Source organism: Catharus ustulatus, chromosome 1 (genome assembly GCF_009819885.2).
Source record: "Catharus ustulatus isolate bCatUst1 chromosome 1, bCatUst1.pri.v2, whole genome shotgun sequence".
In the NCBI taxonomy this organism is placed as follows: Eukaryota; Metazoa; Chordata; class Aves; order Passeriformes; family Turdidae; genus Catharus; species Catharus ustulatus.
Genome location: NC_046221.1, coordinates 25,591,374 through 25,713,269, shown reverse-complemented (window position 1 = coordinate 25,713,269; position 121,896 = coordinate 25,591,374). Strand labels below are relative to the sequence as shown.

Here is a 121,896-nt window from a genome sequence, read left to right as displayed (position 1 = left end):
GTGATCTTTTCAGCACATAAAGGTCACCTACAGCAGATGTCAATAATCACACTCTTTACAGTTTCCTTAAAGTTCATAATTTTACAGAACTGTTTCACAGGTTACTAAACCAAACCAAATTACTTCTCAGTGAGAGTGAATTGGTGCCTTTCCTGTATAATTTTATGAGTTCCCTCTGGGTCTTCTCTACTCCAAGGATTTGCGCATTTGCACGAGATTTGAAACATGAACTGACTGTAAAGGACTGAAATTATCTGGATGTTTCAAAAGTACAGTGCTTTTCTCCAGGAATGGTTAAATAGACACCCTTTTTATTTGAAAGAGAAAATTCTTGGAGTCAAAATGCTCTAACTGTTCTCTTTGAGTGACTTCAGATGCAAATTTATCCCATGTTTTCAACAATTCAGCATGTTGGTCAGACCTAGCACCTAATTTCTCATTTCTAAAATCCCTCAGACCTGCAAGATCTTGCAGCCAGAAGTGCTCATACAAAACTACAGACTGCTTCTCAAAACGCTGTCCAACACTTTTTTGAGTCTTTCTCATGGAAAAGGTAAATAATACCATATCCACTTACTGTATTCCACAAAAAGAGGAGAAATGTAATGAAGGTTTGGCCAAGAGAAATGTGATAGAAATGTCTTTATTTGTTCAATTTTACTAAATCACTGTTTTTTTTCTCCAAGGCCTTGAAGAAAGTAATTTTCAGCAAAAATAACAAGGATTCTTGGAATTGATTTGATTTAACTTCTTTAAATCAAAATGCTTAGAATTTAAAAACTGTTTCTGTACATGAGAGGTGATAAGCAGGTACATCATTCGATGTGCATGCTGTTAGCCCAAAATTCCAATAAAAATAAACACAGATACACTTGTTTACTTCAGAATGGCAACACTCCCATGCAATATCCATTTCAGTCAGTATCTTACTTCAGTTAAATCCCACATTGCTTCTTTGATAACATTCTTACCTCTCCTTCCTAAGCTTCAGCATATAGGGATTTGCAAATAGGGAGCTGGTTTTCAGGATCCCATGTAGCATATCTGGAGCAAAAAAGCAGAAGGAAAACTGGTTCCCCAACACCCAACCCAGGGGAAAGTACTTTCCTCCCTCTCAGAACCTACTGAAAGATAGAAAAGGCTCTTGTGGTGATTATCAAGCTTTCTCTTGTCTAGATTATCTTCAAGGTTGTTTACCTCGAATTTATTTCTTGATCCAAACATTGCAATTTCAAAAAATTTCTCCAGTACTGCTGAAACAGAGAATAAGAAGCTTATATTTCTTTCTGGGGATGAGGAAATGCCCAAATATTTAACTTCCATTAAATATGTATTCATAATGAGTATCCACAAAATTGAAGGCTTAACAACTCTTACTTCAATGGTAGTTGTGTGAGTAAGAAGAAATCACACAGTTTCTTATATGGTGTAAATGGAGATCTTTAACATTTTAGTGAATCTGGTTTTGTGCAGTGAAATATGTCTTGTTAATACATATTTTTTCCAAACTAAATTTGTAATTAAATTGATCTCACAAAAAGGATATTTTTCATCTCTGTATCAGATTCACAGACTGTATCCTCCTGTATGTTAAAACATTTTCTTTCAAAGGTGGCTTTTTGAGACCAATGCCTGAAAACTTACTGCTTATTGATTATTTGTACCCAGATATTATGCCCCAAATAATAGGGAATCAAGACTTGTATTTGAACATATTTTTAACTTTTAAATAGGAAAATATTTCAGTACTTTCTTCCTTCAGTAATTTTTGATATCTAGGGGTATTTTCCCACATAGAAACAAAATTAAATGTATGTTCAATGCCTGCATATAAATGTAACCACCACAGTAAGTTTAGAATATTGGTGTAATTTCAGTAAATGAAATTAAGAAATATTGAACTAGTGTGGGTTTTTATGTCACTTTAGGTAGAGAGACATCTTGGAAATCAAGTACCACCATAGCTCTGATGATTTTGTTTTTCATTTCAGTGACTATTAGATAAGCACTATATTGAAAATTGAATTTGAAAATACCAAAGTGGATAGAGTAATAAATAATATTAAAAGAATTACAGTAACAAGAAAGCATAATGTTGCATAACAAAACTGTGGATTTTGTATAATATACCACAAGATTTCACCACAATAGATGGAGAGAGGGAGAGTTCCCTTGTTTAACCTGTTGTTGATGTTCCAGCAATGTTGCATTGGCTATTTACCCATTATGTGTTAATACAAAAAATATTTTGCACTTACTCGGACCCAAAGGCAAAGCATTTTAACTGTGCAGTGCAACATTTTTATTGTACTGGCTCTTTATCAGGAATATTTTAATACACAAGCTACATTTTCATATTTAATTGTAGTTATCACACCTTAGCCTCTGGCTATACATTTCACCAAATAAGAAAATTCCCATAGACCTACTGTGTAGACAACTCCTGTACAGTATGTTATGAAAACAATGTTTATGAGAACTGATTAGTATCTGTGAATTCACACTTCAGCAATAAGAGTCAGGATGTTGCGAACAAAAAACAAACTCCCCTTGGATAATCCATAGCACTAAGGAGAAACGACATTCCAGAGATACCATGAGCCTTTCTTAAAGAGTGGCCAGGTAGCACCACAGAGAGCTCTTTTCTAGATGATGTCAGCTTACTATTTCCTAGACTAAACCTCTCATTCAAGTTCATGTGATGTGGACACTAAAAGAAAATAAACTCTTTCAAATCTGATGAAGGAAATGCTGAGAGGGAACAACTGGGAATGCTTTCTAAGATCAGCCTTAGACAACATAACCTGGAGTAACAGTTTCAGGCTCCAGTCCAGAGCAGAAACTCAAGTCACCACCTCCACTTTACAATTGTCCTGCTGCAGTCAATGGTATCTGATAAAAAACTTAGCAAAAACATCTCCTCTTCACCCGGAGTGATCTACTCTGAAAAACAAAAGCAGTATGTGTACCAGTCAAAGCCCCTGACCCATTACAGGTGAGGCTAGAACTCCTCCTTTTCAGGGTGAGTTTTTTCCTAAGATGTCTAATCCAAAACTTTTAACTTGAAATATCCTGTTCCACTAACCCCATTTCCATATTCCTACAGAAAAATGTAACTTCAGATGAAACGTATTTAGACCTTAAAAGATATATTGACTCTAGTAACACTAACTTTTTCCCTGACTTTTCACAAGGTGTCCACTTTTTCCCAGGTGATCTTCTCCAGAGCAGGGGTGTTCACAGTAAAGGCAGCCATGGCCCAAAGTGGCAGCTGTCCTGACGATACCCTTCCTCTTTATTTTCCTCTGCATCTGCAGCTCTCATGGACGATACCACATGCTCTTCCACAAGAACAGCTATGGTAGTCAGCTGAGCCTGGAAAAGGATATTATTCTGTATCTAGCTATGTACTTTAGGTCAGTACCAGCCCACCCTGAAAGTTTACCTTTATTTCCTCTACAATGGTGTACTTGGTTGAAGATTACTATTCCCCTACTTAGTAAGCAGCCTCCTGAATTGTGACAAGCATTTCAAGATAAACATTTTTGAGTCCTACTTTTATCACAGTTTGAGTCCTAGCTTTATTTCCTGAATGGTACAGCTGTATTCCACAACAGTTTTTTCCCTTGGATATCTCTACACTCCCAGTTTAAACACCCACAGTTAATCTTGTGCAAGCCTCTAGCTATTTTTTGGAAAAGCAATTTTGAAACCCGCAATCCAGTCTCATTTTCCACGATTTTAAAGGAGTTAACAGATAATTTCAGACATGGGTAACAAAGGCAGGGAATGAGGAAAAAGGGTGTCTTCTCTTTAGGGCTGCTGAGTTGCCATGTTTACAGCTCCAAGCTGTAAAATGATCCAGCTACTGTACTCTTGACTTTTGCAAGTTATGAGCAGTCGTGGGAGATTGTGTAAGTGCTGGAGCAGCTGCAGAACCTTTCCCTCACTGAACTACTGAAGAGGCATGCCAGCTTGTTTGTGTGCTTCTCCACAACCTTTCACCTACTTTGCCTGTTTTGGCTGTACTGGGAGCCCTCAGCAGCTTGACAGCTTGTGTGGCAGCAGCGTCAGATGACAGAAAGATGAGAATGAGAAGATATGACCCTTGTTTGTAATGCTATTTCTGTCTCTTTTTTTTTTCCATGAAAAGGGCCACATAAATATTTAGAAAACAAATGTATTAGTAGGTCAAAGTATCAATCCAATTCCATAAATGCAGACCCATCTGCAGGCGGAGGGTGAGCCTGCTGGAAATTTCACGAGATGTTATGAATATGACTCACACAACACTTGTCACCAGACTACTCCTTCCACTTACATTCAAAACTTCCTAGAGCTACCATTAATTTCCACCCAGACTCACCGCTCCTCCTGGTTTATCAGTTACCCTTCCTTACAAAAGCTGAATTAGAAGTTGCCTTTGTCCCTAGCAGAAAATGTTAGTCCGGTTCTGTAAGAGGAAAAACTTTGATGATGTTGCCTGTCCACCTGTTCACCAAACTGTCTCTCCTAAGCATTTTAACCAAATTTGAATAGATAATCAACTCCCTAAAAACTCTGTAAAATCTACCAGGTGGTTTAGGGAAGAGAGGTTAGAATTTTGCTCCACACTGGATAAAAGGGAGGGGAAACTCAACCAGACTCATTCTACTAGAAAGCAGCAACCTCACCAGTAGTTATCCCACATATTCTGGCTGGTCAGGAGAGGGCACTCATCCCAGCACATCCGATTGGGTCTCCAGCACTTGCTGAGTTAAGAAAAAGAGCCTTCTATTTTTGTCTCCACAGAGAATAAGGTAGGGCAAAAGCAACCATGATACCTTCTATAAGGTATCAGCAACATGGTCAGTTATTACACATGCTGGCTGACCAGGAACACGGTTCTGACCTAAGTACAGCACGTTGTGTCTCCAGCAGGAGCGAGAACATAAGAAACATAAGGTGAGAGACAACTGATGGCAATGAAGAGCTATTAGGAGACAAATGGACAGGAATCCAGGCTTCATTCATTTCACTCTTCTGGACCCATCTGTTGCGGAAAAAAGCAGAATGTTAACGCAGCTCCATTTTCTTAAGCATAGTCAGCAAAACATGACTGTGACCAAGCAACTACAAGTGTTGCTACTGCCTTTTCAAAACTTGCCCCAGGGCAGTTCAGAAGAGGAAAGTTAAAATATCTAATCAGAAGAAATGAGACCCCCCTCTGATGAATACTGCATTTCAGAATTTGGCACTGTCCTTCACAGTCATTGTTCTCTGACACCTGCACTTAAAACTGTCACGTGTTTCAGGAGAGTGGAGTGGTGGTTTGGAGAGGAAATAAAGTGAGAACACTGCTAAAGATAGGATAGATGGAAGCATTATATGAAGTGGTTACAATTTTCACAGCCTAGTTCACCTGCAGGTTGGCTGATGATGAATCCTCATAGATTGTTACATTTGTGCCTAAAACTTGCTGTTTTGCTCAACATTCAGGACATCCATAACAATTATTTCACAGATATATAATTTATATATGCAAGAATGGAAATGTATGTTGTTCAGATACTCATGTAACATAACCATCATTAAAAGAGCAAGAAGGAAATCTGAATTATGAAGGAGACACGTGTCTTTTAGAAGCTCTTCTGAGTAAAAAAAAACTCAGTTGTGCTGCTGATGTGTAAAATTCTTGTAGAAGTTTGTTTTGACTTGAAAAACACCCAGGTTTTGAGTTGCCAGAGTCTTGTCCTTTAAACAAATGAGGAAGGCAACACGCTTCCTGTATTTCCTGCAACTACGATTTTACCTTTGTTCACAGCTAAACTGAATATGCAAGATATTTGTTCATACCTTAGTGCACATAATTACCAGGAAAACAATAAGAAAACAAGCTCCTGTAAAGAAGATTAATGCAAACAACAGAAATAGTTCTTAGTAGACAATTTCCTTATTCAGATTGCTCACAAAGGATATGCAAGTTACTTATATTAAGCAGGTTCAGCACACCAACAGATTAAATGAAGTATCTCATAGGAATAAAAATAGTGACTTTATATTTCAGTAACTGCCTACTGCAGAGAACTTCCTGACCCAGATTTTATTGCAAAGAGTTAATTTTGAGGTTTCTGCTTGTCACTGATTAGAGGTTCCAGGCAGAAAGTGGAACAAAACAAAAGTTATCCTATATGTTTCACAGTTTAAAGAAATTTGCATGATATTTTCACTTCTGTGACTTATCTTCAACCTGCAGGCAAACAAAGTTCAAATAGTCAAAAGCAAATCCCAAATTCTTAAATTTTTAACTTCTGGTAAGGACAGGAAAAATCAAAGTCATTACAATTGCTGCTATTTGATGTCTAAATTTTGCTTCATTTCACATTTCATATGCCAACATTCGATCACTGCAGTAAACCAGAATATATCTAATGGAAAAATAACAGAATAGTTCTCCCAATAAAATAATAAAACAAGAAGCAATAAAATAATAAAACATAAAGTACAGTCGGAGTAGAACCATAAGTAGTGTTAACATATACTAGGAAGACAAAAATGAGATAAAGTTAAAAAAGCAGTCTAATGACAAGCTAAAGTGTTTTCCTCTGTCTATTAAACTAAGTGAACAGATTTCCTGTGAGGAATTTGATCTTCCTTCCCTTGAAAAAGAGTTTACATGTTTGTGTGTGCAAATATATACATATAAAATTGGACTGGGGAATTGTATGCAAGTATTAGGGCACAATTATTTTGTATTATTTTACTGCCACATGCTCCTGCTGTTACAGACCAAGTTTTCAGATGTCCGAAAGTCGTCCTCTTACATTAATTCCACTCTTCAGTGCATTATGCAAACCCTGCCCTTAGTGAACTGGACTTGGCATGTTGGGAAAAGGCCAAGCAGCACTGGAGATCCAAGCTCCTTCTCCAGCAGAGAGGAAAGGTGAGGGGGCTTTTCCCAGATCGGCTGTGACCCTGGGAGATCAGCTGTCCCTGAGAGCACTGTGTCATCCCCTTCTTACGGCAGCTCTAGTGACAGTAAATAAAGGCCACACACTGATCTGGGGTCAGTGCGTCACCAGCACAGCTGCCCTCAGGTATTTGGTCACTATTAACCCGGTCACAGCCATGACCTACATGTCGAAAGCCTGAACCCTGAAGCTGGGATCTGATTTGGTTTCTATGCCTTCCATGCAGCCTCTGCGCCGACCCTGGACCTACCCTAGCAGCAGCAGCACTGCCAGCACCCTGTGTGAGTGCACACACACACAAACTGCACTGGGCAGCACTGCCAGCATCCCCTGTGTGAGTGCACACACACACAACTCCCCTGGACAGCACTGCCAGCATCCCCTGTGTGAGTGCACACACACACAGCTCCCCTGGGCAGCACTGCCAGCATCCCCTGTGTGAGTGCACACACACACAGCTCCCCTGGGCAGCACTGCCAGCATCCCCTGTATGAGTGCACACACACACAGTTTCCCCGGGTACCACCACGCCCCTCACGCCGGGCCATGGCGCCCATCGGGGCCCGTACACAGCCCGTACCGGGCCGGACCCCGTGAGGCGGTAGCAGCGCGGTGCCCTCGCAGCCGGGCACGGCCCCCCTGCCAGGCTGGCCCGGCCCCGGCCCGGTGCACAAGGTCACCGCGGGCGGCGCAGCAGCAGCTCTGTGTGCCCTGGCCCCGCGGCTGCACGCCTGGCGCTTCCCGCGCCGCTGGCAGAGCGCCCGCCGGGCCGGGCCTGCGGGCACGGGGAGCGCCGCCAGCGCTGTCACGAGGCGCCCGGCGGGGGCACGGCCTGCCCGAACCCCGCCCCCCCGCGATTGTAAATAGAGGCGACATGTGAAGCCCCCGCCACAGGCGACGGGACAGCGACAGTCCCGGAGCCAGGGGATCGCCCGCTCACTCTCCGATCTCTTACGTGCCACGCACCCGCCACCCGGCAGCGATGAAGGCCGCCCGGATTGCCCTCCGCAGCGCCGCTCCACTGGCAGGGGCCAGTGCCGGCAGCGGCCGGTTGCTGCAGGAGGTGGAGCAGTTTTCCCGCTTCTCTCCCTCCCCGCTCTCCATCAAGCAGTTGCTGGATTTCGGTGAGAGTCGGGAGGAGCGGGGGGAGGTCGGGGCTGGGGTGCAGCGGGGCTCGGAGGCTCGTTTCCCCGCGGGAGGGGTGCGGGAGCGGCGCTCTGCGGGACGGAGGAGGCGGCGATCCGCGCCCGGAGCGGTCCGCGCTCAGCCGGCGCTGAAGTCGCTGCCACCACCCCGCTCGGCTGCTCGGAGGAGGGCAGCGGCCCCGCCGGGTATTCCCATTCCCGCTAGGAATCTGCCGGCCCCTCGCGTGGCACCCCGGCCGCAGTTAGCCGCCGGCCAGGTGCCAGGCGCTGGAGACCTGTGAGTGCCACTATCGTAGCTGAAGATGCGCTACGACACCGCTGGGGCGGTGTTCGCGGGTGCGGGCACTGAGGGACACGGGCTGCGGGGCGTGTTGCGCACTCGGTCGGGAGGAGCCGTCGGGCGGAGCGAACGCGCTGTTCCAGATCCCATTATCGCTTTGGCAGCTCTGTGCGCGCATGATACTGCCGGCGTCACCCCGAACAACCTCCTGTTTACAGAGGCCCGAGTGCTTCTTAGGGGATTGCAATTAATTCTGATGTCTAAATGGGAACTGTACAAGTATTCTGTCCTGGAACACGCTGTGTCTTACTGTCATGAAAACAGCGTTCAGCACAAACATATAACACCTAACACTTAGGTGAGCTGGCCGGTAAAAGCCTCATCATTGCAGAGAAATAGAGTCCTGAAGTTTATGGAAAGTCCCCAGTCTGTATTTGCATCTTGAAACTTCCTTAAACAAAAGCTTTAATTTTTTTATTTATTCATAGGCTCGACTAATGGATGTGAGAGAACTTCTTTCTCATTTTTGCGACAAGAACTTCCTGTGAGGTTCGCAAATATCCTGAAAGAAATTGATCTTCTTCCCGATAAATTGCTGGGCACTCCATCAGTCAAATTAGTAAAAAGCTGGTAAGTATGAACTGTTTCAATTCAGCATGCAAAGTAACACAGCTTTGAGAACTTTGTTGCTACAGACTTTTTTAGAATGGTAGAAAGCACAACAAAACGCAGTAGAAAAGCAATTCCTTCATCAAATCTGAGTTGCAAGCTGTTACACACTGTCCTTTTCTAGCATACTGAAATTAAATTGAAAAGCAATATGGTTATATTATTATCTTTAAATAGGTGTGGGGGGAGGGAAGCTAACAGTTTGAAATAGCTAATAGAGACAATTTTACTTATTCTTTAAGAAGGGAGAAAAGGAAATGTGTTCTTTTTCCACACAGCATTACAGACTCTGAGACCCAAACAAAATGGGAAAGCAAGCTCTGTACTTGTTTTGATCTCTCACTGATGGAGTTACTAACAAAGCTTCTATTCCTATCTATATTACCTCGACCCATGCAGCAAGTTGTTTGAAATTCCATTTATATAATCTCTGCAGTTGACACAGTGGTTGAATCTGATTTAACCTTGCTTACTGGCACAGTTGCAGCATTTGCCAGGATGGATGACATAAAGAGCAGAAGTATTAGAGTGAGGTCTAGAAATTGTTCTTAATATAGCAAACTGTTGTGCCTTTGCCGTATGCGTCAAGGCTGACAGATGTTAGTGCAAGAGGCTCAGCTACTTAGCTTCTGCCAAAGCTGATCAGATATGGAAAAATTTTACTTAAGTGGCTTCCTGATTGGCATTGTCATTTGGATCTTCTTTTGAAATACATCTCTTACCAAAAATTGTAAGGGGATCCTACGTGCCTTAAGTGAGGGTTTTGATTCCTCTCTGGTAGCAGGCACAAGAAAAGACTGAAAACTTCTGGAGTTCAGGCAGTCAAGCAGTGTCCACCTGTCACTCCATTGTTGGTTGTAACTTGGATATTTCAAAGATACTTAAAACTCCTAGATGACTTGTTAGGACTAATGATGTGCACAAGACAAAGTGTTTTTCATATTGATAGATTAATAAAAATCAAATTAATAGCCTATATTTCTTGTGTTCTTTTTCAATAGGTACCTCCAAAGCCTAAAGGAGTTGATTGAGTTCCATCAGAAAAGCCCAGATGACCAAAAAGTCTTATCTGAGTAAGCTTTTCATTTTTTCTTTGAACTTCTTAATTCACATTCCACTTCTCACATATTTACTTTAGACTGATAGCTGTGATGAGCTGAATTTGATAATCTAGCAGAAAGAGCTGAACATAGCTGGTTGAAATCTCTGACCATGTTTAGCAAATAGATATGACCCGTTGTAGCCTAATTTCAAGGTCATATTGCCCCTTGAACTGTCATGACAGAGAAATATAAAAAAAAATTATCTGTGAAGTCATATCTTCGCTTAGTTCCAAGATGTGAGCTTGGGGTCTTTTTCCTTTCCTTACATTTTCCTCTGCTCAAATAAATGAGCAAACAGATGGTGAATTTGATATGGCTCATTATACTTTTTGTTTTAAAAATGCCAAATACTTCTGTGTTAGGTCAATGAAGAATAACTTTTAAAAGAGTAAAAAAAAAACACATTGTATTTTAGTATTAAGGCTGTTAAGTACTTACCTGTGCTGGTGCTAGATTAGATAATTATCTTATATGAAGCTTGCTTCTATGTAGTCTGAGAATAATGTTCTAAAAAGATCTCTTTTTAACCTAGCTTTATAGATACTCTAATTAGAGTCCGAAACAGACATCATGATGTGGTTCCTACAATGGCACAAGGAATAATTGAATACAAAGACACTTTTAAAGTAGATCCTGTCACCAATCAAAACATCCAGTATTTTTTGGATCGTTTTTACATGAGCCGTATTTCCACCCGGATGTTAATGAACCAACATAGTAAGTAGAAATTTTTACCTAAGAAAAAACTTAAACCTAATGAATAACATGTTAATGTAAACACTACTTAAAACTGCTGGAGAACTGCTTCACATGATTTTGTGACACTGAAAAGTTAGAAACTAAATCTATCACTTAAGAAACCAATGGGAAAACTTGTTTTCTAGACTACAGAGTATTTGAAGTAACTCTTCTGTACAATATATAGGGATATCATTCTTTATGTCTGGAAAATCTTTAGGTGTGAGCTACAGATAAGCCAACATAGTTTGCTGACAAGTAGATAGCATTTTAACTCATAAAAGGCATAAACAACATCCAGTATTTTATGTGATTATATGGTGCAATCCCACTGTATTGGTCTTTTTTGGGGGCTTTTTTAATAACACCGTATGTGGGATTAAGTGTTGTATTGTTCTCATGTCGAACAGCTCTTCTTTTTGATGATAAATCTCGCTCGGGACACCCAAGGCACATTGGAAGTATTGATCCTTGCTGTGATGTTGTTGAAGTAGTGAATGGTGCGTATTCTCAGAGCTTTAATGTTTCTCTTCCTGATCAGTATCTATATCTCATTGCAAGCATTTTGGGTAACCAACTCCTGTTCTAGAGCATGCTGACTGGCTTTAATTGAAATAGCTGAAAGCAGTCTTAACAGAGCATGAACTTTTAGAGGACAGAATTTAAAATACAAAGCAGCAATAAAAAAAACTTGTTGGAGTAAGTCCTACCAAGTGACAGATTAGGTAGGAGTTGAAGTTGTCTGAGATGTTGGTTAGTCTTACCTACTGGTAGATAACAGATGCATCAGTTCCATACAATTTTCAAACTGTCCAAAGATTTGCTCATGCTTCTGAAATTGCCTGTTGTTCTCAATTTTTCGTGCACACAGTGGATGGAATGTTATCATTAGCTTGGTATACATTCCCTTGGCTATGTCTTAGAGTGTCTAACACCTTACAGCTAACGTGGTTAAAAGGTGTATTTGCCATGCATTAGAATGAAGTTTTACATTGCATGATATTATATATTCATATCATTTATTTAAATAATTTAAATTATTTCAGATGCTTATGAAAGTTCCAAGATGTTGTGTGACCAGTATTACTTAACATCTCCAGAACTGAAACTTACTCAAGTGAACGGTAAGATGAGAGCTTCCTATTGGTAGACAAACTGCTTCTTTTACTGAGTCAAAAGCTCCCAATTCTGTAACCTTAGTGCACATACTAGTTGGTCTGACTCAGGCTAGTTCATCTTTTACAGGCACCTCATTTAACTTCCCATGTTAGAACTCAAATGTTAGTGTATCTTAAACACAACATTTTTGAGGTACCTTTTATAAATTTGAGAAAAGTCAGACAAACCTACACTTAAAGTAATGTGATAAGTTGCTAGAGAGGACCTCCATATCTGGAGTGAGGAGCTGGGCTTGCTGACTAAAATGCTGGGTCTGGTCTCAGCTGCTTGCATTTGTCTGATGGCAGCAGTCTGCTTAATGTTTGAAATCCTTTATTTATAAAAGGGAATAAATACTCGGATTTTTTTGTTTATTTGAAGAGAAACTTACTAAGCAAGTGACAATTGCAATCTAAATGTTGTTATGAATGCATAAAGCTGTTTGCCAGTTTTGGAGGGGTGGAAAACCAAAAATGGAACTTGATTTATTCTTTTGTTTGTCTGGGCAACTTGATCATTGTAAAATTTGGATACATATAGAAAAATGTCATCACCTTTTTAAGTGTTTTTACTTTTCCTTTCCTCTAGGGAAAGCTCCAGGAGAACCAATTAGCATTGTATATGTTCCATCTCATCTTTTTCACATGCTTTTTGAGCTCTTTAAGGTATGTTAGTATAAACTGAGAGAGTGAAGTGGGATGTGGGGTTGTGACCACCAATAGCCTTCTGGTTTTAGAGATTACATCTGCAGGTTTGCCCTACTGCCTTTTCTGTGGACTGGACAGAATGTCTTTAGGAGTAGCGAGTGCAACTGAACTTCAGTACTGCCAACATGACGTACAGAAATCTGGCAGCCTTTAGCAGCTGCTGAACTTTGCTCTTCTCCAGAAACCTGTTGACTTTAAGGGAGTTATGTTATTTAATTTACAGTGCCCGAGTTAATGTTGGGCAAGAACATTGTAACCTTTCAATCAGAAGAGTCTTGGCTGCACTTAGACACTTTTAGGTGTGAGCTGTCCTTTGCTCCCATTGTGCCAAAATGCTAAGTGTGTGCCTTGGAAACCAGGCACTAATAGGAATAGAGGATAATTTTGCCTCTATGTAAAAGGGATATGGTTTGAAGTGCATGGATTCACCAACCTCTGATAATGGTAACATTCTTTTCCATAGAATTCAATGAGAGCCACTGTTGAATTCCAAGAAAACAGTCCTACCCTTTCTCCAATTGAAGTGACAGTTGTTCTAGGGAAAGAAGACCTGGCAATCAAGGTATTTTGTTGGCCTACTACAATGGACTTAGTGTAATCTTTGTTATTATACATACTTAGCTTGTTCTATTAAAAGATCTGGCCTCTGAGAACAGGTCAAAAACCCTATGCATGAGCACAAGAGCTCTTATCATCTTTTGATGATATGAGCTTCCATGTGGCACAGTTATCTAGTTGAAAAATAATATTCTGCAAAACAAATGTTTGCATTTATGACTGTTGGAAAGGTGTGTTCAAATAAGAGCATTTTAAATACCATTCTTAGTGCATGTTTGTTGTTAACTTCATCCTCTCTTAAATCAGATCTCAGACCGAGGAGGTGGTGTTCCAGTGAGGAAAATTGAGCGGCTGTTTAGCTACATGTATTCCACTGCACCAAGGCCAAATGTGGATGATGCTCGAAATACCCCTCTTGTAAGATACTTTCAATACTCTTGTTGCAATTAGGTTGTTGTAAGTGTTGGCACGTTAATAATGAAGCACTCTGTCCATCCAACTACTTTGTGGGAGATTTACTGAGCCCCATAAGTAGGAATTTGCACTTTCTGAAACAGAATTTTAGTATCTACCTTAGTGGAAAAAATATGCTTTTAAAGGCATAAATGAAGAATAATGTTCCAACCTGAATTTAACCTCCTTCTTTTTTTTTTCTTCCTGCATTCCAATGACACTAATTTACTTTGTCTTCACTCAGTCCTCAAACTTACTGTAGATTATGCAGTCTTTCTGGAGGCAAGCACAACTGGAACAGTCTTTTAGATTATTGTTTTTATCTCCCAGTAGCAAGCTCCTTTTACTAATCAAGCTGTACTAGCAATAACCAGGGAGGGAAAAATACTGAAATACAATATGTAAAAGTGGGACGTATATAGACCCTCCCTCTTTCATGGAGATCTTTTTTTTCTTGTGATTTTGGGTTTTTAATGGTCAGCTTCAGCATTCTCTATGAAATTGGTTAGAGATTTATGTTTTCTAAGAGAAGAGAAAATGCAAAGGATTTTTTAACAGCTTAAAAATCTCTGAAGACTTTCCAGCTATTAAACTTTAAGCCATTAGAGCTAGTAAAAAAATAATTAATTTTATATTGTACTTTATTTCTAGGCTGGCTTTGGGTATGGCTTGCCAATTTCTCGTCTCTATGCTAAGTACTTTCAAGGAGATCTAAATCTTTACTCCATATGTGGTTATGGAACAGATGCTATCATCTACTTGAAGGTATGTATTTAAATTTAGTTAAATAAAAGATTACTACCATTAATGCAATGGGATAACTACTTGTTACCGTTTTAAGGTAACAGATTCTCTGCTCATGAGCAGCTCTTGTTTTTTCTTGAGAAATTACAGATTTAGTAACTGTTTTTTAACTGGTATCAAAAAAGTCACTTAGCTTTAACTAGTCTACTTGAACAGCTACTAGTGAAAGCCCTGTTGGTTTTTTGTGCTAAGAAGTTGTCTACTTGTTCACGGAATACAAAGTACTTGAAGAGAGCCAAGTAAAGGTGTGAGCAACAGATCTGGTTTGTTTACTTTGAAAACCAGAAAGTCCATATAAAGTAAATTCTTAAGGAGTCATGGTGCTATTTTACACCAAATATAGCTCTTCAGTGGGATTCAGATATCAGTAATTTTGAACACTGAGCGTATAACTTGCACTGCTGTTTCTATAAGAAACCTGCAAGCAGCACTACATGTTCTTTTCTACTTTTTGTGCCTAATCATGGGAGAAACTTGCTTTGAATTTCTCTTGCTAAACTGAAAACACTGAAGCGCATTCAGAGAAGTATGAAAGGAAGAGACAGTTCAGCTATACATATGTAGCACTTCTATTGAAAAAATTTCATTGGAATTTTCACTGAAATTTTGCAAATCAAAGTCCTTTTCCATGCACTCCTGGACTAGCTTGGAAACATGTTGGAGGGTACTGCTTAGGGCCTATTAAAAATGCATAAATAGGTTGTGATGTTACTGCATTTGTCCTACCAAAGTACCCATAGCAATCATAGATACTGAAGCATATAAACTACCACATCTGTTGTAGAAACATTTGTGTAAATCACTTTGTTTTGTAGTGTCACTGTCTTAACACTTCAGGTATGCTGAATGAATTTTTTCTAAGTGGCATTATTGAGAGATAGTAACCTGTTCCTTCTTGACTTTTAGGCCTTATCAACAGAATCAGTAGAAAAACTCCCAGTTTTTAACAAATCAGCTTCCAAGCATTACCAGACTACCTCAGAGGCAGATGACTGGTGTGTCCCAAGCAAAGGCCCAAAGAATATGGCAAAGCAGAGTGCAGCTTTGTGAAGAGAAGTTGGTATTGAGACTCCCCAGGGGATCAAGCTGGCTTCAAGAGCAGCATTTGGAAGTATTCATCTACCTTCAAACAAGCAAGTTTCAGGACTAGCAGAGGAAAAAGAAGATAAGAGTATTATAAATCTATTCTGTATGCACTGAATCTGAAACCTTGCTGTGGACTTCAGGATGAGGAAAATAGGAGCACATATGTCTTTAAAGAAGAGTTATGTATAGAGAAAAATGAAGCTATTTTTTTACTATGATCAAAGACTTGGCGTGGTAGAGGTGTGCAATTTTAAAATCCTGTTTAATGCTTGAATTCTGAATACTGACTGATAAACGAGTTATGCTGATGCATATTTTTCTGTTAGAATAGTTATCAGCAGTTTATCTTATTACAGAACTTCTCAGGTAGATAGATAACATCCATACTTTAAAGTTGTATTTATAACATTTGGAAAAGATCCACTTAATGGCAGTCTTGTAGCAAACAAGCAACCAAAAAAATAAGTTTCAAAACAGCATTCAAGTACAGCCTGACTGCACAAAAGGGAGAAAGTGTGCCATATATAAGGAAGTCCCATTTAAAAAAAAAAGCTATTCCAGGAATAATTCTTATGTGATGCCTTGCTCTGTGAGTCACATTGCAAATATTTTGTGTTAAACTATTCATGGGAAATCAGCCAAGTAGCGTTTCTATCCATAAGGTAATAAAGAAGAAAATCAGGATATTTTAAAAAGCTACTGGACAGAAAAAGAAAGCTACTTGGCTGTAACATTAGGGTACATCTAGCCTACATCCCTGTATTCTGGAGAATGTGTGCCAGGTCAGTTAGGATCTTCCAAAAGCTGAAGTCAGACATGCAAGTTGAACAGAAAGGATTTGGTGATATGTATTGAATAAGCATGTTGTGAAAAACAGCATGTTTAAAACACAGTCCTATGGTTTGTGTCTGTTGTTCTGTTAGATTAGGGGCTCAATACACTAAACCAAAATCTGCCAATTGTATTTTTCAAATTTGTATTGAACCGTATCAGTTTAAAGTTGTACATAGGGAATCTATACCTTGAAAGCTGTGGGTGGGCACTGAAGGTTGGAAAGGTTTTCAGGAGTGGTGTTGGAACTGTAAAAATTTATTCTAAGAACTGTTCCTTGCAATGGAAAAGGCTTAGGAAATGTCTCAAAATATAAACAGCACTGAAAACTACAGGGGAGGTTTTATGTGCGGCAAAATAGGGGGAATTCCCACAGGAACAGTGCCAGTAGGAGAGAGTTGTTCAGAAAATACTCCATTCTCAGTAGGCTTCTTCCTTACCCATATTCTTTGTGTGTTTTCACTTTTGTAAGCAAGGTGAACTTAACAGATACTAAACTATTGGATGTTGCCAAGCTGGCCAGTCAAAAGTTCATCTGGGCTGTAGAATATTACTTGAAGTTTTTTTACTAATTATCGTATTATGTTTTGTTAATGTGATCCTTTGCAAGAAGTTGCAAATAAAGTAAAGCATCCTGCTCAGTATGACAGTTTTCTATTAGAGATTTCTATTTGTTGGACAGAAAATGACTCCATATTCCACTATGAATCTAAAATGGTTTTTGATAGGAAACCACCGTTCCATTCTTGAGGCCCTGTTGAGATATATTTCTCATTGAAAATAAACTAGTATTTTTATATGCCTCATTTATTTTAAAAACTAATTTTAGATGTATTAATGGTAACTGCTGAGCATAATGACTTTAGTACTGCATCTAGGCTGTTTTTATCCTGGTGAATAAACTGCAGTCACCAAAACTCACCAGATCATGCATCTGAGCTCAGCTCAGTGAATGAAATGTCTAATAAAAGGAAATACCTTTGTCTAGAACATACAGGTGTAAAAAAGCTGCTTTCACTGTTGTTAAGTAATTGAGTATTTGTTGATTTCTGAATTGAATACAAGGTCACATAACACATACGTAGGTAGTCATTGTTGTCAAGTAATCACAGTTTATACCTTTCTGTCTGCATCCAGTAATGCTTGAACCTGAGTTATGATCTGATGGTACATCTGTAACACAGCTGCAGCTGCTCCAGTTAGCAATTTCTGTTTCAAAGCAGCAGAGGCACATGGGTGCTGCAATAATGTTTGTGATGCTGCTTTTAGAGCAAAGCTGTGGGACATAAATGATGCAGGCAGAGGTTGTGTAGCACTTAAGGAACACACATGAAATCTGTGTAGTATTACAAATGACGGCTATCTACCTAGATAATACAGCACCTTCTCCAGCATTCACTGACTTTTTATTCTGAAAGCAGAGCTGTAGTTTTAAGTCTTTTACTTGGATGTAGATGTTGAAATAGTTTTATAATAAAATCTTTTAAATGATTGTCTGTATCTTTGTTTTTTAAGAAGTCTGGTGCAAGAAAGGGCTTTTTGTTTTAAATCCTCCCAACTCAAATGGAGTTGAGAAAAACAACACTCATACCATGTCAGGTACAGCAGGGGGAGGAAACACTGGAAGAATGATATGCTTATGCTTAATGTTGCATTGGCTGAGAGGTTGCATCATTCCTAAAATCAGTACATCACCCTTATCCAGCTCCTTACTCTTTTTAATTAGGATGGTATTCATCCTGAGATGAGAATTGAGAATATTCCATCAGTGTGTGTTCTACGCTCTAAAATAAATAGTCTCTTGTTCAGTTTTAAAGAATATGAGAACTGATTGAGAAAAAAAGGCATCTATCACTGAGTTTACATCTAACAAGAAGTTTTCACACTAAAGGGCTAAGGGGATGGCTGTCTTTCAGCTCTGAAGCAATGGGACAGGTGGCTTTTCATAGCTGGTGTGTAAGAAAATGGTAGTAATCAGATGGTGTCATGATCAATAGTCCTGTACAACTGGTGCTTTAGCAGGCTTGTGTTGGCCTGGGCCATCCTGAATCTCCCTTAATTTTAAGAAGATAGAGTAGCTGTAAAATGTATGTAGAGAGGAGAGGTGAAAACCATGCAGACTCCAGGTGTCTGGCAGCAAGCCTGGAAGTGACAGCCTTGTGTACTGAGTTTACCCTCCTTAACAATGAGGGTTTCACCTTCTTAAGGGTTTTTACTTACAATGCCAGGGAAGCAGATTACATGGGATCCCATTTTTGCATTTTGAAGTTACAGAAATGTACCACTCTGACATATACCTGTATGCCAGGTGTGTTGGGAGAAACAAGCCAGAACTAAAGAACACCAGGGGATTCAATAAACTACTACAGCAAACAAAAGGAAAACAACAAAAATACCCATTGTGTTTTCCTATTATTTTTACTGTGCTGCAGTCTCTATAGATGGGACTTGCATATTTCCTGTTAGGTTTTTTGAAGCAGAAATACATATACATGCATTCTATACCTTGCCCATGGCAGGTTTGGGGGCTGGAATGCCCAAGTGTAGCAGGATGGACCCAAGCTGCTGTCTGTGCAGCCTGCTGTTGAGCACATGGCCCCAGCAGACCCAGGTCTCTCTGCAGCACACTGTGCAGACCCAGCCAAGCTCCTGCAGCCTAGAAGACAAAATGTGGGGCTTTCTCCTTCCCCTGCACAAGCCCAGTGGGTAAGAGAGGCCATGCACCATCTCGTCACAGCGTGGGTCTGGCTTGCTGCTGGCATGTCAGGGGGGCACTGACATCAGCCCGTTTACCCACAGCTGAAGAGTGCTCTGGTTTCACAGGAGATAAGCAGGTGTTGCACTTTCGCCCTTTGGCCCCTGATTGGGACCTTACACAGCCAGGTTCCTGATGTCAACAGAAACCACGCCAAAGCAGCCTGTGTTTTCTCTTCCAGATCATTAGCTAAAAAGTGTACACTGATTACTGGTTAGTGTTACTGGTGCCTTGGGCACATATCCAGATTAATCTCACTGACGCCTTGATACACAGTTGTTCGTTATCATCGTTTCCCTATCACTTAACCAAGTTTTTAAATCCACCAGACTTTGCCCTTTATATGCAATTATGTCCTTCCCAAAGAATTATTGCAAAACAAGCTTTGTTACCTTTGATAAGAAACACTCCTGGACTGGAAAAATAGTTGGGTTTTTTCCCTCCTTATGGCAGCAATGATGACTTTAGGGGATCAGGTATAACACCAAAGAATTTTCTGCTCTTAAGTTCTTTAGCAATTTTGGCAAATGGGTGGTAGAATATGGCGGTTTATGATCCTTCAGCTGAGCTAATTTTTGGGGGTGGGGATGCTGAAGAATAAGGGGCTCACTTCTGCATTAACACCTTTGAGTTTGCATTTCCCAAGAACTGACAACACAGTTTTAAATGCCTGTGTCCTGACCCTGTATTACAGGCCCTAAGGTGGCTTTGCACATCTGTGCTGTCATACACAATCAAGAGAGAATGCCTGACTCAGTGTCTGGCTGCTGCTCCTCACAGTCAACAAAGAGAAAGGACATGTGGGTAGGCAGCTTCAGTCAGTCCTGCTTCTCTCCACTCACTTCACAGGGAAGAAAGGGCACAAATACCCATGAGCAGTCTTAATTCTTCCCTGCAATATCAAACGTTGGGTGTCAAAGCAAGAAGCTGGAACAGTCTTGGGTCTTCAGAATACCCTGAGGGCTCTTAATAATGTAAGATTTTTATATGAACAAAATGTATGGGGTATCAGGAGCTGCTCCTCATCATCTCTCCTCAATACTTCTTCTGCAACTGTGAAAGAAAATCAAAGCAGAGTGCAACAAATTTGCCCACGTAGAATTAGCACAATTTCTCTGTGTCACTCTAGTTTCGCAGTTCCTAACAGGAAGAGAAAAGAAAGGAAAGCGTCTGTCTAATTTCCTGCTGTATGAGGGGCACAGCCTTGAGGAATGAGTCTCTCTGCCTTCCTGGGAGCCACGTCCAGTTGAAAATCCAGACGGAACTGTGGTGCAGGAAACACAGCAAGAGGAGTGACTGCCAACCCCACTATTTTGAGCTGCTGAACATTCTCCTGGAATGTGACAGAGAGTTTCTAGTTTAGAACAAGCGTGCTTTAAGTTACATTAATGTGATACAGTCCTGTCTGCAAGGCTCAAATAAGAAAATCAAGTGGGGAAAAAAATAAGACACCTGTTTTCATTGCTGTTATAGGTTATAGGTTGGGCTTTCTGTACACTGTCACATCACTGGCCTGGGCCTGAAAGCTGAGAACTTTGGCATGGGATTCGGCACACCAAGTACAACACCTTATCATGACACTGTGTACTTGTCTCTCTGTGTGCTGAGGTGTGAGTTGGACACCTCAGCTGCCCCTCATAACCCATGTCAGTGTATTCAGAAAGCTCCAGAAAGCTTCTTCTGAAACAGACTCCTACTTCTGGTGCCTGAATAGCAATCCTGTCTCCAGTGGCAGAGTTCAACTGACTGTGGTGGGAACCCAGACATGGGGGCACCTCTAGGCACCTGTATTTAGATGGCTTCGGCTGTGAGCCAGCCCCCAACTCCTTCAGTTACCTAAAAACAGATGCCTGGTCCTATATGAGGAAGGCTGGAATACTCTTCCTGTCTCTCATCTGTCACTTTGGAAGACAGAGGTCTTCCATAAGTCCTTTGTCATCCCAGCCAGTCCCATGCAAATACCTTGCAAATACGTTTCCGGCTTTCTGAAGTGTCAGTGAATATTTAGGTAAATGACTCAAGTCCTCTTACTAGATCTCTGTGGTTGTGGGAAATACAGAACTCAAAATTGCTGTTGTGTCATTGCTGGGCAATATTTATTCTGCAGCAAATGCCAATGGGATCATTGCAGATGAGCTGGCTGCTGGCACAAGCTGTGTCAGCCTGGAGCTGCCTCTGATCACTGACACTGCTGATGTCTGAGTCTGGGACTAGTCCTAGGGCCACATAATTGCAGGAGACAGCATGAGGCTTATCACTCTGCACCCCACAGGGCAGCAGTGCTGCCAGACAGCTCTGAGCCATGCTTGCTACTCCTGGGACAAACAAACACCAGTTGCTGACCAGAACTTTTACTTAGAAGCTAACTGTAGCTGATGCTGAATGTTAAATGCCATGGGGCATACTGAAAAATCAGATGCACTGAAAGCTCTTTTTTGTAGTGTTTATTCCTTAGAGTGGTTTTCTCTTCCTAGCAGCTTTACTGCCCATGACACTCTGGGTTGATTTTTAACAAATTAACTGGGAAACAGGTTTGAATACCTGCCAGGGCTACTTGTCTCCTCCAATCACTGTGGCATGCAGCAGAGTTAGTAACACGCATTGCGAAGACTATTGGAGACCCAGAGTCACTCCCCTGCCTACAAAGGGCATTACAGGTGGAATTCAACCTTCACACGGGGGTGGATCAGATGGTTTGGACCAGTGTTACCAGGTTTGTGTCATTGCCTCACAGACCACAGGAAGCTGTTTGTTCAGGCATAAAACTATGTTTGTGTTGACACAGGAGCACTTGTTTCTGCTTAGTTAGGGCCTGTTATAAAACCTTCTGATCTCATAACTTTCCCTTGCTTCTAATCAGCTTTGCCTAAGGTTTTACATAAACACACAATGAAGAAAGCTTCATTTTCAAGCACTGGCTAGGGACACCTGAAGTTTTCACTATCCATGTTATTAATGGAGATGCCCAGAAGTCTTCTGCTGGTACAAATTAATTCATGTGCTTTTCCTCCATGGCCTTGCCCTATTGTTCCTGTGTTCTTCTATTCCTGCTACTGATGCCTGGCTCTGCATGCTCTAAGCCTATCTTCTGTAGCCAAAGGTTGGGAACAGTCCTTTGGAGACATGTCACACTTCCAAAAGCTTTCGATGATTTTTCAAGCCCACTGGATGGTCAGTTCACTCGAGAAAAAAAAAGAAAATTGTAACACTTCCTGCATATTCCCAGGCTTCTGTCTTTTGAATGGGAACCTCCCATGTAAGAACAGCTGAAACAATGGCAAAATTATTCACTGGAGTGCCATAAGTTGATGCAGACAGACCTTGGAAATTGTATTACAGTACTCAGGGCTTCCTGAAGGAGATGTTACCATCCTTCTCCAGTGGATTGTTCTTGCCTTTTCTTTTGCAGCAGAATGATATTCCTCACCTCTTAGTATTGATTTTAAGGGAGAGGATGTGTCTTGACTTGAAATCTGAACTCTAGCAGTCAAACAAAGCAGGGAAGAACTGGGGATCCTCCCAATTTTTCCAGGAATAAACATATCCACTGCCTTAGGAAATGAGAGTTTTGGAGGGAAAAGGTCTACCCTTATCAGAGGGCTGTTTCAGAAGAGGGAGGTTTTTTTTCATAAGAGCAGACGATTTCAGCAAAGCTGTTGACATTGAAAGAGTAAAATAAATGTTTTTCAGCATTTCTTTAAAGTATATTTACACTGGAAAGTTTGGGGTTTTAAATAATGTAAACATTCCTAGGACAATAACAGTTAATTGGTGTAAATTATGCTAAACTTTCACTTAAGGGAGTATTTTTTTAAATAATAGATTCAGAAGCAGTTATTCAGTTGATCTTATTTTAATAGTGTATGAGTATGGAATACAGAACATAGATGATGGATCAATGGGTTGTCTATAAGCATGTCTGAGAACTGCTGATTAAATTTCCTGTTCTTTTCTGTGATGTTTGTAACATTTGGTAACTCTCTTTCAATTGACAAAAGAGTGTACTACAGTGTGGGATAAACATATTAAATAATATGATAGATACTAGGGTAGTAAAAATTCACCTTTAAACTTCACACTATGTCCACTGAAAGCTTCCTGTCGACACCAGTGAATGGCTGACAAAGCCAAAATGGTTTGAGCTGCTGATCTGTAGAAGAGACACATACATCCTTAAAGATCTCTAGAAAACAGCAAGCAAACTAATTTTTAAGTCCTTCAGATTGCAAGACAAGAAGTTGGCCTCACTGTTACCTGCCATGAGATCAGTAAGATGACACTTGTTGTGCAGGAGGAATTTAAAATGAAAAACCATACCTAGGAAAGGAAGAGAAGCATATGACTGACATTTAGACCTTCAAAATATGTTGACCAGAAATGTGTGTATGCACATATGGCCAATTTAAATGCACTGAACTGGCTGACAGCTCTTGCTTCAGCCTATCCTCCTTACTTAATGCAGCACAGCCCTTATACTGGAGAAGCCTGAGATCCAAACACTCCTGAGCAGAGGGAGGTCAGCTCAGATTTTCTGGTCAAGCCAGGTGAGACCAAAAGCCCCAGTACACACTGCAGAAGTCTGGGGGCAGAGACATCACTGTGCTGAGGTATAAGTGTGTCCCTGTTCCACAAAGTGGGCAGTTTGTCCTTACATCCCTGGCCACCAAGAGCCCCACTGAGATAAAGGTGTTTTGCCCGTGCCTGAAGAGAGGGGAACAAAACTCTTTAACAGCACACGACAATGACTAGCTACAGTTCATTTCACACAGCTGAGCTTTTTTTAAAAAGGATTAAGAGTGTCCAAACCCCAAACAATGTGAGAGCCTGCTTCAATATGCCTGGAAGATTATTCCAGCTGTTTGGGGCCGGGCATCTAAAAAAGCAAAGCTTGCCTCCCATAGTTAGTGGAGCTCCAGACACTTGGACATGAATAGCTTAGTTTAAGCAGAGGGCAGACTGGTAGCTAGTGCTAGATAAAAGGATACAAACCAGCACTGTAAATAAGAAGTGAACAATTATAAACCTTAAAAATACCCTTCAGGAAACACATGGCTGCTGTCTGCTTCTAGTTGTTGAATCTTTTGTTCTGCTTACAGCTTTCCATGATTTTTTTCTTTTTTTTTTTTCTTTTCTCCTTTTTTCCCTGGTTGCATATACAGCAGCCCAGCTCCAGCCGGGACTGGAGGCCAGGGAAGCAGTGGTGCCTCTGGCCACTGTTCTGGCAGCCTCCTGAGCCAGGGGAGGGAACCCATGGGCACAGAGTGTTCCCTGCTGGCTGCACTGGAAGCTTCAAAACATGTTTATGTCAAGTCAGCAAGAACCGCCCAGACTGGTCATGCCACTGCTCCCTCTCCCTTTCCAGGCTTCTGGAAGGAGCTATGCCAAAGTCCAAGCCCCCGTTTAAGTCTGTTTCAGGTGCTACCTGCAGTTGGCTCCTGCCTGCCCGGAGTCACTTGCCCCCCGTCTCACCACTGCACCCAAGGTCACCTGAAGGTGAAGGGCAGACAGGGCTGCCCCTGTGCCCCTCTCCCTGCTCTGTGTCAAAAAGAGCTGGTCTCCCTGTGCTCAAGCAAGTTCCAGCAACCAGGCAGAACTCGGTGCCATTTGATATCAAACCCTTCCACACTCCCAGCACAGCCAGGCAGCAGCAGATGGTGTGTCCTGGTCAGCTGGAAAAGGAGTCCTCCTGCCTGATCTTCCACAGGATGCACCCCCTGTCAAAGGCTTAAAGGGACACCAAGTGCATAACTCAAGTGCATCTCCAAAGCACAGAGGTGCTGTGTGGGGTGCCCTGCAAGAGAGGACCATGCTGCAGCACAGCATACCAAGTACTTGGTGAAGCTTCAATCAGCTGGAAATTAAAGCAGGAGAGAGTTGGGTTACAGAACCTCCAGCATTTAGCTCTCCAGCAGCTGTATCAGGGTGTTTTGGATGCTTCCATCCAGACTTGCTAATGCCACCTGTCTGCCTGCGATGGGGCTGTGTATGGGTCTGTTTGCCCATTGTTTAAGGTTCCCTGAAGTGCAGGAGAAAATGTTTGGGTTTGCCTTGAACTTGCAGGCACTGCAGTGGAAAGCTGCTCTGCACAGAGGGGCTGCAGCCCACACTGGTGCCTTGTGAGTCCTTGGTGCCAGGAACAGGCCTTTGGATATGCCTGAGGGGGAAGAGCACTCAGGAACACTGTGGCCAAATGGAGTCTTGTGTGCAAAATAACATTGTCAGCTTCAAGTACCACAAGTCATAGTTCACAGTCCTTAAAGGGCAGATTCAAGTTGTTAAGTAAACAATGTTTAATCCTCTTGTTTAACATTAGATTTCTTTTTTTGTTTTTCTAATCTGCTATTGAATTTCACCTCCAAATGTGCATGGCAGCTCTCCCAGATTTATTGAGACAGTATATACCATGTGAAAATCTACAATATCAGTTCTAATTCTAATGCCAGTTCTCCCGTTTCTCTCTCAGTTCTCCCCCCTCCACACCATGTGGATAGACTGAACTCCTGCCTCTCCCCTGCACAGCTCCCTGCCACATCTGCCCATTTCCATCCGCCAGGCTGAACTGTCTTGGCCAGGGAAGGGTGCAACCACTGTTCCAGCAGTGCAAAAATAAGCTGCCAGAGATAAATGGCTTTGTGAACAGAGGCTTTGCTGATAAACTTCAGATCTTTAGAGCATCGTGGTGTCATTAGAAGTCAAGGTCACTGGTTTGTATTTCCTCCCACATCACTGGAGGATGCAGAATTTGATTTCATGGAAAGCTGGCAGAACAAGGAGTCTCTGCCATGTCTCTGATTACAGGGTAGAAACGTCCTGCCATGCTGGCAGGTGAAATGTGTGAGCACAGCTCAACTCAGCTGGTGCTTAGCAAGGCAAAGCCCACTGCCTGCCCCCACAAAATCCATCCAACATTTGAGTTTCATCCACCCACCATAGGAATGAGGGGTATTTGAGAGAAGATTTTGTTCCAGCAGACTGAGTAAATGAGTAAGTTGCTGTGGGTTAGGAAATCCAAATGGAGGATGGCTCAAACCTACAGAACCACAAGGGTATATAGGGTTAGTGGCTCTGCTACCCTTGCTAGAAAAGGGTGTTGTGAAAGAGTTGCAGTGGAGTTCAGGCCCTATGTCATGTGCCAGAGGCAATATAACCAGGAAGGGGAATGGGAAGGAAAGAAACCAGTGAAATTCTGTGGATTTATGGTGAAGGGAAGGACAGGGCTGTGGAAGATATGGACCCATATGACAAACTGAAGTCTAAATTTCCAGCAAGGTATAGTTCAGAGCTGCTTCCGCCATGAGGTGTGCTCACCATGGATACAGGCTGACAGCATGCCCTTGAGTTCAGGACAGCCATGCACCTTTTCCCAGCAGGGAACTTGGAAACAGCAGGATAGACTCACCTGAGGGTTGGCTCAGCCTTTGGGAGGTAGAGGTAATTCAGTGGAGCCTGTTGACATTGGGTCTTTTGGGCCAGTTTTACTCTGCATGAATGTTAAAATACCTACACTACGTTTTGCCATGAAATGGCTTTGCCCTGACTGCAATGATGCCACTTAGCCTGCACCTTCCAGCATGCTGTGTGCCTGTACCCAGCAGGGCACTGCCCTGCCCTTCAGCAATGCCTGTATTTCCATACTGTATGCACCAATGGCCATATATTTATAAGGCATACAATTCTGGCCCCTCTTTTGTAGCATGCTATAAAGTAGACTTTCTGTGAGAATTCCTGCTCTTTTGGTCCTGCACTTTCTTCGTCAGACTTTAGCAGTTATTTATCCTTACTTCATAACCAACTAGCAATTTTTGTAAGGTTACCAGAAATAGGTAAAAATCCCTATCCTTGACCAGAGCTGTCTGGATTCAACTCCCTTCCTTCCTACAAACAGCCAGCAAGCTTATGGCTACACTGAGGCAGTGCAACTGCCCACTGACAGACACTATTGACATACAATAATTCGGTGCTGATTGCAGTGCCAGCAGCCTGAGCAGCCACATCAATTGCACTGTTCCAAAGCTTAAGCATGGTGCCACTCAGGCACTAGGCAGAAGTCTGATACCAGCATCCCCAGCCAGCCCCAGCTTGAAGGAGCAGAACTGAATGGTTCATCAATGGTATAAAAACTATCATGTGCCCACTGTCCTCATTTCAAATGGCTGAATTGTAATTCAGAAGCACTCCATAGGGTGCCTCTGCAAGGGGAAGGGCAATAAACAGCTGCTACATGTTAAAAAATAAACAAAAATGTTAACTGTGTATTAAAATCAAACAGGTCATTGGAATGCATGATGTTCATTATCACTTCTACACTTTATGTCCCATGAAGTTTAAGATGTATTTGGAGAAATAAACAAATTTCTGAGCAGCCAACAGATTTCATCTGACAGTTCCTGCACACAGCAATCTTTTCTGACTTACTTGTCTTCTGTGCAGAGGTCCCTGCCTTTCTACAAAGACAGACTGTGATAGATCTTTTCTCTGCTTTAATATAACTCTTGGGGAGGTTAAAATGCCAGACACTAGCTAGGCTTTGGCATTCTGCTAACAGTATGTTCTGCACTGTCATTTAGTAGAAGAGCAAACCATAGGGATTATAGGGAAATACTACTGACATATCCTGAAAATAAATTGAAATATTGCTATGTCTGACCCATATGTACCTTGAAGTGTTTAAAAAAAATAACAGCAGCACTTCAAGAGCCCTGCAAACCTTCCAACACTGAAAACCTGGCATGCCTCTTTGTCCTCAGGGAGTTTAATAAAGATGTATAATAGCACAGACCACCCCAGACTGTTTTTATCTTCCCTTCAATCTCAAAGACTGAACTCTTGTATGTTTAATTTAAAGGTATTTGTCCCATGAGCAAAATCTGCTGCCAGAAGCATTAGTGCTTTTCCAAAGGATGTTCCTTAAATATGAATGAGCTGAGCCCCTGTGATAATTTTAATTGATCCAGCAGTGCTTGCAGCTAAAAGTAAAGCTGTCACCTTTCATGGCAGACCAGACCTTTTCCCCTGTTGCCTAATATTTGTATTCCTGACATTTTATAAAAACAGTCAGTCTTGCTCAGCCTGGGAGATTTCTATAAATTTGTGATCACAGAAGTTAACTTGATTCTGTCAAAACTGGTATATATAGGCTGTGAGATATTGCCCCATAGAAAGATGAGGTTTTTTTTTTTTTTTTAAAGATGGTGAGTGGTTTTGAATCAATAAAATGCCATTGTTTCCAAAACACTTATGGGCATTATGCCATCAGGACAAGCAGCAATGCCGGAGTGATAAACCATCCAGGCTCTTTTAGACTCCTAGTATCTAAAAGCTGACCAAGTATGAACAGATTTTTTAAGCTTTTGCAGAGAAATGCAATCCTGAACACTGTTAGACTTCAGTTTCATCTACAGACTCTCTACAATAAGTTATTGGAGTTTTGAGTCAAACTGGACCCAGCAGACATCAGGGGCAAGATTTAAAATTATTGCAAGAGCACTTTACAAAGAGGATGCCCATATTTCTATGAACAGCTGCATTGGTCCCCAAATACATGCAGAGTGTCCTTATGGCCATAGAATGGGTAACTTCTTTTGTCCACAATGCATGTGGCTTAAAAACATCTCTTTATATACAACTTCTAAAAAGCAGGAGGACCAAAACCTAGAATCTCACTGTTATCCATTGAGGAGTCATTAAGGGAGCTCTGAGAAGGGCTGCCAATGGGAATGGGAAATGGCCATTCATTCTTTGTGTCCATCTGTGCTTTAAATATTCTAATAGGGCATGGAATGCAGTGGAAATGTTTCAAACATGTCTACATCTCTACTAAGAAGCCAAAAGGCAAAAAGCAATTTATCTTACAGAGGACACCAAACAACCCTGAAAACAATTTTCTGTCATTTTAGGTCACGACTGTTCTCAAACTTGTGGTGTAGGCATCTCTCTTCAGGTAGAGTCATCCAACCTGATGTGGCTTTGAAAATACAAAAGCATGGTCAGGAATTATATAATAATGGAATGGAATGGAATGGAATGGAATGGAATGGAATGGAATGGAATGGAATGGAATGGAATGGAATGGAATGGAATTTCAAGACGTCTCAGAGAGACACAGAATCACAGAACCACAGAATATGCTGAGTTGGAAGGGACTCACAAGGATCATTGAGTCCAGCTCCTGTCCCTTCATTGCAACATTTGCAAGAATCACAACAATAGCCTGAGGGCATTGTCCAAACACTTCTTGAACTCTGTCAGGCTTGATGCTGTAACCACTTCCCTGGGAAGCCTGATCCAGTGCCCAACCACCCTCTGGGTGAAGAACCTTTTTCTAATATCAAACCTAAACTTCCCCTGACACATCTTCAGACCACTCCCCTGTGTCCTGTGTCCTGTGTCCTGTGTCCTATGACCTGTCACTGGCCACCACAGAGAAGAGATCCTTCCTCTGCCCCTCCTTTGTGCATCCTGTGAGTTTAATAAATTATGATCTTATTATCACATACTCCCACACCTCACATGAACAGGTCCATCCAATGTGTGGGAATAGAGTACAGAAATAGAGGGAAAAAGTCTAAAAAGGAACGCATACTAAGATTTGCTTACTTTTAGTCTTTCTAATTTCAACAACAGAAATCAGCAATTAAAGTGCATCAATCAGGTTGGGGGGTTTTTTTGTTTTTGGGTTTTTTTCTGTGATAGTGATGTTCTCTAGTGTTTTTAACAGCTTGCAAATTCCTATAACTATAATCAGCCTGATCCCACTGTGCTCCTTGTCAGATACCACAATGGCTATAATCTGGCACCTGCTTGGTACATAGCTTGAAAGTGAGCCTGGGTGCCCACAGAATAAAAATTAGTGTGTTCACTGCAGAGGGAGAGGATCAGAGGGAATTTAGGAACACTGGTGACAGCCTTTATTCTTCTCTCTCAGCAAGAGAGTCCTGGCTACGACAGGTCAGAAAACACTGCTATTGTTCTGCCTTAAACCTTCCTTTTCCAAATGCAGAATTTCACTTTTAGAAGGAGCCAGTGTGGGGATGTGTTTCCAATAATATCAGCTACCTCCATCTGTCTCTTCTGGACTGCCCAGCTTGCCCCATTGTCAGACTGTTCAGAAAGCAACAAACATTTCTCACCTTGACCAGCTGGCAAATCCTCGAGCCTGACTTACAGAGATGTATCGCCTAGAAAAGCAGTGGGTTTAGGTAGCTTATGCTTTTTCATCCTTCCAAATTCATCTTTCTCTGCAGTGCAGAATCCAGTGGATTCCATTGACCAGGAGGTGTCTCAAGCAGATTTTTCTATAGAAAACCTGTCTCAGATGCTGACTGTCCTCCCCAGTAAATTACTGTAGTATCTCTGATAGAGTCATCTCTGCAGCTCTATGGAAATCTCTCATTGGCCTAGTGAAGCACAGGGACCTATATTACAACTTTATTAAGAAAGCATTTACTCATGGTCTGTGTTCACTTTGAAATTCCTTGTTGGAATGGGAAATTGTTAAATAGCAATCTTCATTGGTGTCTGGTTAAACATGAACAGACCCACGAATTGGATTCTTGTACACAGCATATGAGCTTTAATTAATGAAAAGGGAGAGGAAAGGAAAGGGAAGTGATCTGTAGCACTAAACAATCTGCACATTTCTTCAAATGCTGTTGTTGCCTCTTTGTGAGATGCAGAGACACTTGAACAGCTTGTCTGCTCTGGTCTGGGAAGAGCCTAGTGTGCTGTGGGCTGTCTTGCAAAGAGATAACAATAGCGACAGGGACTGACAGCTTCACAGCCAGAGATGCAAAGAGAAGTCAAGAGCTACTGGCTCCCAGTGGTGGGCCTGGCTTACCTCTGCTTTCACAGAGCCCAGAATTTTCAGGATCTTAAAAAATGTGGAACAGTCCAGATGGGTTGCATCAAACTAAAAAAGGGAAGAAAATTAGGGTTACCTGTAGGTCAGATCACATGCTTGCTTGCTGTGGGATACTTGCTGTGTGAACTGCCACTGCCCTGCAATTCATACTCCTGGACTGGAGAAAGTAGCTTGGAAGTAAAGGAAACCAGTGCTAGTAGGTCCAAAAGCACAGGAATTGCAAATCAAGGGGTCTGGTAGTTCTGTAACAGCACCGCCAACACATTTTTATCTTGGAAACACCTTTTGGTTAATGTGGGATTCCTCTCACCTGTGCCTAGCTACCAGAAATGAGATGTATAGTCCACGCTAGCAGGATTGGTTCATTTTATAGTCAATGAAGAGAAAGGTCATATGCTTCCCAGATCACATCCAGCATAATTCTGAGAGGTATTAGGGATGGGTACAAGTACAGCTGTGCAGGTTTCAGGGGCAAGTGTTTTTTACCTACCTTTCTTGGCACCGGGATATTAATTTATCATTGGTCACAGTGATAGTGGAAACAGAGCTAAAAGCTACCCAGGCTTGAGTATCAATGTACAAAAATTTCAGGGCTGCATGTTTCTGTCTTGATTACATACTGTGGTTGATAAAGGAAAAATTATTATAATAAAAAGGATAATTATGACAAAGCTTTATAAGATACAGACAGGTAGTGAACAGTGAACTAACTCTGAATTGAGAGTCAGTGCACAGGAAAACACAGAAGCTACTGCAGGCCTGTCTGTGGTCACAATCCAAACTGGTTTGCCTATTTCATTCTAGGAAGGTATTTCTGTGACTTAGTGTTTGACAGTATCCTTTCTTTTATTCCCAAAATGACAGCTGAAAAAAATCATAGTGAAACGATATCAAAGGTTACTCAGATTTAATCTAATGCTATCTAGCAGGCTCTGAAGGAAGCAGCAGCATTGTTGAAGCTAGGCTGAACACAGCAGCGTGTGTGTCCTGGGTGTGTTTGGAGCAGGGGCTTTTCCAGCTCTGCCTCCCCAGTGCAAACTGCAGCCTGCAGCTGTGATTTCTCAGTGTAGGGAAAGAGAGCAGCTCCAAGGAGAGCCTTCAATGCCAGCCCAGCTTGCAGGCTGGCCAGCAAATGGACACAAGCGCGGGGCTGTGTCAGGATAGTGCCTGGATTCTCTCAGAGGCACATGGATCTGGGAAGGGAGACACCAGTGCATGCTCTGTGGCAGCTCAGTAGATGATTCCTTCTGGTTCCAGCAGCAAGTACTTCTTCATGGACAGAGGGATGGAGAGCAAGGGGACTTCTCGATGGCACCTTTCTGACAGTATTGCCCGAATAGCACATCTGCATAAGTGCATCAGTGACCGTGGTGAATTGCTGCACACAGTGAACAAAGAGTCATAGAAATCCTGGTGCTGCTGTAAAAAAAACCCAGAAGTGTGTTTTAGGGCAACCAGAATATCTGGAGTAAGGATTTTTAAGTTAAAGGGATAATTATGTCAAAGCATGTAGTTTGTCCCACAGTTTTGCCTTTTGACTGCATCTTTTCCTTTTTAATCTCTTACTTTTAATTTAAATTCTCCCTTACATTTGCAGCTAAGTCATCCTGTTCACAGAAATCTGACCAATGCAGCAGAAACTAGAGGTACATAGTCATAACCATGTAATATGGCACTTTAAAAATATTTCCTGACTTCAAAATATACGAATATACACATTACAAATCTGATCAAACACCAGTCACAGCCAGAATTTTTTCACTGGTTGAATACAAGGACAGCTGAGCTCCTCCTGTGCCCCTGATGGGGGGTGCTCCAAAGGATATAGTTGCAATTAAAATATCAAAAATATGGGTTTTTTCAGTGAGTGATATGCTTTTGCTAAATGTGAGATATTAAGTGGGGAAGTCCCCATCCTCTGCGATGTTCTTCTCTTTCAAAAGTGTTCTTTCTTTCTTATGGTTTGGTATGGGTTATACAAATCATGAGCCTGGATTTTACTCAGTTATACCTCATTGAGAGCTTACCTCCAAGACATCCTCAGGTATGGCTGCTTTCCACTTCGACGTTGATTTGATGTGTTCATAGGAGTTGACGACTACCTCCACAGCTCTGGGGTGGGAATGGCAGGCTTGTAGCACCTACAGGCAGGATGCATGGAGACCATGAGTACCACCAGGGAGCTGGGGCTAGCCTGGGTGCTCGGCACTGCCGACAGTGTCACAAACTGAGACAGGCACAGCCAAACAGTTAGGAGAGGATGGGGCTGGAGATGCAAAAGACACAAGGGGTCTCCACACCACTCTGTGCAAACACAGCAAGAAACCCCAGGTTCATCCCCAGTTTAAGACCATACAGAAATGCTGGCTTATATCTCCACAGCAGTCTAGATGGGGTGGGCTTTATCACCCAAATCTAGAGATAGCTTGTTCCTAGCTGGGTTGAGTCACTCAACACCAGGCAAAGCCATGCATAAAAATTCTTGTTCAGCACATGTAGCTGAGAAACAGGAAAAAAATCCCATCATATGAATTAAATATGCATTGTTAAAGAAAAATTTGAAATATGACCAGAAAAAGAGACAGTTCAGAAGTAAGGGTTTCAAGCCACACAAGACCCTTGACACAACTGTTCTGCCCAGTAATTTTAGCTCAACAGGAAGAAAACCCAGTCTGTTGTCACTCATATGCAAGAGTAACATTGCATTCACCCAGTTTTGTCCCATGCAGTCTCCAGCTTTCACAAACAAAACTGCAGAACATCTCTCTGGGATAAATATCCTACATTTTATAGGTGTGCAAATGATAGTTTGGAAGAGAGACCCACTTCATGCAATAGGATGTAGGAAGAGGAGACTTCAGGCCTTGCTTTCAAGTACCCTCTAGGAGACTAAGCATTGTTCTGCTATAGACAGACCCTGCTCATCCTGGGCTCAGGAGGGCACAATTAAAATTTTGACATTTTATTCAAAGGCTTCTGGTTGCTTGGCTTGTTAAAACTTTACATGTACAGTTGGGGAACTGCAAACTGCTGCTTAGGGTACTGGATGAGAGAGAATAAGTCCTGACTTCAGCAAGCTTACTTAGTTGTCTGATATAACAAGACCATTAGGTACTTCTGTCAGTGTCTTGGGCTTTGCAGGTGTTTAAAACCTTCAGGAGGGATCCTCAATACTTTTTTTTTTTTTTTTTAGGTCATCAGCTATGAGCCCAGGCCCAGCTCTTTTCCTTAATTCTCACATTTTTTGAGAACAATCCAAAGCTTTATTGAGATGCACTTCATTTTTAATAGATTTTTAAATGTCAGATGTGGCAAACTGACTCAAGTGGTCTCATCTCTAATCTTTGCTGGAGACCATGAAATGTGCATTTCGTACAACTCAGTTAAACCTGTATGAAGCCAGGTTTGACAAAGGGATGTGGGTTTTCTGAAATGAGAAAATTCATCTGCTCTGAAAAATCAGGCTTGAACCAGCATTTAGAGTTTGGCATTTCAGGTTGGTTAAGACCAAAAAATTAGATCTGTATCTGGTTTCTGGTACAGGCAACTGTAATTCCATTTCAGTTAAATGTTGCCATTCTTACAGTAGGTCATCTCACAATGTTTTGGACAATCTGGGCCCACACTGACAGGACTCCAGCAAATCCAGATAGCACTAAATCCTGAAGCTTGGATCTCTCATCCCATTCCTGTTCAAGACACCATGCCTCTCCATACCCTACTGTACAAAGACATCCTTAACCTTGTGGAATTGCAGAGGGTATATCCTGGCTGCTCCATGATTCAGTAGCAGCTGGTAGCAGATGTCTGGCTGAGCAGCTGGCCGCACAGATGTCACTTTGATGATATACTGTAGGGGTGCACAGCCATTGACATCCATGATGTTTGCTTCTGCTCCTGCCTCCAGCAGCATATGCAGTAGGACATGATCACAGTTCCAGGCGGCTTTGTGGAGTGGTGATTTGAAATCCTCATCACGAGCATTCACTTCAGCTTTATAGTCCAGCAGCATCCGACAGATGAGGTGGTGATCCTGGCTGTATATCTGATCCTTATAGTGAAGGGCCCAGTAGGCTGCACAGGCCAGGGGAGTCTCCATGTAGGCATTGAGAGCATCTACCTGTGCTCCCTGTTCCACGTAAAAGGCCACGAGCTCTGGGACACCCAAACGTGCGACGACGTGCAGAGGAGTCTCCTCGTCCTTGTTGTTGGTTCTGATGTTCACATTTGCTCCTGCCAACAAAAGATGATGGGGGGAAATTAAGGCAACGAAACACTTGTTTGGCCATCTCTCTGTATGAGCCCTTCTTCCCAAGGAAAAGGTCAGGATGGGCATGAAAGACACGTGTAAATGCAAGTAGCATCGATCCTGCGTTAGTTAAGTCTCCAGGGCAACTCTTAGAAACTTAAGGTTCTTAGATCCAGCTTCAGATGTGATGTGCTGGCCCCAGGCTTGAGGACCATATCTGAACATTCTGTTTCAGAGAGCATGCAAGCCCAAATTTCTGTGTAAAAATGCTTTTTTCTGTAAATTGAGAACTGGTGGAGGAAAGAGAGCATTACCCCTACTCCGGAGAGCAGCTCTGCTCTGCTCCGTACCGTGAAAACACTCCCTGCAGCACCTCGTTAACTCGGATGAAAGGACATTTTATAGCAGATCCGTGGATGATGTTAAGGAGCCCAGTGCCAGGGGGATGCGGATCCCGTTTCCAGAGTGCTGCGGAGCGCTCCGAGCTGGAGCAACAGCACCATCTGCTGAGCTGAGAGCCTGAGAGCTGACTGCCTCTGGGCTGGAAAAACCGAGCGCTAATGCTGCTAAAGCCGTGTTGAGTGTTAGTCGTGTTCTCTGACCCTGGGATAGCCTGGGCAATCCAAACGTGGGATCGGCACTGCTTGCTGATCCCGCAGCCAGAGGGGGATAAAGTGAATGACCTGGATGGATCCCAGGGGACGCCACTGAGTGCAGGTGGCAGATGAAAGATGCATCTTGGAAACTTTGGGGCAGGGACATTACCTGACACCCTGGTTTCAGCTCCTGGAGGTGCTGCTTGTGAATATGCACACCCGGCATGGTTTGCTCCAGAGCTTTCCCACTCCGTTTGGAGTCTCAGCATTCAGTTCATATGGAAATCAGAGTTTAACGAGTGCTTTGGGAGGAAGGGTGGCTTTTAAAGTGCTATTGTGCTGTTGTTGATGGGTGGGTGGAGAAAGCCTGCAGAATACATCCTTTCACTTGCGTTCATCCTATACTGCGTTTCGTAAGACTTTTAAGCTTTTCTATGCTAGCAAATTCAACTCCCGCTGTCAGGACTGTTTGCTGTGGGCAGGATACAACTGGCAGCATTTATTTTTCCTTTCTACCAAACAAAATAATATGTATCTTTCCAGTAGAAGAAAAGCAATGTTGTTATTCATTTATGACTGCAATTGCCTTGCCCACAAACATGGACTTTGCACTTGGGCTCTGCATCTCAGGAAAGCTTTCAATAACCACACACGCAACAAAAGCAACCCAAAATCATTCGTATTGCCATGGCACAGTGTGATAAATAGGGGAGTCTCTCTGTAACTAAAGACTTGAACTATATTTCTTTTACTGTCTCCTCTGTCAGTACCCTTCTGTTCATGAAATAGTGTGTGACAAATATATTTATGGAAGAATTACATCTATTCACAGCCTCATTTGTTGCAGATGACCAGCAGCATAATGCACCTTACTTTGAGGAAATAAAAATCTTATATAATACCCTTTTTTCCTCCAGGCATGAGTTTGGCTGCAACCATGACAAACAAAAAGACAGTACGAAAAACTGCATCACATTTTTCAAGGCCAGATCTCAAAAAACAAGTGGTTGGAAAAATTTTATTCAAGTTCAGGAATTTTGAACAAGAAAGAAGATGAGGGATGCCCCTTCGTATGAAGAGAGCTCAACAGTAAACCTAAATGAAAAAGACAGGGAAAAAACCAAACTCGAAAGAAATAGAAATTCCCTGATTTAGAGGAGCTCTGCTGCTGATGGACTGGTTGGGCAGTGGAATGGAGGCACTGAAATGTGGAATCTTGGAGTAAGGGCCAGTGGCCAGGGAAAGGGAAAGATAGATGAGGTGAGGAAACAGAATGGGAGAAACTTCCTCTGATCAGAGATGCCAACAAGGAGGCTGAGATGAAGACATGAGTCACCTCTGAATGGAAAGGACAAATATGCATCTACTTTGAGAAACTGCCTTCTCAGAGAAAGCCCAGACCGTGCCCACCATCGTTGTCCATGCCATGAGAGATGCTCCAGAGCTTTGCCTTACCTCTCCAAAGCAGCTGCTGGGCACAAGGCATGGAGGTTCGTGTGGTACAGAAGTGCAAGGGCGCCTGCCCACTCATTGAAAAGCAGTTCAGCTTCGCTCCATGGTTGCAAAGGATCTTGAGGCACTCAACATTTGCTGTTTCACAGGCTATGTGGATGGCAGCTTTTCCATTGGGCCGGCAGTTGATTGTGGCTTTGTGATTGAGGAGGACTGAAAGACTCTCCAGATGTCCATACATGACAGCTAGATGAAGTCCAGTTGCCCAGGATATTTTTAATTTGTAACTGGGAAGCCAGTACCCTGTATGAAATAAGAGTGTGTTACCAGCCTTGGCAAAGACTTTTCTTTGGTCTATCCACCTACTGAGAATAATTGAAGGGGAAGAAAGGGTTGAAGTTTTTAATGTAATTTACTGTAATTTCACCAGCATAGTGCACACTAAGTTCTCTCAAGTGTAACTTCATTTTCATTAAGCACTGTTACAGGCTGAACAGCCTGCCTTTTGGAGAGATAATTCCCATGTAGACATACTCTGAAAGAAGCTATTAGACTTTTTTGTTGCTGGTATAGATTAAACAAAACAAAAAAAAAATTGCTTAGAGAGTTTGAAATGCCACCAGCCAAAAAATACGGGGGAAGTGGGATCTCCAGCCTGCCAATAGCTGAACAAAAGTGGTGTTGGAATAAGACAACAGCATTTAGTTAGGAAGTGACTCAACAGACAGCTCATCCTACTGTTTCTGTGTGGGAGATGGCAGGATCTTGTGTGTCAGGGCTGGATTCAGACCTCCAGGGATGCATTTACACATAGATGACCCCTGGCAATGTGGCTGCAGCTGTGTCAGGGACCTCCTGCCTGCCACTGCCCTGAGGAGCACAGAGTGAGGAGATTGGATCCTGATGTAAATTAGGCTGAAGACCCAAACAGAGGCAGTGACACTTTAGCATTGAATTTGGCTGCAAAATGTTTGGATTTTTCTCAGAAATTGTCACCATGATTTTTTTCTTTTTTTTATTTACAAACAGGTGTAAGGCCAAATAACAGATAAACACTTGCTCCCAAATTAATGCTTAATGACTGCACAGATACAGTCTCAGAAGTGATTACTATAATCACTTGTTTAAAAAAAGTGAAGCATCATAGTAATGTGCAGAAGGGCAAGAGAAGTCTAAATTTTATATTTTTTTATACAGTACCTGTATCTTAGCTAGAATTGACTATAAAATTCTCTGGGTTTGATTTATCTGTTTCTTCTTGGACAACTGCCTGGATGAAATCTGTTATCATGTAAAAAAACCAGAAAGATATTAGAGATGTATAGTGAGGTCAAAATATTTCAAACCTTCTTTTATTAGTCTCTGGTTTTATGCAGTTTTTCAACACTAATGTCGCATATATACAGTTTTTACAGTGTTTATGAGGTACAGGCAGAAAGAAAAAAATGTGTTGGTGGAAGGAAGAAATTGATTAAATTTTTTCTTCCATCTTAGATAAATTACAAGTATATTTTCAGATAGGGGCAAGAAACTGCAGACCATGTAATCTACTCTTGGGTCAAATTTTTGAGACTGCCAAACCCAGTCCTCAGGGAGCTCCCACTGTAAATGGCAAGAGCAGCAGCCCTGAGGCTCTGGAGTGCACGAGCAGGGTGACAGCCTCCTGTGAGGACACTCACCCTGCTGACTGTGCAGGTTACACTGGCAACTCTGCTGGGGCAACCTCGTCATCATACACCCTCAGCAGCCTCTCAAACCAGGCACAGAGAAGGTGGGCTATATCCCAAAGTCTTTGCATATAGCAGAGCAAGGTTCTTAAATCCCTTTCCTATCCAACTGCACGAGTGGTGTTCCCCCTGTTACCAGTGAACTGTGATCCAATTCCAGCTTATCCCATATAGGGCTGAGTCTCCCATTTACGGCCAGATATAAGCCATAAATTATACATTAACAGCAGGAAAGTGATACTTAAAAGCCAAGTAATCATACACAATTATACCCACAATTTTCCTGCCTGAGTCCACAATATATTTCTGTTGCCTGTGCTGCTTGCAGGTGAGTTGTGCTCAGACATCCCCAGGGAGCATCTCCCACGTCCTCTGCCCAAATCTGCCACATGTCTGAGTTTGGAGGGACAGGGACAGACACTGAGCAGGGAGCAGATGTGGGCCCCACGGGAGACCTCATTTAGCTTATCTGTTTGTTTAGTAACGTAAAAAAGCCATGGTGCAAGCATGATCAGCACCTTTGAGAGCTCTCAGCCTCTTTGGAAGAGAGGAAGAAAAGTCACTCTGTCACCTATGATATCTCTCTTCCATTTCACCACTAAGAACTCTGGTAAAGCTCAGACTGTCAGAATGGTGGGGTGGTGAACTTTTCTCCCCTCTTCCTCCTCAAGGAAATGCCCCCTTTCATATCACAGTTATTTGTCATTCTGAACAAAAGTAAAATTAGCACAAGAGTTGATAGAAGTGCTTCCTGCATTTCAGACAAAGTGCATAGAATACTGTGATTTAGGCCATAAGGATGCCTTTTCCTCTCTCTCTACTTTTTGGAAAACAAAGAGAGACTTCTTCAAAAGAGCCTAGTTAATGATTTCCCTCAAATGATCTGTGATTAAAAATCTATTCATTAATCCTGCAGTCTCAAACCACAACCTGATTGCATTTCAGCCTGCTGAGGACAGAAGAAGATGTATTTTAAGATAAATTCAGCACAGTGGCTCAGTTCATAGACTGTCCCTAAGGGAAGTCCATCACAACTGCATCATCCTCGCTCTGAAGAAATCAAAAGAGTGGGAACCAATCATTAAATAAGGGGTAAACAAAGAAAAAGAGAAGAGTTGAGATAGTCCTGTCTTTTAGCCACAGAAGGGAAAGTGCATTTGCTGTGCTGCTGCTGCTACTGGAGGTGTTTATCTCCACATATGATCAACTTCTGGCAGAGACTGATCATTACTGCTTTCTAAATGCACAAGAAGAGTCTGTTAGCAGGTAGGTCATGAAGTATGTTGATTTTAGCAAACTTGGTTTATTGCTTGAAGTTGTAAGGTTTTGGAAACTCTTTAAGTATCAGTCTGGGAAATGGTTTGGGTTTTTTACACTCCAAAACAGATGTTGTGTTGATTGTTCTGGTAGTTTTTTTCCAGATTTTTTTTTCTGTTTTGATAAACTAGCACATTCTCACTTTCTGTCATTTGGAAAAATAAACCTTCTCCCATCCAGCAACATCCAAGGTCCACAGGATTTCCTTAGTTCCCCTGAGCTAGGAAGAATCCACTTTACTTCCACTGAAAGTGGAAGACAGCGGATATTTTATGTTTCTAAATAGTCTGTACGTGTGAATGGGGTCAGGCAAGAAATGTATACACCCCATTTCGCCTGCATGTTTCTATTCTGGGCTTTGCACCCGAGTTCTCTGTGAGGAAATGGCAAAGGACTCCTCTTTCTGGAGTCTCCTGCAGCTGCAGCACAGAGGCTCAGGCTGGGCTCTGGCCTGCCCTTCACCAAGCCCACAGAGCTGATAAGCTCCCCTGCTACGTGGCCCTGGCCATGTGAGCCTACTGAGACAGTGCTGCCTGTGGATCAGCTTTTGCTGCAGCTTCAGAAGAGATGAAAGTTCCTTGAAAATCACTCAAACCCCTCTACTTCTGTCTGGTGAGTGCTGCCACATTTACCTTGTTTGTAGGATGCCAGAACCAGGTTTTCATCTTCGACTTCAAACACTGTGTCCACGTCTATTTTCTTTTGGCTCAAGAGCTCTTCCAGTGTTTCAAAGTCGTTGGACTTCAGGGCTTCAAGAAAAGCTTTTTTCACCAACTTCGCAGCTTCAGCTCGAGTAATTTTCCCCTCTGTGCTCTTTCCCTCTTTGTAGGTCTCCTCCAAATCCATTTCCAAACGTATCTGTTTGTGCTGTGAAGAGGGGCACACTGAGGTGCCTACAGCACAGTTGCATGCTGAAGTTTCTGAAGACCAGAAGGTAATTTTATCACTCAGTCATGCTGATCTGCTTGTTCTATTTATAAGAGGAGCATTTCAGGCATTGAAATGCCACTCTTAGATATCACCACGCTCTTTTGATGAAAGTGAGGACAGACACACTAGCAATTAAGAGTTATCTTCATGGACTTCATACACATTAAGCTTCATTAACCACCTGATTACCTTCTGGTTCTGCTCATACCCTTACATTAAAAGACACTAGTTCTGGGTGTTGTTTCTCAGCTGGAGAAGCACCCACACTTCCTTTCAGAATTGCTATGGCCAATTTATTGGCTGCAATGAGATGTGATGCTCTGCCTGGAGATGCCTTTTAACTAGAGCAATTCAGGGAAAAAAAAATCTAAAAAATCTCCAAGGAACTCTTCATGTGGGAGGTAGGTAACCCACTCTTCTCCAGGACACCATTCTGCTTGCTGGTGCTGAGTTCAGGGGCAACAGGCAGTGCTCCTTGGAAGGAGAAACGCTGGGACAAGGGGCATGCAGGGCTGTACAGCCACATTATGGGTGGGGATCTCATACACTAATGCAGGGGTTAGTGTGTGAATTAACTCAGCTGCAAGCATAGGAGGCTGCATGGGTCCATAGGCTCCTCTTCTTCCTCTATTCACCCTTCATCTAAATTCAGATCTTCTCTCTCACAAGCCCATCACCCACTGAACACTGCCCCATCCCTGCTTTTTCCTGCAGTCATTGCCAGCCCCATCTCTGTACTGACAGCAGTCAGAGGATCAAAACCCACATGTAGCTAGCATGAGCTTCTGCTATTCATCACTTAGAACTCACTTGGGCCGCAGGATGAGACCATAGCTAGAAGGACACTATTTACCCTTGATTTAAATGACCCAGCAAAGCAGACACCACTACAACCACCATTATAAAGAAATCTTCATATTTCTCCTGTGAGTTTGGCTGCCAAGTGGGCTGATGGAGAAATGTGAACCAGGTGACAGTGGAAGTCAGAGCAGCCTCTCTGCTTGAAGCGTTTGCAGAGACCAGGTTCCTCAGGCAGCCCCATCAGCAGCTGCATGACCCCTGCCCATGGGACTGCTCACCAGTTCTCTCCTACAGCCTGTGCTCAGCAAAGGTGGTACCAGACAGCAGTTCAGATTTGTGAGCTCTGTCTACCTATGTACTTTTGAATGAAAAATACTTTGCAAAAACTGATTCCCCAAGGTAATGTGCACAGAAATAGACGCAAGGGGAAGGAAAACAGTTTGCCCTGGTGCTGTAGGTCCCAGGCAGCTCATCTGTGTCTTTTGAGGCTTAAGAGGAGAGTCAGTATTAGGCTCTTCATACCTTTACATTCCCTCCTGCAGAACCACCTCCTGCTTGCTTTGTTACTTTCAGTAGTGGATGACTTCAGGCTTTACAAAAAGTGTTGATGCTTCTCTGGTATGAGGAGAGGAACAGGAGGTGAACTCCAGATCTTACAAGCTTCTTGCAACCAGCAACTTTATTTTTAAACCATTCTATTCCTGGAAAGCTGTGGATGTTCAAAGCATTGATATGTGGCTGTAATCAATTGTCCACCTCAGTTACACTTTTGATTTGCAGCTGATTAGCTTTTTATCTATCATCTTTCATAAGTGGTGTTATATGACACAAGGACATTCAATCTGGCTGAAAGACTTGTGCTGGGACATCTCTATGCCTCTCTGCTCCTCAAAGGTTGACATGCACAAGATGTTGCTGTAACAGATTACTGCACATCCATCGTGCTTGCTCTTGGTTGACAAGCAAAGTGAAGTACAGTAATTTCACAATTATAAGCCACACCATTTTGACTAAAATTTTGGTCCGAACCCAAAGTGCGGCTTATAATCAGGTGCGGCTTATATATGGACAAAGAAGGAAAAGTTGCTGTTTTAGTTTGGAGGACAGGTGTCTGCTGAGAAAGGCAGGAGCTTCTCTTTGAAATGGAGAATGTAAACCCCCTCCCTCCAAATTATTATAATTAACTCCTCTTACCCTTTTGCTTCACACACATCTCCTCCCTGTGAAGACTGAGAAACATCACCCCAGCAGGGCAGGGGAAGCATGAAATCACTCCCACATCTCTCTTCTCTTTCTTTCACAGGACCTACAAGACACTGTGAAGCTTGAAAATGAATATCAACCACACAAAAATCCCTGGCTTAAAATTTTGCAGGCATTTAAATTTTGCAGTATTAAAATTTTGCAGGGAGTATTATCTGATGAAGGTTGGCAATAGAGGAGGGGACCAAACTGGAGCCAGGTACCATCAGAATCTTCCTGGTGGCTAAAAGTTTTGGCCCTACCTGTCATTTCAGGTGCTATTTCCCTTTCTCCTTGCTTTATGCTGTCCATCAGCATTGTCTGACAGCATGATGTAGTTCATTAAAAAGGGGAGGGATCAGGTGCAAGATGAATTTTCCAAAAGATCTTCCAAACGACCGTGTGTAGAGGCACAGAACAGCTTTCTGAAACAGAGTTAATAATTCCAGTTGTTAATAATGCTCCACTCACAACTGATGCTGTTCCCAGCACCCACAACCAAGCTGTGCAGATCCCACTTGTTTGCAGGCAGGTTGGGAAGGAGAGAGAAGTGATTCTGAATAATATTTCATGTGACATTTGGCATTTAAGAATGTTATGGCATTGTTTTAAAACACTTTATGATTTCTAAGCAATCCTACCAGAGATTGCATGTATGAAAATGTGCTTATTTGTTTCTATAGGCTGACTTTGCACGTGTGATCTCCTCAGTTTTTCAGAGCACTTTTTTTGGGCATTGGGACACACCACAGACTTCCCCAAATTAATTGTGCAAAGTGCACAATGTTTTGAAAACCAGTTCCTAAATAGATACTCGGTATTGAACAAGAAAGGTAAGTGATTGGGAAAGCACATGAGTTGCTATTTACAGCAGCTGGATTTCAAAAAGTTTTAGCAAGTTACAAGCCCTCTTGAAAACAAGCAGGAAATATTCCACAATATTCCTTCAATTCAATTGTCATTATTAAGTTGGGGTTTTTTAATGACATGGCTTTTAGCAGCTCAGACCACCTGAAGTGGACATCCTGCTCACTACCCTGGCCAGCAGGGCTGCAGAAACATGGCATGAAGGATGATCAGGGCTCAGGGAGCTTCAGGGATGTGCTTCAAAGGACTTTTTTATTACTCTGCTCATCACTTTTTTATTACTCTGCTCATCATCTTCAGAGCTCTGGGCACTGTGTCAGGCTCTCAGCAAGTGTGGAATGGTGGAAAAAAAACCAAACAAGGACAAGAAAGAGGGAAGATTGTGTCTGTAATTACTCACCTGTAATTATCTGCCATTGTGCATTCTGTTCCTGCTTCTCAGTAGCATAGAACCAGGAGAGTACAGTAAATTCACGAATACAAGCCGCACTGAGTATAAGCCGCATCTCTGGGTGTTGGCAAATATTTCGGTTTTTGTCCATAAATAAGCCGCACCCGAATATAAGCCGCTCTGTCATTCGCAGCGAGGACCCGCGTGCAATTAGTAACAGAACCGCGGGAGGGCGGGGTTTACTGGCTGAGCTAAGGCTGTGCAGGCTCGGCCCGCTAGGGGCTGCTGACGGGGCCAGGTGGCCCAGCCCGGCGCTGCCGCTCGGGGCCGGCCGCCGCTGCTGCCCCTGGGTTCGGTCACCCCGGGTCGGCGCTGCCCCGCGGTGGCAGGCAGGGACGGAGCTTCCCCCGCTCCTACGGCAGCGGCGGCGGGCGGGGACGGAGCTTTCCTGCGCCCATGGCGCCGGCGGCGGGCGCGGACAAAGCACCCCGCCTCCTCCCCGAGCCACGGCAATGGCTGCGCGGGGCTCCCGTCGGCTCCCCGAGACGCGGCAATGGCGGCGCGCAATTCCCCCACCTCCCCGGGCTGCGGCAATGGCTGCACAGGGCTCCCGTCGGCTCCCGGAGCCGCGGCAATGGCGGTGCCCCCCCCCCCCCCGTCGGCTCCCCGGGCCGCGGCAATGGCGGCGCGCCCCCACCCATCCTCCCCTGGGCTGCGGCAGAGGAGGGAAGAAGAGAGCTCTCCCGCCTCTCTCCCCGCCCCCCGTGCTGCCTGCAGGGAGCCAGGGCAACACAGTAACACTGTAACAATCGCGAAATGCCGGCTTTTACTGGTAGGTGCTTGGCTCGGCGCCCTGGCTGGCACGTCTGGGGTTGTAAATGTCAGAAAATTATTCACATATTAGCCGCCCCCGACTATTAGCCGCACTTCCGGGTTTCCACCAAAATTTTTGTCAAATTGCTGCGGCTTGTATTTGTGAAATTACTGTATTTAATTGCAACATGGCTCTGTCCGTGGCATTATCTGCAAGCAGAGCAGATCAGCTCAGCCTTGTGGGGCTGAGGGAGAGATGAACTGCTCTGATGGAGATCAGGAGGGGCAGCAGGGCACAGCTGCTGGATCAAGAGGCAGAATACAAATCACAGGGCACCAGTCTGGGATTAAACAAGTGCTGTTCTCTCTTTTTTCTACTGATCACTTGGTGGTGGCAAAGTCCCACATCCCAGCTAGCATCCCAACATGTTCTGCACTGTGAGGCTGATTTTCCAAAGCATCCACAGCTGGCTGGGGGTACAGAGAGCTGCAGGAACCTGGATTTGGGATTGGATTTCCTGGCTGTGCCTCACTATCCTGTCCTGTGCATGGGCATTGCACAGTGGCACTGCAATTCAGTCCTGGGGTTGCACAGGCGGCAGCAGCTGCGTGGAGAGGAGAGGAACAGAGCTGTGCTCTTGGGAGTTGTGTGAGGAGGAGTGAGGCTGAAGAATGCACTGAAATCAAGTCATGACTTGCAGCAAGAGAGGCTCTGTAGCAGTGAGATGTACCTGGCCACAACTCTGTGGATGCGCATGATGGGGGATGATGTGAATTTGAGCTGCTCAAATTCAGAAGCGGAGGGAAAATTATCCAGACTTGACCTGCAGTGTGACCTGAGCACAGGGAGAGATGCTGAAGCTGTCCCCTCCTCAGTCCCTGCTCCTGTCGCCTGGCTGGAGCCCAGCTGAGGCCCATTCCCAGGCGCAGGCTGCCCCTGGCACAGGCTGTGGGTGAGTGCAGTGCAAGCCTGCAGATCTGGCTCTGTGCTGTGGGCACTCACCTGGGTACCAAGGAATTTCAGAGCTCTCTGGCAGCACTTTTGTGCCACAAAGTGAGGAGTGGGGTTTCAAACCAATGCTCTCTGCTCTCAGCTGTCCTCTTCCCTGCAGGAAAAGGAGCTTTTATACAGCCTGGCTGGATCTGTGCTCACGAGATGATCTGACCAGTGAGGAGGATAAAATCAACACTCTTTGGTGTGTTAGCCAGAACATCCAAGTCACCACACAGCTCTGCAGCTGCCTCATCTCCTGCTCCCACTCCCACAGCCTCTGTGCTGGTGCCCTGAAACACTGCCACCAGCATTAGACATAACAGCAGGCTTAATTAGAGCCTGGCAGCCTGCCAGCATCCAAGAGGCAGAGCTGAGCTGGCTGCACTGCTTTCAAAGGGGTATTAAAAACCCAAAAACAATACACTGGGAAAAAGCAGAGCAAGCTTTGTCGCCCTGATGTTGCTGTGGGTCAAGCACCTGTTTTGCCTCAGGTTCATCCCCTGGGAAGAAGAGTTGAGCAGGGGCTCTGTGGTCCCTGACCCCACTCCCAGGATGCTCCCAGGGGTGCACAGTGTGGTGTTGAGTCACATCTCCACCCTGCCCTGCTGGAGAGGGAGATGGAAAAGTGGGATTCCCCCCGCCCCATCCCTGCAGGCTGGGGTGGAGCTCAGGAATTTATTCCCTTCTGTGACAAAACGAGATGACACAAGGTATTTGCATGGTTATCACAGCAGCACATCAAGGCTCCTGGGGCAATGGATTGCCAGACAGTCTGGGGCTTTCAGTGATTTCATTTTTTTTTAGTGATGCTGTTTTAACTCAGAGAGTGTGAGCCTCCCAATGAATCACATCACAGTCAATTAGAAGTTTCCTGTCAGTCGTGACTTCTTGGATATTATTCCCAGCAGTGTAAATGCCATGCTTGGAGCCAAAATTGATCTCAGCCAGGGAGAAACCCTCACTTGTGTAAATGAGGAGAGCCCCCCCCCCTCCCCCAGACCCCTCTGAACCCCTCTGATGCCTCACTCTGAGACAGGGCTATCTCCTTTTAAAATGTTACATGAGATGCCTTATGACTATGGGATGCCAGTGGGACATCCAAAAATAGAAGATGGACAAATACAACCCTACTTGATAACAATAAATAAAAATTTACAAAAATTGCGAAAACAAGAAATTGTCACACAAAATGCTCCTTTGGGGTTCGCCATACACAAAATACAGCCGGGAGATCGGGTCCTCATTAAAACCTGGAAAGAGGTTTCTCTCCTCACTAGGAAGGTCCTTTTCTTGTCCTTTTAACCACAGACACAGCAGTCCGGACAGCAGAGAAAGGCTGGACACACGCCTCCAGAGTGAAAACCACAAACACCCAAGTGCAAAGTGGCTTCCTCCCCTGGAGACCTCAAGATAATTGCCCCGAACAAGCCGATGATCAACCTAGATCAGATAAGGTGAATAGCTTCTGGATGCAGATGTTTTCCTTTTGTTCGTTTCAAGTGCCAAATCTGTTGTGGAGTTTAGGTTACACATTGCGTACGGGAGATCTGACCTAAAGGGCTCTGTACTAAGTGTTTTGAAAAGAGCTGTCTTGGACTGACGGAATTCTAGTACTTGCCGCTGAATTGAATATTGCTGAATTAGATTCTGTAGAGTGGGTTCTCTTATATCAACACGGGGTTAGTGGGAAACTAAATTGCAGGGCTGAAATTTCAAGAGTAGAGTGCCAGAGAACAAATAAAGTACCTTGTTGGACGGACACGATAAAATTATCGAGGTGGGATGTCTTTGAGACGATATGCAGCTCGGACTTTGCGTTGGTCCCCTAAAGAATACCTCTGCTGCCAAGAAGATGGTTTGCCTCGCCACTAGCAGCAAACTAGTGGGCGTAGGCAGAGAGGTACGCATTAATCGATTAACTCATACCCAAGGAATTCTGCGAACTCTGCGGCACAAAGCCGTAACAACGAGTGTGGGGGATGCCCACTAATTAGCACCCCGACTCGCTCTGTCCTGGCCAGCTGCACCCGTAAAGAAAAGGAGGAGTACTGAACATTTAACGGCACTCAGTATGTGAGGTGTAAATGGGGAAAGAAAATGATATGCTATGATCTCAAGGCAAGATATGAGACATTTGCTCACAATATCCAGAAGAGAAATGCCAATCGCACACTTCTTCCCATTTGTGGACAATGCAATCGCTCGGTGTGGGTAGGGGAGAAACAAAAGTCGGTATATGTAGCTTATTTTCAGGTGAATGAGTTATGTTATGACAATACCCGATTAAATATGTGTGTCATAGAAGGAAAAATATATTGGGTGGGCAAAAATCTTAAGTTTGAGAATGGATTAATCTCGGACGGTAAACCAATCATCATCGACCTACTTGAAGAAAATTACAAACGGGTTTGTGCCCAATTCAATAACAGTTTTTGTTTCTCCAGAAACAAGGAAGGCTTGGATCCTGAAAGCAAAATAGAACAAATAGCCTTAGAACAGAAAGTTGTGTTGAAATTGATTATAGAAAAACTATAAGGGATCTTGCTACAGAAATAAAAAGGGTGGCACATGTCCCAATCCAAAAGTGGAATTCCATTCTCCAGGAATCTTGGTGAGAACAGTTATTCTCGGGAGCATAGTGGAAAAAAATTGTATTCTTTATCCTGTGCTCAGTAGCTGAAATCATCTTGCTACCATGCTTGATACCTTGTTTCATCAAATTAATACACTTAGTGGTGCTGGGCATGCAAATAGCTACTATGCCCATGGACCCAGAATTTACATCTGGAAGAGTGAATAGTAAAGCATCCAAATTACTGAAATCGGGAGAAGGAAAGGTAAATACCAGTGCAGTAAAGGCACTTACAAAATTTGAAGAACAAATAGGAAAAAATAATCTCCCTTACATAAATTATCGAGAAGAGTCAACGAAGGGATGGAATAGCAGTGATAAATCTGAAGAAAATTAAAAAGGGAACACAAATTAATTTTGTTATATAGAAGAGGAGGAATTGTGATATATGTTGTTATAATTCGTGTTTATATATAAGAAAGTTGTATAAAATAAATAAAGTAAGAGAACTTTTCAGCCACTGCCACCCACACCCGAAGCCATAGACAAAGGCCTTAACTAGCATCTCAACACACCTAGCTCAACGATCCTGAGACAACCAGACGGGAAACATCTTCGATTAAGAACTGTCAAGTACCCCATATCAGAGCCGATCACCTCCACCTGAAAGCGAGAAACCAGCGCTCCCAAGGAAATTACACATGAATAGGGAGCAGACACAGCCCTCACCGAGGCGCAGGAAGGACTTTTGTCCCGGGTAGCACCAAGAAAAGTTTTATTTGAATATGAGAATTCTCAGCAGAAACAAAGGGAACTCTCGCCTCAGGCCAGAAAAATCTGTATAAAAACTGGGTTTGCCAGGATGGCAGTAAGAACACAGGGTGATCTGATGCCACAGAGGTCAGATCAGCGTAAGACAGAAAACGAACAAACCCCAGGAAAACCCCGGAGAAGCCGAAAAAGATTAAAAAAAAAGGTAAGTTGCCCGAAATAACAAGGGACAGCCCGCTGGGTTAAATGATAGAACACGGGGAAGGGAGTCCCGATTAGAGAAATAAGTTTAAAGAAAAATTAATCCATTATTGCATAGAGATTTGGAGAAGAGGGTTGGACAGCTGTGGGTCCCCTGTGTCCTCCTCTTCCAGAGCTGGAGGGGCGGGCAGTAAAGGCAATTTATTTAATTCGGCTTGATTTGGTTATTATCTATAACAACTAGTGAAAGAGAAGTAAAAACTAGATTTTTTTTTTAAGGTTTTTTTTTGTGTGTGTGTTAGCCTATATAGTTGAGAGAGTTTATTGTAGGATGCTAGGGGATATTATATTATAATATCCTTCTAGTACACTTTATTATTTTATATAATCAGGTATATGCCAAAAGTAATGCATTTTAATTGTATATATACATTTAGTTTTAGTTCCAGTAAAGTATAGATGGTGACTGTTCTCTTTAATAAATAGTGGTATTTATATTTGGTTTTAATTCAGTATTTTTTTTTTTTTTTTGTGGCATATAGTGTGTTGTTTTATTTTTTGGTGTTATTGACTGTGCAATTTTGGGTTTAAATGAAGGTCGCTTTATGGATGGCTTTGTATTCGAGGTAGGATGAATTGAAGTAGGTTTTTAAAATAGACTTTTGATATGTATGATAGGGATTTTGCGTAGGACTGGCTCTGCTGGTGGAGTTTTGGCTGTGAATTTATTAGACGGCTTTTGTTAGACGCAGTTTTTAATATTTGAAAGGTTTTTTTTAATGTAGTGCTTTTAAGATGGTTTTCCATAATATAATGTATAGTTTTGTTTTGTTTATACATGGTGTATGGTAAGGTCTTAGTTTTGGTGTTGATAAGATTTTCTTTGAATTGTGTTTTACTGTCGGGTTTTTTTTGGTGGGGTGTTGTTTTTAAAGGATATGTTTATAAGGTTTACGATGGTGTTATGGGCTGTAGCATAAGGCGGAGGATGGGTTTTTAATTATTTTGTGGCAGCTTTTATTATTGTGAGTATGTAGCGATTGTTTTGGTGGGTTTGAGGTCATGTCATAGCTAATTTATTAGGCTTTTTTAATAATATAATTGGAACATCATATATGGTATGTTATTTATGTTTCTGTTGGTTTATTATTATATCATAGGGGTTTTATTTATCTGGTTTGTTTGATTGTAATACAAGTTTTATAGTTACGGATAATTTGGGAGATACTCTTTATGGTTAAATTTATCTTTGATTTTGTGTTTATTTATCAGTGGTATTTTTGTTTTCATGGTTTGAGGCGTAACGAGTACATTGAGTTAGAAGTAATTTTAGTTTTGTGTTATTAAGTTAGGTTTATTTGTACTATTTTTATTTTTGTAGTTTGATTGATTGATTGGCTGTTTTGGTATCTTTTATTAGTTTTATTTTAGGGAACATGGATACTTATAGGGTGGATTTTTAAAGTAGGGTTTTGGTTTGTTTTTGGTCTTGGTTTTTTTTTTTTTTTTCCGTGGTAGTGGTTTTTTTTTTTTTTCTAGTACTTTAGATTCTTTTAATGATGTCAATTATTTCATTTATTATATGAGGGGCATGTGATTTATGACTTTTTCCATGGGGGACATGTGATATTTCACTTATTACATAGGGGGGCATGTTTTATATCACCTATTATATATAGGGTGAGCCGTATATCGCTTTTTATATTTATTCTGTCCACGTGTGTCTGTTTCTGAGTGTCCGAGTGTGCATGAGTGTGTCTGAGCGTTTCTGAGTGTGCACGTGTCCGGCTGTGTCTGTGTGTGTCGAGGTGTTTCCGAGTGTGTGTGAGAACACAGTTGCAGAACACAGCACTGCCAGCGTAGTACATTGATTTTTACCGTAATGGGAAATACACGTTTGTGTCTGGGCTGTGAAGAGGTTCCTATGTTACCTGAATAACTGATTTTATAACAAACCTTGAACAGAAGCTCCTGCTCATATTCCACAGACTTATTTCTGCAACTGCTGATCAGCCTCAGTGAATCTGAAAACTTTCAGTCCTTTAAAAAGGCTGCAAAAAGCAATAACTGCCACGGCCATATTTTAACGTTCTACAGGTTGCTTTAAGAAGCTGTACCACATGGCTATTAAAGGCTTGTTTCAGTTCTCTTGAAGCTACAAGGTATTTGTCATACTGTGTTAGCAACTCTCAGCTGTAAAGTGCCTGTAGGATAAAAGACGTTGTATCTTTGCTCGTTTATAGTTATGGATATAACTAAATTCTTTTGCTTAAAGCTGATTTTAATTGTTAGAAAATTTGATTTTCAGTGGATGAATCTGGGGATGCTTTTATTACTACTCTGCCTATAACAGACTTTGCAGTAATAACATACAAAAGTCCATTGCAAGCCTAGGTACAAGCTGTCCTTATTAAAGATCCACATTGACGGATGTTTTGTCTAACTACTCTGAGGACAGAATGTGTCCAAAGCTTTGTTAACCCCTTGTCTTCTGCTTGGTAGGGCAACGCCTTAGCCCAGGTCTCGGGGGCTGTGTGCTGGAGCAGGGAACCCCCGCGAGCACGAGCCAGAGATTGGGACATCGAACCAGGTAAGGATTGTTTCTATTTAGTCATTGGTTTTGGTGGCTTTAATGTCACAGTTCCAGCGTTCCTTCAGACACTGTGTCCTGCGAGAGCAGTTCCAGCTCCTGAGCTGGGCAGGGTACAGTACAGAGCCTTTAGGAAATACATCCAGAAAGGGGACTAAGGGACTCTGCTTTTGCTGTAGTTTTCCTTCCTGTTTTCACCTGGGCTGGAAGGGCGGGCATGGCCTGTATTTATCACACGAAAGTGATGTTCCTAAATTTCTCCAGAAGTTCTGATTAATATTATTACTCATTTTCTGGTATAAAACACGCTCATTTTGCCCTTCCCACGTTGTTTTCTGGTGCTGCCCTGATTTTGGGGGTTGGGGGGCTTTGTTCCCCTATTCTTTCTCGCTGTAGCATTTATTTTCATTATCATGCTAAAGAGAGCTCCTCGGGCCGCACCCAGCTCGTAATGGACCATGGAGAAGGTAATGGGCCATGGACAAGGTAATGGCCCATGGACAAAGGAGGTGCCCGGGGGGTGGGGATCGCCCTGTGTCTCCTGTCGTTGGTGGGGGTCGGGGGGGCAGCTAATGATCCTGCAGTTTCGGTGAGTCCGGGAGTTTGGGAGAACAAGCGTAGATCCAGTCAAGTTTCAGCCGTGCCACATCACCTCGTCTCTTCTTAAGCCAGGCCTACCCTGCTAGGACAGTGCAGCAGAAGGATGTGCCCTGAGGCTCCGGGCATTCCTGGGAGATGGTGAGCAGTGAAATTATCAGGGTTTGGCTTGTATGCTACTGAGAGAATGCACCGATGCCTGGTTTGCTTTATTGTAGCTGACTAAGAGACAACAACCCAGTGATGGCAGGAGTTTCCCAGATAGTGGAACAGCTCTTCTCACCTGACCTGGATTCTAATACCTTGATCTCTGACAGGTAAGTGCAGGGGTTCAACCCACATTGGGGATGGGAATGAGTCTCTGGGTCTGGAATTGTCAGGGGGGATTTTGGGAGTGCCGGGGATTGGTGGGGATCTCTGTGCGGTGATTGCTGGGCAGGCGGGGTCTCTGTGAGGGCCCCTCTGAGACCCCTCCTCAAATGCCCCCGTGTCTCTCCCCAGCATCTGTGGGACGCTGCACTCGGTGGATCAGGTGAGTGGGGGGTCCCAGGAGGGGTCAATGGGGGTTTTCAGACCCCTCTGACCCCCCCTCCTTGCTCTCTCCCCAGTACCTGAACATCAAACTGATGGACATCAGCATCATGGACCCTGAGAAGTACCCGCACATGGTGCGGGGTGGGGGGCTCAGGGGGGTTTTGGAGGTTCTCAGAGGGTTTCAGTGAGTTTTTGGGGGCCGATCGGGAGTCTCAGTGTGTTTTTGGGGGTCCCACCTGGTTTTTTAGGGGTCTCACTGGGTTTTTTTGGGGCCGTTCTGGGGTCCCACCTGGATTTTGGGGATCCCAGCGGGTTTTGTGGGTCTCATTGAGTTTTTAGGGGCTGCTCGGGGGTCTCAGTGTGTTTTTGGGTATCCCAGTGGAGTTTTAGGGGTCTCACCAGGTTTTTTGGGGGCCACTTGGGGTCTCAGTGAGTTTTTGGGGCCTTTCTGGGGTCTCAGAGGTTTTTGGCCTCTCACCAAATTTTGGGGCCTGCTCAGGGGTCTCATTGGGTTTTTGGGGACCCTTTGAGGGTCCAAGTGGGATTTTGGGGGGAATTCGGGGGTCTCAGTGTGTTTTTGGGGGTCCCACCTGGTTTTTTAGGGGTCTCACTTGGTTTTTTGGGGGCTGTTCAGGCATCCCAACGGGATTTTGGGGATCCCAGCGGGTTTTGTGGGTCTCATTGAGTTTTTGGGGGCTGCTCAGGGGTCTCACTGTGTTTTTGGGTATCCCAGTGGAGTTTTAGGGGTCTCTGCAGATTTTTGGGGGGTTTCACCCGGATTTTTGGTGTCTCACTGGGATTTTTGGGGGCCGCTTGGGGTCCCAGTGAGTTTTTGGGGCCTTTCTGGGGTCTCAGAGGTTTTTGGGCTCTCACCAAATTTTGGGGCCTGCTCAGGGGTCTCATTGGGTTTTTGGGGGCCCTTTGAGGGTCCAAGTGGGATTTTGGGGGGAATTCGGGTGTCTCAGTGTGTTTTTGGGGGTCCCACCTGGTTTTTTAGGGGTCTCACTGGGTTTTTTTGGGGCCTCACTGAATTTTGGAGCCCCTTCAGGGGTCTCATTGAGTTTTTGGGATTTCATTGAGTTTTTTGGGGCCCCGTTGGGGGGGGGTCTCCCCCTGCCAGGCTGTCGGTCAAGAACCGCTTCATCTGCAGCTCCGTGGTTCGCCACGTGCAGCTCCTGGCTGACCCCTCCCCAAATTCCGGGAGCCCCCTCCCCAAATTGGGATTCCCCCCCCACCCCCCAGCCCCTCCCCACCCTGAGGGCCCGCTGCCTGCCATGCCTGCACCCCTGGGCGATGGTCTGGGGGTCAGCCCGCCCCCCACAGGCACCCTGGACACCATGAAGTCCTGGGGAGGGGGTGTGTGTGGGGGAGTCAGGACCCCCAGAAACCCCCCTGGAACTGCTGCAGTCACCGAGGAAACCCCCCTCCCAAAAAAAACCCCAAAAAAACAAAAAAAGGCTCCCGTACAAAGCCCCCCCAAAATTTTCCCCAAAGCCCCCCCCAATATTTTTGCCCAAAGCTCCCCCAAATTTCCCCACAAAGTGCCCCAAAGTTTTCCCCCAAAGCCCCCCCAAATTCCCCCAAACCCCCCAGGGCTCTGAACCCCAAAATTTCTTGGGGGTCTGAACCTACCAGAGCTCCCTCAAAGCCCCCTAAAACCCTCCAAATTCCCCAAGATTTCCCCAAAAAGCCCCCCAAGTTCCCCCAAGATCCCCCCAAATTTTCCCCAAATCCCCCAGAGCTTTGAACCCCAAAATTTCTTGGTGGTCTGAACCACTCAGAGCCCCCCCCAAACCGCCCCCAAAGCCCCCCCAAATTGCCCCCAAATTGCCCCTAAAATTCTCCAAAGCCCCCTGAATTTCCCCCAAGATCCCCCCAAACCCTCTGCAGGTCTGAACCCCCAAATTCCCTCCGAAATTCCCTCCAAACCCCACCCAACCCCCCCAAATCCCCCCAGGGGATCTGAGCCCCCCCAAACGCCCCCGGGGGTCTCACCCTGAAGGCGTCAGCCATGGCCTCAGGCCCTCAGCCCCTCGCGGGTTGGTCCAGGGCGAGATTCCCACAAAAAATTCCCAGGCTGGGGAGGGCAGGGGGTGGTTGGGACCCCATGGAGGGTCGGGGGGGGTTCCCGGGGGTCCCAGACTCACCTGTGAACAGAACGTCCCCCCGGTGCAGTTTTTAATATTTAAAAGGTTTTTTTTAATGTAGTGCTTTTAAGATGGTTTTCCATAATATAATGTATAGTTTTGTTTTGTTTATACATGGTGTATGATAAGGTCTTGGGTTTGGTATTGAAAAGGTTTTCTTTGAATTGTGTTTTACTGTCGGGTTTTTTTTGGTGGGGTGTTGTTTTTAAAGGATATGTTTATAAGGTTTACGATGGTGTTATGGGCTGTAGCATAAGGCAGAGGATGGGTTTTTAATTATTTTGTGACAGCTTTTATTATTGTGAGTATGTAGCGATTGTTTTGGTGGGTTTGAGGTCATGCAATAGCTAATTTATTAGGCTTTTTTAATAATATAATTGGAACATCATATATGGTATGTTATTTATGTTTCTGTTGGTTTATTATTATATCATAGGGGTTTTATTTACCTGGTTTGTTTGATTGTAATACAAGTTTTATAGTTACGGATAATTTGAGAGATACTCTTTATGGTTAAATTTATCTTTGATTTTGTGTTTATTTCTCAGTGGTATTTTTGTTTTCATGGTTTGAGGCATAACGAGTACATTGAGTTACAAGTAATTTTAGTTTTGTGTTGTTAAGTTAGGTTTAGTTGTGCTATTTTTATTTTTGTAGTTTGATTGATTGATTGGTTGTTTTGGTATCTTTTATTAGTTTTATTTTAGGGAACATGGATACTTATAGGGTGGATTTTTAAAGTAGGGTTTTGGTTTGTTTTTTGGTCTTGTTTTTTTGTTTTTTTCCGTGGTAGTGTTTGTTTTTTTTTTATTTTCTAGTACTTTAGATTCTTTTAATGATGTCAATTATTTCATTTATTATATGAGGGGCATGTGATTTATGACTTTTTCCATGGGGGACATGTGATATTTCACTTATTACATAGGGGGGCATGTTTTATATCACCTATTATATATAGGGTGAGCCGTATATCGCTTTTTATATTTATTCTGTCCATGTGTGTCTGTTTCTGAGTGTCCGAGTGTGCATGAGTGTGTCTGAGCGTTTCTGAGTGTGCACGTGTCCGGCTGTGTCTGTGTGTGTCGAGGTGTTTCCGAGTGTATGTGAGAACACAGCTGCAGAACACAGCACTGCCAGCGTAGTACATTGATTTTTACCGTAATGGGAAATACACGTTTGTGTCTGGGCTGTGAAGAGGTTCCTATGTTACCTGAATAATTGATTTTATAACAAACCTTGAACAGAAGCTCCTGCTCATATTCCACAGACTTATTTCTGCAACTGCTGATCAGCCTCAGTGAATCTGAAAACTTTCAGTCCTTTAAAAAGGCTGCAAAAAGCAATAACTGCCACGGCCATATTTTAACGTTCTACGGGCTGCTTTAAGAAGCTGTACGGCACGGCTATTAAAGACTTGTTTCAGTTCTCTTGAAGCTGCAAGGTATTTGTCATACTGTGTTAGAAACTCTCAGCTGTAAAGTGCCTGTAGGATAAAAGACGTTGTATCTTTGCTCGTTTATAGTTATGGATATAACTAAATTATTTTGCTTAAAGCTGATTTTAATTGTCAGAAAATTTGATTTTCAGTTGATGAATCTGGGGATGGTTTTATTACTACTCTGCCAATAACAGACTTTGCAGTAATAACATACAAAAGTCCATTGCAAGCCTAGGTACAAGCTGTCCTTATTAAAGATCCACATTGATGGATGTTTTGTCTAACTACTCTGAGGACAGAATGTGTCCAAAGCTTTGTTAACCCCTTGTCTTCTGCTTGGTAGGGCAACGCCTTAGCCCAGGTCTCGGGGGCTGTGTGCTGGAGCAGGGAACCCCCGCGAGCACGAGCCAGAGATTGGGACATCGAACCAGGTAAGGATTGTTTCTATTTAGTCATTGGTTTTGGTGGCTTTAATGTCACAGTTCCAGCGTTCCTTCAGACACTGTGTCCTGCTAGAGCAGTTCCAGCTCCTGAGCTGGGCAGGGTACAGCACAGAGCCTTTAGGAAATACATCCAGAAAGGGGACTAAGGGACTCTGCTTTTGCTGTAGTTTTCCTTCCTGTTTTCACCTGGGCTGGAAGGACGGGGCATGGCCTGTATTTATCACACGAAAGTGATGTTCCTAAATTTCTCCAGAAGTTCTGATTAATATTATTACTCATTTTCTGGCAGAAAACACGCTCATTTTGCCCTTCCCACGTTGTTTTCTGGTGCTGCCCTGATTTTGGGGATTGGGGGGCTTTGTTCCCCCCTACTCTTTCTCGCTGTAGCATTTATTTTCATTATCATGCTAAAGAAAGCTCCTCGGGCCGCACCCAGCTCGTAATGGCCCATGGAGAAGGTAATGGGCCATGGACAAGGTAATGGCCCAAGGACAAAGGAGGTGCCCGGGGGGTGGGGATCGCCCTGTGTCTCCTGTCGTTGGTGGGGGTTGGGGGGGCAGTTAATGATCCAGCAGTTTCGGTGAGTCCGGGAGTTTGGGAGAACAAGCATAGATCCAGTCAAGTTTCAGCCGTGCCACATCACCTCGTCTCTTCTTAAGCCAGGCCTACCCTGCTAGGACAGTGTCAGCCTCTGAGTGCAGCTGAAGGATGTGCCCTGAGGCTCCGGGCATTCTTGGGAGATGATGAGCAGTGAAATTATCAGGGTTTGGCTTGCATGCTACTGAGAGAATGCACCGATGCCTGGTTTTCTTTATTGTAGCTGACTAAGAGACAACAACCCAGTGATGGCAGGAGTTTCCCAGAGAGTGGAACAGCTCTTCTCACCTGACCTGGATTCTAATACCTTGATCCCTGACAGATAAGTGCAGGGGTTCAACCCACAGTGGGGATGGGAATGAGTCTCTGGGTCTGGAATTGTCAGGGGGGATTTTGGGAGTGCCGGGGATTGGTGGGGATCTCTGTGCGGTGATTGCTGGGCAGGCGGGGTCTCTGTGAGGGCCCCTCTGAGACCCCTCCTCAAATGCCCCCGTGTCTCTCCCCAGCATCTGTGGGACGCTGCACTCGGTGGATCAGGTGAGTGGGGGGTCCCAGGGGTGGTCAATGGGGGTTTTCAGACCCCTCTGACCCCCCCTCCTTGCTCTCTCCCCAGTACCTGAACATCAAACTGATGGACATCAGCGTCATGGACCCCGAGAAGTACCCGCACATGGTGTGGGGTGGAGGGCTCAGGGGGGTTTTTGAGGTTCTCAGAGGGTTTCAGTGAGTTTTTGGGGGCCGTTCGGGGGTCTCAGGGGGCTTTTGAGGGGGTCTCAGTGAGATTTTGGGAGGAATTCCGGAGTCTCAGTGTGTTTTTGGTGGTCCCACCTGGTTTTTTAGGGGTCTCACTGGGTTTTTTGGGGGCTGTTCAGGGGTCCCACCAGGATTTTGGGGATCCCAGCGGGTTTTGTGGGTCTCATTGAGTTTTTGGGGGCTGCTCAGGGGTCTCAGTGTGTTTTTGGGTATCCCAGCGGAGTTTTAGGGGTCTCAGCAGGTTTTTTGGGGGCCGCTTGGGGTCTCAGTGAGTTTTTGGGGCCTTTCTGGGGTCTCAGAGGTTTTTGGGCTCTCACCAAATTTTGGGGCCTGCTCAGGGGTCCCATTGGGTTTTTGGGGGCCCTTTGAGGGTCCAAGTGGGATTTTGGGGGGAATTCGGGGGTCTCAGTGTGTTTTTGGGGGTCCCACCTGGTTTTTTAGGGGTCTCACTTGGTTTTTTGGGGGCTGTTCAGGCATCCCAACGGGATTTTGGGGATCCCAGCGGGTTTTGTGGGTCTCATTGAGTTTTTGGGGGCTGCTCAGGGGTCTCACTGTGTTTTTGGGTATCCCAGCGGAGTTTTAGGGGTCTCAGCAGATTTTTGGGGGGTTTCACCCGGATTTTTGGTGTCTCACTGGGATTTTTGGGGGCCGCTTGGGGTCCCAGTGAGTTTTTGGGGCCTTTCTGGGGTCTTAGAGGTTTTTGGGCTCTCACCAAATTTTGGGGCCTGCTCAGGGGTCTCATTGGGTTTTTGGGGGCCCTTTGAGGGTCCAAGTGGGATTTTTGGGGGAATTCCGGTGTCTCAGTGTGTTTTTGGGGGTCCCACCTGATTTTTTAGGGGTCTCACTGGGTTTTTTTGGGGCCTCACTGAATTTTGGGGCCCCTTCAGGGGTCTCATTGAGTTTTTGGGATTTCATTGAGGTTTTTGGGGCCCCGTTGGGGGGGGGGGTCTCCCCCTGCCAGGCTGTCGGTCAAGAACCACTTCATCTGCGGCTCCGTGGTTCGCCACGTGCAGGTCCTGGCTGACCCCTCCCCAAATTCTGGGAGCCCCCTCCCCAAATTGGGATTTTGCCCCACACCTCAAGCCCCTCCCCACCCTGAGGGCCCCCTGCTTGCCGTGCCTGCACCCCTGGGCGATGGTGTGGGGGTCAGCCCGCCCCCCACAGGCACCCTGGACACCGTGAAGTCCTGGGGAGGGGGTGTGTGTGGGGGAGTCAGGACCCCCAGAAACCCCCCTGGAACTGCTGCAGTCACCGTGGAAACCCCCCCCCCCCAAAAAAACCCCAAAAAACCAAAAAAAGGCTCCCTTACAAAGCCCTCCCAAAATTTTCCCCAAAGGCCCCCCAATATTTTTGCCCAAAGCTCCCCCAAATTTCCCCACAAAGTGCCCCAAATTTTTCCCCCAAAGCCCTCCCAAAGTGCCCCAAAGTTTTCCCCCAAAGCCCCCCCAAATTCCCCCAAGATCCCCCCAAACTTCCCCCAAATGCGCCAGAGCTTTGAACCCCAAAATTTCTTGGTGGTCTGAACCACTCAGAGCCCCCCCCAAACCGCCCCCAAAGCCCCCCCAAATTGCCCCCAAATTGCCCCTAAAATTCTCCAAAGCCCCCTGAATTTCCCCCAACATCCCCCCAAACCCTCTGCAGGTCTGAACCCCCAAATTCCCTCTGAAATTCCCTCCAAACCCCACCCAGAGCCCCACCAACCCCCCCAGGGGATCTGAGCCCCCCCAAACGCCCCCGGGGGTCTCACCCTGAAGGCGTCAGCCATGGCCTCAGGCCCTCAGCCCCTCGCGGGTTGGTCCAGGGCGAGATTCCCACAAAAAATTCCCAGGCTGGGGAGGGCAGGGGGCGGTTGGGACCCCATGGAGGGTCGGGGGGGGTTCCCGGGGGTCCCAGACTCACCTGTGAACAGAACGTCCCCCCGGTGCAGTTTTTAATATTTAAAAGGTTTTTTTTAATGTAGTGCTTTTAAGATGGTTTTCCATAATATAATGTATAGTTTTGTTTTGTTTATACATGGTGTATGGTAAGGTCTTGGGTTTGGTATTGAAAAGGTTTTCTTTGAATTGTGTTTTACTGTCGGGTTTTTTTTGGTGGGGTGTTGTTTTTAAAGGATATGTTTATAAGGTTTACGATGGTGTTATGGGCTGTAGCATAAGGCGGAGGATGGGTTTTTAATTATTTTGTGACAGCTTTTATTATTGTGAATATGTAGCGATTGTTTTGGTGGGTTTGTGGTCATGTCATAGCTGATTTATTAGGCTTTTTTAATAATATAATTGGAACATCATATATGGTATGTTATTTATGTTTCTGTTGGTTTATTATTATATCATAGGGGTTTTATTTACCTGGTTTGTTTGATTGTAATACAAGTTTTATAGTTACGGATAGTTTGGGAGATACTCTTTATGGTTAAATTTATCTTTGATTTTGTGTTTATTTATCAGTGGTATTTTTGTTTTCATGGTTTGAGGCGTAACGAGTACATTGAGTTACGAGTAATTTTAGTTTTGTGTTGTTAAGTTAGGTTTAGTTGTGCAATTTTTATTTTTGTAGTTTGATTGATTGGCTGTTTTGGTATCTTTTATTAGTTTTATTTTAGGGAACATGGATACTTATAGGGTGGATTTTTAAAGTAGGATTTTGGTTTGTTTTTTGGTCTTTTTTTTTTTTTTTTCCCGTGGTAGTGTTTGTTTTTTTTTATTTTCTAGTACTTTAGATTCTTTTAATGATGTCAATTATTTCATTTATTATATGAGGGGCATGTGATTTATGACTTTTTCCATGGGGGACATGTGATATTTCACTTATAAAACATGCCCCCCTATGTAATATCACCTATTATATATAGGGTGAGCCGTATATCGCTTTTTATATTTATTCTGTCCATGTGTGTCTGTTTCTGAGTGTCCGAGTGTGCATGAGTGTGTCTGAGCGTTTCTGAGTGTGCACGTGTCCGGCTGTGTCTGTGTGTGTTGAGGTGTTTCCGAGTGTGTGTGAGAACACAGCTGCAGAACACAGCACTTCCAGCGTAGTACATTGATTTTTACCATAATGGGAAATACACGTTTGTGTCTGGGCTGTGAAGAGGTTCCTATGTTACCTGAATAATTGATTTTATAACAAACCTTGAACAGAAGCTCCTGCTCATATTCCACAGACTTATTTCTGCAACTGCTGATCAGCCTCAGTGAATCTGAAAACTTTCAGTCCTTTAAAAAGGCTGCAAAAAGCAATAACTGCCACGGCCATATTTTAATGTTCTACAGGTTGCTTTAAGAAGCTGTACGGCACAGCTACTAAAGGCTTGTTTCAGTTCTCTTGAAGCGATAAGGTATTTGTCATACTGTGTTAGAAACTCTCAGCTGTAAAGTGCCTGTAGGATAAAAGACGTTGTATCTTTGCTCGTTTATAGTTATGGATATAACTAAATTCTTTTGCTTAAAGCTGATTTTAATTGTCAGAAAATTTGATTTTCTGGGGATGGTTTTATTACTACTCTGCCTATAACAGACTTTGCAGTAATAACATACAAAAGTCCGTTGCAAGCCTAGGTACAAGCTGTCCTTATTAAAGATCCACATTGACGGATGTTTTGTCTAACTACTCTGAGGACAGAATGTGTCCAAAACTTTGTTAACCCCTTGTCTTCTGCTTGGTAGGGCAACGCCTTAGCCCAGGTCTCGGGGGCTGTGTGCTGGAGCAGGGAACCCCCGCGAGCACGAGCCAGAGATTGGGACATCGAACCAGGTAAGGATCGTTTCTATTTAGTCATTGGTTTTGGTGGCTTTAGTGTCACAGCTGCAGCGTTCCTTCAGACACTGTGTCCTGCGAGAGCAATTCCAGCTCCTGAGCTGGGCAGGGTACAGTACAGAGCCTTTAGGAAATACATCCAGAAAGGGGACTAAGGGACTCTGCTTTTGCTGTAGTTTTCCTTCCTGTTTTCACCTGGGCTGGAAGGACGGGCATGGCCTGTATTTATCACACGAAAGTGATGTTCCTAAATTTCTCCAGAAGTTCTGATTAATATTATTACTCATTTTCTGGTATAAAACACGCTCATTTTGCCCTTCCCACGTTGTTTTCTGGTGCTGCCCTGATTTTGGGGATTGGGGGGCTCTGTTCCCCCCTACTCTTTCTCGCTGTAGCATTTATTTTCATTATCATGCTAAAGAAAGCTCCTCGGGCCGCACCCAGCTCGTAATGGCCCATGGAGAAGGTAATGGGCCATGGACAAGGTAATGGCCCATGGACAAAGGAGGTGCCCGGGGGGTGGGGATCGCCCTGTGTCTCCTGTCGTTGGTGGGGGTTGGGGGGGCAGTTAATGATCCAGCAGTTTCGGTGAGTCCGGGAGTTTGGGAGAACAAGCATAGATCCAGTCAAGTTTCAGCCGTGCCACATCACCTCGTCTCTTCTTAAGCCAGGCCTACCCTGCTAGGACAGTGCAGCTGAAGGATGTGCCCTGAGGCTCCGGGCATTCCTGGGAGATGGTGAGCAGTGAAATTATCAGGGTTTGGCTTGCATGCTACTGAGAGAATGCACCGATGCCTGGTTTGCTTTATTGTAGCTGACTAAGAGACAACAACCCAGTGATGGCAGGAGTTTCCCAGAGAGTGGAACAGCTCTTCTCACCTGACCTGAATTCTAATACCTTGATCCCTGACAGATAAGTGCAGGGGTTCAACCCACAGTGGGGATGGGAATGAGTCTCTGGGTCTGGAATTGTCAGGGGGGATTTTGGGAGTGCCGGGGATTGGTCGGAATCTCTGTGCGGTGATTGCTGGGCAGGCGGGGTCTCTGTGAGGGCCCCTCTGAGACCCCTCCTCAAATGCCCCCGTGTCTCTCCCCAGCATCTGTGGGACGCTGCACTCGGTGGATCAGGTGAGTGGGGGGTCCCAGGGGTGGTCAATGGGGGTTTTCAGACCCCTCTGACCCCCCCTCCTTGCTCTCTCCCCAGTACCTGAACATCAAACTGATGGACATCAGCATCATGGACCCCGAGAAGTACCCGCACATGGTGCGGGGTGGGGGGCTCAGGGGGGTTTTGGAGGTTCTCAGAGGGTTTCAGTGAGTTTTTGGGGGCCGTTCGGGGGTCTCAGGGGGCTTTTGAGGGGGTCTCAGTGGGATTTTGGGGGGAATTCGGGGGTCTCAGTGTGTTTTTGGTGGTCCCACCTGGTTTTTTAGGGGTCTCACTGGGTTTTTTGGGGGCTGTTCAGGGGTCCCACCAGGATTTTGGGGATCCCAGCGGGTTTTGTGGGTCTCATTGAGTTTTTGGGGGCTGCTCAGGGGTCTCAGTGTGTTTTTGTGTATCCCAGTGGAGTTTTAGGGGTCTCACCAGGTTTTTTGGGGGCCACTTGGGGTCTCAGTGAGTTTTTGGGGCCTTTCTGGGGTCTCAGAAGTTTTTGGGCTCTCACCAAATTTTGGGGCCTGCTCAGGGGTCTCATTGGGTTTTTGGGGGCCCTTTGAGGGTCCAAGTGGGATTTTGGGGGGAATTCGGGGGTCTCAGTGTGTTTTTGGGGGTCCCACCTGGTTTTTTAGGGGTCTCACTTGGTTTTTTGGGGGCTGTTCAGGCATCCCAACGGGATTTTGGGGATCCCAGCGGGTTTTGTGGGTCTCATTGAGTTTTTGGGGGCTGCTCAGGGGTCTCAGTGTGTTTTTGGGTATCCCAGCGGAGTTTTAGGGGTCTCAGCAGATTTTTGGGGGGTTTCACCCGGATTTTTGGTGTCTCACTGGGATTTTTGGGGGCCGCTTGGGGTCCCAGTGAGTTTTTGGGGCCTTTCTGGGGTCTTAGAGGTTTTTGGGCTCTCACCAAATTTTGGGGCCTGCTCAGGGGTCTCATTGGGTTTTTGGGGGCCCCTTGGGGGGTCTCACTGGGATTTTGGGGGGAATTCGGGGGTCTCAGTGTGTTTGGGGGTCCCACCTGGTTTTTTAGGGGTCTCACTGGGTTTTTTGGGGCCTCACTGAATTTTGGGGCCCCTTCAGGGGTCTCATTGAGTTTTTGGGATCTCATTGAGTTTTTTGGGGCCCCGTTGGGGGGGGTTCTCCCCCTGCCAGGCTGTCGGTCAAGAACCGCGGCTCCGTGGTTCGCTACGTGCAGCTCCTGGCTGACCCCTCCCCAAATTCCGGGAGCCCCCTCCCCAAATTGGGTTTTCCCCCCCCCCCTCAAGCCCCTCCCCACCCTGAGGGCCCGCTGGGTGCTGTGGCTGCACCCCTGGGCAATGGTCTGGGGGTCAGCCCGCCCCCCACAGGCACCCTGGACACCGTGAAGTCCTGGGGAGGGGGTGTGTGTGGGGGAGTCAGGACCCTCAGAAACCCCCCTGGAACTGCTGCAGTCACCGAGGAAACCCCCCTCCCAAAAAAAACCCCAAAAATCAAAAAAAAGGCTCCCTTATAAAGCCCTCCCAAAATTTTCCCCAAAGGCCCCCCAATATTTTTGCCCAAAGCTCCCCCAAATTTCCCCACAAAGTGCCCCAAATTTTTCCCCCAAAGCCCCCCCAAATTCCCCCAAACCCCCCCAGGGCTCTGAACCCCAAAATTTCTTGGGGGTCTGAACCTACCAGAGCTCCCTCAAAGCCCCCTAAAACCCTCCAAATTCCCCAAGATTTCCCCACAAAGCCCCCAAGATCCCCCCAAATTTCCCCCAAATGCGCCAGAGCTTTGAACCCCAAAATTTCTTGGGGGTCTGAACCCTCTGCAGGTCTGAACCCCCAAATTCCCTCCGAAATTCCCTCCAAACCCTACCCAACCCCCCCAAATCCCCCCAGGGGATCTGAGCCCCCCCAAACGCCCCCGGGGGTCTCACCCTGAAGGCGTCAGCCACAGCCTCAGCCCCTCAGCCCCTCGCGGGTTGGTCCAGGGCGAGATTCCCACGAAAAATTCCCGGCCTGGGGAGGGCAGGGGGTGGTTGGGACCCCATGGAGGGTCAGGGGGTGTTCCCGGGGGTCCCAGACTCACCGGTGAACAGAACATCCCCCTGGTCCAGCGCCGCCTTCTCGTCCGTCACCGACAGCGCCCGGAGCTGGAGCTGCTCCAGCACCTCCCGGAGCCCCCCGAGCTCAGGGGGGGCCGGGGGGTCAGGCGGGGACATGGGGGGGGTCACGGAGGGGGACAGTGAGCACGACCCCCCTGAACACACAGAGACCCCTAAACACAAAGAGATCCTTCAGAGCCCCCCGAGCTGGGGATGGGGACGGAGTCATGAGGGAGGGACACCGGGCACGACGTCCCCAGAACCCACAGAGACCCCCCAGAGTCCCCCAGTGCACCCCAACCACCCCTGAAATGTGGGATCCAAAAAGTGTGTGTGGGGTGGAGGGAGCGGGGCTCAGGGGGTGTCAGAACGCCCCCCCCCAGCACTCGGGACCCCCAAAATAACGCCCCTCAAATTTCAACACCTCTCCCCATCCTCGGGGTCCCAAAGCAGCTCCAGGACCATTCCAACCCCACCCGGTGTTTCCCCCCAAACCCCCTCCCCTCGCCCCCCTGGTGCTTCCCCTCCTCGATAATACCACCGCCCAAATGCCCCCCAAGCCCCCTCCCCATTTCGCAGGGTACCTCCTCGCCGCGGGGGGGTCCCGGCAAGGTCAGCAGTGCCGTCCCCTCGCTGATCCCAGCCCCCAAGCCCCGTCCCGATTCCCCCCCCGGGGTGGGGCAGCACCCGCACCAGGGTGTGCGTGAAGTGCCCGAGCGGCTCGGCCAAGGCCGAGACCCCTCCCCAGAAATAAGAACTTCCCCCCAAAAACGGGACGTTCCAAAAACGGGACCGCCGCCCACACGGAGCCTCCCTCGGGCGGGCGGGCAGTTTTGGGGTAAAACGCGGCGGTTTTGGGGCTGCTCTAGGAGGTTCTCACTGGGACTGGAAAAGGAGGACGAGCGGGTGGAGGGAGGGGGGGAAAGAAGAAGAGCCGGAGCATTTGACGTCGGCGCCGTGGGGGGAGGACTGGGGGGCGGGGCAGCGCAATTGATCACTGTGGACTCATTAGGGATAATTACTAGCGTGCGGTGGCCCCTTGGAAACGTCCCTCCTGCACAAAACTGCACAGAATTTGGGTGGGGGCGCCCCCAGAGCCCCATCGAAAAATTCAACCCCCCCCCCCCCTCCCCCCCCCCCCCCCCCCCCCCCCCCAAACCATGATCCAAATCCCGCAATGCACTGCGGCGGTCCCCTACCCATAATGCATTGCGGCCCCCGCCTACCCATAATGCATTGCGGCGACCCCCCTACCCATAATGCATTGCGGCGGCCCCCTACCCATAATGCATTGCGGCGGCCCCCTACCCATAATGCATTGCGGCCCCGCCTACCCATAATGCATTGCGGCCCCGCCTACCCATAATGCATTGCGGCGGCCCCTACCCATAATGCATTGCGGCCCCGCCTACCCATAATGCATTGCGGCCCCGCCTACCCATAATGCATTGCGGCCCCGCCTACCCATAATGCATTGCGGCGGCCCCGCCTACCCATAATGCATTGCGGCGGCCCCCTACCCATTATGCATTGCGGCCCCGCCTACCCATAATGCATTGCGGCCCCGCCTACCCATAATGCATTGCGGCGGCCCCCTACCCATAATGCATTGCGGCGGCCCCGCCTACCCATAATGCATTGCGGCCCCGCCTACCCATAATGCATTGCGGCGGCCCCCTACCCATAATGCATTGCGACCCCACCTACCCATAATGCATTGCGGCGGCCCCCTACCCATAATGCATTGCGGCCCCGCCTACCCATAATGCATTGCGGCCCCGCCTACCCATAATGCATTGCGGCCCCGCCTACCCATAATGCATTGCGGCGACCCCCTACCCATAATGCATTGCGGCGACCCCCTACCCATAATGCATTGCGGCGGCCCCCTACCCATAATGCATTGCGGCCCCGCCTACCCATAATGCATTGCGGCCCCGCCTACCCATAATGCATTGCGGCGGCCCCCTACCCATAATGCATTGCGGCCCCGCCTACCCATAATGCATTGCGGCCCCGCCTACCCATAATGCATTGCGGCCCCGCCTACCCATAATGCATTGCGGCCCCGCCTACCCATAATGCATTGCGGCGGCCCCGCCTACCCATAATGCATTGCGGCCCCACCTACCCATAATGCATTGCGGCCCCGCCTACCCATAATGCATTGCGGCCCCGTCTACCCATGATGCATTGCGGCGGCCCCCTACCCATAATGCATTGCGGCCCCGCCTACCCATAATGCATTGCGGCGGCCCCCTACCCATAATGCATTGTGGCCCCCGCCTACCCATAATGCATTGCGGCCCCGCCTACCCATAATGCATTGCGGCGGCCCCCTACCCATAATGCATTGCGGCCCCGCCTACCCATAATGCATTGCGGCGGCCCCCTACCCATAATGCATTGCGGCCCCGCCTACCCATAATGCATTGCGGCGGCCCCCTACCCATAATGCATTGCGGCGGCCCCCTACCCATAATGCATTGCGGCGGCCCCGCCTACCCATAATGCATTGCGGCGGCCCCCTACCCATAATGCATTGCGGCCCCGCCTACCCATAATGCATTGCGGCCCCGTCTACCCATAATGCATTGCGGCGGCCCCCTACCCATAATGCATTGCGGCCCCGCCTACCCATAATGCATTGCGGCGGCCCCCTACCCATAATGCATTGCGGCCCCCGCCTACCCATAATGCATTGCGGCCCCGCCTACCCATAATGCATTGCGGCGGCCGCCTACCCATAATGCGTTGCGGCCCCGCCTACCCATAATGCATTGCGGCCCCGCCTACCCATAATGCATTGCGGCCCCGCCTACCCATAATGCATTGCGGCGGCCCCCTACCCATAATGCATTGCGGCCCAGCCTACCCATAATGCATTGCGGCCCCGCCTACCCATGATGCATTGCGGCGGCCCCCTACCCATAATGCATTGCGGCCCCGCCTACCCATAATGCATTGCGGCGGCCCCCTACCCATAATGCATTGCGACCCCGCCTACCCATAATGCATTGCGGCCCCGCCTACCCATAATGCATTGCGGCCCCACCTACCCATAGTGCATTGCGGCCCCACCTACCCATAATGCATTGCGGCGGCCCCCTACCCATAATGCATTGCGACCCCGCCTACCCATAATGCATTGCGGCCCCGCCTACCCATAATGCATTGCGGCGACCCCCTACTCAGAATGCATTGCGGCCCCGCCTACCCATAATGCATTGCGGCCCCTCCCTATTCCATAATGCATTATATATAATAAATAATTATACAGTAATTTCAGAAATACAAGCCGCACCATTTTGACTAAAATTTTGTTCCCACACCGGAAATGCGGCTAATACTTAGGAGCGGGTAACATGTGACTAATTTTCTGACATTTACCACCTCAGCAGTGCCAGCCAGGGTGCCGAGCCAAACACCTGCTAGTAAAATCCGGCATTTCGCGGTTGTTACAAATTGTTACTCTCTTAGGCCACGGATGGAGCCTGGCTCCCTGCAGGCAGCACGGGGGGCGGGGAGAGAGGCAGGGAGCTCTCTCTTTCCCTCCTCTGCCACAGCCCGGGGGAGAGAGAGGGGGGCCGTGTGCTGCCATCGCCGCGGCCCGTTGAGGCAGCGGGGGCCCCGTGCCACCATGGCCGCGGCTCGGGGACGCGGGTGGGGGCTCTGTCCCTGCCCACCGCCGCGGGAGCGGGGACAGGGGTCCGTCCCTGTGTGCCACCATGGGGCAGTGCTGGGCCAGGGCGAACGAGCCCAGAGGCGGTGACCGGCTCCGAGCGGCCCCACCAAGCGGCAGCGTCAAGCTGGGCCACCTGGCCCCGTCGGCAGCCCCAAGCGGGCCGAACCAGTAAACCCCGCCATGCTGCGATTCTGTTACTAATTGGCAACTTTGTTGCACGCGGGTCCTCACTGCGTGCGACAGAGCGGCTTATATTCAGGTGCGACTTATTTATGGACAAAGAACGAAATGTTTGCCAACACCCAGAGATGCGGCTTATACTCAGTGCAGCTCGTATTCGTGAAATTACTGTAATTTGTGCTGGTTTGGCCCACAGTGAAAGAGAAAGGTGATTTTGTCACGGTCCAAGAGCATGCACAGGAAGGAACAGCACCTCATACCAGATTATGCATTACAACTTGCTCATCTTCAGCAATTTGTGTGGCCCTGCTCTGACTTACAGAAAATTTTCTTTACATCATTAAGTTTAAAAGAGAGAAAAGAAGCAATTACAGATACATATATAGCCTATGTAGATAGCTATGTGGCCTTTTTAGTTAGTGTTTTCCTATAATCAGTGTTTGGGTTTAATCTTGAAAAAATCTATTAATGTGTGATTTTAGTACAATTACACACAAGAAGAAGGAAATGTTTCTATGTTTAGAATTGACAAATAATCATAAAAAGTTAGTCGTTTTAAAGCACAGCATAAATATTTTTATTAATTTGCTTTAATTACAGTCAAAATCTGTTTAAGAATACATAAATACTGTAAGGCACGGGGGGAGCAAAAGGGACCAGTTTTTACTATACATCTGTATTTTTGTAGCCTGTGTGATTTCCTGCAGACTTCTCCCTCACTGTACCACAAGGTGGCAGTTTGATTTTGAAAGTCAACACCGATGTCATCCAATCCCCAGGTCTGCCAAATATGCTGAACACTGTATTGTGAAACAACAGCTCATCCCTTGGTTAATATAAATGGCAGTTACAGAATTTACAATATAAGTTAGACTTGGGGCCACTGTCATGGGTGCTGTGCATTCACATACTGTATCTAGTAGAAAAAACACGGTTTCCATATTTAGGATCAATTATCTAAATTACAGAGTTAAAGTGAAGGCAGATTTTTTCCAGGGAGATGACAACTGCCACCGGCCCTTCCTTCTGCTCCACACAGTGGTACACAGCACAGGATGGACCACAGGCACACAGACACCTGCACCTCTGGGGACAGGCTGGGGCTGCCCCTCAGAAGTGGTCACAACAGGTCATAAGAAGCAGCTGTGAAGGTTACACAGCAAACAAGAGAAGAGCAGACAATCTCTTGAGGTGCACCCTGCTTCCCCACTTCACGTGATGGGACTGTTATCCCTGGCTTTAGTTGGGTGGCTCCATCAGCATTATCACAGGCTTATTCTAAAGCCCACTTAAGTCAAGGGAAGTATTTCCACTGCTTTCAGTGGGTTGTGTCCTTTATTAGGTTGGGCACCAAGCTAGGGGACAGCTGCCTGGAGGTGAATGCATGGACATCATTGGGGTGGTGTTAAGAGAAAGGTGATGGGTGGCACTGGAGTGTGAATGAAAATCAGAGCTTGGGACTGCTCACAAGAAGACAAAGACAGGCTTAAGCAGAGAGCTAGAAAAGGCATACTGGCAGACTGTGCAGAGTGTGATTCCTGAGGAGCCAGCGCCCCTTCATTGGCACTTGCTGATGTAGAGCAGTAATCTATTGGCAGCCACATAACTCACAGCAGTGCTGGGAACAGCTTGAATGGAATGTGGAGGTGAAAAGCTACATCTTGAACTCTATGCTTGGGCAGGCAGAGCTCCAGGAAAAGGAGAAATGCTCCCAGAGAATGGTGGTGATGCAAGCAGAGCCATGGGGCTGCTCCAAGTTGTGACAATGAACATCCTGGCAGTCCCCTGGCAGGTCCCAGCAGCCCTGTTCTGTAACAACCCTGCCTTGCAGCAGTGTCCCAACACACCTGGCCAGAGAGGTTGGTGGCCAGCTCACAAGGGTTGCTTCAAGATCAGGAACATATCTCCCTGTAAAGCAGTCTGCTCTGCTCTGGAGCCTTACATACTAAGGAGGGAAATGCACTGAATGTTGCATCTGTGGACCTGAAGCAAAAACCAGATCCTTGAGTTAATCCCACAAAGACAGCTTTGATCCCTTGTGAACAGCTCATGCTTGTAGAAATACTGTTGCAGCAGTGACCACAACCCCTCACTTTGCCCTGACCCTTACAGCATCTGCAGCATCAGACCAAGTCTGCCACGCTGCTACCCACTCTGTGGGCAATCTTACCTCGTATATCCCTTGTGTTGCCCAGTGTATCCCTTGTTTCTCGTCAGGTCTCCTTCCCAAACTGGTTTAAGCACGGCTCTCTTATTCATTGAGCACATTTTTTTCCTAATATTAATATTGACTTTTTTTTTTTTTTTTTTTTTTTTTTTACTGCTGCACATCTTTCTGCCATCTTTAGCCTTTGTTATATTTTATCTGATATTCTTTTTCCAGGATGCTGACTCTGAGTGTGAAGATTACATAAATCATCTCCATGCTTCTTGCTTTATTTCTTACTAGGAGAAAAGGTCTTTAGCTCTGTCAAGTGCAAACTATCTTCTCCAGGTGCTCAGCTGTAAACATCTTTTGAGAAAAATAATCTCTGTAAATTCATCCCTGTGACCAGCTAACCTGAAACCTTCTTAGTATCATTAGTTTTGAATCCTCCACTTGTTCTTTGTTATATTATTTCACTTTCGCTCTCATGTGCAAGGGATGGAAACAGTCTCAGATACTGAAAGGCATTTAGGCATAAACTTCCCAAGTCAGTGAAGTACAGCTCCTAGGGAGTGGGAACCCATGTGCCTAGGAAAGTTGTAGCTTTGTTTTCAGTAAAGCAAGAGTAATTTAGAAATATGGAGCAAGTGACATGCTTAAGCCTTAAGGTACACACATGTTACAAAATCAAAAGGTGATTGGCAATAATCCAGAATTTTGTTCTTATGGAGTGTTTTGTCTTCGTGGTGAAAGCTAGCCCATCCTTGTTTTGGCTTTTATGCCTGCTCTTTCCATCTTCAGCCCAGGGATCCATTTCCTTTATTCCTGCACGTTGTTCCAGTTCCTGCTATCAGTGTATTTATTAGCATGTTCAGAATCTTGGGGTTGGATTAGCCATTGATATTGAAGGGTTAGCTGTTAAATCTAGAGTATTTTATACTAAAGAATAGTCTTTCAAAAATTACTATTAAGACAATTATTGTTGTTCTATAAAAAGTATGGGCAAAATGCATTTGCTCTACAAAACCACTTAAAAGAAGTACCATAGATACCAAGCCAGAATGTTTGAAGGTTCTCTGAGTCAAAGGGCATGAGCATTTTAAACAGGAAGCACGTACATGGAATTTAAAATCAAGTAGACAGAATTTCTAAGAACTGGAGAAGTCTTGCTTATCCTTAGTGGAAAATTCTCCTCATATTTTTTGCAGTTTGATGTCTGAGTATCCATCTAACAGTATGTAAAACAGTAGGACTTTGAACCAAACTTAAATATGAATGTGAATTTATACCTCTTCTTTCCTCCTGATGCAGTGAGGCATGGACTGTGGTTTCAACAAAGCCCGTGGCAAGCATTTCTTTAAAGACAAGTGTTCCTTCAGAGCAAAAATAACTCATTGCCCATAGAAAGTACTTTCCAGGCAGCTGCATCTTCCCTACCCATTCCGATGTGGAGCTACTGCTGCTTGGCCAAGCTCCCTGCAGGGGCTGAGCTGTGGCAGCAGCTGGCTGAAGATGAGATTACCATCAGGCTCTTCCCAACAACTTTTGCCTTGCCTGTCAAAGTGAGGTTTCTGTAGAGCTGAGATGGTGTCTATGAGATGGTTCCTATATATTAAATTAGTTCCTTGATATTAAATATATATTGAATAAAGGAGTTTTAGGACAGGCAAACAGCTGAAGTGTGAAAGGATCTCCAGTTCTGAAACTGCTCTATAATTCAATTTTTCTTGGATCAAAATGCTGATGTATGAAAATATAAACACTTTTAGCAGCAGCAGTGCTGGTATTCTTTAAGCAGACACCAAAGAGCCAGCTCTTTGCTGGCCTGGGAATTTAACTGTTCTTGCTCTGAAGGATTGAATTTGAAGCAATGCTGAAATAAAGCATATAGAAGAATCTGCTGAAAGGGTGAATGTGTGGAGAGGGAAGAGGAGATATCGCAAATTAAGCTGTGCATCACAAACATGGCTGGAGGCAGCAGAGGCAGGGACAGTGCAGGTCTGATGTGGCTTGATAATCGTCCCATACCCACGGGGTTTTACCAGGGCTTTTGATTAATATTTCAATCTCTGCTGTTGCCTGTGTTTCCCAACCATTGCTGATAAATCAGTCACTCATGCATGGTGGCTGCTTGCTACTTTTCTAAGCAATGTAAGCTGCTAATCTTGCTCATTTGGGGTATTGACCTCTGCCTTCTCTGAGCACAACAAATCAAGTTCGAAGGTGCAAAGTGACAATATAGCTGTGCTATCTAAAACAGGATATGCACATCATCTTTGATGCTGGTTTTATTGGTATGGACAGGATAAATCCTGCTCCAAGTGCAGGAATTCCAGCTCTTGTTGACAGACATCCAAAATGTGTGATGCAAGGCTGGCTCGGCTTTGATGCTGTTGTGTGGGATGTGGAGTAAAGGGGATGAGAAGTGAATTTTCTCCACCAGTGTGGAATGGAGGTTGTATGAACAAACTCTTGCATCCTGGAATGGAGCTTAATATGCTTATTCACCAGCTCAAGACCATTAGTATGAAAGCCAAGAAAATAAAAGCAAATATTTCTCATTTAAGCTTGCAGTTGCCTTGATTTACACCAGTTATTAAAATATTCCCTGAGGAAGAAAATAAGTAATGTTACCGTTTACTTCCTGAGCCTCTGAATGACTGAACCTGTAATATGGTAAAAGCATCAGCATCATATAGCTATTTATATTTTGGGTTTTTGTGTACTGCTGTTTCCAACATTATATAGAATACACATTGTAAAATTATGTTCACTTTAATGAGTCTGAATTAATTTACTAGATCTGTATAGAAAAATGTGCCTGTGGTATTAAAAGCATTTTATTTCCATTTAAAAATCTGTTGCCATAGTGACCAATCATAACTTTCTCAGTAACTTTGTCTAGGCATTGGATGTAGGCTTTATTTTTGCTTTGTTTTATTTTTTCCCCTGCTTTCTCGGGGCCAAGTCCTCATTTAACTCATTTTTAATTCTTTTTAGAGTCTGTCCTTTTCCAGTCATCTCAATTAAATATTTTTAACTAAGTTTAAAACACAGATCACAAATTGGCTCTTCCTTTTCAATCATTATGTAAGAAACAGCAAAATACAGTGCTGTGCACTGTGGACTTTCTTTGTTGTCAACAGATTACCCAGACCTAACATAAGAAGTCCTGAAATATCAAAAGCCCCAGGAGTCTGACACCATTTAGTATCAATATAGTCGTGTCAAAGATCTGGTGAATTGCATCTAAAACAGAAAAGCACTTGGAGAAAACTCTTCAGTTTCAAGATATTTCAGGAAGATCCTTCAAACCTTTAAAACATCAACCTACTTATCATTCTGTTGCAGCACAAATCTTGTCAATAATGTACCTCTTTCTGAGAAATGGTAACCTAGAGTGGTGTTTTTATTCTTGGCTGAAATACATCACTTCTCAAAGAAAAGAACAGGCTCAAGAGGTTTTGCACATTGCTGTATCCTCTCCACCTATGGCTGGTGGAAGGTTTTTTACATGGGGAGAAGCACAAGAACATTTCTGAAGCAAGGATAAGTGTAGAGAGGGGATCTAGTTACTCACTTTTACCATCACCTTTCTCAAGATAAGACTTTTGTTTCCTTGGTAGGCACAGGGAAGCAAATAAAACTATTCAAAGACAGACACAAACCAGAGTGAGGTAGTTTGGAGGACTATGTGACACACCAGTGCTCATCTCAGACAAGAAAATATAATTCATCCTTTGCCCAAATATCGATACCTCCAGCATAAATATCTGAGTCTTGAGTTTGTCGCATTGTCTCCTGCAAGAGTTTGTGGAAACACTTGTAGGGTCCAATTTCACTTGTCTGAAGATGGAAATCAAAACCAGATGAGACATATTCCAGAAACATTAAGTGTAAAATAAACGAAATATAATCTATGTTATAAATCCGGTTGTAAAGTAAATAAAAGAGGGCTACAAATAACCCTCTGTAGGAGAGTATTTTTAGTAGTAGACTACAGGTGTTTGTCAAAAACAGTAATTTAATCAGTATTTAGATAAGTAAGTTGATGTTTAGAACATGTTTAGTAATAATATGCATAAATAAAAATTAGTAAATAAGGTATGTGCCATGGTGTTGTTAGAAACTGTTTTCAAATACTACACAGAAATAGAACACTACTGTTTTTCTTTAATTGAAATTTTTGCTTACTTAACACTGAAATCAAATTGTGATACAAAATCTGTTGTGCTATTCAGAAAATTATTTTTTTTTTCCCCCTCTTAATCCATTTAATTTCTCACCTCTGAGGCAATGGAAAGTGCACTGAAGGATCTGGTCATCATACAGATATGCCTGATTCCTAGAGTAGAGTCCACAGAAGTCAGAGAATTCCCTTTAGGAAAAAAATACTACTTCTCCTTCTAAGGACATTCTGGTCTTACTTAAAATGACCCACTAAAAGACAAATTTCCCCAAACCACAGTTATATAATTCTGACTTATTTTTTTAGAATTTATATGCATTGTTTGCATGTTAAAAACTCAGAGAAAGTTGGTACTGCAAAAAGTGACTGGAAATATCCAAATTTCTTGCAACCTAATGAATCTCTGATGAAACACTTTGAGGAATGTTTCTGTGATGATGTGCAGTTCTGTGTCTGCTGTTTGATTTCCAGAACAGGGTGTTTCAAAGAGCGGAAACTACCCCAGGATGAAGAGGTCTCAATGTTTGGGTTTGCCCCAATTTGGCCGTTGATGCCTGTGGTCCCTGGGCATGGGAGGGGTGGAAGGAGGGTTGTGGTGCCAGCAATGAACTCCTTGTCCAAACCATTCCTTCCCAACACCTAAAGCCTGCTTGTGACCAACACCCTGGGAGACATCCACGGCACTGTGTTGGCAGTCTGGTGGTATCTGCACCTGAAAGTGTCCAGTGTGCTCCTAGAGGAAGGAAAAGAGTAGGAGTTGGAGACCAATCTCTGAACCATGTCCATAAAACACAGGAGACTTCAGGCATTTTAGGACTCAGAGCAAAACTAGACTCTTGGCACAAAATTTCAAGGACGCTGCAAGCAAGAGGCAGTGATGTGTGTTATTTTTAACCCTGAGGATGCCAGGGTTGATAGATCTCCCTTTCTGTGCTCTCTCTGGCAATGCCCAAGTTCTGTGGCTGCTTCTGACCTGCTGTGCAGAGAAGCCCCTACGCCTGGAGCCAGCAGACTCCTCTGTCCATATTTTTTTCTGAGCTTTGTGTAGCACTTAGTTGTGTCAGTGGAGACACTTTGCAGAACAGTTGAAGCCCCACCTAGGCTTTAAAGGAAAGTGCTGAAAGTTCCAACTATGTGCAATTTTATTTAATTGTAGACTTGCGCCACTGTGTTATAAGAAAGCATGAATTTAACAAGTTTTGAAGCTGCTAATGGGGAAAAAACCCAAACTCAACCACCAAACTCAACCATCAAACCCAATCACCAAACTCACTTACATGGATATAGAATTAATAAAATCAGAATGTATATAGTGAGATGAGACCTTAGCAGTAGATCACAAGAATGTTTTAACAGGTGGTATGCTACAGCCTTCTGACCACTGTATGCAGGATTGCTGAAAGATGAAGGTACATGGCTTTATTTATGGTTCCTGGCGCTGGTATTTATAAGTCAAATTAATGTGGTCAAAAGTTGGAACATGATCAGCACTGTGTGTACCTCCACACTTTGATCAGAAATGCTGAGCTTCTCTCAAAGTTGCTAATTAAAGGTTTAAAATATAATCAGTGCTGCTTTCTTATCACACAATAGGAATCAGCTGTTTGCTTTTAAATTTCAAATTTCTGCTCATATTAGAGCAAAAGGTGAACCACAGAAAAAGTGTGTGCAGTGTCTCCTAAAAAGCATTGTCAGCCAGATACTAGAGGTTTTGATGTGACATGCTCAAGCTGTCTACCTGCTGGAGGGCTGCTGGGACCAGTCACCCAGGGTACTCCAAGGAGATGAGGAGAAACACAGTGTTTCTCAGTGTCAAGTGTACTCTCTAGCTCCACTTTCTTTTTCTTGTAATACTATTAGGCTGAAAAGACAAGGTCTTCCTTCTCCTAGAAGGTACATCCAGAGCCTTACGAGATTCATGTACAACCTGTTCTTGAGCTGAATTAGGCTGGAGTGAGATAGATGTCTACATCTGACAGTGCTCTACAACATCCTTCTCTCTTGGGTACCTTCTGTCTTGGCCACTCATGTGACACCTCCTCCACAAAAGCAGAGTGAAGAAGGTGGGGGTGGAGGGAGGTTTTTTTGTGTGCTACAAAGGCTCTGGCACTACCAAGGCCACATTCTTTGCTCTTTGGCACATGTTTGCAGAGGAGAGGCTATGATGTAACAGCTCTCAAGGATTTCAGTACCTGTTGGATTAGGTCCTACAATCTTTTTCACATTATCTGTTCATAGTTTATGCTTAAAAGAAAAGTTTAAATGCTTATGATTCCACATGAATTATATCTTTATATGGTTATGTTGGACTGTATTTCACTTTCTGCCCCAAAACACAACTATGTGCAACACATACATGTGATATATGCACCAATGCTCACAGCAATGTACCTAAGACTGCAAGAGCCTTTGGCAGTGGTTAATATTTGACAATGAATCAAATCTCAGCATTGAGGACATTGACTTTTTGAGTTTTTTATTTACAAGTGCATGAAAATAGTGCACATAGAGTGGGCTGAGAGTCAGAGCAATTGTTATGTATTGCCTGAGTCCTACTGTACAGAGGAGTGATAATGACAGGAACATGCTCTCCTTTACTTGTCTTTGAAGTCAGGAACCTCCTTGCTTTTATACACAGCTTTAATCTTTCAAAAGCCACATGGCTGTCTCCCTCAGCTGAATTATCAGTCACAGTGTTTGAGGAGCTTGCTGCCACGATAGCAGAATGTCACCTGCAAGACTGAAGGATTGTACTGCCAAGGCACCCTACTGGTTCAGCATGCTTCTGGCTGAAAAAAGACAGCATTATTTTCCTTTTGCTTGTGATAGGGCTGAACTGTGGCAGTGCAGAGACAACAATCAGTACTGTCCTGCACACCCAGCACCCTGTCAGCACCAAAGGGCAGATTGCCTGAGAGGACTTCTCTGACTTTCGATTTAGCCTGGCATCTCTCCAGTTTAGCAATTCTGCCACCTATAAAATAATTAAAGCAGCTTACTTTGCCACTGCTTCCAGATGCAGCAACAAAAACTGCTGCATAAAGGCAGTAAAAAAGAGCTGGGCTAGGACATAGCCTTGCTTGAGGCTGTTTTTGACAGTGACATGTTCTGACATCTTGTCATCCCTAAGAACCTTTTCATTACCTCACATCATCATGAAAGAACCAAAATATACTCAGAAACTTATTTGGATACACAAATTTATGCAGATGCCTCTGGGCTGCTCATGGCTGGCAGTACTGGAATCTTTACCCAGCTCTGCAAAGGCCAGGTAGAGACTTTCACTCAGATTGAAGCAGGACAGGGTTAACAGCCAGACTGTTTCTAGAAAAGCATTTTCAGCACCCTCACCCAAAAATCTGCTGATGTCATTGTGACAGGTATTTTTCTCAGCAGTTGAGAAAATCAATATATCTTGGTGTCACTGCAGGCATATTTTTACCTTTTTCATTGTAAAAGGTACTATGCATCTGCTTTCTTGAATGCCTTGAGGTCTCAATCTCTTTATTAGGTGATAGCAGTGAACTCATGTTTTCTAACTGGTTGGTGACGCTGTATTTATGTGCAGTGGTAGGGTGTGAGTAGGGACTTTGCCTTGCTCTGTGGCAATGGCCCAGCTGCTGTAGGAATTTCTACTCCTGGGTTTTGAATGGGGAGCTGAAAAGTGGCTTTGAACTCTAACAGAGCCAAAGAACACAAAGTGTAAGAAATTGCTGAGATATTTCAGCAGGACATCTACAATTGCCCTTTGATCAGCTAACAGGGTTAAAGTGGTTTTAGGTCACAGTATTTGTAGAGAATCTTGTCATTTCAACGATCTGCAGTTTTAGAAGCATTTTCCCTCATCTTTCAGTTGGCAAACTACAGGCTTTGCTTGTGATTTCTTCCTAGTTTTGTGGGAAACAGCTTTCTTGCCTGCCACTTTTTATTTTTGCTTGAAGCTACTTCAGCACCTGCATGTCAGCAGCAATCTGATGGATGTGGCCTTTACATTAACCCAGTTTTAAGATCTGAATTCAGCAAAACCAGTGAGTTAGTTTAAGATCCCATTAGACTCTCTTTGAACCTTTCCACACTGTGTTGACATCTTCTGCTTGTTTCTACAGTTAAACTATAGCAATGTCTTCCTTATCTTCACACCCACACGTCCTCTTCTGAATTTCATTCAGTATTTGTAGAGCAGCTCCGGGTCACTGAGCACTGCCTGACTGCTCCAGAGCTGTCAATCAGATTTGCCCTCAATGTCCTCCAGAGCTTGGGGCCCTCAGTGCCCTCCATGAACTGAAGGATCCACTTAATATTATCACACCTGCACTGTAGGCTTTCTTATTTAGTCAGACAAGCCCCCCAAAAGTGCTCTAGAATCATATTCTGATCTTTAATCTTTAGTGTAAATTAATTGTAAATACTTCAGCAGTGCAGATATCAGTGGATTTAATTCAGATTAACATCATTATAAGAGAGAGTAAAATCTGGATAAAAAGAGTTTTGGCTGTTTAAAAGTTTCTTTGGTAAAACATATTATGTTTCAAGAATTATGCATTTTTAAATAGTTGTGAAATCCAAATCTGTGTGTGCATAGTTTTTGTATGTTACCTGTTAGAAAAGATGACAATATGAAGTAGAGAAGCACATGCACAGGGCACATTTTTACAAGTGAAATATTTAAGACTTCCAAAAATTTTAGTAGTAAAATTTCCCTTTGCCTTCAGTAATTTAAATGCTCCCTTTTATTTTCTCAGTAAGCTGCCTCATTTCCATCAGCCAGGAGAGACACGGAGAGAGAAAGCCTAGGCATCTACAGACTCCTACTTGTCCTACTTCATGCATGCTTTCCCAGATGGGATAAATCCACCCTTGGACTTGTTTACTGAGGGTTTCTTTTCTTTCATTGACTGTACAGGAGTCTAAATGACTAAATTAGCATAAGACTTTTCTTGTCTCCCTGCTCTGCTTGCTTCCTCCGCTATCAGGGTTGGTACATATCCCTCTCCAGCTGCTTACATGCACACAGCTCTTTCCTGCTTTTGGTCATGATGCTGTGTGGCAGGAGGTCACCCCCAGGTCTCTGCTGAGTGCCCCAAAGCAAAGACCATAGGGAGATTTGCAATGGACCGAAGACCAATCAAGAGTTTCCAGCATTGCTGCAGCCCCTTGGCCAGCCAGGGGTGCTGGTGAGGGAAAGCCAGAGTGGATGTGACAGTGCCAGTGGGCAGACCCCAGGTTGGCTGGGATGTGCTGAGGAGGGAGGCTGCTGAGAAGCCCAGAGTCTTCCTTCAGTCAAGGGTGACTGGATAAGCAAAGACTTCAAGGTAGATTCATTCCATCTACCTTCAGGCATCTACAGAGCAGATTTCTGCACTTGAATTAGCCATTGTAGGCTCCTTTCCAATGAATGCAGAGAGATGCCCAGCTCCTAAGAAACATTTCTTGGTCTATTTTAGCTACCTTTCATATGAATTGCTACCTCAAAGTAACTGTTTCCTGCTGTGACCATAAAGGGTGCCTAGGCGATTTGAGACCAGCAAAAAGTATGGTAAAAGCACAACTCACTTCAAAGACAGACAGGAAAGCACTTGAATAAAAACTTTATCAGGGGTTACTAAAAAAGTAAAGTTCACCATACTGAGCTATAAAGAATTAAGAGCTAGGAGAGAAACTTGGGGGATTTATCCAGCTTGACTCCCATTTCCTTACTCTTCCTAAGCCCATGCTTACTGCCTTTGTTAGCGGTTGAGCTGAACCCTTGATCTGACACAGTGTGGTCACTTCTGCAATCTTATGACCAGCTCTGATGTCTTCATCTCCCCTGCAGACACTGACATTTTATAAGATGAGTTGCACTCATCTCAAAATTGCATTCTGGACAGTAAGTAGTATGTGCTTTTGCAAATTAAACTGCAGTGTAAATAAATAAATGAAAATTACTATGCTAGGAAAGTGGTCTTGGTATGAAACCTGAGATAAGAAACCAGAAGGATCTGGGTTTTTTTGATCATGAGTCAATCTACATAACAGCAAATCTGTTTGTGGCAGATAGGATATGCCTGATTTCAAAGATCTTTGCCCTGTTAGAAAGGCTCACTAGAAGAGCTTTAAACTAGATTTGAAGGGGAAAGGGGATAAAACCAGTCTAGCTAGAGAAAAACCTGGAGGCAATACATCAGTGTTTGATGGATGGTGTACTGGCATGCTCTGTAGTCTGCTGCCTCAGTGGCAGGGGGATGGAGATGGATGGAGATCCACCTGGCAGCAAAGGTCCAGGTGTCATTGAGGTGTTAGAAATGACAGAAGAGTGTGAAAATGGTTATGCAGGACTTAGGGTTCTACTCTAACAATAGCCTAAATCAAGTGCATCTGCACCAGTGCGTACAGCATGGGCAACAAACAGGAGGAGCAGGAATTCATTATGCAACAGGAGAAACTATGGCAGAGTTGGCATCATGGAAACAGGGTGGGGAGGCTCACACAACCGGAGTATTGCAATGCAGTCCTGGCAACCTGACTTGAGTGCCAGGGAAGGTCATGGAATTGATCATCTTGAGTGCCATCAAATGGAATGTGCAGGACAAGCAGGGGATCAGGTCCAGTCAGCATGGGCTTGTGAAAGGCAGATCCTGCTTGACCAACCTGCTCTCCTATGACAGGGTGACCTGTGTAGTGGATGAGGGAAAGGCTGTGGATGTGTCTGCCTAGACTTTTAAAATCCTTTGGCATCATTTCAGACAGAATTCTCCTGGAAAAACTGCTTAGGGCTTGGATGGGTACACTGGGTGAAAAAACTGTTTGGATGGCTGGACCCAGAGAGTGGTGGTGCATGGAGTTAAATCCAACTGGTGGCCAGTCATGAGTGGTGTTCCCAGAGCTCAGTATTTGGGCTAGTCCTGTTTAATGTATTTATCTGGATGTGGGGATCTAGCACACCCTCAGTAAGTTTGAGGCAATGCCAAGCTGTGTGGGAGTTTTATCTGCTGGAGGGTAGGAAGGCTCTGTAGAGAGATCTGGACAGGCTGGATCCTTGGGTTGAGGCCAATGGTATGAGGTTCAACAGATCCTGCACTTGGATCACAACAACCCCATATGTTCCACCCAAAACCCCTCAACTATCTATAATTTAAAAGTAATTAAGGACCAGAAAAGGGAAAAGGAGTATTCCAAAACAGAGGGGGAAAAGTATTTCAGAGTCCCTCTTCTTCCCTGACACACGTTACTTGAAGTACTACTAAGTGTGGAGCATCTGCTTGGCCTTAAGGGCTAGGGCAAGAAGAGCAGAAAAACCCTTTTAAGTGATGGCTCAGACGTTCAGAAAAGCAAAAAGGAATGTGTGCAGGTAAGGACATTCACTGTGCAGGGGAGGGAAAGATCTGCTGAGCAAGGTCATTAACCTGCCAAATGTGCTCCTCCAAAATGCACAAAGCACAGGGAGGCCAACACTGAAGGTGATACAGAAGCACCGAAAATGTTGCAAAAGCTGCATGGAGGAAGCCTGAAGCCCTGAGGTGGGTTTTGCAGCCCTTCTCCTGCACGAAGAAGAAAGACATTGGTGGGAGAGTGGCAGTGGAAGAAACATCATTTTGGGGGGAAAACTTTGGTATGAGTGTACACATAATAGCGTGCACATCCCAGCAGAGGTGTACAAGGAGTACCTGAACCTTCTGCATCATGCAAAGTCTGACACACTTATTTCTGTACAAGGTATATATTTTTATAACGGAGCTGGAAGTTGTTCCCCTGCCCTCCCCACGGGAGCGGAGCAGGGAGCCCGCAGAGAGCCCAGGCTGGCCCCGTGCCGCGGTCCGGCGGGCGGGGAGCCCCGGGAGCGGGCACGGCCGGGCGGGGCGGGGGCGAGCGAGGCAGCGCCGGGCCCGGGGGCGGGACGGGACGGGACGGGACGCGGCGGAGCCGGGAGCGGCCATGGGGAAGCTGCTGGCGGTGGCTCTCGTCGGGATAGCGGCAGCCTTGGCGGCGGAGCGGCTGCTGGCCTTTCGGTGGGTGAGCGGGCTCTCGGAGCTGCGGGTCCCGGTGCCGGCGGGACGGGGCAGAGGCGAACCCCGGGCGGGATCCTGCGGGGCTCAGTCGGTACCGCTGCAGGGCTCAGCCGGGTCTCTCCGAGGGGCTCAGCCGGGTCTCTTCGAGGGGCTCAACCCGGTCCCTCCGAGGGGCTCAGCCCGATCTCTCCAAGGGGCTCGGTCCAGTCTCTCCGAGGGGCACAGCTGGGTCTCTCCGAGGGGCTCAGCCGGGTGGGAGCAGCCGGAGCTTCCCCCGCCCTCCCAGCGGCAGGACACCGCAGCTCCGGGTCCCGGGCACAACTTAGCCAACACCTGCCCGTGCATCAGCGCAAAGTCAGCCGGAGGGGAAGGGTTCTTCAGCAGCAGCATCATCATTGCCGTCAACATTATCAAGGGAACCGTATTTTCCTGGAGAAAATATAGGCACTGTGATGCCCTTTTCGTCTGATTTCGGCATAAAATGACTTCGGGACCATGTGTGCAGCGGAAATGCCCTTTGCACTGAGTGGATGTGAAATCCTCTCCAGGATGATGTTGGGAGCAAGGGGGACAAGGGCAGAAGGTGCCCTGGGACAGGGAGGGTAGTACCTCTGTTTTTATAGAGCCTGCAATTAATAGGGAAGTGCCAAAAGCAGAGTCTGAATTTTCCTCAGCTCCGGCTGACTGACCAAACAGTAACTAACCCCAAATCAGTTTGCCAGAAACTCGGGTTATGTTCTGAGCTGACCTCTGGATAACAGTAGCCCCTATGTAGATGAGGTTTCCTCTGGTGGAGCACAGGCTTTGGTGATCCTAAACTGTGACCTCACTTGCTGTGAGCTGGCATAACCAACCACATCATGCTCCATATCACGCATCTCGTGCCATGAGGTATGAATGTGAACACTGGTGTTACAGCAGCTTCTGTCCTGAAAGCTCCCAAATGTGTAACTGGTCCTTCCAGATCACAAAAGTGATGCTGAATTATTGTATTGGAAGGTGACTAAGTCATAATTTTGTTTATGGTCACAAGGACTCCAAATGCCTGATTTCAAAGCAATGGCATCCAGCTAATTGAAGTTTGGGTAGACAGTAATTGTATCTAATTACAAAAGGAGAGCTTTACTGCCTAGACCCTTGTACCTGGCATGGATGAGTTTGCATGTTGCACTAAATCCACCACGAGTGTTACTGGTGACAGCCACGGTGGTAACAGGGCCCTCCTGGCCTGGAGTTGCATGAGCTGGGACAGCAGACCTGGAAGGTACTCCAGGCTTTCGTGGGGTGAGCCATTGCTGTGAAGAGCAGGCCCTCCACCTCTCCTCCAAACTGAACAAACAAACGAAACATTAGGAATCTGGTAAAGGGGAATCGCCGTGAAGGATCCCTCTGCCTCTGTAGCTCTCTGCGGGTTTTTCCTGTGTGCTGTGTTTTCTGCAAACTGCAATGTACCAGCAGTCTTAAGACAGTTGCCAAGTTTGGAAACACACAACTTCAGATCACAAAGTACTCTAAAAGTAATTTAACACAGTCTTGAGAGGAGAAACTGTGGGTGGTGTTAGCTCTTGCCAAGGGTCTCTTTTATTCATCCCCTACCCAGAGGGCAGGAATGCAGCACTTTCTGCAGCTCCTGATTTTTAAAAAAAAAACCAGAATCAAATCCCAAAAGATTCATGATTGGTTAGTCTAGAGATGAGGAAAACTAAAAGAAAGAAAGGTCTTTGAATATACGATGGGTTCCTTTTGAAGGAAAGGGGAGGGCTGTGGTCTGTGTCCCGTGAAGTAGGACAACAGGTAGAAGACTGAGACTGGAAAGAGAAACTGTGAGGGAAAAGGTGCCATGAACTGGAGTTGCACCAAACTGCAAAAACTCTTGCTTTCTTTGAAGTTGCATCCTGCACATATTGCAGGTCCTTCTGCAATGTTCCAGGCCATTCCTAGTAATCTGGGCCATCTGGCTGCGTGGCTGAGGCTGTCTGAGCTAGATAAACTGACACATTTTGGAAAAGCCTCTATATATGCTGCAGGCTTGTGACTGGTGTCCTTTTGAATTATTCTCATTCCAGCCCATGAAGTGTTTCCCTGGGAATGCTGTCGGGATATCATCATCCCTTGCAGGCTGCTGACTGAGTTCCTGCTGTGCTTTTGGCTCAGGGTGGCTTGCAGCCTGCCTGGGAAAAGCTGATGAAAATAGAGAAGGGAAAAGCCCTAAGCAGGCAGCAGTGCAACTTCAGGCAGGATCACCCTGAGCCACCCTCGAGGGCTTGGTGGGTTTGGCTGTGCCAGGATGCTGGTGGGTAGGGGGCAGCTGATATCCTTCCTGTGCCGTTTGTGGGCCGGGAGCCAGCATGGTTCTGTCAGTTCTCCTGTGCTGGGAGAGAGGGCTTGGGAGGGCTTAACTTGGCTCCTTTCCCTTGCTGCCGTCTGCACTTTTTGCTGTTTTTCTTCTTTTCTTTTGGCCTTGTATTAACAACCTGTGTCAGTGATACAGCACTGAAGCAATTTACAACTCATATTTAAGTGATTAAAAAAATGCAGGACTGACATACCATACAGTGCTCAACTGTATCACATATTTTTCATATCACTGACTGATACTGCTGTTTAGTTTATGTTTATGCCTAAATCTATAACATAAACATAGCAAGGTTTTGCTATGGGATCTTTGCTTTCAGAATTTCCTGTGGTTGCAGCAATAACCTCAACACATGCATATGACAGTCATGCAAAGGAGTTACTACATTAGGTTAAACGCTTCCTTCTGGGCAGAAAAAAAATAAATTCTAGCACACTAGAATACGTAGAAAAGTGACATTTTTTTTGTGTCACTGCAGACCACCTCCTGTTTGTGAGGTGTCATTCATGCAGATTTGCAAACATCTTGGAACGGAGGAAATGGAGAAATATGAACTTGTGTGTGCCTGCCTGTCTGTATCTGTTTGTCCAGTGAAGTGTGAACCAGAGGTGGAATTTTGTGCGCATTCATGAATGAAATAAGCGCTGCTTGGGGTAGTTACCAGAAGTGAAGAGGAGGGGACAGGGTAATTGCTAGAAATCATACTACTAAGTCCTGCTTGTTGTAAGGAAATGAGTAGTCCTGCCTCACAACAGTGCCATTGCTACCTTCGAATGCAGACAAAAAATGAAGAAAGTGCAACTGCTGGTGGCCTGGTCACCAAAAATAGGTTGTAGTAGATCACCATCTCCTCATGTGAAATGTTGGTCCTAACTGCAGGATGCTTCTATGTTTAGGTGTCTGAAACCTGAAGAAAGTGTGCTTGTATTATTTTATCATCTGAGCTGCAGTGGATTATGAAAGCTTGTTGCTGAAGCTCATGAACAGAATGAAGTTTGTGAAGCTACTCAATGTGGAAGAATCACTTAATCCTTGGTCATGTGCACCATTGCATTTGGGGCAGTTACTGCTGTTGGTTCTGGAGTTTGCTTATTCAGTATTTTACAGCTGATTTGTTGCTGCAATATGGCAGACAATAAAACTGAAAACTGGGAAAGTTACCTGTTCCAAAACTGGCTGTGTGCTGTTTAACCCTGTTCTTTCCTCTTGCAGGAACAGACTCAATGCTTCACGGGAAGTGGCCCCAGTGAGCCTCCCGAACTGCCGGCTCATTAAAGGGATCGGTACGTGCTTAAAATAACTGAGTGCTTTGCTTTTGTCCAGACTTCTTTTGTAATGGCTGCTTAAAGCCAGCTTCCAAGCCTGATCCCAAAAATAAAGTGCTGATTTGACTTTCATTTGCTACTTGGACTTGGAAATAGGGAGAAACTGCAGGAAGAAAATAGTACTGAAAAACTAGTTTGGTGTAAGTTGATATTTAGTTTCTTGTCCTTTTCTTGAAATTGAGTACCTTGCAAACACTTGCCCATTGCTAAGCCGCTTGGGAAATGATTTGGCTTTTAGATGAGGGTGTGCTGGCTCTTCAGGCAGGTGCCTACAGGAGGCTGTCAGCTGGTGGCATCTTGGACATGGGATGGCTGCAAGGGTGGGAGCTTCAGTGGGGGGCCACAGGCACACGGTGAAGGAGCAGCTGCTAAATGTCAGCCAGGTTACCCCTCCTCAGCACCACATTTTGGGGATATTTTGGAGCCAGCTGGTGCTGGTGGCAGGCAGGAGCTCGGCGTGGTTGCGCAAGGCAGCAGTGCGGTTCCAAAGAGCGAGGGGTCATGTTTGTCATCTTAGTCTGGTTTGCAGAGAGGTTTAACAGAGTGGATGAAATGTTGACTTTGTACTTTGGGCCATGTGTTTAGCACACAGCAGTATTTCTGTCTTGGTTTTTTTTCTCTCCGTTTAGGAAAACCAGTTTATGAAATGGATAGCTTTGAAATTGATGGCTTTTTTGTGTCTCCCTTTCTCCCAAAAAAACTTAATGCAGGCTTGATGGCTAAGAATTTCCCCCTCCTTAGTATTTTTTGAAATGTCTAAAATTATTTGGAAATTGCCTGGGTTTTTCCATGTTAAAAAATCATTGGATGAACTTTTACAGTCTTGCCTTTGAGTTTGCTGAGTCAGTGAGTTAATTTCATAAATGTAGTTTCTTCCTTGTGTCAGGATTCAAGCATCTTTGTAAAGCCATTTTGCTGCTATGAATGAGTATATGCAGTGTTCTTGTGCTTGAAAATAGGTACAGAAAAAAATGAATTAAAAATATTTCCAGGTCTTCTAGATTAAGTTGCAATTTACTCATACAAGCCTATGAATCATGCTTGTTTGATGGTGTTTAATATAAAATAATTTCTGAGTAATTTTTTAAGCATATCACTCTATTGCAATATTTATGAGATTTTTTTTGCAATGTGATTGTTCTGTTGAGGAAAGAAGGAAACTTGGAAAAGACAAATAGAGTTGTGTTTCATTTCTGAACAAAATCTTGGGTTTTGTGTCTGACATTTACATGTGGATTAGGTTATTTCTGAGAACCTGTCTCTGCTTAGAGGCAGTGGATCCATTTACAGAGCTTCATTTCTGCTTCTTGCTGGCTGCTCTAACGCTGTTCCCTCACAAAGAGAACTGCACTTTGCCTTGCCTTTGCTCTGAATTTTGCTGCTCACTAGTAAAATAAAAATGCCAAAAATTAGTTTAGCAGGTCCAGTGTGGCAGAAAGAGAAGCAACAAAGGATTGTGCAAACTCAAAAGTTGGCATGTTCACTCAAATGTCTTCTAAAACTTGTTTACTGTGATGAGGGGGCTTATATCACTCAGGGTGACCAAGGATCCCTAAAACTTAAATACTGCCTAGGTAGTATTCAGACATGGGGTTCTGCTGTATTCAGATCAGTAAGGTTGCTTGCGTGGGTGACTTTGTGTAAGGATGTTTTTGTACATGGACATCTTGGCCTCCTGGGCCTTTTACCTTTAAAATGCTAGGATAAAGTTTAAAAAACAATCTCTCTTTATTTTAATATTTAAACCAGTCCTTCTGAACTCTTAAATGCTGCATAGGTCCCAGGGGTGGATTAGTTGGATCTGAGCAAAATAATCTTAAACTATCCATAGAGGAGCAGACCTCTGATACAGTCTATGAATTTTAAGTGATGGATCTGTAGTAAGTGAAGCAAACACAGAGTAAATGGAAGACTTCTCTAGTGGACCCTTTTCTTTCTGCACAGTTTCATCTTTTCTGTATCTTTTTAAAGACTTTATTCTGCTTTGCAAATATTGTGCAATATAAGCACAGATGCAAACATTGAACAAACAAAAATTGCAGCTTGTCCTAAGCCTCATTCATAAATATGTAGGAAAGGCTATATTTGCAGAATAAACGCTGGCTTCTGAGTTTTATTGGTGTCTCATCATGTTACTGGTTTATAATAAACTAACCATATCTCCTGTACTAATTCCTGAAGTTCAAGAAGCTACTACAGAAGTTGCTAGAAATACTTGCATCTTGGAACAATTCATAGGATATGGGCAAAACAGTGTCACACTTTTGGATGTGAAATCCAGATGAGTTTTTTCGTTAGATACACCTGCAGAATACATCACACTAAGATAAAATAAAGAACAGTAAAAAGCCAGCATTTCTAAAGTAGGCAGCAGTTTTTCACGCTGTCTTTTTATTTTTCTTAAATGCCACCTCTTCAGATAATCCCGTGGGTTCAGTGATGCAATTAAACACCATAGTGCATTTAAGTGACACCTAAGGAGTCAGTTCCTGACTCTCCTGGTTCATAGAGTGCCTGCAGCAGCAGAGCCCTCCCAAAACAGGGCATGCAGAGAGTCCCTGAGCTGTGTGTCTGCAGCCCCTCCTTGGTGGTGCTGGATCAGCAGGGCTGTGCTGAGTCAGCATTCCACTGCTCTCCTGACACCACTGGCTTCCATACATTCCAGGACCTGGCCGTGGAGCACACAAAATGTGCTTTGCTGGGCAGTTTCTCTTGAAGCAGTTGGGTGCAGGGCTCTCAGAGCCCTCCTTCCACTGGAAACTTGTAGTTTTTCATTATCTGCTCCCAATTAGCCTGCTCATCTTTCTGCTTGGCAGCCTCACTGATTCAGTAGCGATAAATGATTATATCTCTGTTTATTCACTCACCAGTGTGTGCTGCCAGTAAAAGCTGTCTGTCCAGCTCATGTCACCATGGCAATTGAGCCTCTCAGCATTTATTTATGCTGTTATCCTCGCAGCAATCCTAGGAAGTGGAGAATTGCCGTTAACCCCATTTCATAAATTAACCCAGACTTGAAGAGATTGGCGCAAAGGAAAGGAGTTTGTGGCTTGAACCAGAGTGTAAGCTGAGCAGAGAGAAAAAAAAAAAAGACCAAATTCAAAACTTTAATTGGAAAAATACAGGCTCTAAATGTCTCTGGACACATCAGTGCAGATGTTGTCTCCTGCCTGAGTTAGTCAAAATTCAGAACCAAAACCCGGGGGTGGGAAAACAGCTGACTCCTCCCAAAATGCATCTTCAGACTTTTTGCTCTTCAGAAGGCAAGGATACTCTGCTCGTTGCTGCCATGGGGATGGAGCAGGAACTTGCTGAAGCTGAGGAGGAGCTGGCCCTGGCCAGAAGTGAGAAGTTGTGCCATTGCATCTACCCAGGGCTGAGCTGTGGAGGAGCTTTCCTGGATGTGTGAATTTGGGATTCTGGTTCCTCTCCACAGAGGCAGTCAGTGACCCCAGGATAAATTGCAGCCCAGCCAAACCAGTGCTTGGATAAATAGGAGTTGCTTAAAAGCAAACAGTAAACCCAGCTCAAATTTGCAGGTGCTACCTTGGGAGGAGGTGTTGAGGTGCAAGGGATCGTGTGATCCACACAGGCTCACACTCTTGGCTATAGCAGAGCCGGGCAGGGTGTGGAGACATGGGACAAGCTGAGTGGGAAAACCTTATGTTGATGGTTCTGATAAAGAAAACCTGCTGAAGAATTTTCTTTCAGCAAATGCTCCTGAGTGGTTTCCCTCATCATCTGGCAAGTGGCTTGTGAGGAATACTGTTTTTGCTGTTGATTTGGAGAAGAGAGGGGAGGCTTCTCAGGGGAGTGGTGGAAATGTGAGATGGCAAATGGGCTTCAGCATTGGACTAAAAGCTCTTTGGAGAGTGCTTAATGAAAGACTAAAATTGCTCTAGTGTTCTTACTAAAGGGTTTTTATTTTATTTTCCTTTTTTAGCAGGGAAAAATATTACAGGAGCTACCGGCAATATTGGAAGTGATTACCTGTAGTTGAAAGTGAGGTCTAACTATGAAAGCCCTTAGCTGTTATAGATATGGTAGGTTCTCTGTCACTTGAGAGCTTTAACTAAATATTTGGCAATCCATCTTTGTGAAGTGTCCCAGCTCAATCAGGAGAATTAGTGTGCACAATTCCCACAGCTGCCTTATGCAAGCCTGAGGCCTGAGTCACAGGTATGGTCCTGCCCTGGAAATCTCCATGCCCACACTAATTGGTTGCTGCAGAACATCCTCAGGAGCTGGTGATTCATCCCACACCTGGTGATTCATCTCACAACATCTGGGCCACATGGAGCTGGGTAGGAGACTGCCTGGCCACTGCAGGGGCACCCCTGGGCCCCCAAAAGAGGCAAACCCCAGTACTGTTTCCTAACCTGATGTGTTGTCCTCTGCTACCACTTCTAACACAGTGTGATCTTTTCCTCGCGTGGGCCATCACGTCAGAAAGAGTCATTCATGGGAACTGGAATTGTACTTAAAAGGAGATTTTTTCAATGGGAAATACTTAATGTCACCTGAAAACTCCTGTTTACCTCTGTTTTGCAGAAACTGGTTCAGAAGACATAGATATACTTCCCAATGGACTGGCTTTCATCAGCTCTGTAAGTTCCTGTGCCACCTCCCCATGCTGGGGCTTGCCTGCTTCCTTATCTACAGAAGCCATAGGTGAAAATAGCAGGAGGGACTCTTTCCTACAAGGCTGACTGGCTCCCAAAGGACAGTCTTGTGCTGGCTTAGCTGTCATTCCCTTCTGCTTGAGCAAGCATGCTTCTTGACGCAGAAGTGGTGTTGGTGGCTCTGACATGGGTATCTTATTGCACTGATTTACCTGGCCACGTAACCTTGACTTTCTTTCATGCTACTTCACTGAAATGTTGAAATATCAATCATCTGCCATGTTAAGAAGATGTGTTAATTCCCTAATTTAAAAAAAAAACAAAACAAATTTTATGTATTGATTTTGCTGTTCCTGATTTTATTTTTTTAGCCTTTAGGAGATAGGTTTTTAACCTTTTCTTTGCAATTAGGATGGCTGGTGATTATTTTCTAAAACAAAAGCTGATGTTTTCATCTATGTGCTCCAGGGGCACCAAGGTAATGATAATGTTGTAAAATCCAAGCCAGGAACGCTGAGCTGTTGCATTACTGCTGCTTAGCATGGCTTCACCATGTGTGATGCAGTCAGTGGTGCTGGACTGCCAATTTGTCCCCACGGTGTGGTGGTTTGCAGACACACGAGGTGTGGCTGCAGTGTGGGGCTCCTTGTGACCCCACCAGCCTGTTCCCTCTGCCAGGGGGAGCAGAGCCATCCCTCCACCTCCCTCACTGCTCAGCAGGCTGAAGCAGAGGAACAGACATCCTCTTGTGAGCTTCCAAGTCTGATCAAAGCCCCAGCTTCTTCAGCCCAGTGATGCTCAAGTTTACCTTTTATCCAGGAATTATTTTCGTATGTTTGGATTCTACAGGGCTTGAAATATCCAGGATTAATGAGCTTTGCTCCAGATAAGCCAGGTGAAATATTTTTGATGGATTTGAATGAAGACAATCCCAGAGCAGTGGAATTGAGAATCAGCCGAGGGTTTGATCTGGCATCGTTTAACCCTCATGGAATCAGCACCTACATAGACAGAGGTAAAGAGCTCGAGATGGTGGCAAATATCAGCCTAGAGAGCACCATCAGGAATCCCTTTGCAGCCTTGCCCTGTAACCCCAATGGTTGTTCTTGCTGGGAGACAAAAAGGTTTGGGGTTTTTTAGCTTTGTTTTGTTCTTTTCTAAATGTCAGTTGCTAAAGGAAACACACTTGCACATAATTTCAGTCTGTCTGAAACAGAAAGATGCCCTGGATATTAAAAGGAAAGAAAATATGGTAAAAGTCAGAGTTGAAAACCACAGAAAATTGATTTTTTTGTTTACATCTGTCTCACACTGGGTTCAAGTGTTTTGAGGAGATATATCCTTCACCAACTAGTAGTGCCCAGAGTGGAAACTTTTGTGGCAAAACAGTAAAATCAAATCTCTGTAAATTACCAAAAACTCTATTACTCTTTGGCCAAGCCAGGTTTTCTTCTCCAAGATACATTCTCCTACATCAGGCTCTGATTAGCAATAAAGTATCCTTTCCCCTTGCTTTCATTGTGGGTTTTAGCAGAACAATTAGAATTCTGCAAATATAAAGAGAACCATTTCTGCAGCTTGACCTGCATTCCCATACAGTCACCTTTAAGAGAATGTGTTGGAAAAATCAACTAATTGTGTGGCTAATGTAGGGTCCTACCAGCAGGGCTGGGCAGGTGAGCTGCCATAGAATGCAAGAGAAGGATGCTCCTTCTGCTCTCCCAGGGGATGTGGTAGACAAATCCAAGAGCCCAAGCTGCCGTGGCCACAAACCCTACTTTCAACTGACTGGGGCTGTTTCAAGGATTGCAAAATCCAGTGGCTTGGGTGTAAGGATGAGATAGTAATTTCTTTCTTCCTTGGAAGAAATAACAAAAATCTAGTTAACACAGCAGTTCCCTGCAGAGCCAGCCTGGGAGAAAAGGAGCTGGAGATCTGGATCTGGTTGCAGAGGCATCTTGCAGAATGTGCGTTCTTGTCCCTCTGCCTCTGCAGAGCCATGAGACAAATGCACCAAACTCAGCATGTGCTCTGTACTCCAGGCTGCCTCAGGGCTGGGGGTGCTCAGCCACACAAACTTACAGAGAATTCAGCTGTTTCCATTTCTTTTCCAAGATGACACCGTGTACCTCTTTGTTGTGAACCATCCCCACCAGAAGAGCACAGTAGAATTGTTTAAATTTGTAGAAGATGACAATTCTCTTGTACACCTGAAAACCATTCGACATGACCTTCTGACAAGGTATTGGACTCAAATGCAGTCTTCCCCGAGATCAGGCTGCATTGGTGAAATCCAATGTAGGATGATTTTTTGATTTAGGCTATCATTAATATATTTCCTCTTTAACCAGTATCCCTGTTTCTCTCATTGATTACTTCTTGTCTGTGTAATCAAAAGCAGTGTTTCTCCAATCTCTTCTCTAAATCAGATTTTTAAAAGTCGTATCACTAAATTAGTCTTAAATGCTGCTGTGATTGATGCCAGTGAATTAACTTGGCATCCATTTCTCCTTTATTCATGTAACCCATGCTCTGGTCATTGCAGATACCAGTCTCCAGATATTTTATTCTCTGGATTTCCTATACTGTAAAAAACCCCATCCATTTAGCTTTTTCTGTTTTTCATTTTTTAATACAAAAATTTTTTGGTCTGTCCTACTGCAATATGATTTTAAAATATACAGCCTGATTGATAAAGTTGTCACAACACCTACTTGTTCTGTGTTTTCTACTTGAATGTAATGAAAAAAATAATATTATTAACAATAATAATAATAATAATAATAATAATAATAATAATAATAATAGTAGTAGTAATAAATTTCCACGTACTTAAAGACAGGTAACTAGATCTCTAGCTGTTGCCCTGTGGTCCTGTTCAGGTCTCAGCACTGCACAGTCCTGGTTCATAGAAAATAGAAGTAAAAAGCATCTAAATAATTTGATGATTACTTGAATTACATCTATAATTGCAGCCTCTTTATGGGTATTGATGACCATGTTTTCTGGGCAGTCCTGAAATGCTCCTTCATATCTCTCTTTTAATTTTATGTTTTTAATTTGTCCATCTCTATTTCTTGTTTTAGTGTGAATGATATAGTAGCCATGGGACCAGACAGCTTCTATGCTACCAATGACCACTACTTCACTGACTTCCTCTTGATGTTCTTAGAAATGTTCTTGGGTTTAACCTGGTCAAACGTTGTTTACTACAGTCCAAAAGAAGTTAAAGAAGTAGCATCTGCGTTTTATTCGGCCAATGGAATTAATGTTTCACCTGATAGAAAGTAAGTTTCTCCTTACATTAGATGTTGTTTGATCACACAGAAGTATCTGGAGATCCTAATTTGTGCACGTAGTGCCTCTGTGGTCAGGTGTGTGAACTGGTGCATGCAAGGCAAGGTGCTGCCTGTGCAGCACAAGTGATTTGTAGCAGTGTTTGTAGCGCAGAAGTTTTGTGTCTTAGTGTTTGGCAGCAATGTTTGCTGCATTGTGTGGTACCTTTACAGGCAGTATAAGAGAACAGTTTCTGCATTTTAACCATTTGTGTGTCTTCCTTGCAAGGATTAATGGGACAAGGTTTCTGCAAGCAGGGAGTGCTCTACAGTCTTACATCTGTATGACTGAGTCAACCAGTCCTGTGGTGTGGACAGGTGATTTTAAAAAATCAATTGTAATTGTGACTTTCTGGTTCTAAGGCTTATTTCAGTGTTGTAATGGAAAAACTGGCACAGTGTGAAACTACACTGGCACCTCAGCAGGTTGGCTTCACTGCCCTGTGGCCAGCTTGCAATGTCCTGCTTGCACAGGAGGAACTGTCTGGTTTTGGTGTCTGCTTACTCATATACATTAAGAGCTGCTTTTCTTTCTTTTGAAGGTACATCTATGTGGCAGATGTACTGGATCACAGTATCTATGTCATGGAAAAACATGCTAACTGGAGTTTAACCCATGTGAAGGTAACATGCTGCTGTTCTATAAAAAAGAGGCTAATGTGGATTTTGGGCAGAATAGGTTTGATGAATGCTTGATATTTCAGCATGATCATCTGTGAAGTTGTGATCTGGGTGGCTCCTGCTGTGGGTTTGCAGAGGTGCCTGTACACACCGTTACAGAGCTTCAGGTCTTCGACCCTCACACCAACAACCAGGGAGGCATCCTTGGGTCTGCTGTCGAGCTGTAGTGGAAGTCTGCCTCAGGCAGTGTGGATCAGAGCGCTGAAAGCATCCACAGACATGTAGGTGTCAGTGAGCTGATGGGGGAAGCAAACTCAGAGCAGCAAGCAGGTTTCCCACAGCACAGGGGTGGGAATGATGCAAACCAGCGGAAAAGAAAAACAGAAGTGGGGAGAAAAGCATTTCTTAAAAAAAAATTGGTCTAATTTATGTCAGGTGAGACAAGTCTGTTGGCTGTATTGTAGTTTACTTCCAGAATTTCTGATAGATTTAACTTGTTGTTTTTCCTCTGTGTTGGATAGACGCTGCAGCTGGACACTCTGGTCGATAACTTGTCTATTGACCCTCGCACTGGAGACATCTGGACAGGGTGTCATCCCAATGGGATGAAGCTGTTCTACTATGATCCTGAGAATCTTCCTGCATCTGAGGTGCCTTTTGGGAGACATCACTGGTCTCTTGACTGTGTCTGTGCCAGAAAGTTGATTTGTTCGAATTATGCTGATATAACCTAACTGCATTTCATAGAAAGTGCCTGGCACAAAGTGCCTTTGTTAAAGCAAAGACCAAGCTGGCTTCTGCTTTCAAGTGAGAGCCTGAACAGCATATACTCACTAACAAACACCTATTCCGATCCTTGGGCAACAACTAAATAATTTCCAACCAGTAGCTCAGTCACTTTGGACTCCTTAGGCTGCTTTCTGTGCAGCTGTGGACATGCACACAGATTCTGATGAACTGCATTAATTACTGAGCCAGCACCTCTTTGTCAAACTAAACGTAATTGACTGAGTGCAAAGTGTGCCCAGAAACGTGTCCACAGGAATGATTAATCTGTGCAAGTGTAGTTCATCTGTAGGTTAGACTGTAATTCTTTCTATGAAATCAGTGAGGTACTGGCATTGGGGTGATAGTGGTTATGAGTGCAGCTGGCTGCTGTCCATTTGATTTCAGCCTTGTCTGAAGCTCCCTGTAAGACACTTCTCAAAATTACCATGTTCAATAGAAACAGATTTATAATACTAGGCAGTTGTGTACTCTGTCTGTCTGGGAAAAACATGAAAATAAGAAGATACTAACTAACTCTTAGTGTGGAAAAAATGTGCACATTCCTAGTGGTGGGGATGACTGCCTTTCTTCCTTGCAGATGTTGCACAACCTTAAAAAAAGCAAAACAAAACAAAACAGTGTTCATGGACCTGCTTCCCTAAGGGTCCTCTCACAGGAATGACATGGTTGCAATTATCAGCAGCTGGTCATCCTAACTGATTTGTTTAAGTTAACATGCTGATGTTCCCCCTATCCCTGGAGCATTTTACCTGTGGCCATTTCAATAGATGCATCCTCCCGCTCTGGCAGGTCCTGCGCATCCAGAACATCCTCTCGGACGAGCCCGTGGTGACACGTGTCTACTCTGACAATGGCTCTGTGCTGCAGGGAAGCTCAGTGGCATCCATCTACGAGGGAAAACTGCTCATTGGCACAGTCTTCCACAGAGCTCTCTACTGTGATCTATAGCTCCTCACAGGCAAGACCTGCTGCTGTGGAAAGGATTTGATTCCTTGGGAACTCACTTAGCTTCTGCTAGACCTGCTAACAACAAGACTGTTCCAATAAAGGTTAACTACAGTAATGGAAATGTATTTTAGCCTTCCTCTCCAAAATGAGACTTCTACGAAATAGTAAAGGAAATGGAAGTGAGAAATTAGCTTATCTGTGTAATGGGGAGGACCCCATGTCATTAACACAGGATAATCTTGAAGTTCAATTTCAGATTGCAAATGACTAAACTATCGGACACTGAACTATGTGCTGGCTGGATTTCTGGTTTGTTGTTTGGTTGCTTTTTTCCCCCATGGGAAAAATGATTTTGTAAATGAGAATTGCTGACTACCAGTGTGATGTGCATTCTTGTGACGACCCCTGGGACTTCCCAGGGACTGGACTAGGGGTTTTTCTTCCAAACCTTCCTGTTGGCTTTTTCTAATGCTTCCAAAATAACTGGAAGGAGAATAAATGTTATTTCCGTCTCATTCTTTTCCCCTTCCCCCTTAAAGCTATTTCCTAATGTTACTCCAGTTTCATAAATTTGTTTTAACCCTATGAGAAAAGAGTAGGGCATCACTTTGGAGAGATTTGGAGGGTCTTTCAAAGGGAGTTTAGAAAAGCATGTTTTTTTCTCTTAAAAAAGTGGGAAACATCTCCTGCATACCTTCAGCAGGAAGTGCATTATCAGTTCCTCTTGTCTGTCACCACAAAGGGAGCATTTCTGGGTGCTTTGTAGTGACTTCCCTGAGCCATGGTCTTGCATGTTCTGTGTTTAACTTCAGCTGGTGTGGAATCGATTCCCGTGGCATTGCTGTGCACCAGGCAGCCCTTCATGTGTACCTGGCATCAGTTACTGACTTGTTGCACTGCCTAAAGCCCCCCAGGTTTTCTGAAGCTAGTGTTTTTAGGATGATGTTAGAAGTCATTTGCAATGAACTAAACTCAGTGTCCTTTGTAGCAGGAGCTCCTGGAGTGAGCTCTTCTTGCATTTAGTGTAGATGCCCTTACCCTCAGAGCAGCTCCTGCTGCACTTTCTGTTTTTCTGAGTTCCCACCTGCGATCAGCTCTCCAGTTTTGTTAGAGCTGCTGACATTCAGCTAAAGGCTCTGGTACATGTGGATCTCCCGTGCTGGGGTTGCCACTGTGCTGCCTGCACTGACCCTTTTCAGCATTTTGGCAGCCCCTCTGAATGCTGCCACCAGAGAGATATCCCTGAAGGCCACCAGCTCCTCTGCATCCTTCAGCTGATGCAGTAGCTTTTCCTCACTGCAGTTCTTCCACCACTGTGGAGAAAAAAGACAGGCTGCTCCTGAAGTCCAGGCATGGGAGGAGAAAGATCCAGTCCCTAGGTGCTAATTGCTAAGCTGGCTTTGCTGTTCTCTCCTGCTCCAGCACCAGCCACAGCTCCTCTATTCTGAAGAGTACAGTAATTTCACGACCATAAGGCGCACTGGACTATAAGGCGCACCCCCCCGGAGTCGGCAAATTTCGCAACTTTGTAGATCAGATAAGGTGCACTGGACTATAAGGCGCACTTTTTTTTTGCAGAGAGGCTCCGTCCCCATCTCCCCCCGCGCAGTTGCTGGCCGAGGCCCCACCTCAACCCAGCAGCCATGGGCCCCCGGGACCGCCTGTACCCAACGGGGCTGGGCTATGCCCACCGCCGCTGCGTGCAGCATCCCCGGGGCCGGGGCATGCCTGCTGCTGCTCCATGGAGCGTCCCCGGGGCCCTGCTGCTCCGGGAATTCCCTGGCGCTCCGTGTGTCACGTGCCCCTCTGGCGCACCGGGAACCCCGCACTGCCTGTGCACTCCAGGAGTCCCCTGGCGCTCCAGGTGACCCGATTCCGGCAGGCTCGCCCCATGCCACCACTGCCCCCATTCTGGCGGCTTTCCCCCTGCCCGCGCGTCAGCCACCCCGATTCTGGCGGCTTTCCCCCTTCCCGCGCGGCCGCCGCCCTGATGCCACCAGGCTCGCCCCGGCCCAGCGCTGGCCTGATGCCGCCGCCGGGCGGGCTCTGCTCGGCCGGGGACTGTTGTGGGCTCGCACTTCCGGGGTGGCAAATGTCGTGACTTTGTACATCAGATAAGGCGCACCAGACTATAAGGCGCACTTCCGGGTTCTGGGGAAAATTTTATTCAAAAGGGTGCACCTTATAGTCGTGAAATCACTGTACATGGAAAGTCCAGGAGCACTTCCGCCTTTAGGACAGACCAAATAACCTGCTCTGTAGTGACCCAAACACTGAGATGGGATGTGGAGTATGTGCAAGCCCTCCTCTCCGTGTTTTGGTGTTGTGGCTGAGAAGAGGCAGTACTGCAGGCTGAGGTCTGGGTGAGCAGTGGCCCTGAAATGTGTGTACTGACACCTCTTGGCTCCTGCACCTTTCCTTTCTAACAAGGCTAATGTCTTTCACCCACTGGTGGGAAGAGAGTAACTGCTCCTTTCTTGAGCAAAAGGGACAGCTCTGATGAGCAGGAAGCCATTGCCAGGGCTTGTGGCTGGGACTGTGCTGCTGTACGGGAAGGATGGTCTCATCCCACTTCCTCTGCACATCTGAGTGGGCTGTGGGTCTTGCCACATCACCTCCTACCCCCTGAAAGCCTCTGCCCACCCCAGGCCCCCACGCTGCACAAACACTGCAGTGTGAGGCACATCCCTGGGCACAAGAACTTGTGGGAGGTTGAGGAACAGCCAGTGGCATGTTGGCCCTTCCAAATGCCAGCAGCTTCCTACACACCTGCCTACCAGCAGTGATCCCTGGTATTTGTGATGTTTTGTACCCAAGTATCAGGTGCTGCAGGGGTCAGTGATGGCTGGAGGGGCAGACTTGGGAGTCAATTAAATCACTCATTAATTGGCTTGACTCTGGGGGGTGGCTGTGCATTAGCAGGTCTGAGCACAAACTGCCTACAGCTCCTCTCCAAAATGCTCAGTTGATCTGGGGACTTGAGCACTGCCCAGGCTTCACTGTTTGCCCATGAAGGCTTTGGTGACAAGGACTCATCTGTTTGGATCACAGTTCTGAGTCTTTTGCTGCCCATGGCGTGCAGCCCTTCCACAGAGCAGAGCCAGCCCTGAATGAGAGCAGCTTTTGTCTCATCCCTTTGCTGTACTTTGGCATTACTTAACTCTGGCTTTCCCACTCCTTCCTTAGTGACTTCTCTCCCTGCAGGACACTTCCAGCTTCCCTCCTAAGTGGTGTACTGTCCTATAGGAACTTGTAATCCATTTTCAGCCTTGAAGAGCAGATGCTGTTTCCAGCACCCAAACTGAAAGAACTGCTCTGAAGGAAGTTCTCACAGTAAGGAGAGGTTGGGCTATTCACTCATTTGTGATCAGCCATCAGTGGCTTGCACTAGCATTCTAAAGTGTTAATTCTAGGATTGTGCCACTTTTTGTTCTGAAGTGCCATGTTTTGAAGAGTTACATCATGTGTCAGTGGCAGTGACACAGCTGCAACGCCAATCAGTCACCCTGCAGGTCCTGAATTTACTCTCTGGTTGTAGAAGTGCAACAGCCACTTCCCTCAGCAGTGCAGAACTAACCTACCAAAACTTATTATCATATTTTACTGTTGCTTAAAGCATCTTCAAATGAACAAATCTACATATTGTTGGATCTTGTCAAACTTCTATTTTTTATTGGTTTTGGCCTTTCAAAAAATCAAGACTGTCTTTACTCATCACTGGCTTTTTTATTCTTCTGTTCTAGACTACTCTGTGCTGAAGATTTTCCCATCAGTCTGCCTTCAGATGGAACCATGGGCAAGCGAGGGGCTTTATCTTTTCCTACAGCATTTGAGAGCAGAGACATCACAGCTCTCTGCTGTTAGTGACAGTGACATTGTGACCTGAGGCGAGGAGGACAGGATGCCCACTGCCAACCTCCTCTTCCTCAGGTATCCCTGCAGCACAGAGGTGGGAATGGGAGCAGGGCCACTGGGCAGGACACAGACAGCAAGCAGGTGTTGTGCAGCAAGAGCAAGGCTGGGGTGCAGCTTCTACCTCCTGGCAGCTTCAGTGCACAAAGAGCAGTGCTGGAAGATGCAGCTCAAGCCTGGCCTCAGGCATAGCCCATCATCTTTAACACTCTGTAGAGACTGGAGCAGTTCTGGGCTCCAGAAGCCCAGCTGCAGCTGAGAACACTTGCACAAACAAGACAGACGTGGATAGATGGCTCCAGGCCTAGGGAGCTGCTGAGCAGACACATTTTATATGTCAGTTGTGGATCTGGAGCCTCTCAGTATATCCATTTTAATTAAGATAATAATTTTATGAATTGAGGATTCTTTTTATCTTCTTGCAGATGGTGGCTGTATTAGCGGAAGGTAAGATTTATGATTCAGTCATTGGGAAACACAAACTGGGTTAGACAGATTAAGTGCACAGTATTTGGCCTAGATTCTGCTGGACGTAAATCCACTGAAACGACTACACAAATTGCACAGTCTGTGCTCTTCGTTTTGCCTTAACTTAATGCTTTACTAAAATCAAATAAAGACTTATTAAACATATTCAGTAAAAGAACTGCTGTACTTTGAATGTATAAAATGCCCATTATAACTAACCTACACTGGAGTGTAAAATGTTTTTATGTAACAAAACCAGTCCAGATCTTTTAAACACACAGATATTGACCAGTATCAATGTGAAGGCAGCCTATTTTTACATCAACCTGCAGCAAAAGACTGCAAGCTCCCTTTCACCAGCATATGAAGAAAAAGGACCATTTTTTTCCTTTAATATATTTTTTTTAAACTTCTTTCTACATAGTTACAGAGTGTAAATGAGACCCACTTGGGGGCTTGTGAATCATGCCAATTTGGCCAAGAGCTGGGATTAAAATAATCTTTGGCTGAGCAGAAGGAAGCAAAGAAAAAGTAGGGCAAGGTACACACTGCCCTGACCCCCAGCCTGACCCATGCAGCTGTTTGGTCGTCCACACCATTTAATATTTCTTCTGGCATGATCAAGAAAAGGGCAGAAAAGTGAGGACTCATTACAAATTCTAATAAAGATCCAGGATTTCTCATTTTATTGCATTCGTTGTCTAACAACAATAATACTTATTGGCAAGAAATTTATTTACACTAACAAATTAACTTTAAACCACAAGGCTTTGTTGTTTGTATTTCAACTGTAAGAAAACAAAGGGCCACCATGATGTTTTCTCTTGATGTCTCCCAAAAATGAAATATTAAACAAAGTTATCTTGGGGAAAACTCAACAATCTAGAGAAGTTCATATCAACCAAGCACAAGAGAATAAGCTCAGACATGGCACTACTGTGTCCTTCATGCAGGTGATCAGACACCAAAATGTACAAACAAAAAGTTCAGGATAACATGCATTTCATATACATTTGACGTCTTTAAAAAAAGAACAGAAAAAGGAAAAAATCTGAAGCACAACTATCTCTTTAACCATATAAAAAGAAACAATGTAAGAAGCCAATTTTTACAGTAAGCACAGTGCGTTTTAGTCTTTTAGCTGCCTGGTCTTCTAGCAATATGTGTAACACTTGTCAATGACCAGTGAGATACCATTACAACGTGACTGGGAAATATGAAAGCACTTGTTGAGTGAATGTGCATGGGAAAGTAGAGAGTCAGAAGATGTTCACTGTGCACTCTTCACTTCCAAATGAGCTGGTTACTCCTTCTGCCTGGTGCCCTGAGATCTCCCTTTCCTTTAGACACTTCTGCATGGGGCCCAAATCCACTTCCACTGGTGGCAGTGGCAAAGCTCCCATTGGGAACCCAGCAGGAGCCCCAGGCTACTTGGGTTACATGGGTTGGATCTAATCTTGTGAGTCCTCCTCATCTCTAAGGAAGAAGAGACCTGTCTAACTCGGCAGGTTTCACAAACCCTACAGCTTGTTCTTAACACAATCCACACTTCCCAAAGAAACAGGCAACCCAAGGCACTACTACCAAACCTTCCTGTAAGATGTGCACTTTTAAAATCATTTGTTAATGCTAAAAGCAAAAGTACCAGTTGGTACAGCTGGTTAGTAACAGAAAGTTCATTTTATACTGAGGGTTTGGAGGGCTCACTGTCATGACTAAGATATTACAGCTTTGAAAAACCAGTTTCACAGGTACAGAAAAAAGTCCAGTAAAATCCACAGGGAGTTTAACAAAAGGGACTGTGCCATCTGCAGATGACCCACACTCCACTCTACTGAGTGGGCAAGTCTCCTTGGATTTCATCTGTCATCCTGCTCAGAAATGAACTGCAGAAAGTGCTCCAATAAAAATCAAAGTTGGGGTTAAAAACACACAAAAAAAGTGTTTCCTTGCTAGCATATTGACACCCATGATGATCTTCTTCCATACTACTGTAGAACAGTATTCTGCACTACGTGCATGAGTGACATTTTCTTCTCTTCTCTCTCTTGGAAGTGGAACACAATTCACTCTCAAATATACACTACCCACTTCTTACAGTTCATGAGCCAGGAGGTGAAGGTGCAGCAGCTCAGGAGGACAGGAGGCTTTGATGGAAGCAATAACGTATGAGGAACCCTGATCTCAAGTGTCAAGCACCTCTGAATGTCAATGACAGCTAAGGGCTGGCAAGTTTTAGAGGAAAGCTGCTCAGTAATTCTAATAAAAGCTCAATTCCTGTGGTATCCCTGCAGCAGACTATAGTAATTAGCAAAAAAGATGCCATTCCAAAAAATTTTTGAGAAATTGAAAAAATACAAAAGTATTTGTATACACTGAAATACAAACATCTAATGCCATTCAGCTTTTTATTACTGGCTTCTGTTCCACTGTGTAATTCTAACCCATGATCTTGAACAGGCTCTTCTCCCAGCAACCCCCAGCAGGACCTGCTTAGGGTGCTGGGTGAAAAGCAGACAGTGGGCAACTCTGTGCATTGCAGTGAAGGGGTGCAGCTCCTTCCTCACCCCCTGGCCCTGCTCTCCTAGGGCAGACTGAAACCCAACAGGGAGTTTTAAAAGAAAGCTGCGTGAGCCAACAACCCACCTGTGAAGAAATAGGAAGATACAAGCTGGAATGATTAATGTCAGTATGTCTGGCTGATTTGAACACAATAAAGAGCCACTGCTCTCCTCACAATCTCAGCATAAACACTAGGATTTTTGGGACTGAAGTAACCTGCAGTGTTGTATATTTCATTTTCTAGTTTTGAGACTTCCACTTTTTCTTCACTCTCTGTTCTTCACCTTTTTAGATGCTCTATATATTCATGACTTACAATACTGCAGCAATGAGCAGAACTAGAGTTTACAGAACTGGCCTACCACCCTAACCAGGGAGAAAATAACTTGGGCCAGCCTGCTGCAGTCACCCAGGTGTAAAGATGACACAAGCACATGTCTTGAGATGTGGAAACACCACACTGCCTGCACAGCAGTTCAGTGGTGGCCAGGCAATTCACCCTAATAAAAGCAGCTTTAGCTCCACAAATAAATACACAATGTAGGTGACATTATGCTTGCAGGTGAGCCAAAGCATGAGAAAGGCTGTCCAGTCATTTAGCACAGAGAATTTGTTTCTTCTTGTTACAATAAGCCCCACATTAGTCTGACTTAGCATTGGTTTACAGGAAGTTTAAGTTAAGAATGATGAGATATCCATTTTCTGTTTCTATAAGTCACAATACAAGGGAAGAAAACTGCAACAAAACTTTAAAGGTTCTATAGAACAGCAAGAAAAGTTTCAGACTGTGCTTCACGTCTGTTATCCAGTGACATTGCTGTGCTTCCCAAGACTGAGTTCCTATATTTCGTAAAAGGAACCACATAAATCTTTTATCACAGAAAGAATAGCAAAACTCTTGTCATTGTTGCATTTCCTTAGTTTTCATATGTTGATCAAAATGCATTTTATTGGTTTTAATTTAAATGTAAGCCACTAGGTTTTTTAAAGTTAGATTTTTGTTCATGTTTTCAGTCTGAGAATAACAAAACAACACTATCACAAAGCAGTAAAAAATCCCCTGAATACTTAAAGGACTTAAACTGAATGAGTTATTCTGCAGAGTAAGAACATGATTTACAAAGAGATTAACTAGGCACTGTTCTAAGAACCAAGAATGAAAACTCAATATATAATTCCAAGCAGTCTGTTCTGGTTTCTAAATAAAAAAAAGAACAAAAAACAGAGAGACCACCTTAGATTATTATATACAACCACTTAAACATTACTACAGTGTAAACATAATTTAAAAAGAAAATCATCATCTAATGCATTAATCAACATTGCATTAAAAATATTAAATTTCCAGTTTCTTCCAGGTAACTTCTCTTACTCTAAGAATGCCAGTTTTATGAGGTTGTTAAACATTTGTAATTTTTTTCTCCTATGGATGAACAACACAAAAGGTTTTACTGCAATATGTAATTTTGTTAGCAGGTGTATTTTACTGCTGGTGGTTTATCTCAAGAAACGTATTACAAGCCTTTAGAAATACCAGTAAGTATCTTTTATGGCAATTTCAATTTTAGATCTGAATAAAATATACATCAAAAACTTGTAGAAATTGGATTTGGAAGGAAAAGTTAATGCTAAGTAGATCTGTTGTGTATTAATTTTGAATGAACTAGGGTCTCTCAGTTTACAGACCATTTTCCATGTCAAAGAAATTATTAGGATCAAAAGAAGTGTAACTATTAACAGTGCACCCTAAGTGTTCAAAATCTGAGCTTCAGAGAACCTTGCAGACACAAATCTGAATGCCATAAAGTACAGAGCAGAAGACAAGCCAAGCCAAACTAAAATACGCATTTTCTTCAGAGGAATTCTCAATTCCAGGCTGGTGCATTTTCAAGTTCAAGATTCTAACTTAGCATCAGCACCTTAACCAGTTTCTGGGTTTGCACAGCTGGATGAAGACTGTCCCTTGCAGGCTGCATGAGTGGGAAGTGATGTTTCTCAACCATACACAGCTTTGAGTGCAGAGCACTCAGCTCATGCCTTCAGCTCCCCCTTGCGCAGATCTGCCCGTTGTCTGTCCAGTCTTTTGAAGCAATACTCTTTAGTTCACCACTGCTATTGAGGCAGTAACATCACACACTGCTTCTGCCACAGTCAAAACTACACAGCAGGCTTCATCCACAGCCTCGCACACCCCAGAAATCCCTGAAGTATGACCACTGCTAAGCCATCAAAACATTTTACAGTCGAAGCCCAAAAATTCAGGTTTTGGTTGGATATTCTTTAAATTATCAATCAAAACAGTTGAGGGATGTGAGCTTTAGATTAAGTAACCATCACCTCCATGGCAGCATTGACCTTAACAGCAATGCACTGAATTTAATTTAACCAGAATAACTCATCTTCCTATTCTTAAAGTGCACTTCTGTAAAAACTGAAAATCTACAGCAGACTCAAGTTGGATAATTGTTTCCAATACCAGCTTCATAATAGCACAGCACAAAGCCTATTCTCCCAATGCTTACAGACTGGAGAATGAATTTGAAGATGTGGTGTTTTTCCTGGGGAAAAACCAACTTGAAACGAAATAAACCCAGTTTCCTGCATGAAACACATGAAAAACAAAGCAGAATGTGCTATAAGAAAGTTGCCTACACACTGGGAGCACAATAAAATTTATACAGATTTATACACTGTGCTCTAGTTAGAAATTTATCCTTGCTCAGATATCTAAAGGATAAATATTATCCTCAGATTTCTGTGTAAACCCACATAACCATTTAAGGCTTTGCCTCCTTCCTGGTTTAACTATTGTACAGGTAACAGAAAGAGTTTCCACCTCCTGTCCTTTACCCAGGGGGAATATTGACTCTCCTGTCTTTATTTCCAGTGTATAAGAAGTCACTGAACAGTTTTCAGAGCAGTGTTGCTTAAAGATACTGACGCAAGATGAAACTTACTCCAGCAGACTGAACTGAGTATCCAAACATCGTAAAGAAGATGAAACTTCCAGTTAGAAAGTGAAGTCAAATCTTATCAGACAGAGCACAACTCCTTTTACCCAGCTGAAGAAATGTTCCCCAACCATACTGACTGGCCATCCTATTCAGAAGAGGTGAAGCAGTGGACATGCTCCTCGGCATCATGCTGGTTACTGAAGTGACCAAACACACAGAGCTCAATAGAGAAGAGTAGTTTGGAAGGAAACACCACCACACAAAAATGAAATCTGTTAGCTGTCAACAAGAACAGAACAAACCGAGGGGCTGGGATTGTTTCACATGGCAACAGCAACGAGCATGAACTGATATGCAGGAAAGAAAACTACACAATATAAATTTCCCTAGTCATTCTATGTACAGCCCCATCTCTCTGTACACAATCTTGGGTGATGAACACAAGAAAGCTGAAGGGGCATCAGAGTGGATAAGAGTTTCTCTTTCCTTGACATGCCTCCACTTGCCAAACACAGCAGCACTTCTGCTTATCACTGCTCATTAGTGCCCTCTGTTGCATCTGACGAACACTTGTCTGTTTTCTTTGATCTCCTCTGCAGCTGCTCTTGTTCCTTCTTTCGAAGCTTTTCCCTTTGCTTTTCCATTTTCTCTTGAGCTTTGCGAGCCTTCTCCAAAGATGCTTTCATTTCCTTTAGCTTTCTTTTAATGATTGCTCTGTCTTGGGAAGATGTCATGCCGAGAGCCTAAGGTGGGGAAAGCAAAATTTAAAAGAATTTCTTACGGTTTAATCAATCACATTTTGTTTTCGTATTCTAGTAATAATTCTCCTAAGAAGACTGCAATGACAAAGTGAATCCATCACAGACTCAGATACATCACAGATGTGCAAGTACTACACTTCATGCTTTCCACTTCTAGAATATTAAAGATGAGACCTCATTGCCACCACCAGTGTTGATTTAGTTGATCAAATAAGGCAAATAAACTATTTTATTGAAATCACCTAAGTCCACATAGAACAAGAATTCCAAACTCTCACTGCTCAAAAGTTCACCTGCAGTTTTCAAAGACACTTATAGTTAGTGAAGTGCCACCAAAAAATTCAGAAGGGAAACACTAAACTTGGACTTTCAGATCTACTGAGCTTCCTGCAACTCTATCCTGTATTTTTGACTACAGTAGGCTCATATTTTTACTACGAGAAACAACGCATACTTTGCACATCAAAACTGTATTTAGTTCTAACGTACTACTGGAATCAGCTTGTCTCCCATATCCAATGAATCCATTATTCCCTTGCTACTTCTGATATATGCCTATTCACTGTCTTCTCAGAATCACCCTTTCAAAAAATAGAGCTGGGTGAGAAATATGTGCATGCAAATACCACTTTCACACACCACTGTATGATTTGCACAAGCAAACATGGGTACATTATATACACTAAGAATTTTCACAAAGCAAATGCCTTGCATTTCTGAAGCTTCTGAATCCAAGCACATATGGGAATTTCTTAAAGTGTTGCTGCAGCTTTATACTTTCTGTTTATTATTCTGACCTATCACAACTCCATGCACAAGGATTTGCTGCTTTCTGGATGAATTCTTACTGTCTTTGAGATGATGTAAACTGATGAAAAATACTATAGATAATCTTGAAGCCCAGTCAGTTAATTACCTTGAGCTTACTTCCATCCAGCTGAAGGAGATGCTCCCCATTAATGTTCTGGGCACTGAATTCAGAAACATACTGTTCAAGGTTCAGGCTCATCAACCAGTGGGAAACCTGCTGCACACTCCATTCGTGAACAGCACGACTCTGACACTGACTGTGCTTCGGGGACTGCCCATCGTCAAGGATCTGCAACAAAAATATTCCACGTTATTATTAAAGAGTAACACAGATGAGTAACAACATCTTTCTGCACAAACCACCTGCATAAGAGCACAGGTATCTGGACTATCTTTGCACTACCGTAACAATTTCTCACTGCTATATTACATCTCTATCTAACCAGGCATCTAAGAATGACTCACAGAAGAAAAAGGAACTATAGAATCATAGAAGGAAAAGGAACTGGCATTCCTTCTAACCCAAGCAGGGACTGAAATGGCCAGGTGCCACAATTCAAACCATGTATATTCCCATACCCTCACAAGATTTTTTTCCTTCAAATTATCAGGTTTCTAAAGGATGCAATGAACTGCGCATTCCACTTCCTGGGCTCATTCACAGACCTTTATTATTTGTTTAAGCCATTTAAAAAAAAACAGGGGAAAATAAAACCCTCAGAAAACCACTCCAGAGTTCAAAGGGATGATATCAAACAGTCAGTGAGACTGATACTGTCTGTGGAAGAAGACTTACAAGGTGACACAGAGGAGTGGTACGGAACACACAGTGATCCCACAGCCCTGGCCCTGCTCTCACCGTGTTGTGCTGCTGCGGGTGGGAGCACAAACCCCACCAAAAAGTAGAAGTGTGGCGTCAACTGCTGGAGCATGCCCATGTCCCTGCTCTGCCACTTTATTCCACCCACGGGTATGCCAGCGGGGCTTGAAACAAAAGCTATTCTGTCCTGGCTGTAGTTGGCAAAGCAGCTGCTACAGGCTGCAGCAGCTGTCTGCTGTTAAAGCAGCTTTTACATTAGGTTAGATGATGCTGGGAGCTCTCTCTGCTTCTGGCTGTCCATTTGTCAGGGCTGGATGCTATCCTTCTCTTCTCCTATTGCCAGCACGAGCTCAGCACAGATGATGCCTGGTCTGGTAGATTTGCTTTGACACTGACCCTCCTCCTGCCTCCATCATACCACAAAATTTGCTATGGCCGTGAAAACTCTCAGCAGAAAGCAGAGGACAACTCAAGATATGGCAAGAGGAGCCAGTAACATCTGTGTGTTCTGTGCCAACAAGGGTGTTTGTCAGTTAACACCACAAGACAAGAAATGTGACTCTGCAAAAGAGACAGTACATTGCCACGCGACGGTCACGCGATTCACCACAACAACACGCTAGTATCTCACCTCATCATCAATCATATCCAGGCTCTGAGTGAGGGAGCAACAAAGAAATGGGAAAGAAAAGCATTATAGAAACAAAGTACCAAACATGTAACAGCATGTAAAAGTTCAGGCAATGGCAGCACCAAGATCTGCAAACAGATATGACTACTTAAAACCAACAAGATTTTTAAAAAAATAATTATTTCCAGAAGCAAAGAGGTTATGTTGAAAGCTCAGCACACACATGATTTGGCAGCTAAATTTGACACTGCATCAATGAAACCCCTTTGGAGTTCCTCATCTTGACACCCTAGAACTGGTGGGAACCTCTCTGATAGCAATTTCCCAGAGCAAAAGCTCCTAAACTAGAGGAGAATTGACTGCAACAACTGTGTTCCCTCCCCACCCTTCCATTTTTTTGTCTTCTTTAAATGCTGATGGGGCTCCCAGGGAAGCCAGAGCAGAGCTGTGCTCACAGCAATGTGCTGTGGAAGGCTGAGGAGCAGTACCAGCCTCCTCCCTGCCCAGGGTGGCTGGGGAGGTTTCCAGGGCAGCTCTTGCTGAACATGCTGCCTCATCTGGAGGCACAATTTGGTACACAGCAGAGGAGGGAGAAAACACATTCATTTTTATGGACCTGCTCAGGTTTGGTATTTTAGAAGTAATAAAGTAGAGAGCTCAACATGCAAAATGAAAGGATTTTCAAGCTTTTAATCCAGTACCGCTCTGAACAGGACATTGCCACAATCAAATACATAATATAGGAAGAATCAAACATGGTAAGAGAATGAAACGCATTATCAAGATAGTACTAACACTGAACAAAGTGCAAGTGATGATGTTGCTATTCTCAGTAATTCACAGCACATGCAGACCTCTGTGCTGTCTCATTTTGTTATAAATTTTTGCCCTTAACTATCTGCAATAAAAGCAACCTCAGAAGAATGGCTGGGTTTGTAGACTTGCAGGTTGGCAAATACAGTTGCATAGAACAACTCTCATTCTTTAAACCCAAGTAAACCATGCAGACAGTAATAGAAAACCTAACTATCATTAAAACAACAACAAAAAAAAAAAGGTATAGAAGGTACAGAAACTTCAAATTTTCCCCCTCTCTAGTAAAAAACAATTTGGCTTAAATCTCACATGAAAAATCAGAAGTTCTTATGGAGTGTTTGTAAAAAAAAAAAGAATGCACAAGTTTCCTGACTGCACAGGATGTGCTGTTAGCTACTGTCAAATCATACAACCTCACCCACAAATGAGTTACAAAACCAGTATTTTAAGAAGAGTATTTTCAATACATTATATTCAGCTCAAACATGTCACCAATTTACAGAGTTAGGAATGCTTTTTTACTTTATCATTGTATGAAAAACTCTGGTTTGGAGTAATTGACTTCAAATCCACTGTGCAAAGCAAGCACAAAGAATGCAAAGTGGATTAAGACATAGACATTATAATAATCAATACACGTACATTCAGGTACAGTAACACACAATTACTGCATGTACAGGTCATTCCACCAGGGTAAAAACTGGGGTAGGTGAAGGTGCCTTACAGCTCAGCTACATTTACCAAACTGTACTGCATGCTTGGTATATGAAAACTGTCTTAGGCCTAGTTTAGTGTATCTAGATCTGTATCTATATTTAGAAAAAATGTATTGGCACGTGTGAGGGCATAGCATCTCTTAGGACACTAACTGCATTCCACTTCCCTACAACAGTACCACAGGGCATTATTGTAAGTCACTATTTTATGAACAAGAAAAATCTTAATTCAGAAACCAGTCCTAATTTCCATCTCCAATCCCACTGCCTAAAACTTTTCCTTTAGTTTGAGTAATCAAATGAGATTCCACAGGAAAAAGAAAACAACTATTCCCCAAACTGAACAATTTCATCTGCATACCTCATCTGATGACAGTGCTAAGGAGTGTGAGAAGCCTGGTGTTTTAGGTTCTGCTCCTAAACCACTCAAATCAGCTGAACTTGTGCTGCTGGGACTGAAATCATCGTTGAATGTGAAATTCTGTGGAGAAAAAGAGGAGTAAAGATGAACAAATCATTGTTTAGGTGCATCTAAAAGGGAAAACTGCTTTCTGTCTTCCATGTTGGCATAGCTCAGGAGTGATTTCAAACATTTACCAAACCAATCACAATACACATAAGGAAGCCTATTGTTCCATAGTGTTACTATTTATAGAATGCACAGTATTTTTACCACTCTGTACTTCATGAGACACCTTTGCCAGCTTAATGCCTCCATGAATAACAAAGGTGTCTAAAAGCAATTTCCAGACTCTTAAGATGCTGGCTTCCATCCTGGAGCTAAATTATTGCTTCTGCAGGTTAATCACTAGCATTTACTGTCCTCCAAACACTTAGAAGCGTAGCACAGGCAGTAGCACAAAGAATAGGACAGAGAATTAATGAACAGAGAGAAGTGAAAACTCCTACTGAAAGAGCAAGGAGCATATCCTGTGAACCCACTTTTGAGGCCCAAATAATCCCCTTGAAAAGTGAAAGGATCCTCCCTCTTTGCCTACGCCTTTAGAAAAAACTGAAACTTAAAGTAAAAAATATCTTTGGACATTGAATATTATTTACTGAACTAATAGCCATAGAACAAATCCTGTTTTTTCTTAACAGTGCTATGAGACACATTACACCTTATGGCAAATAATAGCAAAAGCAGGCACATATTTTTCAGCAATACAACAAAATCACCATTAGAATAAGACAAAAATTAACAAGTATTTCAAACTAGAAGAACAATGAAAAAAAATCAAAATATATAAAAGATTAAGGACACCAAGATATTCCATTTAACTTAAATACACACCTGGCAATACAGAGACCTCTACTCTCTAACGTCTAAATGAGTATTAAATCCAATTAATCTTTGACCTTCACTTTAGAAAGTGAAAACAATAAAAACAATACTAAAAAAAGTTATTATTCTATCTGTCCCTGTCAAATTCTTGACCTGTCTTTCCTAAAAACATGAAGACTCCCAAAAATATCAAATGTTGGTCCTCTTACTTTTGCTGGAAATCCAACTAAATACTGGTATCATGCTGTGCTTTGAAAGCCTGAATAGCAGTACAGAAACTCTTAATTTAAGAGCCTGTGAACTTTACAGAGAACATAAGAATACTTTTGTGACCATTTTTGTCTCACCTACGTTTAGAATTCCTGTTCTGTTTTTCCCAGCTCTTTATAGAGGAGAAGAAAATCTAAGCTGCTTCCTTAGCCCACACAGCGTTCTTAGGCCAGAAGTTCAACAGCTCTACCTCCTGTTGTGTGAACAACATATTTTTCTTTTTTAAGTACTCTGATTTTTCTTCCACCTCTATTTTGTGCAAGCTTCAGCTTTACATGACAGCAGAAGTACGAGATAGCCAAGGCCTGGTAATAATTAGGACAGCCCCCACAACCTCTATCTAATGCTATCTAAAAGGGTGTGCTTTTTCCCCCACTTGAAAACTATTTTTAAACAATGTTTGTTTAAATACATAAATAGGATTTACAGTCTAAAAATCTTTTTCCTTAAAAGAAAAGAGGTAATTTCTGTTCAGAGATTTCATTGGTGGCGTTCTCTATCAATCTGATTTGGACTGCTGTAAGCCTTGTTTTGCTCTTCCTGCCAGGTGACACAAGAACAGCTATGACCTTGCACAGCACAGAGCCTAGTGCACAGCCGAAGTAATGGATCACCACCTTTTGGCATCAAAAAGTAAGAAATGCCTGTGGAAACTGCTATTATCAACATGCATTTAGTGGTAGAAGACAAAGAAATGAGCTTTCTGAGTCATATTCCTATATAAAGTTGAGAACCATATCTGCTTCGTTTCACCAGACCAGTATTAAAAATCAACTGCTGTAAGTCATAGGAAGTTACAGGCAAAGAAATATTTTCCAGAAGTGGAAACAAACATTAAAAAGCTAAGTATATTGTTATAAATAAGGGTTATTTAAGGAATTTTCATGCTGAAACAGTCATGCACATAGAAAGGAATCACACAAATATATTAAATTGCAATATTTCATATTTACAGTTCAAGCATCTTCATACAGAGAATTAAATTCAACACCCAGCATGCATGACAGATTTCATTACTGGGGGGGGAAAAGCAGATGACTGACAGCATACAGCATTTCTTCACTTGCAAACACCTCATTTGAACATGGGTATTCCCACTACCAGTCCCGAAGAATGAAGATCTATAACTGAATACACAAATCTAGCATTTGTTCAGTGGATCCAAATGCTAATTTCCACTGGCAACACTTGCTTTTGTTACGGTACAGCACACCACAGTTAGTTTACTGGAATAATGTACATTAAGACAAATTAAAAAAGGTAGAACAGGGAATGGTACAATGACAGAGATGTTCCATCTGGATGGGCTGTCACCGTACAATGAACACCATGCACTGTTTATTGGAGTAGTCACATATTGGCCTGTTCTTTTTCCCAGAATCACCAAGCCAATTATGCTACTCAACACAGTGGGAATAAGGTAGTTTTTATTTTCTACCTTTGACCCTTTTTTAGCTGGGCTTAAATTTTCAGAGGAAGGATCAGTTGAGCTGGTAGGCGACGGCAGGTTGCTGGAAGAATTGGATCCCTTGCCACTCTCTCCATACCATGTGAATGGTACACAGTGTGGGAGAGAGGAGGATCGCTCTGCTAAAGATTTAGTGTTTGCTGATTTCTGCAGCATCTCTCTGACAGTCCTGTTTAAGAGAAAGGAGCAGGAATATGCATTAGATTATAAAAGAAGGGGAAACAAAATGCCACAGAGTCAGTTAATTGTAAAAAGTGACATTCCCTGTAGATGTGACTAAAGAACTGAGTGGCATGCAGCTGGTAGGGGCATGCCTGAAATCTCTCTGTCAGCAAAAGAAAAAAAGCATGTTCTTTTGATTCTTTTTCTAACCCAAGCTTTCTTAAGACAACATACACCCAGCAAATGAAGACAGATGCCAGCTGAAAATGCCTACACTCCCACCGTTCGGATAAGAATCAGCTCCTGTCAAGAATCCACACGTTGTGTGGTGCATTTCTGAGCCTCAGTGGTATCTCAGCATGATTAAATCATTAGACTCAGCACCGACCCAATCGGGCCCTGGTTGCCAGAGAAGATCTGGCTTGGGTTTTGATGCATCTGTATCCATCCATGGAGCTGCTCCTTTGTTGCAACAGCTAAATACACATGTAGTACTATTATCTTGCTTTTAAATTTACCAAATATTAAAAATATTGATATAGAAAAATGAAAGAAACCTATGGGAGTTTATCAGATTCTCTCTTTGTACAAACAAAGATTACAGTAATCAAAGGTAACACTTATAAACAAAAATGCCCCAATTTTATTTCCTAAATATATCATTAGAACAGTATGTAAATTTTAAAAAAATTATGTAAAGTGTCTGCCTCCAAGAATTTTTGCATATGTCATAGAATCATATTATTTACATCAACATATATATTACTGTTTCAGAGCATTAAAATCCCACTGCTTTTAGCAGCTGTATGCAACTGGGGCATAGGTAAATCTCCCTCAACACCTACGTTCTGGACAGCTTCTAAATCATTATTTACATAATCACTTGACCACATATTTTGTGAAGGCTCTTTTCTGTATGGATGAAAGTGAGAGTGTCAAAGGACCCCCACCTATGCAAGAAGGAGAATCCTACTCCATTTAGCATCTAAAAGAAAGATAGATGTATCTGACCCAGTCCTTCACTTCCCTCTCATCCTCTAATTTTGCCTGAATGTAGAAAGTAAATACAAATGTTGTTGCCCAAATCACCTAAATTCAGGCAGGGAAATATATGCTCCTTACTTAAATGGGGTATTTTTTCCTATCTGTAGCACTAGTGGTAGTTTCAGGAAACAATCTGGGATTTTGTTTACATATCACAAGTGCTGCTTTCTGGAAATGGCAAAATAATGCATGCAACTCTCATCCAACAACATGATTAATTCTACATCAATCAGTTGCTGTAATGGACATAATTATAACAGGATGTTGTCTTTTCATCATCTTCCTTCTTTCAAAGAGCTTATACAGCTTTGGACTTGTAGAGAAAACATGCTCACATTTCTTCTGAGGCAAATTCTTTGGAGTTAGTAACAAAATAAATGGTAATGGTTGTTTAAAAAGTTTTGCTGAAACAGTTACACTCCAGTTAACAGAGATTGAGTGAGAATGACAAATGCTCACAAATGTCACCTCTGAAAGCAGTACTAAACTCTACTTTTAGCAACTGTAATTGGGATATTGAACTGTACTAAAGAAATATTAAGAGACAACACAAAGAACTGATTTATCACATGGACTAATAAGCAACTGATCTCTACACTGAGATCTACTCTCTCTAAGGAAGACACCTGTGAGATCTCACAAACATCTGCAACCCCCTGTGTTGGCATAAGGGCCATTCAAATTCTTACAATCTAGTACACATTCATTTCCTCCTCCGTGTGGGCTGGTATCTAGATGCTGCATGATGTCTAACAGCCTGCTAAGGCACGAGCTGCCTCACAGTCACAGAAAGTGCAGAGATTTGGCTTTCAGAAACCTCTTGCTGTCACTAGGAAACCAGCAGTGGGTATCACTGACTCCATGTCAGCGGCGAGCAGACGCACTGGGACAGGTTTTCTGACACCAGCAGAGAGGTGATGACTGTTGCCTAAGTTAACTGAAGATCCTGCCAGATGTTTGCAGAATACAAATGTACAAATGTATGCTGAGACAGAACACTGCACTTCAGCACAGTGTGCCTGAGGGAGTAAGGACGGTTTCTTTTGCTTTTCTGATTTTATGGAGCTACACAATGCACAGTAATTTCACTATTACAAGCTGCACCTGATTATAAGCCACACTGTCGTTCACAGCGAGGACCCGCGTGCAACAAAGTTGCCAATTAGTAACAGAATCGTGGGATCGCGGGGTTTACTGGCTCGGCTCGGGGCTGGGTGGGGTCGGCCCGCTCAGGGCTGCCGACGGGGCCAGGTGGCCCCAGCTCGGTGCTGCTGATTGGCAGGGCCACTTGGGGCCGGCCGCCGCTGCCACCGGGCTCGCTCACCCCGGCCCGGTGCTGTCCCGCGGCGGCTGGTGAAGATGGAGCCCGCCCGCTCCCGTGGTGGCAGCAGGCGGGGAGAGAGCCTGCCTGCTCCTGTGCTGCCGGCATGGAGCCCTCCTCCACCCACTGTGCAACAGAGTAACCAATTTGTAACAATCGTGCAATCCCAGGTTTTACTGGCAGGTGCTCAGCTCAGCACCCTGGTTGGCACCACCGGGTTTGGAAATTTCAGAAGTTTTTCATATATTGGCTGTTCCTGAGTGTAAGCCGCATTTCCCGCTTGGGATCAAAATTTTAGTCAAAATGGTGCGGCTTATAATCGTGAAATTAGAACTGCACAAATGGCTGCATACTGATTTTTCACCACAATGTTTTTTTGAATAGCATTCAAAGTTTGCTTTTTTCCAATAGCTCTTTTATCATGTATGTATGTTTTTTGCATTGTTTTATGTGCAGAGTTTTTGAGTTGCTATGTCCTTTCTAGACTTTTGGAACATACTAAGACTGCTTAGCTCTCCTGACTTTCATACCTGGAGCCAGGTATCATGCTGTGATCTTGTCAGACTCATAGGTATGTAAGGACAGGCCTTCAGTGAAAATCTACATTAGTTTTTGCAGAGATTACCTCCTGCTGTTGTCAACACTGAACACTCAGTTATTTACTGAGAGTTCTGATGCTGGTGACATTGTCTCATCAGATCTCAAAAGGAATTCACAATTCCTTGCCTTAAAGTTGTTGATGTGGCATGAAGTCAGCATTTTTCCTATTTTTCAAGTTCAGATGTTTATCTTCAGAAAAAAAAAACCCTCCTGAAAGCATTCCTAGTGTGGGTGCTGCAAAGCTGCAGTGAACAGCTGCTGCTCAACCTTACCCCGGGGGCTTTAAAAAAATAAAAATGTGGAATTGTGTCAAGATTTCTGGTTCATGGATATTATTAACTGACTGGGTGCATCTTGTAGGGCTGCCCTGAAAATCTGTTTCTGCAAATGCCATTAGTGGATGCAACAGCAGCAGTGATCAATCTGGACTTGATGATCCTTGCGAGTCACTGCCAGCTTGAGAAATTCTATGATTCTATGACATTATAAACCTCCAATTATCTTTAGATTATATGTTAGCCTTTTGTGAGCCAAGGAATCTAGGTTTGTAAGCTCCGGTTATCTCAAAGCTTAACACTTCTTTATGAAGTCAGTGGGACTGTTGTTATTCCATCTGCTAGGATGATTAGGTTTTTCCAGTGTTTCTGGCACACAATTTCTCACATCCTCAATCTCTCAGCCATACCTACTGCCACAGGTCACCCTAACAGCTTCCTTCTCTTTCCGCTTCTTGCCCTTGCTCGAACTCCTTCTCAAGGGAGCCCTACAAGAATATTAGAAAACATCAGGAAACATCTTAGAAGTTTTACTTTCAATCCTTTTAATGCAGAAGAAAATGTATTTTAAATAACAAAATGCTTACCCAAGATCTGCAAGTTTTCGCTTTAGTTTTTCTGTGTGCCCTATAGTAGGGCTAGTTGTTCTTGCTGCCTGAGCACTTGTGGCACCATCTAGGATACATTTGTACATGGAAGAATGTACATTATTAATTTTAATTGGTACTTTCCATCCAGAACACTTTGTGTATCTTTTCATAATTAGATCCCTATACATGAACATGTGTGTGAGTACACAATTTCATCAGGAGAATTCTCATTTTTACGAAAATGGTGTGAACAGGAATACAAATAAATAATTTCAGAACTCAAAAAGACACAAAAACTTAGGAAAATCAAAAAGTAATATTGACTGAGTTTTAATGAAAATGTAATAAATTCAACAACACAAAGTATTTATAGGCAAACATTCCAGAGAATCAATTTTTAAACTCAGCAGTAGTTTGCTGATGCTTATTTTTTACATAATTCATTTGGTATGTATGCTGTATTTCCAAAATGACTCCTAATTTTTTTTTTCTATTTTGGAGCCAAAGGTACCTTTTATGATGGACATGTTATGAAACAATCAGTTTAGCCCAAATATCTTTGTTAAACTGAACACGTAACCTAAAATCTAACCATTCTGAATTAAAAAATAAACAACAACCCTCCCAAAACCTAAAAGTAGCTTAGTTAATAAATTTGCCCTGAGGCATCTATCAATTTTTGATCTCTTCTACAAATGCTATTAAATCCTAAAGAGGAAACAGGCTGCAGTACCTATAAAGTCAAAACAATGAATCTGAGTCTGCCAAACATCCTGTGAAATCTATATGGAAGCTAAAAGAAAACACACAGTAGTTTAAAAATTCAGACACTGCGACTCTTAAATATAAAGAGTGTTCCCAAATAACCTAGAGGAAGCAAATGAAGGTCAGTCATTCATATCACTTGTGGTTTGCTGGTTTTTGCAATGTGACCTCAGACATACACAACTTTTAACTGGAAGCACTGCTGCATTTGTGGATTTCTCCTAGAGTTGCTGACTTAAATTGAACCCTCAAAATTAACCCAAAGTACCACAGCACTACCACAGGATAGTCTACTATGTGTATAGAACTTTTTGCATTGCTTTGTAGATAATATCTGGCCAAGTTTTCATTGGAGCAAAAAGTTTAATGTGCAATTAAATGGTCCTTAAATCCTTTGAAAAACAGGAAAATAGGCCTTTTGCAATACTCACACTCTAAAAGCCATACTATTTCCATCAACACAAGTCCTTATGTTAAAAAAAATTAAATTCCAAGAACAACTAACAAGTAATCTCATTCCAAAAAAAAACCCAGTAAAAAGTAACATGAAGAATGGCAAAAGTAAGATGAAGACTGCAAAGAAGAAATCCACTTCCCAAGGAAATTGAGGAGAACTTGGCATCAACCCTACATGTACACACTTCTTTCCCATCTCCTCTTACAGTTCCTCTTTCACCTTTAATGCACACTTCTCATTTAACCACTGCCAAAATTGTCACAAGAATTAAAACTTGCAACATTTGTTTTCATACTAGCTATTCACAGGCAACTGAGGATTTTTCTGATAAACTTCTTAATGAAAGTCAAGAAATTATAAAGTACAGTGGTTTTGTGTTGGGAAAATATTTTTTTTTGTACTACAGCAGCAAAACTTTCATCTACTAAATGCTTTAGTAGATTAAAGTTTTGCTGCTGTAGTACAAAAAAATAGCCTGGAGAGCTCAGCTGGAACACACAGCAGCTACTTAGAATGGCAAATTTCTGTTTGAGCTCTTACATCCCTATGATCCCCCTCCCACACAGCTGGGGCGAGCCAGGGCCCTTTAAATAAAGATGACTTGTTGAGAAAAACATTTGTGCTGGCTATGGGACATAGTGGAAAATGGATAGGCTAGCTCCCAAAACCAGCTTCAGTGGCAGTTCTGAAACTTGCATGGAGGAAGTACTCAAAGCTTGCACGTGGCAGACCAAGAACCAGAGCCACAGGTGCCCTGCCTGGGCAGGAGGGGACTTTGGCCACCCTGGATGGGTGCATCTTCCCTAACTCCTTGCAGGTAAGGGAAAGCTGGTTCCTCAGAATAAATCACACAGAAGCTGTTTAACCCATCACCTCCAGCCTCCAGCTGCAGTAATGTGTGGCTGATGGATGTGAGGACACTAGACCTCAGTGCCC

General features: G+C 44.1%; 4 protein-coding genes across 11 annotated transcripts in view; 2 read left to right on the top strand and 2 right to left on the bottom strand.

The window, feature by feature from the left end:
• The first annotated feature begins 7,782 nt into the window (after nt 1–7,782).
• On the top strand, nt 7,783–17,974 carry PDK4 (pyruvate dehydrogenase kinase 4). The gene is made up of 11 exons (XM_033076076.2): nt 7,783–8,074; nt 8,864–9,005; nt 10,046–10,117; nt 10,680–10,864; nt 11,296–11,385; nt 11,932–12,009; nt 12,632–12,708; nt 13,214–13,312; nt 13,615–13,725; nt 14,413–14,526; nt 15,472–17,974. Exons 1-11 carry the CDS (start codon nt 7,933–7,935, stop codon nt 15,613–15,615), a joined length of 1,254 nt encoding a protein of 417 aa, XP_032931967.1. The 5' UTR covers nt 7,783–7,932; the 3' UTR covers nt 15,616–17,974.
• A 14,353-nt stretch (nt 17,975–32,327) lies between these two features.
• Nucleotides 32,328–41,354, bottom strand: ASB4 (ankyrin repeat and SOCS box containing 4). The gene is made up of 5 exons (XM_033077359.1): nt 41,071–41,354; nt 37,398–37,697; nt 34,840–35,330; nt 33,125–33,238; nt 32,328–32,516 (listed from the first exon to the last, which is right to left on the bottom strand). Exons 1-5 carry the CDS (start codon nt 41,282–41,284, stop codon nt 32,328–32,330), a joined length of 1,308 nt encoding a protein of 435 aa, XP_032933250.1. The 5' UTR covers nt 41,285–41,354.
• Nucleotides 41,355–84,159: 42,805 nt separating this feature from the next.
• On the top strand, nt 84,160–98,788 carry LOC117004230 (serum paraoxonase/arylesterase 2). 3 transcript variants are annotated; one of them, XM_033074853.2, is made up of 9 exons: nt 84,160–84,277; nt 87,846–87,916; nt 92,510–92,565; nt 93,430–93,595; nt 94,696–94,822; nt 95,667–95,867; nt 96,458–96,539; nt 97,058–97,222; nt 98,115–98,788. In XM_033074853.2, the coding sequence occupies exons 1-9, from the start codon at nt 84,204–84,206 to the stop codon at nt 98,271–98,273; spliced, it is 1,101 nt and encodes a 366-aa protein (XP_032930744.1). In that variant the 5' UTR covers nt 84,160–84,203; the 3' UTR covers nt 98,274–98,788. The 3 variants fall into 3 exon arrangements, with proteins under 3 accessions (XP_032930744.1, XP_032930754.1, XP_032930764.1); XM_033074863.1 differs by having other exon boundaries at nt 84,161–84,277; nt 97,058–97,186; XM_033074873.1 differs by lacking the exons at nt 84,160–84,277; nt 87,846–87,916 and adding an exon at nt 88,078–88,098.
• Nucleotides 98,789–103,316: 4,528 nt separating this feature from the next.
• PPP1R9A (protein phosphatase 1 regulatory subunit 9A) overlaps nt 103,317–121,896 on the bottom strand; it is a 136,418-nt gene continuing 117,838 nt past the window's right edge. For 3 of the 6 annotated variants that reach the window (XM_033073621.2, XM_033073612.2, XM_033073635.2), the window contains 7 exons: nt 119,736–119,823; nt 119,559–119,636; nt 115,717–115,915; nt 113,085–113,204; nt 111,192–111,215; nt 109,847–110,029; nt 103,317–108,912 (listed from right to left, as the gene is read on the bottom strand). In XM_033073621.2, the coding sequence (XP_032929512.1) occupies nt 108,700–108,912; nt 109,847–110,029; nt 111,192–111,215; nt 113,085–113,204; nt 115,717–115,915; nt 119,559–119,636; nt 119,736–119,823 (905 nt within the window). In that variant the 3' untranslated portion in view covers nt 103,317–108,699. The remainder of the gene's footprint in view (nt 108,913–109,846; nt 110,030–111,191; nt 111,216–113,084; nt 113,205–115,716; nt 115,916–119,558; nt 119,637–119,735; nt 119,824–121,896) is intronic. The other 3 variants (XM_033073627.2, XM_033073646.2, XM_033073651.2) reach the window with 3 other exon arrangements.

Coding starts and splice junctions, on each gene's coding strand:
- PDK4 (XM_033076076.2), top strand. CDS start 7,933: ATGAAGGCCGCCCGGATTGCCCTCCGCAGCGCCGCTCCACTGGCAGGG. Junction 9,006..10,045: donor GTCAAATTAGTAAAAAGCTG/GTAAGTATGAAC, acceptor CTTTTTCAATAG/GTACCTCCAAAGCCTAAAGG. Junction 14,527..15,471: donor ATGCTATCATCTACTTGAAG/GTATGTATTTAA, acceptor CTTGACTTTTAG/GCCTTATCAACAGAATCAGT.
- LOC117004230 (XM_033074853.2), top strand. CDS start 84,204: ATGGGGAAGCTGCTGGCGGTGGCTCTCGTCGGGATAGCGGCAGCCTTG. Junction 92,566..93,429: donor GACTGGCTTTCATCAGCTCT/GTAAGTTCCTGT, acceptor TGGATTCTACAG/GGCTTGAAATATCCAGGATT. Junction 97,223..98,114: donor ATCACTGGTCTCTTGACTGT/GTCTGTGCCAGA, acceptor CCGCTCTGGCAG/GTCCTGCGCATCCAGAACAT.
- ASB4 (XM_033077359.1), bottom strand. CDS start 41,284: ATGGATTTGGAGGAGACCTACAAAGAGGGAAAGAGCACAGAGGGGAAA. Junction 33,239..34,839: donor ACCCTCTGCAATTCCACAAG/GTTAAGGATGTC, acceptor TCCTGCCTGTAG/GTGCTACAAGCCTGCCATTC. Junction 32,517..33,124: donor TACCTGAGGATGTCTTGGAG/GTAAGCTCTCAA, acceptor TTTTTTTTACAG/CAGCACCAGGATTTCTATGA.